Source organism: Callorhinchus milii, unplaced genomic scaffold (assembly GCF_018977255.1).
Source record: "Callorhinchus milii isolate IMCB2004 unplaced genomic scaffold, IMCB_Cmil_1.0 Scaffold17, whole genome shotgun sequence".
NCBI classification, from domain to species: domain Eukaryota; kingdom Metazoa; phylum Chordata; class Chondrichthyes; order Chimaeriformes; family Callorhinchidae; genus Callorhinchus; species Callorhinchus milii.
In genome coordinates, this window is record NW_024704758.1 from 11,101,462 (window position 1) to 11,223,901 (window position 122,440).

The 122,440-nt window shown below is 40.4% G+C and overlaps 3 protein-coding genes across 3 annotated transcripts; all 3 read right to left on the reverse strand.

Moving 5' to 3' along the window:
* Positions 1–5,470: 5,470 nt before the first annotated feature.
* Positions 5,471–14,677, reverse strand: LOC103175096 (coiled-coil domain-containing protein 34). The gene is made up of 8 exons (XM_042341650.1): positions 14,484–14,677; positions 12,435–12,777; positions 11,965–12,195; positions 10,815–10,947; positions 9,493–9,600; positions 7,775–7,933; positions 7,219–7,360; positions 5,471–6,144 (listed from the first exon to the last, which is right to left on the reverse strand). Exons 2-8 carry the CDS (start codon positions 12,749–12,751, stop codon positions 5,918–5,920), a joined length of 1,317 nt encoding a protein of 438 aa, XP_042197584.1. The 5' UTR covers positions 12,752–12,777; positions 14,484–14,677; the 3' UTR covers positions 5,471–5,917.
* Positions 14,678–19,139: 4,462 nt separating this feature from the next.
* On the reverse strand, positions 19,140–88,799 carry lgr4 (leucine-rich repeat containing G protein-coupled receptor 4). The gene is made up of 17 exons (XM_007887665.2): positions 88,540–88,799; positions 60,537–60,608; positions 49,456–49,527; positions 46,975–47,046; positions 40,226–40,441; positions 39,282–39,353; positions 37,476–37,544; positions 34,092–34,163; positions 33,910–33,981; positions 32,399–32,470; positions 31,550–31,615; positions 25,868–25,939; positions 24,943–25,014; positions 24,417–24,542; positions 23,648–23,772; positions 22,685–22,762; positions 19,140–21,438 (listed from the first exon to the last, which is right to left on the reverse strand). The coding sequence occupies exons 1-17, from the start codon at positions 88,797–88,799 to the stop codon at positions 20,162–20,164; spliced, it is 2,865 nt and encodes a 954-aa protein (XP_007885856.2). The 3' UTR covers positions 19,140–20,161.
* A 9,940-nt stretch (positions 88,800–98,739) lies between these two features.
* Positions 98,740–107,027, reverse strand: lin7c (lin-7 homolog C (C. elegans)). Its single transcript, XM_042341516.1, has 5 exons — positions 106,943–107,027; positions 103,411–103,529; positions 102,434–102,505; positions 101,941–102,150; positions 98,740–100,914 (listed from the first exon to the last, which is right to left on the reverse strand). Exons 1-5 carry the CDS (start codon positions 106,980–106,982, stop codon positions 100,753–100,755), a joined length of 603 nt encoding a protein of 200 aa, XP_042197450.1. The 5' UTR covers positions 106,983–107,027; the 3' UTR covers positions 98,740–100,752.
* Between the last annotated feature and the right edge of the window lie 15,413 nt (positions 107,028–122,440).

The following is a 122,440-nucleotide window of genomic DNA, read 5'->3' on the forward strand; positions in this document are numbered from 1 at the left end:
AAGTATCAAGACCAAAGAACTTTACCTAACCACATAATATGAAGGTTTAGAAGATTAAGCGTTGGAATGTCTGTTCAATTCCAACTCAGACAGATGAAACGAAAATTTCATCTCTCCAACAGTATTGAAAGAGAATAATCATGTAGATTCTTAACATTAAAAATGGACAGTCCAGTAATAAAATGCACTTAAATAAAAATCCCATTGTTGATAGAAATTACTTAACGTTCCTGCCTCATCTTAAATTTTACAGTGCAGTTTGGGGTCACCCAAAAGGCTAGCCGTAAGTGAGAAGGAACGCAAGAGATAAGTACAGTTTTGCAGACTTTAATAGGTAATCTTAGAAGCACTTTACATATAATAAAAACAGTAAATGTGAACTAGGGGAGTAACTGAAGTTAAAGAAAGCAGCCACCATGTAAATGGTTATTAGGATTTTCTTAATTGGAAAACAATACGTCTGGAGATCCACAAAGCCCCACAACCCGACAGTGATAACTGAAAACAGAGGCAAGTTATTTCAGCTGCTGCAAACATTCGTAAATCGGCGATAATCTGGATCAATAGAAAAGTGTGGAAACAGGCCTGGGGGGCAGAAACCTCATTGATTAGCGGGTTTATAGCGGATTCCGCAGAAAAAATTGCTGCCGCCGCTTTTCCATTGACCCAGACAATAATGTACCAAAATTGTTGGGAATCCTGTAAAACGATATTCAATATACTAAACAAATTAATGGGGATTTCACAACACTATTGTGTTTCTAGGTTAGAATGCACTATTTGGCAGTCGTGAGTACAATACATAAGGGTGGACTGCAGCAAAATAATTGTATTTAAACTGGAATGTTGTGGCTAAACTATGAATAAGCATGCTCCTGAAAGTTAAATAAAATAGTCTTGAGAGAAAATATACTGTCCAGTATAGCAGCAGCCCATACCATTAGTTATTAGATAGTGCTCTTCAAGAGAGAGATAAAGCAAAATGTGGAGCAGAGTGGTAAAAGAAAATGCACCATCCTATTAATTCAATTTAATATTGTGGAATAACAAAGATTATTCATGGTCAGGGTTTTGTCTAAGTGCTTCCAGATTAATAAATGTAAAACAATATCTAAATAAAATTGTCCTTTAAAAGACAGCAAAAGCAGGAAGAACTATGTGAGCAAACAACACAAAATGAAGGACAATTCAGCAACAAGTGGCTGTTGCTGAACATCCATTCAGAGAGGCAACTGCAGATAATAAAGCTGAGTTTCTAAGGTTTAAACCTACACCTCGCTACTCCTCCTCCCAGATAGGACCCAACTCAATGATATAGTGTTTGAACTTAAAATTATCCTACTCCATGAATCAGTATGCAAGTTGCAGTCTCTAAACTGTTTCAAAGAAATGAAAATGTTGAAACATATTAAAAACTTGATTCAAACCTTGGCTTATTCTGATTTTTAAAAAATCTTTCTAACGCATTTCCACCAATAATATTTCAGAGGAGCAATGAACAGCAGCTTGAAAAAAAACATGAACACAAATAAACCTAAGTGCACTAAACAGTAACTCATGCCAATGAGAACCTTAACAATTTTAACAAAATGGAGAGGAATGAAACGGTGTTGAAAGCAATAGGAATTAGCAACAGATATGTTTGTAAATATTATTTTGCTGAATTGTATTGGCGCCAGATTAAGTTACACGCAAGAAAAAAAAGTAATCCACCCTTCAGTTAAAATCTGCTTCAGGCAAAGAATGAATGAACAAATGACGCAAATTGCATTTATTTATAATGACAGTCTGTTTGTAAAGTAATGGAAAATTTCCAAAAGCTTAGTTGTTACAACAGGTAGATTGATGTCTGCCGCCTTGAAACTTATTTCTCTGTCACTCTTAAACAATGAGATTTCCAAAATATTGAAATACTTGTGAAATGCAACATCCAATATTGTTCACAAATTGATCAAATGCTGAAAGTGACAATGACCAATTGCTGAAAACCCCATAGTTATTGAATTTTTGGTTATTATTACAGCTATTTTGAAGCAAAAAAAATGCTGCTCTATGCTCTCATATTCATTCAGGCAAAATACAACATTAAAAAACAAATCTATTGATGCAGGTGATAAGGAATGGACACAATCCAAAGAAATCCCTTTGGCATCAAACCACTTATTTCCTCCGGTATGCAATTAACAGGCAATATATCAGAGCTCTATAACTTTCTTTTTGAGTATATATTTGTTTAAAACAACAGAAGGGTTAACCTTACCATTTAGTAGTTAATAGATTTTGCTGCTTCAGAAGCCATGTTCATGTTTTTTATTTGAACCCAGTGGAAATAGTCATAGGCTGAAGCACTGGATTGTGAGTGCTCACAAACGCAGCAATTTAGGGTCATGTTTTGGGACTCCCAGGTGTAACGGTGTGTTTAAGTTGTAACCTAATTATGTTATAGTCCACTCAATTATTGAAAAGACTCCCCCCACCACCCTAATTGTCACTTTCTTTACTGCTGCTTGAGATCATACCAACTGTGGTAAATTAAGTGATTAAGTACTCAATTTAAAATCAGAACCAAGCTGCTTAACCTGTGCAAATGAGCCCGGAGTGCAATATTGTGGAAATTAGTCAGAAAGTGGCAATTAAAAGAAAAAGAATGTCCAAGCACATATAGAGTAAATGTTTCTAATTATGATTGGCTTCAGCAGCCCAGAGCTGAGGAGTCACAGTTCGAGCTTCTGTCTCTATCCATTAAACAATCTAAAAGCCACACACACACACACACACAAATAGTTCATTTTTTTTCAGAGAGATTCTCATCTTGGGTTTAAAGATAAAAAAAACTCTACAACATAGTCATGCATATTTCATACTTCTACTAGTCTACTACAATTTCGGTTGATGACCTGCCATGTCTGTTTTGACAGATACAGGTCATTTCTGTAATTGCAGTGATTGGTGGCTGCTGTCCAGAATTAAATACTGTACTAAACTGCTGTTTACTTCAAGTGTTCATATCTAATTTTAAGATGGGTACTTATTCCAGTCTAGTGTCTGAAGACCCATGTGGTTGATGAGTTATGTCATCAATACAGATCTCACTGCAAAACTATCATCGACAAAGTTATTTACATTATAGCACATTAGTTTCACAAATACAACTATTTGGAGAGAAAACTGAGATAGGCCTAAGGTTATCCTGTTTGAATGTGGTTGAACCAAATACATTTAGCTGGGATGGGGTGGGGTGGGGAAACACAGGCTGTAATATCAGAGGTCTGACTAGATTAAGCCAAAACTCAAAGAAGTTGAGATGATGATGTCTCATTAATTATGTTTAAATGAGCTGACTTGAGCACGGAGAGAGGGTAAGATTTTTTTTAAAAAAGGGAAAGATTAGCAATTGCATTGTTGAACGTCAAGATGTAGAATCTCTTTTTATGTTATAACACAGCAACAAGTAATGGAAGCAAGGACAAGAAATATTGATTACTAACATTAGCAATGCTCTATTTTTAACAGTACGACTCTTGAAATGCATTTTGCACATGCTTTTTCCTAGCAATACTACAATTAGTAAAAAATAATCTTTATAATAGAGCGCATGACATTAACTGAACAATCAACACTGGCTCAGTTGATAAGATCTCAACACAATGATTTTCAAAGAAATCCGTTTTCTTTCGGGCTGCTGTTCTTTGAAATGTTATCAGTTATCAGAAGCTCTATTTCAAGATGTTTCTGCTTAGGAAAAATTTGTGTCTCTTACCAGACCCTGGTAAATGGAAACTAGTAGTTCTATTAACAAAGAAGGGAATGACCCCAGTGAAAAAAAAGCTCAGGTCCCTTTTGAGCAAGATGTAAAGTTACTGACAGCTGGAGCTCCTGCTTGTCAACACTTTAGGACAGTCCCACGCTCTCTCAGGGAAGCATCGGAGAGGATGAAGTTTCAAACTATTCTTTTGAAAACAAAGCCAAGCACTGACCAAAAAGCTGAAGACCCTTTTGCATTGGATGTGGCTTTGTTAAATGTGCACAATCGCAGGAGATTTTGATTACTACTTTAGGCTATTTGGGTTCTCTTCACGGATTTCTCCTGGACACCTACGCCGTTCTCTGGGACAAAGTTCTGAAGTTTCTGCTAAAGTTACATATCGAAAACTTTTCAAAATCTTTAGATTTACTTTTACAGTTTGAATATATGATTTCCCTATCCTTTATCAGTAGGCTCCATGTCTTGAATTTGAAATGTAATTGTTTTAGTCAGCCAGATGTCTGACTCGGGTGACATTTTGGTGATCAGCGTCACTTATTGTTGAAAGTAAAGTTCAACTTTTAAGTCACAATTTCCAAAAATTACCTTTCAACTAATTGTATCATCGCATTGTTCAAATAATGATGTATTTTAGATAAATCACAGGCAATAAAATCAAATTTAGCAATTAGGATTATAAGGCCAAACTGGCTGTTAATAACAAAATCAAATACAACTCCAACAATTCAACATATAAACCACAGCACCCCCCCACCCCACACTCATTTATATTTAATTTACTTTTGGTAGCAACCTTCAGTGCTAACTATGTAGAAACAAACTTACAGCTGTCTTCCCCATGATTTGTTTACACATCCTGTGTTGAAACAAAAATGTACCAATGTAAACTCATCACCATATTTACCTTCAGGGGCCTAATGGTCAAGAGCTCTAATGGACACTTTTAGTTGTGGGATTTGAGTCCATCTAATGTATATATAGCTCATGTTTACCATCCCAAGAAGTTATGTAAGAATGATCAAAATCTAGGTTCCTGATGGAGCTAGTTGTTACAGGACAAGCAAAATGCTATGCTTCAATTTCATTTACTACCTCCTTATTTCAATGAGGTTTTCCAATATAGTTAGCATTAGATAACGCACCTTCAACTGCAACAGTCATCATTCATCACCATTCGTCAACTTTCAATGGCATTCTTTTTGTTCGACACATTGAACGGAATCAAATAACAAGGGATGACGCAAAATGAAAATAAGCGAGAAGCAAGGAGGGAAGTCGGGGGCACTTTTTCCACCCATCGGATATAGGACCCACAGCAATGATACAAATCTTGTCGAAGTCACCAATTATGAACTTTCACTCTTAAACCTGTGTCAACTCAACCTTTATGCTGCCTTTGACACCGACAACCATTCTACCCATTCATGGTTGTTCAAGCATGTCAGCATGGCTCTGGTGGTAATATTCTCATTTCAAGGCAGAAGGTTGTGGGCTCAGGCCTCATGTTGGGACTATTGTCCAGGCTGACACTCCAACATGCTCTTTAGAGGTATAGGCTTATTTAAAGGTATAGACTACCATTTAACTGAGGGCTGTCATTTAACATCGGGAACTAGATTTCAAGACAGTTTGAAATATTCAAGCAAATCTTATCACCTGAATTAGTTTCAAGATTTCACAGAATTTTTTAATTAAAACCAGATCTTAGTGTATTTCAAATTTATTTCAGTACAATGAATAGTGCCACTGTAAATCTCAGAGTAAGTGATTAATTCATTATACATCCTTGTGCTACTTCATTCGTAATATACAAACATTGGTAAAAACCTTTTCCTTAATATGAATGACAAGAATTATAGTTAAGAGAAAAAAAATTACTATAAGCCACCATAAGGTGTATATTGAAGAAAATGGACTATAGTCATTTGACACGCTGTAAGAAATGCTCATAAAATTTTTTTTACATTTCGTATTAGGTTGCATTAATAGTTGTTAGTAGTAAAATGTCAAAGAATGAAAACAAATCTGCAAGAGTGACCGTAAAAAATTTTTAAAAAAACATTTCAACAAAATATAATCTAGGCTTAAAGATTACACAATCTTTACATTAAAAACAAATAAATACATAGAAATGTAATGAAAATGCTGACACTATGTATATTTTTTTAATCTTGCTCTAGTCCAAGTGTTTCCAACAATAAGATTGTCCCTTGGTTTGATGACCACAGGTGGTTGTGGGTTACACAGCCGAACTGATATTCTATTCTTCTTAGAAGTTACTTTTCTATTAACATCTTCTGAGCATGGCACAGGAATGGGCTTCCATGGAATTGGATTGCAATAGCTTGGAGCTGGATTGGAACTCCCATCATAATAGCCTAGAACACAAGATTCAGAGAATCACTAAAATAAGTATACAATACCTTAAAAGATAAATCAAATTTATTCATGACACTCAAAGGAATTTATGTACACCCAATTGTACAATCTCTTCTATTTTCAGAAATAAAAGGCTGGGTAACATGTTATTGCTTCAATGTACTCTGCCATGGAGCAATAGGATTAATATCTTCGCCCACATGTGGTTCTGATTTAAGCATACTGTCAGGAGGGGATGAATAGTGAAGACTATGCCCTTTCTTACAGCAAATGTAAAATAAATCCCAAACGAATATGGAACTGTGAGGAAATTGAGGAAGTGTTGCTTTCATACATCCCAAAATGTGAAGGAAAAACAAATTTCTATACTCCAAAAAACAAAATGGTCATTTCTTCCTCTGTGTGAGAGAAATGGAACTGAATTTTGTGATGCTGTAATGTAAAAGCATCAACCAACAAGGAAATCATGACCTTTTGAACATCTTCACAAAACATTGCTAAACACTGAGATATATTCATCAAACTCTGAAGCACGTTAAACAGCAGACTGGACTGGTTGTTATCAACTAAATAAGGGATGACAGCAGTCAGCAGGGCCAAAGGACTGCCACAGGGCAGGCACTTCGATGAAGCACAAGAGCAAAGTGCAGCAAGCAAGCAAGAACAGCTGTGAAAAACAGATTGAACTAAAGGTTGTTGATAAGAAACCCAAAATACCCAATACTGAGGCTCAGATAAAAGACAAAACTGAAGATTCTGTAATGTATGTACAAAAAGTATTTGCAAACACTGTGGTGCCTCTCAGGCAGACTGAAATTTGATATGCACTTCAAGAACCAATTTAACACAGGCCGAAGGAATTGAAGGTGGGATCTGATGTGCTGTTTGGATAGATGTGGTATTTGACAAATGCATTCCCAAAGTAAAATAATATTTTTTTCTATAACTATAAATACTCTTGCCATCCAAATCACAATTTCATATAACCAGATTATATTTTGCCTCTCAACCAATTTCCCCTTACCCCTGCTGAAGACTTTTGCTGCTTTTTTGTGTGTAAGAATAGCACAAACCTGTCAGTTTCCCATTTGCATAGCCAAAACTGCTTGGGGCTGTCCGAGGTCTGCTTTTGGCTTTTTTTAACCACTCTTTGAAAACTTGGTTGGCCTTTTCCTTTTTTTCTTGTATTTTAGCTATTCGTTTTTCTTCATCCTCCTAAACACACAAGATAAAGAGAATACTATTTCGATGTATGGTTATCGCAGTGGATCAGACTCAGGTGGATCAGAAAAGATTCCCCCTCCCTTGAATACAATACAAATTTATATAGCACCTTTCAAAGTTAGAATGATGTCCCAAGGCAAATGTAATGTTAAGTGCAAATAAGTGCTGCTTACCATTTATTTTGAGTAAAAAAAACAGTGTACGATGTTGACCAGAGAACATATGTGCAACCCACTAGCTTTTACTAACTATAGTTCAGAAAATGAATTGGCGGTTCTTTTGAAATGATACTGCACGATTTTCAAATGCTAAGTGAATGAACCACGAACACAATGCGAGTTTCAATGAGATGATTGCTCAGACTGTAAAAGATGACACACGATTCCACAGAAAACATAATTCTACCTTTTCTTTTCTTTTATGCTCTCTTTCTTGCAGCTTTTTTTTGTTAAGCCATTCTTGAAATTTTTCATTTGCTTTTTCTTGTGCTTGTGCCCTTTGCTCTTCCTTGGCCTCTTTTATCTTCTTCTCCTTGCGAAGCTTCAATTCGTTTTCCAACTTTTCCTGCAGACAATCCATAAACTGTTAAAATAGGGGCACCAAAACACAACTCAAATCTATTTCTTAATGTACGTAAGCTTTCTCCTCAGTGTGTCAAAAACTATAGCAATCACAAAAAGTCCTTAGCTTCAAAATCTTATTTTCACTGCAGTGAAACGTTGAATAACAGTAAGAGTGCCATTATACTAGCAGCAAAGATTGATTCTCCACAAGCACAGCACCTATATTATAATTTGATACAACATTCAGTTTTATATATTTCCAAGAGATGATCTAAAAACTTATTGTATAACTGATTTCCCTTTCTGACAGAAAAAACTCTCACAATTTCAAAGCATTTAATCTCATAAGAGATGAAACTCATTCTTAACTGTGGAAGACAGATTTGAGTGACAGGCAGATATTGGATCTAAACCAATACCAATTAGTTTGAAGATTGGCAGATGCTTTCTAAATATTTTCAAACGCTTTCAGTTAGTCACAGTATGAAGTATAATATTTACAGGAAAAGTTTAAATTATATTATGATGTTGACTAAATTTTCTGTTAAATAAAAACAATTTTTGAAGTTTGATCTATTTCCTGTCCAATCGGATGGACTTTTTGGAAAGCCCTGGGGAAAGGTTTACTGAAACTGCAAGTCAGATGATACTGAATCTGGCCTTCAATGATCTAAGTGCAGAATAAAACAACAAAATGAAAAGGCCTCAACACTAATGTGAATATATTGTATAAATACAGATGGTAGTTAATAGCAACTGTTTACCTTGCAGCCTACACACTGCAGGCAAGAATTTTAAGTTTATTTTAAAATGAATAAGTTTCACTTATTAATCACAAGCTTGAGTCTCCATTCCATTGATCATTGACAGCACTGATTCTGGAAGATGTCAGTTACCAACAAACAGCAAAGTTCCTTTTCTTACAATGCTGCTTCAGCAAATACGTGCAGCATTAATGACAGCAACTCTTGACGATCTTCATGCAGACATTTTTAATTTGAGGAATTATAGATTGTTAAAAACAGATTACTATTTCAATTAATATTTAGAAATGTAAACTTTTTTTCCAAATCGAGTTTGCGATCCAGTTACACTCCAAAGTTTTCAATAATTAAATGCAATTTTCAAACTAAGTTGCCAATCTAGTTTTAGGAGCTCCATACCTGATCCAATCAAACGACCTGGGACTACCTATATTCAAATATGCAATCCTTTTCAGTTAAAAGTTCCTGGCAAATTCTCTAAATGGTTTTAATAATGCTGTCAAAAAACAATACAGCAGAACACCATTGCATTCACTTAGATCAGAATACGATTTACTGCAGTAACATACTATCAGCCACTCCAGAGTGCAATATATATTTGTGAATGTAATGACATCATGAATTTCAGTTGATTTTATTAACAATTTGCACTTACATCAAAAGTCAAAACCCTTAAGCCTTTGAGGAATAAGCATTTGTGTTTTCAATATGAGCTTCTGTATGTGAAAGCAACATCGCAGGCATCACAAAACCTGTTACTAAGAAAGGCACAGGGACAAGATAAGACATTTTTCACCTTCTCATTCTTTCTCTGAACCCAATTTTTGTGCATTTCGTGTGCACGAATTGTCTTCTCTTCGCGTTTTTCTTGCTCTATTAAGTTTGCTTCCTTTAATATTACTTCCTGCAAAGCAAAAATAAGTTTTCTCAGTAATTAGCTTAGTAATACAGAAACTCGAAGTTTAACCTGAGTGAATCTCCCTTGTGGCAAAATTCAAAACTTTCCTGCCTGTTGGTTGAATATTTTGATTGGCTCAATCAATGTGACTGATAGAAGATGAAGAATTGCTTGGTTTTTGATCCATATTTAAGCAGTACCTCATGAAGAAATTCTCTCAATTTGTATTCATAGCCAATCTGCCTATAGTTCTTTTATTCCCACTGACAGAAGAGTGATTTGTGATCTGAATTCTATTTGGAAGTCGGTTTACGCATTTTGTGAGTTGTAATTAATTCTTTCCAAGTGAGCAATTCCCATTGCTTTTTAACCTTTTGACTAGGATTAAGCATAGTATAGAGGAGCAGTCCCACATTATTATTAGTAGGGTTATTGTCAGCCATTACTGAGCCTCAAGAAGTTTCAAGTAAGCATGTCAACTGCTATAGCTGTTTATAAAGCCTCTTTGAAAAAGTTATTAATGTTACCAGAATCTCTTTAGTTAATTAAAGACTTGTTCTTTGGAACAGAACTGATTTTGCTTTCAATAAACAGACAAAAAATAGACAAAAAGCAGGAAATAGCAAAATGTGATTACAATAGGTTGGAGTTCTCTCAGAAAACACATTCAAAATGAACTAGTTTGCAATACAATACCTACAAAGTAAGGAAATTACTTTTGATACACTGTAACTGCTGCTATAATTTTATAGAACTTGATATTGCGCACTTAGTTGAAACTATAAACAAATTTTTGACTGGCTAAACTGGATGAGATTTACCAAGATGTTGTATATGAACGGGTTACAAATAAAAACTAAATTTATCAAAAAATATAAACATTACTCTCCCATAAAGTTTGTTTGCAGTATATGTAAACTACAGTGCTTGATTTTTAAATAGTTCCTCACAAATTTTGAAAAATAAAGAAGATATACTTGGCTATATCTTCTACATGAATACCAAAGTTCGGAAAACAGATTAACATTTTGTGAAGTTGGCATAAGATGCCTATTTTAGGCTGACAATATTAATATAGAAAAGTCCCAAATGAAATCACTGACAATGGGATGACACAGAGGCATTGATTATTTTCTGAAAAACGGTTTACAGACTGGCTTTACATTCTATACCTGGATACTATGTCATCACAAAATCATGAAAACAATTAAAGCACTTGCCTGATGAGATTTGTTTTGCATTTCACTACGTTCTTCCTTTGTTTTCTTTATTAGCCACTGCTCCCAAGCAGTAAGAGATATGTCTTTAAAACACAGCTCACTTATGATTTCCTTTCTTGTGGAACCTCTAAGTCTTCAGAGCAAATGCATTACATATATTTTATTAGAGCAACACAATATAGACAGTACTGTTATTGCATACTGCACAAAAACCTTGTTGCAGACATTAAGTCAAGAAATGTAACAATCCTTATAAATGACCTATAATAATAATAAACCTTGCATTGGATATCACGTCTTCGAAACGTCTCAAAGCATTTCCCTTTCTATACTGTAAAGTGAACTGACTGTATATTTTATAACGGAAAATGCCAACGTTGTACAAAACAAACAATTATCTACGAAATTCATCTTGCCAAGCAATGATATACATGATCTAATATCAAAAAAACAAATGGCAAAAGTAATTTGGTAGTGTTCCAGATATACTAAAATTATAAATTTTGCCTAAATAGTTTTGATTCTCATGACAAATTAAATGCAACAATCACTAAGCAGTTCTATTTTCAGTGGCGTGTCAGATTCTATATTGTTTTGTGACAGTGGGTCCTGAATCACAAGTCCGTAAAACATTGATCAAAAACAAACAATTGGCTGCCACGTTTCGCTCACAATTCACTTTACAATATATTCTGTGAAGCGCTATATCAAATGCAAGGATTATTTATTTTGTACTTTGTATTTTTGCTTCTGTGTTTTTTGTATTTTCTTTGCATTTTCTTTCATTACTTCACCTTCAAAAGCTACGCCTCAATCACCCAAAGGCAGCAACAACAACAACTTGGATTTATATAGCGCCCTCCACGCCAGATGGCGTCTCAGAGCGCTTCACAGTAAAGAATCACGGGGCCGAGCCAGGGGGAGGGGAAGGAAGGTGACCAAAGGGGTGGTCGAAAAGAAAGGTCTTCAGAAGGGACCTGAAAGTAGGAAGAGTGCAGTGAGGAAGGGAATTCCAGAGCCTCCTGGCACAAGTTTTGCAATTAGTCAACAGTACTTTTCACATAGTTTTCTTACAACCAAACAAAAAAGTTAGTATGATATTGGATTAGCCTGCGCTAGTTTAGAATAGTTGTAAGGTGACATGGTGTACCTGGATGTAGATACTGTCCGCCTCTTTGAAGCAGTATCTGTCAGTCTGTTTCCTGTGCATTTTGCTCTTCTGCTTAAAGGTCTATTTGCAAATTTGTTTGGAGCCTCATCCTTTTCTTCAGATTCATAGCTGCCGTGGTAAATCAGAGAAAGCAGCGAAGAGGTGGAATCTTCCGAACAGTCAAAATTACATTTCCTGTGCTCGTCTTCTTTTCTTGACCAATTGTTTTGCCTACAAGGGGTTGAATGATAGTTTAAAATTTTCAATAAGTTTACAAGGAAAATTATATTACACAGGGCAGCATATTATAGGCACTTGTTCAGCTATGTTGCTATCCATAATGCTATCCAGTGGTCACAGTATACTACTGTCTCTTTAGGGAGCCACTTACAAACCACAAAGAGAGACGAAGAAATCAGATGCACAAGAGCACAATATGAAACGCAATGTGAAAACATGAAGTGATCTACCTAGATTCTCTTCGTATCTCTGGTGTAGAAATTGTTGGTTTATTTGAAGCAGGATCTGTCCCTATGCTTGAAGTAGATTCTTGAACTCGGTCTGAAATTCTACATGTTTGCTTATTTGGAGCCTCATTTTCTTCATCTTCACTTTCGTAGCTTTCATGATAAATGGGAGAGAGTAGGGAAGAGGTGGAACCTGCTGGAGAAGACAAGTCACAACTCTTGGGCTGGATCTCTGGTTCTAATCTACAACTATGGTGATGTGAATCTGAATGGCAAGTTGTGTTTTGGGAAGTTTCCTGGTAACTTGATTCAGAAGACATTCTTCAGTTACTCCACAGAATCTCCTCTGGTAAAAGAAACACAATGAATGTCAAGATAAGGCTTTCAAGAGATTATACCAACCATATCCATCAATTTTGCTTTCAAATTTTAATCAATAAAGTTTACCCTCCCGATCTCAACCCGCAGCTCAGGTCCAAATGTCTGACCGGCCAGCTTCTTGGGACGTCCTCCCAACATGAAAGGCGCTATACCATTGTAATTTGTTGTTAAAGCAGCAAATCGTGTTTAGAATGCAGAAATCTCAATATGTTATAGAAGTATTGTCAAGTGCAGTGTCTGTATCTATAGCGTAATGACAACAAGAAGATTACATTTGTATAGCGCCTTTCACGTCGGGAGGACGTCTCAAGGATGCTTGACAGAAAATGCTGGACAGAATATAGCATTTCAGGGGTTGATTCTTGATTTGCACACATGCAGAAACAGCATTTGAAGAGTTCGCCATGTGGGGATAATTTGAGTAAAATGAAGGTTGATTTAATTATTTTTTATAAATATTATATTTTCTAGGCAATCTGTCTGTGGCTCTCCTAGTCCCTGTTCAATAAGGAAAGATGTCTGGATTCCAAGAAAATAATGAATCCTTCAATAATGATAATCATAATCCTTGCATTTGATATATCATGTCTTCAAGACATCTCAAAGCCTTCACAGATTATATTGTAAAGTGGAGTGACTGTGCATTTTGTGGGCGAAATACGGCAGCCAATTGCGCAGAGCAGTGTCCCACAAACAGTCGTGAAGTGAGCAACTAAATTATTATTATTTTTTGGACGGATTATTACTCCCCGGAAAGCGATCTGCCAATCGACTAACAACCAGGTTCCTACTTACTGCTCAGTAAACAGAAGAAAAATACCTGAATCAACATTACTGATGTATAATGATAAATGTACAGTGATCTTTAACGGCTTATTGTCAGTCTGTTAAGTGCAATTTTATTACACACACACACACAGCCTCACCAGTTTTACCGTATATCCATCCCCTGAAGCGATTTGAGGTGTTGCGACTATGTGATAAAAGGCGGACGCTAAATAATAATCCAGTCCCGCACCAGACCTTCGCGACCACATCACTCCCACCCTCGCTCGCCTCCACTGGATCATCCCATCCCCCAGAGGATCGAATTCAAGATCCTCATCCTCACCCACAAGGCCATTCGCGGCCTCGCTCCCTCCTACCTCTCCGACCTACTATCCCCCAACCTACCTGCCCGTACCCTCCATTCCTCCGGCTCCGGTCTGCTCCACATCCCCCGCCCCAACCGCCCGACCATCGGTGGCCTTCGGCCTCTCAGCCCCGAGGCTCTGGAACTCCATCCCTCAGTGCCTTCGCCGCTTCCTCCCTTTCCTCCTTCAAGGCCGGTCTCAAGACCTTTCTCTTTGACCTTCAGCCTTCAGCTCCCCTCTCGACTCTCTACCCCCTCCTCACTCCCTCCCTTCCCTCCCCTCACCCTGACCATCTCCCCCTCCTCACCCCCTCCCTTCCCTCCCCTCACCCTGACCATTTCCCCCCAATGCTCGGGTCCCGACCCAACTGTCCAGGGCCTTGGGACGTCCTCCCGACGTGAAAGGCGCTCTATAAATGCAATCATGTTGTTGTTGTTGTTGAGTGAGGGGCGGGGCACAAGTCGGTACCGCCCCCTTTGTAAGTGACGTCAGCCCAGCGAGCTGCCAGCGCTCATTTCGAAATTCACTCAATCCTCACCTTCCTCCTCCTCCTCCTCCTCTCGGCTCTCGATCACCGACGGGACGAGCGGCGCTTTGATCTTTCTTATTTTTTTCCCTCTCTCTCTCTCTCTCTCTCTACTCTCGTCCTCCTCAAGGCTCCCCCGCTCTCGCTGCGCCGCCGCCGTTTGCCGCATCAAACATGGCGCCGCTGCCCCCCCATCCACCAACCACCGCGGCAGGGGCGACCGTTACCCGTGAGCCTCCACCTCCGCTCTCGGCCAATCGCAGCGCGAGCGAGCGAGTTCGAAAGCGCCGGCGTCGTCACCCGCGTGGCAACGCGTCGTCACCCGCTTGGCAACGCGTCGTCACCCGCTTGGCAACGCGTCGTCGGCGGCCAACAATCACATCACAAAGCGCTGGAGCCGCCCCCAGAATCCTCCCCCTCCATTACACCCGTTACAACACCCCCCCGTGCTCCGTGGTCGCGAGGCAGAAAGTCGGGGGGTGGGGGGGGAGGGGGAGATGGTGGGGTGGGGGGGGGGGAGGGAGATGGTGGGGGGGGGGGGGCTGTGGGTGGGGGGGAGGGGGAGATGGTGGGGGAGCTGTGGGTGGGGGGGCTGTGGGTGGGGGGGGCTGTGGGTGGGGGGGAGGGGGAGATGGTGGGGGGCTGTGGGTGGGGGGGGGGGGGGGGGGGGGGGGGGGGGGGGAGATGGTGGGGGGGCTGTGGGTGGGGGGCTGTGGGTGGGGGGGGGAGGGGGAGATGGTGGGGGGGCTGTGGGTGGGGGGGCTGTGGGTGGGGGGGAGGGGGAGATGGTGGGGGGGCTGTGGGTGGGGGGGCTGTGGGTGGGGGGGGCTGTGGGTGAAGCCCTACCTCAGGACTTGGAATCACGTCGTCTTATCTAAGCCGACGCTCCAATGCAGTGCGAGGTCCCTTACGCCGGTTCAGGTGGACGTCGCAGACCCCCCCCCCCGCCCGCCCCCGCCCCGCGGCACCGTTCGGAAAGAGTACGGGAGTTTCTCCCCCTCCCCCCCTCGGTCTTGGTCAACGCAGCCTCGGAATAACATTGGGATCGCTCCGCGGGCGCGACGTCGCCGCGTGCAAACTGGCGGCTGCATTTCGCTCACAAAATGCCCAGTCAACGCCCCGCGAAGCGCTTTGAGATGGGACGAGGTGCTGCGCGAATTGCAAGGATTATTACTAATGTAACCCCGTCCCACCCAGTGCCATCCATTCCGCTGTAACCATCTACTCGCCTGTACCCAGATCTTCCCCTCGAGCATCTACTGCACCCAGTTCCCATCTCCTCCACTGCGTGCATTGCCCCAGGGATCCACCTGCTCCACTGTAACCCAGTCCCCCAGGTATCCACCAGAATCCCCCCCCCACTCCCTCCACCCCCCTTTCCCCCAGTGGTAATTCTCAATTCACGCCCAGTTACCGATTCACTCATCTGTAGAAATCCCTCTTTCTATTTACCCTCTCAAAACCATGTAAAAGGAACCCCGGCAGCAGAAAAGAGGCCAAACTGGACACTTATTTCCCATCAATCAACAAAGTCGTCAAGGCTCACTCGGCACAGTTTAAAAATGTAGCCCATTTTTTCGTGTCTCACTGAAAAATAAACACAGCTGGGTTATCTGTAAACGGGTTTGCAATCCATCTGGTAAACATGTCCGGACAATGAAGGTGGGTGTCCAAGAACGAGAGGTGGAGACAGAAAAGGATTTGGGTGTGATTTTCGGATCATTTACTGAAACTTTCCAGGCAAAGTGAAGCCGCTGTCAGCAAATACTAATCTTGAGGATATTTCACAACAAGTCCAGGTAACTTGAAGAGTTTAGATAAGCGTTGAACAGTGGGGAATGTATGGCTGATGCGTTCATCAAAATAAGCTGTTTCAATGCAGAAGAATGGAACGGAACGCTTCCATTTAAAGCACCCAGCAAATAACAATAATGTCCAAATAGCAATATCCTGACATTGGCCAGACAAATTGTAAGATCTGCTCCTTGGAAGGAAGGAAAAAATATCTGGGTTAATCTTCCTAGATTGCTGTCATTCATGCCCTTGCAATTGACAAGACCAGGAATAAAAATGAGGGTTCCCGCCAGTCTGCTTGCCAGCAAAGGGGTCATGCCACAGGCGATTTTATAAAGCTATGGACTTAAAAATGGAAAGCTCAGAAAATAAACTTCCACAAGTTGACACAAGTTGCGATTTCTTTATGTTCAACAAATTGGAATATCTTTTCACAGGAAAATCTAATGACTCAACGTTAAACCACGGAAACTCTGTATATTTCTGCATGCACATTCTTGAGAATACCAGGTTACACTGGATCTTAACCATAGAATTATTGAAGGAATCTATTTAGGGAATATAAAACTCAATCAAAATGGGTTTATGTGAAGGAAATCTTCCCATTTATATGTGGGACCATATGCTTTGAATTTGTATCCATAGAAACACATTTCTCAGCTAATTTTCAAAATGTATGGGAGTGGCATTTGCCTTTCTGGTTAAAGGATTACATATGTACAGCTGCAGGGTGAAGTAAAAAGGTATGGTAAAGGTTTTGCATTTGGTAAAAAGAAAGGGTGAAGATATAAGCAATTAATTAAGTTTGCTCCTAATGTAAAAACATGTCTGCCATCACTGAATGGGATCTTGTCAAAACTGGGTATGAAAATTGTATATACTGTACATGGGCATGAGCAGAACTTGTGTTTCAATACACAAATTAAATCCTTAATAATAGACCAGTTAGGCTGAGTACAGTAACTCATGTCAAAGGCAAGGAGAAGCATTAAAAAATGGCAATGATATGGTCCGGCAGATAGTTTGTAAATCCTGTAGCTTTTAAGACAAGTACCTCAAATTCCTTTCTAGAAATACTACAATACCCCAAATGGGAAATGGACAATACACATATTAAACATAATCATTCTTCAAAGTGAAACAAAATAGTTTGCTTGGCTATCACTGGGAGTAATGCTTGACAATCAATACATCCATTGCATTAGAATTACTCATGCCAGACGACAGGATTTACATTTGAAAGTGCATTTTGAACATATTCTCTGAAGACTTGGATGTTTTGTCAGATGGTTTCACAGCACCTTCCCAAAATACGTCCTTTGAAAGAGGAAATTGAGCAAACAAAATCTCAAACCAATGAGATGCAATGCAATTTTACTTACCTTTAAATATCTTCAAAGGCAGTATTAAAAATTTTTTTTTAGCCTGCCTCTATATCACTTGTTCTACTCTATTTGCACATGTAGCAAACGTACATATTTTCGTGTATGTCCAAGTCATATGGTAAATCTACAATCCCTGCAGCACGGTACAATTTAATTAAGCAAATGTACAGGTCTTGAGAAACAACCCCTGATAGTTTCAAAAGTCAGACCCAATACATGATCCAACAGGTATAACCATAATAACCAGGTATGTTACCTAGAGATTTAGTATAATCATAAAAAATGTTGTATTGTGGTTAGATAAACCTATTAGAAACATAGAAAATTCACCATCTAAGCACATGAGATCACTTATCTGCATGCGCAGTCTATAAAATTTGCATCCCAGATTTGAAACACAATCCGAAACCTTTTGTATAACAGCACATGGGAAGTGAAGGAATGCATTACTGGGGTTGCATTTGCCACTAATAAATGAAACAAAATGGGCCTTTTCAGGAGCAATAATAGGAAACTCCAAGGCGTTTTTTCTCTGTGGAAACCTTGGCACCAAACATGACCAAAAACATTGTTGCTGCCATCTTGGCTCCTAAAAAATAACTGGTAATGTGATGGCTTTAAACTTTGTTTCCCAGAAGCCATTCTCTATTTCTGAAAAAAGCTTTAGGGCAGAATGCAAATGGCATTTTAAACTCCGTTCAGGGTTTATTTTTTCAAAGTAGTAAAACTTCTGAGTTCGTCACTTTCAGTAACCCAAACCACAACTCCACCAGTACAGTGGTGAGTATTAAGGCTGGGGTTGGCTATTTTTATTTGTACCACTACTTTCACCATTCTGCTGATAAAAAAACCCTGCAATATAAATGTTGCAGTTTTTAATAAGCAGGAGAGTAAAAACCCCAGAAGTCACTTTTTTTAAAGATTGACTGCATTGACATTTAGAAGCACTTTTGCAATTGGAAGCAGGATTGTGGAGTCCTGTAGCTCAGTGGTTAGAGCACTCGCTTTGCAAGCGAGAGACCTGAGTTCAATTCCAGGCAGAGGGCGAAACCTTGGGCAAGTTTCCTTACTCCACACACCTAATAATAATCCTCCAAAAAAAACAAAAAACAATAATAAAATTGGTCATTTTCAATATACGACTGTTTGTGGGACATTGCTGTGCGCAATTGGCTGCCGCGTTCGCCCACAAATATACATGCAATTCACTTTACAGTGTGTTCTGTGAAGCGCTTTGGGACGTCCTCCCGACGTGAAAAGCACTATATCAAATGCAAGGATTATTATTATTATTAAACTATGCTTGCAGACAATTCCCTTAAACTTCACATCGTTGATCCATTTGTGCTGTTCAGATAATGTGTTTTTTTGGGGCAAAACTGCGCTTTACCAGTTTCTGTATACTTACCATATTCAGACTCAGCAATCTGAAGTGAAATTTCTGTGTGGATTTTTCATACGCTGACAAATTACCACGCATCACATCAGGGAAATTGAAAACATTTTTTAATATTTACTGGTGAATATTTGGGCTTCAAAAAATTACATTAATCCCTTCCACATTGCAAAAAAACCTACAAAAATTTGTTACATTTTAATATTGATTTACAAAGATTCCATTTTATCTTTTATAACATGGTGATAATGTACATCCAAACCTATTTACAGAATAAGAACGGTTTAAAAACATGAAAGACCACAATTTAAAAATGGCCAACTTTATTTAAGAGGTAGTTACCATTATTTAAACTGAGTTTAAAAAGCATAACCCCCTTTATATATTTAATCCAATAATTTACAATATGAATTTGAAAATGTGTCTTATGCACAGTATCTACAATCCATTCCTGAAAGTTCAGTTTTGGAAGTAATTTTTTTTTTGGCATCTCCTAACCTCCTGAGAAACTACCAGTAATTAACTCACAAAACGGTATTCACATTTGTTTATGCTCACCGTATAGAGTTTCTGTTTATTCTGCAGCGCAGGCAAGTGTTACGTTACTCAGCAGGGAATGTGCTGTGAAGAAACAGTAATACAATCTGGCAGTGAATTTTCCATTAAATGGCAATTTAACTGTAACTGAGCAAACAGCTATGAAAAAGACCATTTTTGTAATGACTAAGACAGAAAGAATGCACCATAAAAATACTAACTATTTTTAAAAATAAATTTTTACTCATCCGCAAGTTTACAGACACTGTTGTAAACAGAGTCTGTAGTCATGTACCATATCACACACATATACAAACATACTCACGCACACACACGCACATACACACACACACACGCACAGCACAATCACACCTACACACGTGCACGCACAATCTGCTTGGGCAATTCTCCGTTTTGCAAGAATACGTGGCTCAATAAACTTACTGAACATTTTTCCCTTTTCTTTGACGACTGTCAGATTGAAGAAAAAGTGCTTCCCAGAAATAAAAGTCCACAAAAGGAAGAGTCAATTGTGTTAAGTGTTCAAACGCGTACCTTTCTGGTATTGTCTTCTGCAGTTAGTCTTTGCTCCGTGGAATATTATACGCATAGTGAACCAAAGGAAATCCCCGACTCTGATAGAAGCAGGCCCTCCCACAGGCCTGGACTTGGTCGGAACTGTCCGAAACAAAGGAGTCTCCCTCATCAGCATACTCTGAATGAGCAGATTGAGTTCCACAGTCTGACCAGTAGCCACTGGGTCTCTGGCAAGGAACCACAGCCAGGGCTGGGCAGCTGTGTGACTTCACCAAGTGTTTACATGTTGAGGGTTTTGTCAATAACAGTGATTCACAACAGTCACATACGGTGAGGTTGCCCTGCAAGTGGGTGTACATCCCACAGTCATAGTAGAAATCCTGGGGCACACAGTCACCTTGTGTATTCACTGAAACCGCTAGTGATTTGTCTTTTTGCTTTGGGCGCCATTTCAGCATACTCCAGTCTTCTTTGAACCGGGGGTTGAAGAAAACGTACAGGACGGGATTCAGACAAGCGGGTAGCGGGAAGAAGATTAGAGTGACAGACTTCATTATCTCAGGGCTGATGGAGATTGCACTGATAAGTGGTGCGAACGAGAAAAAAGCAACAGGACAGAAGAAAATGCAGTTGGTGAAAATTAACCAGGCAACGTGCTTAATCATACTGGACTGGGAGCTTTCTGCAAGATCCTCTTTCTCCAAGTTGCAGTAGAGCTTTGTGTACACAACTGCCATGAGCAGGAAGGCTATCGAGTTGAGCAACACCAGAGTTACTGTATAGCCCAAGGAAGGAGACTCTCCAGTGGGGAAAGGCAAACAAAGAGGAGATGCTGAAAATTCTCCAATGTGAAACCATGGCAGGCAAGCTATCACTGCAGCAACCACGACAGCAAAGGAAGCAACTATTCGAAAATGCACCTGGCGATGACTTTTCCCTTTTTTAATTAGGTCACGCGTGGTAATGCTCCGTTCAAATGCCGCTAAAATAAGGAGGAAAATGGACGCTTCGGAAGAGAACATAGCGAGGAATCCAGCCATTTTGCAGCCACTTCCCATCTCCCACCATGCACCAAACTGAGCAAATTTCCCCCAAGACATTGCATCTAGAATCGTCAAGCTACCGGTATAGACTCCCATTAAGAGGTTTGATGTCGAAATCAGGCCCACAAACAGCTTTGCAGAAGACAGTGGTGCACGTGATGCAAACGTTGTTATAACAACAAGTACGTTGAAAATTAAGGCCACCAGAAAAATGAACCATACAGTGAGACGTATCATCCAACTTCCCAGCAAATGTCGGCATGGCTTGAATGCACCTGATAGAGATAAGATATGAAATTATTAAGAACACTGTTACAAGAGCACCACTTCTTTACTTAAGTAGTATTTCATAGTCACATATATTTCATAAAATATGACTAAAATAACCTCTCTTTTGCCCTCAAAGGTCAAATTTAATGACACAATTCTTACGCATCTATCTCTCTCTCTCGAAAGAGAGAATACTGAATAACTGTCAATGGCTCAACTCTGTAATTCCTCAGAAAAGTAACTGCGTATCACCAAGATAGATTCCAATGCCCAAACTCACCATCTATCTCATCTATGTCGGACAGTATTCAAACAGCTTACAAGGACAGAAACAAATATCTGTCCATGCCCCCTTTACTGGTGATACGTTTAACAGGATTTGCAAAAAGCTAATATTTCTGGTAAATGGATGCGAAACTGACACACAATTTTCTTTTCTAGAAGTGCAATCACACTTCATATTTAGAGGTTATCAGTTTACACTGAGTGTTTGATGGTGAAATGGTACCAATAATCTAGAAATGAAGGATGCTTTTTAAACAAAAAGGAAATCAGGGTTGCCGTTTAACATTCTTTATCAAAATCTACTGTTACAAATATGGAAATTTCATTGGAGCTCAGTTGAAGATTAGAATCTGTTTTTTTTAAAAATAGCATTTGTTTTTCTAGCTCAACTACCCAGTGACCAATAATACACGTGTACTGTGGTTTGCCAACATTGCGGCAGCAAACCTAACTCATTCAAGACGAGGAACCATGGTCAAACATTGACGTGGTGAAGTTTTTTTTCTTCTAGACTGATATTTGGTTGCATTACAAAATGCATTTTCACGTAAGTACCTGATTCAGATTTTACACTGGACTCTCACAACTGAGTTATTATAAAACACGCCAGGTGATGGAAAATAAGTTAAAATGGTTATTTGCAAGTAATGATCACAGTGTTGTGTTGCACAGAGCACAAAGCTCTTTTTAGTTGCACTGATATAATTGCTCCAGCGGATCCCTAGAGACGTGCGGTAGTTACAAAATAGCATCAAATTACTTCTCAGGCATGTCCCTTTGTTTCACAGCCATTTCCTTCTGGGAGAGTTTGGGATTTTTACAAAATATATGGACTATTTCACTTTGCCCACAGTTTCTGTGGTGGAACTCTTAAAGACTGGTACGACCTCATTCAAAAATTAGCAAGAAGTAATTCTCAGGAATAGTCTGTGCAGATAATGCCATGAACGCTTTGTATGAAAGTACCTGGAGATGGAGTGCAGTGCACTGGGGACTGAATCCTTTCATCTTCTTCGCTTTTAATCTCACCAACGCCACTTTGGTCTGAGGGAAAAACAAAAAGGGAAGTTAGAGAACTAGTCATTTCAACATCTCAGTCTGTGTGCCGTAGTCAGAATTCAAAATGTTGGTATTGCTGCTGTGTTTATACTGCACGCTTGGCATTGAAGCAGTGCCATTTTGTCCAGCGTCAGGCGGGGTGTGGGGGAGTCTGAGTCATGCTGGAATCCTCCCTCTTGAATACATCTGGAATATGTTTCAGGAGTAGAGAGATTCAGATCCACCAATGTTAAAAAAATTAACTTTTCCTGTGTACTTTGCATATGCCAAGACAGAAATGTTTCAGCCTTCATTCAAAGAAATGCGTAGTGGGAAGTGTAAACTGGTAACATGCAGAGGATCACTGAAGACTGGAGATAGACCATCTATCATCAATGGTCATGCACATGGCAGTTTTGCTAACTTTTATCTGGGCCACAAGATGGAGCACTTCATACTGGTGGTCTCGGAGTGAGAGAGTGCGAGCACTGAAACCAGCAGAAAGACTCTTACACTGCAGAGCCTAAATCGATGGTAGCAGTTGACACACACTGTCCCAAGCCTTTGCTGGTTGTGGCCGCAATGTGCATTTAACAAGCCAATTCTCACACAGATATAAAAACCTTGATAGGGATTAAGTATCCAAAGGGTTAAAAGACCCACAAAAGGAATGCTCACTAAGCATTCACTATTTCATTATTTTCTCCTCTCTCAAAAAGGACTTATCAAATCTGTTCTTACTCGAGCTGAAAATCATATCTCTTGCAGTGGTACGTGTGCCTCCTTTTCTTAGTGCCCACTGATCTGGCTGAAACTGGCAACTTACCACCTGGAAGCTAGACGACAGTTTCTAAAAGTTTAGGAATACTTCATGAGTGGGCCGTGGCTTACCGGTGTTCTTCTCTGATGAAGGATTCTTGTTTTCCTGTTTTTTGATACCTTCGGAGTTTGAGGGCAGGCATGAATCACAGGCACTAAATGCACAGCACTGGTACGCGTAAGGAACCATCAAAGTTCTGAAAATACAGTAATTTTTTTTAAAAATGTACGTTTTAAATCATTCAGAGTATATTACAAGGCTTGGTGATAAAACTGGCTATTAATTAAACTGTACCGCAAAGAGAGAGAACCTTGTACTGTTTATCTCAGTTACTGTGAGCTCAGTACTCTGTGTTCACAATTAGGTAGCTTGGGTTGCCAGGGCACATTTTCTTCTAAGAATGATAAATTTCCCCAGACCTGAGACTGATCAGGCAAGGAGGAATGTTATGGGTCAGTGATATTCACCTACAGAGTTATGTTTGTCTTGAAACAGTGAAGGGATTGTCATTTGTATGATTTAAGCTTTGACAGGAGGACAATATGAAAGTAATGCAGCACTAACTCAAACAAAAACACTATTTCATCAAGAATGTCTAATAAGATACTGCACTGATGAAGTCTTATAAATAGGCATTTGATTTGGTATTGCAAGCTATGTTTCGACAAGCAGCTCAACACTCAAAACATTTTCTCAATTTCCCTTGTGCAAGCCTTTGCAATGAAATACCACACAAAGGACTTTAGGTCAGACATGTTTAATTCTTACACGTTTTGTCATGCGAGGCACAAGGCAATGAAATATGAAAGCTGAAGTGAATAGAGAAGAGTAATTCCGTACCTGAGCTTTCGCAGGTCCTCTGCTACCAGTAGCTCCTTCATCTCAGGGTTCCCAGTAAGTTTAAGTTGATTGAGTCCTTCCAGCCCGGATGTTGGGAAATAAGTCAGTTGATTGGAACTTATATCTCTGAACAAACAAAAAATGAACATGAGCCAATGCACAAGTGTATTTGTACAATGGTTACAATATTTTGCTTGCTTAATATTACAATTTTGACTATAAAATAGCATAACTGTAATTATTATTTTATGAGTGTCAATGAAGACTTTATACTCGGTCAACCACTGTCAAATTGCATATGTTAAGCAAAACATTTTGTCACTAATTAGTCAGCATTCAATTTTGTTTGTTTAGCTATAATTACACTCTCTATCTAACCTCGACTTCAGGCAAAGAGCTCAAAAAAATATATACAAAGTAAAATAATGTATCTGTTCCAATATTGGACGTTACTTTAAATTTAAAATAATCAATGAAATAAAAGTCACAACAGATCCAGCAGCTTGAAACAACTAAGATCACTTACAAGTTGGTCAGCTCAGACAAAGAGATGAATGCATTCTTGTGTATTGTTGAGATCTGGTTTTTACTTAAGTCACTGTAAAAGGGAGAAAAAAGTACTAATTCATGAGTTTAAACAGGAAGAAATGGATTTCATTACAATTTTATTAAACCCATCATTAAACAAAATATAAACAAATATATCTCCTTCTATCTCAAAAGTGCTTCAGAGTGAGTTTAATCAAGTATATTCACTGTTATGTGAGCAAATATGACTAATCCATGCAAACAACATCCTACAAACAGCAACTCCCAATTCATCTGGTTTTTCATGACTTTGGATGAGAGAGGGATAATGGCCATGGAAAACTCCATGCTCTTCTTTGAAATAATGCCAGAGTGGCTATAACGGATCCTGAACCATCAAAATGAGGAGTCAAGTTTACTGTTTCATCCAACAACACAACTCTCCTCAGTGCTATGCTGGAGAGTCGGTCTAGATTACTAAATTTACAGGTGAATGACAAGCATGACACTTTATTCCAACACCCCAGCAAGTGTAATTTAAGTCTACTTTCAATATTATTGTCATAAGGAATGCCAGAAATAGAACTTTAGAAGGAGATTCCAGTGCCAGATCAATTTCCTATACACAAACAAACATCACATCAGTTTCTTAATAGCTTTAAGACACAACATTCCCATCTAGTATTTCAAACGAGTCTCCCGGACCTGCACAAATTAAGAGTTCAAGCAAGCATGAGCGCATAATCAGGGTATAAAAATGTCAGGGGTAAGTCTACAGCAATGCTTCCTCTTTGACTGGTCACACCTCAGCTTATGAGATAAAGTATTTCATCTGTCATGCATGATTAATGGAAGTCTAGGTTATGGCTTTGTAAAAAAAAGTGAACAGAATGATCAGACGCAAAAAAAAAGCACACACTTACAGTAAGTGGAGAGAAGCCAGGCCCTGGAACGTATCGGACTTGATCTCTTTGATTTCATTGTGCTTCAAGGAACTGCAAAGACAGAATATTTTGGTACATTTTTAACCAAAGCACAACTATCAACAGGAAAGCACTAGTACTTTTTTTTTAAATTTAAAAAATATAGAGAAAAGTGAATGCTTGATCTCAGGCTTTATGGCAACTCAGGAATAAGCTTCCTAAGTAGAACTAAAGTTATTTCGGCCTGGAGAATCTTGGTGAAGCATTTGTCAATCTTTATATTGTATATATACACACCCTACTGTTAAATATTACTGCACTGGAGGTAATAAAAGCAATAACCCACCTCTGGTCAAATAAAAAAAACTTAAATTCCTTTGTTACCAGCATAGTCACTGCACTTAAAACAAACCTATTGTTGTGCTTTATTGCAGTTATGTGAGGAATGACCACAGTGACCTTGGACTCTGCTTCCAATGTCATAACTGGTACAGACAGAATGTAGTTCTGCCTTCCTGATCCATTAACTCATAAACCTCTCACTAAATCCAGTTTAACCTCAACGCAATAGCACACTGCAATGCAATAAATAATTAGTATTTATATAAAACTTTAAATACATTAACCCCCATACCATTTTGCTGCCATTTCCCCAACTGGTAGTTTGTTACGGTTCTTGCAATAATGCAACAATTCAGCAATAATCCGATAAATTTCTGCAATAATGTAACATGTCACAGTCAAGTTACACATATGATTAACACAGGCATTGTCAAAGTTGGACATCATCTCATTCGCCAAATCAGCACTGTGAACAATGTGAGCAACAAATCTGAATAGTTTTCCTTCGCAGCTCTGCAGGTTATCCAATGAGGTTTTGCCTGCGGATATTGTAATCAGAGTTTTGGTTCACACAAACTTTGTGCACACCAGTCCATCTCTGTGAACTGTACTGAAAGCAGAAACTCTTCCCTGTAGGCAATGCAACTCCAGACTAAATTCTCAGCAGCAGTGTGCGAGGACAGTTCAGTCACTGCAGGAACCCTATTTAACACAAGCCATGTTTTCAGACAATGTTGGTCTCCTTAACTGAAATTGTAACTGCAACTTGATGATACTAGCCATGTTTGCCCACTTAAAATAGAGTGGTCAAGACAAAAGGAAAGAGACTGAAAACGTATTTTACTTAGTGTGGATTTTACTTGGTGCGGAGGTGCAAGTCTGTTAAGTTTCTTGCCCGATTGTATTCCTGGCTAAAGATCTCGAAGACCACGACTACCCTACTCTTGGTTCAGAGAATCAAGAGGGAGAGGACAATCCAGTCTGCCTGCCATCCTAGTACAAGGCCTCGCAGTATAGGAGGTGATTATTTTCTCTCTCACCCTTATCCAAGAAAAAAAATATTGTATAAATACATAACCTACATACAAACAAAAAGGATCACTGACACCCAGCTGAAACTGGAGACAAACAGTATTCTTTACAGTTCTGTGGGAACCAACCACAACTTATAAGTAGTCTAAATAATGTGTAATGATTTAAGTCCTTTGATAAGACAATATCCATTACATATCCACATTAACCTCATTGTTATATTAATATAAACACAACAGCAGCAAGCCAGCCCAGCTTTGGGGCATGTGGTACACTTAAAAACAATCATTCAACAATTCCACTGGCATTTATCCACTGTGTGTACACTCAAACACCTGCTTACAATTGAAAATTGATTGAAAGCTGAAACCAACACATTTTCGTAGGTGAATAATATTTATTCATCTCTTCAAAACATCAACACAGTACTATGGGTACCAGAAATTCTACTAAAAGTATAAAGAAAGTAGCACAGTCCAAAGAGTCCATTTGTAGGGCTGATATTCTACTAGAAACATAAAGAATTGTCTTTATGCAGCTTCTAATCTCAGTTCTGAATTTGTTTATGGCAACTGGATAGTCACAAGAGGTTCACTGCACATCACTGTACAATCATATGATACGGTTTGCACTCTTTAGCTACTAACTCAGCCTTGCAATGTCCTTACATCTACTTGTATTGGGTAAATAAAGCTACTCATCAAAAATTATTCAGCAAAACTAAACCTCAGTTAAATTTGATCAGCAAAAAACAAAGGATATTCTTGAAGCCTCATCTTACAAAACAGCAGAGTTCAAAAGAGAAAGATTTAAGAAATATATGAAAGCTTAAGTTTTCATCGGTTAACTAGCGCAAATGCAAAAATCCTTTCTGTAGTTCAGAAATGCAGAAAGCTGATTACATATGTCTTGCCAATGTAATAGATTATACGTTGTACAACAAGGTCAGAAAGGATTCTATAATGAGCTTCCTCTGGTGTGTAATAATAATCAAAATAATTCTTGCATTTGATATAGCGCCTATCACATCTTCGAGACATCTCAAAGCAAAGTGTAGAATTATTGTTTGCATGGTTTGGAATAATCCTTTCCATTAAATCAAATAATTGGTTTAAAAATAAACTTCTGTGGGAAATACAAGACCAGAGTCTATTTTGGTGGCTTACAGGGGCTGTGGAAGCAGCTGGCCATGTAAAGTTCTGTCTAGTGACTGATTACAAGAACAAGTAATTTTTTGGCACTCTGCACTGCAATAAAAGGAGGACTTCACTGCAGTCATACAGACTGGCCCGGGTCCAGCTGTTTTTCATTTAGATACAACATACAACTCGGCAGCAAAGCAACACTTAGCTTAGTCTTTCTCTAGACTGAACTTGACTAATGTTCATAACTTATGCAGAAGATGTAAAATATTGCTACAGTTAAACACAAACGGTGGTGCTGCCAGACACTGTGGTTTCAGCACGTTGTTTGGTGAAGAACATCAGTTCTCAATCACAGCCAAGCTGGAGAGGGAAGATGATGGTCGACACGAGTCACTTGCTGAAATGCAGAGGAAATCAGAGGGCAAACAATCCCAGCCAGGACAGCACACACAACCCTCTTAAAAATGGAATCTGTGGGAATCTCTAGCCAATTGCTTCAGCTGAATTTAGAGTAGTTAGATTGCACCACCAGTCTGCTGGGACAAATATACTATGTTGAAAAGTTATCAACGGCCATTAGTTACTATCAAGCTGTATCATTCTCTCCAGGTATGATTAAACTCTTAGCTCAGTTAGCAACAAAACAAAAAAGGGGGCAACGAGACTGCTGGAATTAAAGAACAAAACCATAAATAAACAGGTGGTTGCTCAGAACGGGCAGGCAGGTGGGAAAGCAATCTTAAACCAGAGAAATAAGCAAAACAGCAAATCAAAATGCAAAAACGACACTCAAGTTGGAAACAATACCAGGAAACAAACAAAAAGTTTAAATGAAAAGTTGGCTTTACTTCACAGAGTTGGGGTTTGGCCACCCAGGCAGCTGAATCCACGATTGCACTTCACTGAAATCCGACTGACAACCCCTGCAGCCCGTATACAGATAACATCGTTTGAAAAGAAACTCCGCTCATACTGTGGCTGGGATTTTTTTTTCTTTGCCTGCTAGTGCAAACCATGTTTTGCAAAGGTTTTGACTGGAGGCTTTTTTTTGTCTTTCTCTTCCTCCCCCCTCACTGCTGCAAAGAAATTCTTACCCCATGGGCAGGCAAAGCAACAACAACAGCTTCCATTTATACAGTGCCCTTCACGTGGCATACTGTCTCGGAGCACTTCAAATCAATAAATCAAATGAGGAAAAGAAATTCAGGTAGAAACCATATGGATAAAAAACTAATCTTAAAAAAAGTTGAAAAACTAGAACTGTATATAAAACAAAACTAGAAAACTAACTCAAAAGAGAAAAGGTAGAAGACTTTGATTTTATTTTTGCCCCATGGCAATAACCAAATAATAATATAAATGCCTCTCAAGGACTTATAAAAAGACCCAATGCTAAGCACAGGGCAATGGGGACAGTGTTAAACGGTCTGCAATCACTCCTACCTGCAATCTTTCAGCTAGGACAGATATGAAGTGTGTAATGAATGCAACATGTTAAAGATAATGCAAGACAGAGACAGCGGGGAAAACAAAAAGATCTATGCATGTTGTAGACAACGGTATTTTATCCCATCTCTCTATATCTCTTTATATCTTCAAATCAAAAATACTTCATGTTCCACAGTGGTTCCATTCTGACGGGAATACTCCAGGCATAGGTTATAGAATAAGATGTTGACCTGCAGTTAGTTATTCCTTTGCTGATTTTTTTCCCCTCTTACTAATTTTGAGGTCCTTACTTGCTCATTGCTGTGCTATGCTCATTCAACATCAATTCAGTTTTCTACTCACGTCTTTCCTCACCATTATCTTTCACCACTTTTGGATGCCTTAGCCTGCTTGATGCCACACATAAAGCTTTCATCAGGAAATAAGGAACTCCACTCCACGTGCACGTATCGCATTCAAGCCTTCATTGTGGATACTGATAGGATTCAAGTTAGTTCATGCAATTCAAAGCTTGAACCTGCTCCATTCTATGAATTTAGTTTTTTGGGGGATGTGTAAGACACAACATCCTGCTTTAAGAAATTTGAATCTGAATGTTTTAAGGCAAAACATATTTAATTTCATTTCAACTATGCAGCTAATGCGAGCAGCTTTTATTTTACCAGACTGGTTGACGACATGCACAGGCCTGTGGCTCCTGAATGACAGCTTAATTCCAAAAATTAGTTCACGCTGGCTGGGAGTGGCAAGGGCAGCAACAGCAAACATGTCAAAAGACTTTCTCAGCTATCAGTTTTACCAGTTAAATATTCCAGAGATTGTACAAAATATTTAAGCTTTCCGCCTGATCAGACATGAATTTGACAAAATTAGTTTTGAAGCATATAACATTCCATAATAGTCAACAATAAAAATCAAGACAATTTTTAAACAAAAAAATTATTGGCAAAATAGATAACATTTTGTGATGCTCACAAATAATCCAGTTTTGCTGTTAAGATTATTTCAGCAATTATGTGTTAACCCAATGCATCGTTATAACACTTTGAGTGGAGCTGTGTTCTTCATCTGATATAAGGCAGTAGTATGCAAATACTGACTTGCTGGCTTGCGATACTAATCCGTTTGCCTATGAAATGCACAACCATTGTACTTTACAGTATATCCTGTGAAGCGCTTTGAGATCTCTCTCCGGATGTGAAACGCACCATAGAAAATTTAAGGCCTCATATTATTATTAATATTGCAAATCCACCACCGATCTGCCAACGCTAATATACGTAATGGGCTAAGGCTGCTTTTAAATGAGAAATGTAGTAACACTCCTGCCAGCATGCAGCGTTCCCAATGTGAACACCAGCTGTACTGTAGCCTGACCCTATTGTTGAGGTAATGTGGCTCAATGTCCCAGAAGAGAGAGCAGTTGCAACAAGGCAATAATTTGTTTTTTCTAAAAAAAGTACAAGTTCATTAAAAAAAAGTACCCCGAGGAGTGATAAGAATGCAATACTGTTTTTTAAAATTTAAACCAGCTGTAGTAACACCTCTATAAGTATGTTCATGTTAAGCAAACTTTCAAAATAAAATGCTTCATCCACATTCCTTGCAATATTTCAGGCGCTGTAGGTACAGGTTTGCAGATGAAAGGATCGAAGCATAAAGCTCGCTTTATGATTCCCGGCTGAGTTAGCAGGTCAAAAAAAAAACAACTCACATTTCTTCCAATGCTGCACAGCCTTCAAAACTCGGTAGCTCCTTTATCTGATTGTACGACAAGTCCCTGTAAATGGATAACAAGGTTTTTTTTAAAAAAAGAAACAATATAAAAAGTCCATGCATACACACATCTTTAAGATCTACAACTTGAATTATTGAATATTAAATGGGATTTCAAAGCAAAATATACAGAATATTCTCACTAGCACAATGCTGCAAAGTTTGGGCGTTTTGGGGCAGTTCAGATCAAGTTCATAGGATTTGTAAATGCTGGAATTACCCTCCTAATCCTCAGAAATACTTGCTAAATATTCAACCCGTCTTACGTTGTGAAATCAAGTCCCCTCTAGCACAGATTTAAAAGAAATGCAAATTTCCGCAAATGTTTCTGAACCAAACCTACCGAAGGTTTACTTGCTTGTTGGAAATGGTACGTACATCTTTAGTCTGGGGGATAAGGAAGGCACCCATAAAACAGGTGATTCTTCCTCTCTCCCCCAACCCCCCCCCCCAAAAAAAAAATATGCATTCTACGAATAGGGCATTACATTCTCTGCTATCTTAATGAACTGTATCAGCGGCTCAGCTCCTCTTAAGACAGGACTAGCCTGAATTCAACTGAAACCTCAACACGTCTCCTAACCCCAGGCAATTATCTAGCTCTCACAGTTGGAACCGTCACCTTAAAATACTTTAATTCAAGCCTTTCCATACTTTTATCCCATACTCTCATAATATTTACAAACATTTGCAGCTCCTCATGCACTTTATACTTTGCAATTCACTCTACAATGCAATTTTCTACTTTAGCTGGTTTCCTGGATAATGCAATGAGCATACAACTCACAGAAATCGTAGCATCTTCAGTTGCTGGCACAGGTCCGGTGGGATTCTGTTTATTCTGGTTCCGGTCAAGGTGCTGCATCAGAAAAAAAAACACATACCAAAACAAAGGCGTTAAATCAACATTTCCCAATTTCTATCTGGGTGATGTCATGTCCATTTTTGCTCTGTACAAAGAAGAACAAGCAGTGGGTCAATTATTGAATTTCAAAGATATTCAAGATGCAAGACGATGTGGAAAGAGTAGGGGAGTGGGACTAATTGGATAGCTCTTTCAAAGAGCCAGCACAGGCACGATGGGCCAAATGGCCTTCTTCTGTGCTGCAGGCTTCAACGATTCGAAGTCTTTCTGATTAATGCTTGATCATTGAATTAATTCGCTGTTCCCACTTCAACAGATTCCTCAACGACCAATTGTAGGGGGGTGAAAAAAAAACTCTTAAAATCGGTTTCCAAGAGCTAAGAGTTAAAAATGGATTGCTTTTTGTTTCACAGTTGAAGTCGATTTAAATTGTAGATGTGCTGCCAAAAAACAGAAATCCCTCATTTTAGTGTTCCGTGCACTTACAGGTCTTTCGAGATTTACTGTTCCTGCAAAGCCATTAAATCATGCCAGCTTCAGCATTCTTGGTTATTTATCACTAGACTTTGGCCGGTGACACTGGGCAAGAGTGGAATAAGTCTACACCATAGTCTACTGCAAGCTAATCTCTCTTCACATATATAAAGAAAACTGCATACAGAGAGAGCCAAATCACTTTGTTTGGTGAGAAATTTGTACACAAGTTGGTTATTTCTCAGTCATCTTATTGCTTATATATAAGATATAGCTCGATATGTACGATATGTTTTTTTCTCCCATATGAAAGCTATAATCCTAACGCAGTTTATCTATGTCATAACTTAGAAGAATAAGGTAGTATTCTGTGCCACAGCTCATTGGGTTGGTCAAGCCTCTCCATTCACCATTAAGTATAAAACAGCACAGACCTCAGTCCATCAAGTCTGAACTGATGTTATCTATGTGAGCCACTTGATCTAATCCCACTCTTCTGCTAGCTTCCCCATATTCTTAACGTTCCTCTGGTTTTAAAACATCTAAGACAGCATTCTTTCAATCTATTCCCTGCCTCCATATTCTTACTTCCCCATCCTTCTTTGGAGTGCCTCAGTCTTCTACAACCTTCCAATCCATTGTATTTCTACCTACTGTGAACTTTTGTTTCTGATATTCAAAGTATTCCCTGAGTTTTTGAAGTGACTAAACCGTAACAATAATTACAGGAATATGAACTAAGATTTGTACTAACCATTACACATGTGGTGCAATCATCTTACAAGTTAATGCACAGATAGTCCTGTAATTAGTGCGGGGCAACTGCAGATTGAACATCATGATACATCCCAGGCTGTTCAAGCCATTTCATAGCAGGTTGGATTTTGATAAATAATGCCAAAGCGCCAGTTATAATGTAACCAGAATGTATGGAAACCGAACAAGGAAGATATACTTACAGAGATTGTAGTTCAGACAGATTTTGGAAAGCAGAAATCCCCACAGAAGAGATTGGGTTATCATACAAGTGTCTGAAAGGCAAAGGGATGGGTCAGACAAGCCAACAATAATGAGCAAGCAAACAACAAGGTAAGAGCTTCAGTAGGAGAAAGGAGAGGAAAACAACATGTGTTTTACTTACACGGTCCGAAGTAATGGATTCCCACTGAAGGCTTTATCTGGAATTACAGCAATGCTGTTACTATGAAATCCTCTGCAACAAGAAACAAAACTCCATCAGTTTTAAACTCCCTGAACTTTAAGCAAGCAGCACACATGCAGATGCTTTTTATTGCAAACTTCAGACATATAGACTTCTCTAGCTTTTATGTTAGAGGAAACTTGAACAATGACATTTTATTTATGTCCGTGCTTGGATAGGTTTTAAATTCCACATCCTCTCAATGACTACAGCAAACCCTATATCAGTAGTAGATAATGTATTTTTCTGCATTTACTTATTTACATAAAGTGATACAGAACGGAAATAGGCCATTCGGCTCAACTAGTCCGTGCCAGTGTTTATGCTATCACATGAGCCCACACCCCTTCCCAATACATCGCTGTTCCCTTCCTTCCATTTAACTCAAGTTTGTTTTTCCGTCCAAAGTCCTGTGCAGCCAGCTGTTATCTATTTTAATCGAACTCCTATCCCCACCCTAAAGTTTCATGCATGGTTTGCTTTCTGCCGTGACTCGTCAGTTAAAGTTGCTCATGTTCTGGCTCAATTAGGTTTTACTTAATCTCTGGATCCTGAAATATTTCCTTAGCCCTGGCTTCTTGCGTACCTAAAGCACTTGTGGAGTTTATAAATTAAACATTTGAATTCTTTGGCTTTTTGAAGGGAGGAGGCACAAAATGTTCCTTTCAAGCATTAAGCAGTTGTGCCAAGCATACAGATTCTCCCACTTAACATGCCAACGGTTAGACATTTTATAAGTCATACAATGGTCTCAAGGGGATTACAATACATAGAATAACAATATGTGACTGGACAGCACAGAAGGAAAAGATTCAGGAGAAGAATTCTGAAAGAAAATGTCAAACAATGAATATAGAGAGATCACAATTCAGCAATGTATTGAATTTCCATACTCAAATCAGCAAGACAAAGTCATTTCAAGTTAGTGTCGAATGGGGTTATAAGGTAGTCTCTTATCAGGCGAGTGCCCTGTGTACTCGTGTTTCGTTACGTCATGCAGATCGACCGGCTGCAGGAAACAATATCACAGTGGTTTTGGCTTCAGGCCCAGTTATAATGCATGGTTTGAGGTTTAAGGACCTGAAATGGTGTGTTATATCTTCTGTAATACCTTACATTACACAGAACTATCTAAAAGCTATTTTGACATGGGTTTTGGTGCACATTTCTGCAATTGGCAATGAAAATAAAATTGCTGGAAGTGGAGTCTAACATTCAAAACATTCAGAAGCAACTCATAAATCAAGAAACCATATGGCATCATCCTTCCTGCCACAGGTAAATGAACCTTCGGAATCATGTTAAAGAAATAGTATTCTAGGTGCTGTTAACATGGCCGTCTAAACAAACCCAGAAACAGCAATGCTACTGGCATCAAATTAACCGTCTGTTGTTGAAGTGTGGGGGGAGCGGTTATCACCAGAAGCTTTCAATGTCGGAAATCGGTTTGCAAACCTGCTGTGCAAAATGTAATTAAACTCATAAAGTGGAGGACAGATCCAATTAAACTAACACATTTTACGATTTCCGATGCTTATATATGTTCCCCATGTCACCTATAAATCCAGCTCAGAAGTGGTACAAATAGAACAACGCCTCAATTTTCTAAAAAAAAGCAGGATAGAAATATGACCTTTTGCTCTTGAAGTAGCTGTCATCAACTATCATTTGAGGAGCGAGAGGAAAGAAAGAGTTGTGCCCAGGAAGGCGATATCTAAGGACAGGGTCTACAAGGTCAGAGTGTGCTTACACAGGACTGACAAAGAAGCAGTATGTCAGACGGTTGGAGCTCTCTAGGGAACAGTATCAAATGTATAGTATGAGAGCTTCATCCGCAATGAGAGTTGCTCTGTGTGTGCAAGACACAACTGCTCAAAATTGTTTTGTCACTAGCCCAATCCAATGACTCACTGGGGATTTATTGGACATCATCAACAGTGTTCACAAAATTCATCAGTCCACCTGCATTCAAAGCATCACAAATACAACAACAACAACAACAACAAGGTTCCATTTATAGAGCGCCTTTCACGTCAGGAGGACGTCCCAAGGCGCTGCACAGTTGGGTCATGACCCGAGCAGGGGGGAAATGGTCAGGGTGAGGGGAGGGAAGGGAGGGAGCGAGGAGGGGGAAATGGTCAGGGTGAGGGGAGGGAAGGGAAGGAGCAAGGAGGGGGGAAATGGTCAGGGTGAGGGGAGGGAGCGAGGAGGGGGGAAATGGTGAGGGGAGGGATGGGAGGGAGCGAGAAGGGGGAAGAGAGTCGAGAGGGGAGCTGAAGGCTCGGTCAAATCCAAATTCCAGAGAGGATATAATCTCCCTCATTCCTAGAGGTGAGGAGACATAGTTGAAGAGACCAGAAGAACTGCAGCAAAATTGCTGGACTCCCCAAAAGCCCATGGCTGTCATTGATTGAGCACAATGACTATTGAGATTGGAGCACCAACAGTCTATCACACGGTCAACATCCACAGCAAAGGACTTCCATTCCATCAGGTGTTCAGATTGTGTGCAATATACAATGAAGGATATTGTGGATTCCACACCCTTCATGTTTAGACAGCAGTTCACAGCACTCCCGATCAAGCAGGATTTCAGGGTGAATTGCCTTGGCTCAGCCTCTGAGTTATAATTCGTTGCCAGAATTAGTCAATCGTTACCACGTGTGCAGTATAAATGAAATCTGAAAGTTAAGTGGATTATAACCACGGGCTGGGAAATGTTCCGTCCATACGATGGGATATTAGAAGCTCTTTTGCTTACACTTACACACAAAAACAACCATAATTTGTACAGATCCCCTCATGTAATGTTTCAAAGCTTTATACAGGAGATAGTGCTTGGAGGGTGGAGGAGGTGACCGAAGGCAAGGTCAAAGAATTTGGTTCAGGCGGCTTTGGAAGACAGACCGAAATGGAAGACATTTCAGGTGGCGGTAAGCAAAAGAAATCAACTTAAAAGGGTGTTAAGACCAGGTAAGACACCATTACATCTCTGTTTTTCAGCATTCCATGTCAAGAAAAGATGGAGCACACTTCGCCCTTTTAAGACCTATGGTCTCTCTGTGTCAAAGGGATCTTCAGGCAATGGCACAATGATTGAATGATTTGACGAAACAAACTCGCTTGCCTCTGTGCCTTACACCAACTTCATCAGTTTCTGACTTACCAGGACTCCGGAAACCATTCTTATCTTATCCTCATCAATGTACTTCCCAGGCACCGGAACAAGTGCCAGCAATGAACATTGAATGTTACGAATATTTTCCACAGTCTGTTTTGATTAGCTCTAAGTACTAGAAATAAATAACGCATATTTGCACTCACAGCTCTTTCAGATTCGGAAGGAACTTGATGGCTTCAGGAAATTCCATCAAATTATTGTAGTTCAGATCCCTAGTGAGGAAATAACAGACACAGAAACATCAGGTAACAATCCTGACATTTCATGTACTGTGAAACAAACTAATGCAACAGAAAACTAAATAGCTAATATCGGTTTGTGTACTATGAAACAGAGAAAGATAGGTTGTTTATAGTAATGTGATGTAAAAAAAATCCTCTTACACAGCCACAGTCAATGCTTTTGCTGTAACATATGGGGCCACCCAGGCCCTCGAGCAATGCAGAGAAGAGGAATGGGATTGATTCTCTGTGTTAGAGAGCTGAGTTATGTGGAACGGCTGCATGAAACAAAGCCCCGTCGAAAGTTTTCAAGTCAGCTTTGTCTTTGATCCATAACATGAGCGACAAGAAGCCCCAGGAGTCTTATTTTTTTTTAAAAAGCATTACACTCGTAATTATTACATCATTACATAATTTGCTAATTGTAATTTACAAAAAGTCCAGATTTGACAGAACAAATTGCAAAAACAATTCAAAAAGAGGCAAATCCAGTTTCTGATGATAAGTCACTTCCACGCTTTGTTAAAAGCTGATCAAGTATATACTTGGTCAATATCTGTGCTTAAGAATATCTATGTGCGTAGAATAGTTTCCAGGGTACCCGATAAAGAGAATGTCCAGTCTCACCAGAGAAATGTTAGGTGAAAAATCAGATTTCAAGAAGCTCAGGTTACTGAGTGAGGTAGGTAACTAGTGTTTCAGAAGATTCACAGACACAACAGCCAATGCACTGACAGTTTCTGACATGCCCGTACTTTGAAAAGAACCCAAATACCAACAAATCACTTTATCAAATCTAGTGATAACCCAGATGTGAGCTGATGCTATTGAGGTGATAGCAAATTTTACAGAAGGGTTGGTGACATTTTCTGAATTTGGTGAAGTTATTTTAGTTTTTTTTAAAAATGTGAAATTGTAAATCGCTTATATATTATATGTATATAAAAATATAAAATACCTCCATCTTCCAGATCAGCCTCAGTAAGTGATGGAATATTTTTGATAACCTAATCACACTAATGATTGATCATCCAGTGCCAACGGGGGGGGTTTGGAGGAAGGAGATAAGAAAATTCCTTCTCGAGGCTGATGTAAGTATTGGCAAGGATGCGTCTCTCTGCTTGCAAATGGTGCAGATTATAGGAGCTCACAGAAGGGGAAAAAAAGGAAATGAAATATACGAGCAATAGCAAACCAGAGAATAAAGCTCACGAAAAACAAATAAGCTCACTGCTTTAAAAAAAACACACCACACAATACGGAAAAGACTGTGCTAAAACACTTAAACATGTGTGGGAAAAAACAAAAGAGGAAAGCCAAATAAAGGGAAAGGAAATATCTGCTGGAAATGTACTTCTTTGAAAACAATAAGAGATTTTTTTTTGCAAATGTTACAGCTTGACAGGAAGTCATTCCTGCCCACTTCCTACACGCTTACTGTGAGATTGAAGGTCATTAGGAACCAATCAAGCCTGACATTGACTAGCATCAGAAACCACTGAGCAGAAGGAAAGAGTTTCAGCACATGTTCAAAACCACTTGGAATTCAGTGATTGATAACCTGACAAGTATTGCTCCTCATGTTACTCAATGGACTGTCGTGGATTTAATGTATTGACAAGCGTTATTTTGCCATCATCACTACATTTAGTTACAAGAGGACNTTTTTTTTGCTCAAAGTTTTTTTGTTACTTCCCAAGGGAACCTTTAACCACCATTAGTACTCACAATGTCTCCAGGTTGGCAAGCCCATCAAAGCAATGGATGTCTATCGTATCAATTTTATTATTGTGAAGATGCCTAAACAAATTGGAGGGAAAGAAAGTACAAAATCAGAATCAATGTCGAAAAGAGCATCCAACAGCAAACAGTAATCTCTTTCCAGCATAAAGCAAATGCACCCATTCTGTTACTTCAGCACTGCGGCATTCATAACAAGAGTCTCAAATAGTGATTTGCACATGCAAGTTCTGGATGTGTATTACGCCAAGCTGCGGGCAAATGCACCTTAACACAACCTCCTTCTGAGGAAGTTTCAGAGCAGGATCAGCCTGATAGACATGTAGTTACTAGTGGGAATCATCCTCAAAGGCTACTGTTAATGAATACTGCACTTTCACCCCATAACGGATTGCTCAAATAACCGAGTAAATAAGTTATAGAAAAGAGACATCTGAAAATGTATTTAAACACCATTACTCCCCAGTTCTGTAGAATACTGTATTTAAAATTTGCTTGGCAGTTTTGGGAGTTATCTGAACAGCCTTTTAGTGTCCTACACTTGACTGCAGAAATAATTTACATCAACTATCCAAATTCTCTGGAGGTGTAATCCAGCATTGGGCACTGGAACTCGTTTTTTTAAAAAAAGAAAAAAAATTGAATTGTATAGAAATTTAGTGAATATTCTTTACTTTATTAAAAATGAAAGGGGAAAGAGAGGCTAAGAGTCAAAAAATATGGTTTTAGCACAATAGTTGGGAGAACATTTTTACTACGGAGTAAATTCGCTTTGATTATAAAAGGTTCGAGGACTTTTAAAATAAATAAAAATACCCTGACTAATTTCAGTCAAATTGGGTTTCCATCTTTGCAAGTCTTTGTTTTATTTAGAAAACAGCTGCACAAATGTAAATACTTCTACAATTACCAGGTTTCTGCAAAACACTTACAGAACAACTAGACTGGAGAGATTTGCAAAGGCAAAGTTGGGTATGTGCGTAATTTTGTTCAAAGCTAGGGTGAGGGCTTGCAGCGAAGGTAATTTGCTAAGTGGGTAAACAGGAACTTCGGTTAGGCTGTTATCATCAAGCCAAAGGTGCCGCAATTGGACCAGACCCTCAAAGCTGTCTTCAGGCACTGAGGTGATGTGATTTGCATCCAATCGCCTATGGATTAAGAACACAAAAAATATTAGCAATATCATAACAAACATGTTGAGCCTTGTTTTATAGACTGTATATAACGTTCATCACCCAGCTTTGGAAAAACACAAGAGTAGTAATTATGGTTGGTTGTGAAATAGTTGCAAGATTTGAGTAATCTTAAAGAGGCAGCATTTTCTAAAAGGATTGGCAAACCGTTTTCGAGGGTAGGGAACAGTAAAGGCCTTGAAAAGCCTTGTGCACGATGATTCGATAATGAAAATGGCAAAGTATGCACTGATGCAGTTTTACAAGATGTTACACAATTACTTACGTGTCCTTAACTACTTGCAAGACTTCGTAGTTGAAGATAGTGTCCCTTTTAATTGTCCTTTTGACATTGCAAAAGCTCAGCTGATTGGGGCCAATAAATTTCCAAATGGCAAATTTCAGCACAAATGGGAACCTGAGCACATGAGTTAATGAAGCGTGTCTTACATTTGTTGTCGTCATTCAAATACCATTTTAAGGTGCTTTCCCCAAACCTCATCAGACTAGAAACTTCCAAACAGGGATAGGCCATCAGGTACTGAACCAACATTAGTTAATAGGAGATAGTTTTGAATCACATACATGAACCAGTTGTTGAAATCGGCCAATTGCTGTAATGTTTGTGGTAATTCACAAAATAGATCTACAACAACAACAAGATTCCATTTATAGAGTGCCTTTCACGTCGGGAGGACGTCCCAAGGCGCTGATATCCCAAGGCCAATATCTATGGAATTAGATAACAAAACAGCAGGTAAAACAACTACCATCAACATAAACGGCAGTAGTTTTATCAAACTTTGCTTTCAATTATCTTAGTGGTATTCACACAAATGTACTGTGATCTTGGTTACTTTTGCTAAACATTCTTAAAACTTAAAAACCTACAATGAATTATTCTGCCAGAGTATGCATTTGCCTGATTGCATCCTGCATGGCGATACTACATATGAAATAACTAGTGCTGCACCAATAATGAGTCACAAAACTTTCAAAAGGCTAAAAATCAGAACCCCAAGCCTCAAAAGGCTAACAATTGAATCAAGCTACAATAATAGTAGAAAAATATGTGTAACTCAGTAAACAAGACATCTTGGAACAACTAACCAGCTGTATAGCTGTAATGTTATGAAGCTTCTGTTTAATAATCTTAACGTTTTACAACTTCATAGTGCGAATGTTTTTACCCAGTAATACCTTGGTAAGATCAGTCGGTTTTCCTGAACCCTTATGGTCGCAAAACCATTGCACGCCACATACATCAAGTCTGAACAATATATACAACAGAAATCAAAGGAACTACTTGATAATAGGACCCTGCAGCTCTCCTGAACGTTGGCTAGAAGTTACCTGTCTAGCTTGTTGGCTGAATTCCTTCCTCCCCCTCCCCGAACATCAAAGGCATTGTTTCCATTGCTTGGAATGAAGCTGGCAGAGAGATCCTAACAAAATACTCATCCCTCGCCTTTGCACTCATTCTGTACAAGCATCGCAACATTACTAAATTGAAAACTTGTCTTCTGGTAACTATATTAGGACCACTGAATCAGCTTCAGAATTCTACTTCAAGTCAAAGTGGGAGTGAACAGTAAAGCAGGCATACTGTGTTACATGTTGGCACCAAGTTAGCACGGTCAGAGGCCAAGGACTGCCATTGCAATGGGCATTCAATATTACAACAGCAACAACTTCCATTTATACAGCTCCCCTCATGCAGGGTAGCCTTTCAGGGGGTCCCAATGTGCTATATTATTACAATTATGCTTCTAAAGGTGGGATTTGTACAGGCATAGTGGGATACTGAGTGTGGTTGCTTCGATATTAAGTGGAAAATTGTTCCACAGAAATGATATCCGCGCAGGTTGAAGAGAAATACACCACCATAAAAAAAAGCAATGTGCGGAGTCCACAAAGGCCTGAGGAAGCAAAACTGATGTTGAACGCAATATTGAACTGAACTTCTGCAAGTAATATTTAAATTAAAATGGATGAATTATCATCTATATTATAAACAAATAAGACACGTCTGTTGTTCTGGATCACATGCGCTGACACACATTTCTCCTTTCCTCCTAAGCCAACAACAATATCAAAGCAACATCAACAGGACACACAAACCATTCTGCTGCCTTCCAGACTGATGCCAATCACGCAGATCAAACTTACCACTAATCCTTTCTAAAAACAGAATAGGTTGCTTAAGTTCCTTTCCCCCACACCACCACCCCCTCCCCCACCCACCCCCTTGCCTGAAGCAAAAACTGTACAGATGGGATCAATTAAAATCGCTGCTATTGACAATTTCCTGTAAAACATACAGCTGTTTGCTAGTGCAAGATTTTAGAGTGTAGAGCTTATTAGTCTGCAGTTTTGTCCTAATATCTTTGTGATGTGACACTTTAGTCAACAACAAACTGTGATAATAGCAATTTGATTCATTTGCTTCACACAGAATTTCGCCTCAAACTGTGGCAATCATTTGTACTCGATGTGTCCCATTGCATGTTGTTGGCAAGTGCTCTACGGGTTTATCCACCTAAATGATGCAGATTACCCAGAACAATAATGATCGCATGTTTCCTCTCAGGAAGCAGCTGTCTTTTTATACTTTTGGCTATACTTATATACTTATACTCCAGTTCAAAAGAAAAGGACAGATTTTTCAACTTATTACCTGCGAAATGTTACATTATAAGTTAGAACTTTTGAAGGGAAAGGGCTCTTTCTGCAAAAAAGAAACTGGCGTGGCAGATAATGTAATTAGAGTATGAGCTGCTCAGGGATTGAAAGTTGAACTCTCCGAGATAGTTCAAAACAGAATCATCAAAGCGCTATACTGTACTTAAAAAGTCTGCAATATGATCTCCTTACTGTGACGTGGTTTAATTTACAATTCTAAGACAGTTCCATGTGCTTGGGAGTGGACAGGATAAGGAGCATCATGAAGGGCAGCACTTTTTATTATCCGAGCTCTTCTCAAGTCTTGTGGTGATGATGTGGCCCAGATGGGAAACCAAAATCGCAGGATCACTCTGCCAGGACTCGCGAAAACCGCTCACGTTCTCCACGACTGTGCACAGAGACACACATATCCTCGTCCCAACATCCACAAGCGCAGGGATTGCAGTAGTTTGGCACAGAGCTTGCTAGCTTCCAGCAAAAGCCACACGATGTACATTTACCGCAACCATCCCCCCTGCCAGTTAGGGTCAGACATGCCATGGTGACCACATTTCCAAACACACCCAAAGCAAACCAGCCTCTTGTGAACTTAGGCACAGTTAAAAGCAATTGCTTGATACTCTCTTGGGGATCATGTGCAACATGTAGGATCAGAAAATGACTGATCTATTCCACAGGCTCTTGATTGTTCCAATTTTCATCAAAATTACTGTAAGCCCTAGAATGTTTGGCAAAACACAGATGTTATGTGGCGTTGCTGCAGCAAGTCTGTTACAACTTAAGACAACAAGCCATAGAGACCAACCAGGGTTCACATTTTAAGAAACGTGCCATGCTTTGCAAATAGTGATAAGATTTGATAACAGAGCAAGCAGCTGGCAATGCTAGCAGCAGACAGACTAGGCTGCGGGTTGCTCAATCCCTTTCTCTATCACCTCCCTTTCACCTGATTCACAGGAAAATGTCACGAGTGTGAATCTGGGAACAAAAAGTATTTATATTCAGGGATTTAAATAAATACACAGACGCACACCCTCTAGAGTGAGTCAACCAGCACGGACACAGTGCAGAGGTCACTTCCACACGTATATAAATCATACACAAATATATACAGCGAGATAGATTAGAGAGCAGCAGAAGCAAATCTAAGCATCCAAAGGAAAAGGGCAGGAGAATAATTAAATTGTAGACATGCAAACAAGGGAGTTGTCTCAAAAAGCAAAGGAGCATTGAGCAAAAAGCCGGGAGAAGAAATGGACAAATGGCAACTAAACTGTAAGATTTGAAGACAAACAAAACTATTTGACCACAGGGAAGAATGGAGCTGGGCACATTTACATTTGTGCGTGCCATTTGGAAGTCACAATTCACTCCGTTTGAGTAATGTAAAGCAACTTGGCTGGCGCTGCCTTGCCAAGTGATTTGCAATCCCCAAATAGCACCTTGGAATGAAGACAGTGCCTGACTTCATGAGAGCCAGCACTGAGCAGAACGCACTGATTCAAAATGCACTTCTGGCACAAGCAGCTTTTCAACTCCAGGCACCACAATAGTGGGTGGCTGAATGCCTGAACACCTATATGGTGTTCAGACATCTGGAGCATTCAAAGCACTTGTGCAATGGACGGGCTGTTTGAAGTGGTCATCAAAGTAGCCCTTTGCGCTGAGCAGGAATCCAAATTCCACCCTCCATTTGCCCCAATCACTCTTCCATTCTGCTTCTGAGCCATCTCCTCCCTCCCTGCCTTCTGAGCCATACTCTTCTCTTCTGCCCTGAAAGTGATCCATCTTCTATAGGGAGACATGCTTGCTTCAAAGCATAGGAGAGCTTTGTAGAGCTCACCTTTCAGCAACATTCTCCAATTTCATTACAAATTCAAGTGCAGTAGAGAATAGCAGATCCCAATTGTGGAGAGGCAGGTAAAGAATACTTAAAGCAACTTTAAGCAGGGTTGTAGGTCACAAACACAGAGAGCGACAACATGGAGTGGGCAGGAAGGAATGCTGTAAAGTGACCAAATATTTTTACTGACTCGCTTTTCCCTAATGAATGAAATTTCAAGCTCCTGCCCTTTGGTATTTGGCCACTAAGTAGTTACGTACAGTGTATTCATTGAAAGATTATTGTTCTAGGACAGAATGTCACTGGCTAGGTTAATCAACAAATTCCTACAGAATAACTACAGCCAAATTAGGCTTGTGCGCCGAAGATGAATTTGGAAGCACCTTATAGATCCCAATGAAACACTTTCTTACATGCTCTTCTCCCCCCATCCACATTGCTGCTCAAATGTAAATGTATACATTCATTCATTTTTCACTGGGAACTCAAGACTGTGGAACTCTGGCTTTCAAGCTGCCTACAATCTATTGCCTTTCACAATCCAATCATTGTGTCACCTTCACCACCACTATTTGATATATATATATATCATTTTCCCTCCTACTCTTTTCAACCTTGGTGATGTCCTGCACCAAGGGCTTTGGCTCTCAGCCTAGGTTTTCCAATATTAACGGCAGTTCACAAGCATACCCAGAGCAATCATTGATTACAATTGGACAATGTACAATGTCTGTTAAAAGCACAAAGAAGTAATGATTGTGGTTAAATTGAGAGTGTGGAGCTGTATTGAACCCTACAGACCAGGAAAGTCCCACTAGCTTGATCTTTGCTCTGTGTATACTCTGTCTGGCCTGAGCTTTGGGAAGAGGTAGATGGCAGGCAGAGCGCTTGTTCCTGATAACTGTCCAGCAACTACAACCCTCTTGAAAAGTGCAATTGGATTATAGGTAAGAGGGGATGTAGTTTACCTAAACCCATCAACATTGGAATAGTGAATAGCTAGCCAATACACACTGACAGGAATCAAATATGAAGACAATTGAGTAAAGTCCCAAAGGACTGAAAGCACCTGTGAAACTGTAGACCAGCACAAATCACTGTCAGAAGGGGAAGGAAAAAGATTTTGAATGTGCTCAGACTTGTAGAAAAATAAATGTATTTCAATACAGTTGCTGCCACTCCTTCATTGCATTTGTCAATGGTGGAGTGGAAGATGAAGACGAGTACAATTCACAAAAAGGCACTACAATAATCCAAACGTCTTTCTGATCAGCATATTTTGTTGGACTTGTAAATTCATCGCACAGCCCCGCTGCCAGAATAGAGACTCAACGATTAAACCAGTGTGGTCAGACAAGCTGGAGATGCTACCTTTATGTTGCTGGCCTTCAATCTACTTGCCTTATAGGAAAAGTCCAAACAGCAAACACACTTTAAGCACAATGCTATTTACGTCAATCAGCACATTTACATACAACCACAAGTTATGTGGATGACTCAGTGGAATCTTGCATCACTAATGTACTGGGTTATCGACACTGCAGTTCAAGAGAACTTCCTCGACTAGCAACATTCATTTCTTTGAATAGGACACTGTGTACTGAATGTAGAACCTATTCATCAACTTCCAACACAGAGAGCAAAAAAAAACAAATTCAGTTTCTTGTATCCAAAGCAAGAGCCGGATTTAAACAGTAATAAAACATCCTTCAAATTTTTGATATTTAAACAAGGTAACAAAAGAGGACCATTCCCTCCCAAACTGAAACAGGTAAGTGTCGAGAGGACGTCCCAAGGCACTGGATGTGGGGGTCTACTATAATGTGGGAGTCTAGTTTTATGGACCAAAACACCAAGTTATAAAAATGGAGTCCTAACTGTATCTGAAGGACAATTGCCACAGTAAACCATCAATTGACTTGCAACAATTGGCGAGTTCAGAGAAGGACACAACTTAATGGAATTGTAAAATGATACTTACAGCGACTGTAGGGTAGAGAGTCCCTTCAGAGCTTCACTTGGGACAGTTTTCAATTGGTTGTTCTGAAGCATTCTGAAAATGGTAAAAGGCAAAGAGTTCAGAATCTTCTAACATGGATTCCAAGATTTCCACACAACTATGCGTCGTAGTATTGCTGCCATTAACCAGTAAACTCTCCTTTTCAATATTGTACCATAAAATTGTTAAGTTCAAAGCACTGCCTAGTTATAAAAATTACAAGAGAAAAAACATTGGACCAACGTAAAACTGTCAACATGTGTGTTGGTGGCTTGATCCCCTCCACTTGGAAAGCTTAATCTAGCTCACAGAATTGGCTGCAGGATAGCCTGACCACTAATCCTTTTGAGTACTGAGGTAGGATATCCAAGACTCAAAATAAAATTACACGACAGCAATGAATTCATTCCTAAGAATTAACAATGTTTTTCCAGTTCAGCATCTGATTTTTACGGGGAAAAAAACAGGCTTATTCACCTTTGGAAACATGCAAAATTGTAGCAAACATCAGGGTTCAAAAACTAGAGCTTAAAATCCTGGGACAAAAGTCACGATGAAAAAGACCTTGAAACATTTGCTTGATTCGGGGTTGAAATATATATTATTTTTAAAAAAAGATTCTGTTCATTTTACCATCTGCAAGATCGTTCGTTCATCAAACTTTATGAACTACCAAAAAAGGTTCAACTGCACAGAATATCGTGCATTTTCCTAAGTCATTCAATCCATTGCTCAGTCTATATGTGTTTGCCACATATATTGCAATTTACTTGTCTGTTCTGTCAATGTGTTTCAGTTGATACACAAAACAGCTGCAGTATGAGGACTTACATGTGTAACACAGCTAGTGAGTACTAGACCATTCACTGTAAATTATACCATTTTATATTGCTAACTTTATCTTTGCTTACCCTGCCAAGGCTCCAATTCAAAACACAACACCCAAACACAGTCAGGACTGGTCTACCTGTCATCTATTAAACAATGTTGGAATCTGATTATTTTGTGCAATGTCTGCAATGAAATGGATCAATAACAAGGGGAAGTACTTCCAATAAGAAGTCCCGCTCTCGACTTTCCTTCCCTTTTAATGTGTTGCTTCACCAAAGAAATATCATCGAGTGGTTAAAATACCCACTTTCTATTCAATGCAGAAATGCTCAAAGTCAGAACAAGATGGAAGAAAAAATTGTAAAACCACACAGCATATCTACGTTTTAAGAGTGCTCGTAAAATTTGCTTTTTGCACAGGAAAAGTCACAATATCCCATTTCCCTTGACCTACATAGCCTGCAGTTGCCTTGGAGTGAAGCCTAGAAAACAAACATAAAATGTATTCATGCAACGGTACTTCTCAATGCGTCCTAGGAAAGGAACGTACAAACAGAAGCCTGGCTCTCCTGAAACAGCCATCCACAAAGTCCCCTTCCCTGCGGGGGAAAGAAACTTGCCCAAGAAGGGCAATTCACCAAAGCTGCTACATTCTCAGTCCCTCCATCCAAAGCTGCTTTACTTACACCGTATCAAATACAAGGATTATAATTTTGCTTCATCTTGAAAAAACTCTAGCAGCAAGGGATTTGATTGCATCTACATCTACTGCAGCCTTGGCTATAAATCCCAACGACACGGGGAATAATTATTATTATTATTGAACCCACAGCCTTCTGACTCGAAAGTAAGAGTGCTTGCTGACAAGTGGGCCAACACATTGTGCTTTGAATAAATGCACGCAGTGAAAAGGATACCTTTGTTTGTGAAAATATTTAATACCGAGAGATGTACTTTGTTTCAAATAGTCAGTAAATCAGTCATACTTAATGGATTGTTAATACTAAATAGTAACATGAATCATTTGTGTACAAAACAAAGACAGTGCTTGAAATTTCCTGATGTTTCAAGAAAATTCCTTTCCCTGGCAGGCTGGTACTGATATTTGTGCATCAACATGCGGCACTGTGCAGCAGCAGGATGCAGGCTATCCCCATGACAGAATTTCTGATCTCAGCCAGGCCGTCCTGGGAAAATGACGGTAACTGAATCTGAACTTGCCAAGTCAAGGCACAAAGCTTTTCACATATGTCACTGTGCAGTTGTGCAGTATAAAGAAGCAGAAGCATGAAAATAGGATCAGAATGTAGAGGGTGGAACAAATGCAAGCATTCAGTTGAAAAAGGATATTTCTATTAATGTGAAATATCAGCATTTGTCAGGGGCTTAAGAACAACTTGAACTTGTTTAGTGCTGATGGCACAAGATAACATTGTGTAAATGCTTTGGAGTCTCTATTCTATTAAAGGCTGTTACTATCGTTATGGATTCAACATTTCAAAAAAAACACATGGCACAAGTTATCATCCTTGGCACTAGATGAGCTTCTGGGTTGCTGCCCATCTTGGATAGCCATCATAAACAAAGAAGGAGTTGCTGAATATGCAGTTGGGAGAACATACTGATACTTACAAAACTTTCAGTTGGTAGAGCCCAGAGAAAGCCTCGGGATGAATGTAAGACAGATCATTACCAGCCAATCGCCTGTAGAACAGAGAAATGTCACACGTAAGTCCAGAAACAAATCAGTACAGCAAGCAACCAGCCACCAACCCTGAAATTAACAGACAAGCCTTTGCAACATACTGGTTTACATGATTTAATTTGCAAGTCATCTAGTATTATACAGTTCTGGTTTGATGTTAAGACAGACACATCACCTGCTCCAACATCACAATATCCTTAGACACAAAGAAAGCCACAAGCAGATTTGAGATTTCTCATCACACCCCTCTCTCTTTCTTCCCCCCATCCTCCCACTACTGAAACAGGTATGGACTACTTGTAATCCTCTGCAATCATACCTGCTTTGGCATAGGAAAACCTAGTTTACAGTACTGTTTTGGCAGTAGGTTGTAAACAAACAAATTCAACTATCAATCCTGTAAAGAAAAAAAAATCAGCCAATATTCTTGAACAAATCTCTACGGTACTCAAGATGCATGAATGTTCTACCCAGTCAGATTCAGCTAGAGTCTGATTGCATGCAGTTGGGCTGCCAATTCTGAACTGTTTAGAGAGCTTGCATGTTGCGTTAAGCCTGTGTGAAGGTTTTGTGCCAGTCATGGTCATTTTGATCATCTTGTATATTTTGTTCTTTTTTTCTCTTGGTCAACTGGACTGCACTGACTACATGTCTAGCAAGAAGAGAGGATGGTTTCTGCGTCGTCTGCCAAACTTAGCTAAACTGAGCAGCAACCAGAAAATCAAACCTGGCACCTGTGTGAAAAGCTCAGCACCATACTACTGTACTTACTGCACAGTGCTTTATCCACTGAAGCACCAGGAGTATAATTTGTTGCTATTTGCTTGAAACACACACACAAATGGTTGATAGCAAGTACTAAAGTATGTAACCTGGGGAGCAGCTAGTATTTCCACAACTTTAAAAATGCGAACTGCTTTTCTGGGATGATGCTTTCAAAGGAGATTTAATTGGGGGATTGACCGCAATCCAACTGATTGCAGTGCTGCCCTAGGCGACAGATTTGTGGTGTCTGATTTAGAGACTATAAGTTCAGACAACCTCCAAATAAATGTTGTATTTAATAACTCCACCTTATCCACAATGGTACGTATGCAGCATTGTTTTTTTGTAATAGGAACAATATTGAGGTTGGGACCAAGGATAATAGGTTTAACCATCTCTTACCGAAGCCAATCATGACATTGAAACTCATTCCTGGAAATGCAGCTCTGGACACGATCAAAGCTTCTCACAAAGGGACCATTTGTAAAGAGCAGCTTTCACCTGAACCTCCCCATATACCAAACCATTCCATCTTTTGGGTAAAGCTACAACAGATTTTCCGTCAAGCTGGGGCTGCAGGCTACTCTATAGCACGCAACCTAGTCTGAGTAACCTGGGCCAAACGAGGTCTGGATCTTTGGACGGGAGGATGGGAATATCATTCCAAAGCAGCCACTTCCTGCTTGAGAACAATCCAATTGGCCTGGTTATTCAGCCAAACCTTACGCCTGCTGTTCCTTTCAAAGTACCGCAAATGGTCACTAAGTAGTGGCCAGACTTGCCAACACTCGCTTTGTTGAATGCTTTCAGGCGATCCAAGATCGTTGGTCAATGCAAAGTCTAGGTAGACACTGTCCCGAATTGGGGAGAGAAATCAGCTGACTGATAATAATAACCCTTGCAATTGATATAGCGCTTTCACGTCTTCAAGACGTCTCCAGGTGCTTCACAGAATATACTGTAAAGTGAATTGACTGTATATTTTGTGGGCAAAACAGGGCAGCCAATTGCACACAGCAGTGTCCCACAAACAGTCATGGATTGAGTGACCAAATCCTTAACCTCTACAAAAGAGGGCACTACAAAGTCAAAGTGAATTTGGGGTTTTCTGCTTCCTTTTAAAATCACCAAAGAACAACAAAAAAATGTTGGGGGCTGTCAATTCGGTGATCTAATTCTATTGGTATATGACAGGTCGGCACAAATGGAGTGGTTTAGCAGTAAATCATAAAAAGGTTACTAGAGGTTGACAACTCACAGAAGCAATAGAAGGCAATTTCTAGGCCATAGTCCCGCCAATTGAGACGATAGTTTAGTTTGCCACCAGCTCCATTAAGAGCAATAGGAGACAGCGACTAGGCCTGGATTGTCAAAAGCTGCAACCACAAGCGAGAAATGGCAGGCTGGCTCAAAGGTCACAAATGTTTGTGAAATGTAAACGTATGATCCATGTGCATAAACAAAAGTCAGAACCACCCACGTCTAAAGCTGGCTGCACAGTGCAGAGGGTTCAGGGACATTCTTTTCACTACTTTGGAGGTGGAATCTGAAACCGAGGGCACAGCTCCCAATTGGCAAAAAGCAGCCAGTTCCTGAACGAAAGACATACTGCATTAACTCTATTTTTTCGTTGTTTTCCTTCAAATTCACAACTCATAAACATTAATCTTAGCATTTGATAAACAAACCTTATTATGATGTTGAGATTGTTCAAAGGGCTTCAAGGATTTTAACTGTAAAATGTAGTGACTGTATATTTGTAGGCGAACAGGAATGTCCCACAAATAACCATGAAATCTGGGAGATTGTTGCTCACGACACAGGGAGAAACTCCTTTCACTTCTCAAATGATGTCTTAGGATCTTTAACGTCCACTTGAACAGGCAGAAGGGACCTCGCTTTGATGTCTCACCCAAAGTACGGGACCTCCAACAATGCAACGCTACCTCAGCACTGTATTGGATTGTCAACCTGGACTCGACTCAGGGCAACCAGTCAATGAGCTTCTGGAATCCTCTTCCTAACAACGACATCCATTATGCTGCACCCACACAGATGCTGTTTCTGCTTCCCTACTTTGCTACGTTGCGTTTTCAGTAAGTGGAGACAGAAAAATTTAAGCAAAAACACAGACACTATCACTTCGGTCATTTCAGTAGCATTATAGTTTTCTGCATTTCTCCCTTTGGCAGATTATTTATCGGAAAAAAATTCTGCACTAGGATGTGTAATGTGACTTGACTCCACGTCGCCCCTATTTCTGCATTCCCCTAAACAGCATCTAGTGTACATACATACTGTTTATCAGAATCAGCTCTGCAATATCGAAAGCTGACGGGTCTGTGAAACTTGCCCCATTTACGCTGTTGGTGGAATTTGATGGGAGCCCAGATTGACATGACTTTGTGCGTACCAAACAGAGCTGGGTGGAGAAGCCTACCCTTCAAGGCAGTAATCTGCACCATTTTATTTCCCTCGGAGTGCCTTTGCTGACTGCAGAGCAGCTGCCGGGGCAGTGCTGCAAGATAAAGAAGGCACGAGCCCTGTTGAAAACACTCAAAAGATAAGAAAGGCAGTCGGTCGGTCACTGGCCACATCACTTGTATTCAAGTTGAAACTCTACACTTGCCAGGACCTCCAGAATTCAAAGCAGAAGCCACCTTAAAGCCTTGCCATCCTGCCTTTGCCCCAAACCTGCTGCTCACGATAGCAAGCACGCCTCAAATCAGTCAGTTCCTCTATTGATCCTGCTCCGATTTGTCACGGGAAGCACAACACGATGCCTGCACCACAAATAGAGGGAACGCTGTAAAGCTCAGCTGTTTTCTATCAGTGGCCAAGATGGTTAAGGCAGACGGAAGCCCGTACATCTGTTTGTGATGGGGAGGAGAGAGAGCAAGTTTACTGAGCAAGAGCTAACCAACAGTCTACCCAGCCATGTTTCAAGAATGGGATGTTTGTAGTCAGCATGCGTCTGTGGTTTTCTGCCTGACCATGGTTAGATGACTATTTAGATATGCATATGCTTCTAATCAGTTCATCGGTCTCTGCAGTTGCTTTCAAACCAAGAAGCTACAGACAGTTCCCGGGTGTGGCATAAAAATAATACTATATACAGTAATAGACATGACAGTCAACTTATCAGCACATTCCATCTTCATCTTAAAGGGCTATAAACAGTTCCAGAGAAACGGCCAATGACTTAATGCAGGTTAACGAACAAGCCCCACAGGATTACAAAGGAGGGGACTTCCTGTGGTGTTTTACCAATTGAAGCTTCAGATTCTTAATGGACTGCAACAATGCTACCCTTTTGACTCATGTATTCTTTGGATTACTAGTTAACATATTTCATCCATTCCTCTGATCCTGATAGGCACATGCTCTTCTTGCAGCGGGGGTCACTGGTTAGTAATTAGGAGCAGGAAATTTTCCTATTCTTGGTCCACAGATGTTTGGGTTCAAACCACTGTCTGGCTGAGATCAACCAACTAACTCAGCAAAAACCTGGGGCCTTTCTGATCTGTATGGAACAACAGCAATGTTTTTCTGAACAGAACCATCAGTAGAGCTACCAAATAACATCTTTCATCTTTCACTCTTTAATCATGCCTTTGGTCCCATACCCACCCCAACCCCTTGGCCTCCACCCCTCTCAAATCCAACCCCCAGCTTGAGATCAAACTCCTGACTGCCCAGCGTCTTAGCATGTCCTCCTGATGTGAAAGGCGCTATATAAATGCAATTTGCTGTTATTGTTTTATACTGAATCCAATATTTCATGGCCTGTTGCATCTCTTCCCTATCCCACTGACTTGGGACTTGTTGGCTAAAGGAAAGCAGTGTATGGTACGCCTTTCGCTCGGATTAAAAGTTCAAGCATGTTTTTTGGCAAGAATGCAAAGATTATTTCGGACAGTTCCCACAACCCATAATCACCAAGCAGTAACTTTTAAAGCATTTTTCCAGCATTGCCTAACCAACATTAGATAGGAAAAAACATTGTGTTATGGGCTTCCAATCTGCATACCAAGCACAGTAAAAAAGTATTTATCCACATGCCAATTGACTGCATGTTTGTTCAACTGCATAGGTGCAAAGTGATGAATTATAGGCAGAAATATAGGTTATGTTCAAGATTGTAGTTTGGTTTCCAAGTAAACCCAAACTTGTGCGCAAACTCTGCATATGCCACCAACAGTATTTTGTTTGCCTGTAACAAGGGTAAGTCTTTAGAGCTTTAACAGTGCACAATTTAGGGTTAGCGATGAGAGATATTGGAAGATTGATAGATGGGAGATAGATAAATTAGAGACACTCATGGAGACAGAGAGAGCAAGAGCGAGATAGTGACGGAAGGACAGACTGAAAGGGGAAAGAGAATCAGCGAGAAGAGTGAGAGAAGGGCTGGCACAGTGTGGAACTATATTAACAATACAACTTCTGATGGAATATTTTCTTAAATTAGCACTATAGACAATTTGTGTTTTGCGTGACATCCAATTATCCGCTCTCTTTACTTAACCACATTGTGGCCGGTCCCAATTTTTGCTGCTAATCAGCTCTTTACAGTGTTCTTAAAGTAAGGTATTGGGCTCAATGCCAAATTCAGGACAAGTTTGGACAATTTAGCAAACTTATACAACAAATGGAACTCTTGCAACTAGTTTGCAAAACATAAGTCCACTTTGAATATCTTTTTAGGGAGTGTGCTTGTTTTATCCAAGTTCCAGGAGGTTTGATACGGTTAATGTTCCAGTAAGTTCTGGAGAAACCACAGGGAAAGAAAACAATTGGAGTTGGAACTACAACTAAAACTTGAAATGATCGGCATTAAACTTTCAAATCTAATTAACAAGGTGCCTTTGATATTGTTGCTGGCAATTTCAGGTTAGTGGTTTCCAAAGTAGAAAGCTTTTTATAATGTACACACAATTTTACAAATGACATTTTTATTACCAGGAGAGCCACAAAGCAATGGGCCAAAAAGGCTAAAACATTTCATGCGTTCACTTAACTGTTGGGATTTTCTAATTACTCAGCAGCATTTTGTTGCAGGCTGTTTTTTCTTATGAAGCAGCTACCTACAAAAGCTGCAGTCAAATCCCCCACTATAATCATTAAAATATATGTCAAGCTTCAGGAATTTATCAGCAACCTTAATCTGGTTATTTAATGCAACCTTCATGTTGCTTCCTATAAAATAAAAGCACCGAGAGCATTAAGCATAGCTGACCCGCAGTTGAAGTTTCTAATTTTGGCCATCTTAAAACTGCCAAGAATTGTTACAAAGACCTTTCTCTTTTCTCCGCCTCCTCTTACCCCACACCCGCCTCTCCACACCCCCTGCTATCCAATTATAGAAACTAAAAAAACCTAAAACACTCAAAATCATACACTTGACAGATTTACAGCAAAGGCCTGAATCATTCTTCCAGTCAGTTAGAATTTAGCAACCAATCATTTGGTGTTGGCAAACCAAATATTGTTGCAACTTAAAAGGAGTGGCAAGAAACAGAGAACAATAGATGGGTAAGATTTAAAGATTGTACGTGCTGGTGGCATGAAGATGTGGGGGGTGGGAGGTGGTAGAGGACATCTGAATCACTGTCATCTTTCCTGTAATACACATCTCCAATGGATGGAAGTCTACACTTTACACCACAGTACTGCACGCTTTAAATCAATTTACCAAAACAAAATCTGATCGCCTTATGTGGAGACTGAAAGACTGAGGCTAGCGTGTACTGTACTGCTACTTTATTTACATGTTTAGTTGAAATCATACCGAGAGTTACAATTTGGGCCAGGACATCCCATAACAGTCTTAAGTATTTAGGAATAATAACTTTCATATTTAATCCTCTCATAGAAACAATACACCAGTACATATACAATGCATATTTATTAAAATGTGATTTAGCACACAATAATTTTGGGGGTACGAACAAACAATTGCCTAGTAAATGACGTCCTTGTGTGACTTGAGCGCAGGGCATTTTAGGTACCTCAAGGCAACTCTCAGCTTGTTGAAACCAACTCACACCAGGCTCCACATGATTATACTTCCGTTTTCCAAACTCTGGCAACTTTCCAACAGACAGGATACAACTAGCTGAGTGTGGGAGGCTCTTGCAGAGCAGTTGAGGCAGGATCTATTTTATCATCCATCAAGGCCCGAGGGGGCTCTGTGCGTTTCAGTGGGGATCCTGCAAGGTTTTCATCAAGCCAAGACAAACTGATTAATTCACCATTGGCAGCTTCAGCAAGTAAACCAACAAGGCTGGCAGAGTTTACAGCAACATGAAACAATCATTGCACAATTCGTCAACTGTCAAAGCAAGCCGTCACACAAGCACCACTTAACCTTCTGCATACAAGAGGACTACATCCATGTAACAAAAATATTGTTTCATTACACCTCACCGGATTCTATTTCTTACACACCAGCAAGAAAAACACAAGACCGATTGACTGATACGGTGGCCTTAAGCATATTATGCTGGTACCCAGAATCATTATTTCTTTCTGCCATTCCCCTCTCCCCCAAATCCTGCTTGATTTATAAATGTCCATTTTCTAGGTTAAAAAGAGATTTGGTCATTCTCGAACTTGCCCACTCACCTGTGTATGGAAGTTTTCCAATTCAAGCAAACTCTTAATAAAACAGACAGAGGAATTACAAACGTAGTAGGGCTTAACAACCATGTGGCAAATAAGACGAAGGACAGGAATATTAATTGGGCTTATTCTTATTTTTAAAAAGTGCTCCGCAAACATGGTGGTCATTTCTTTCGAAGCAGGTTTAGAACACGCCTGGCCTACCGATTAGGGCATTCTTACACATAGTAGCTGAGCAGTGAGCCTCCGAGAGGAGGGAGCACAGTGAAGCAAGGCCTAGCCAGGCACACAGTCATGATTCACTCTCTCATCTCAGTTTAATTTGCCTGCAATGCATTCACACTATTGGAATTTGGAGGAACTCAGTATATGTGAAAAGAAAACAGCGCAGAAAAAAAGCCAATTTTCTGCACTGTTGTTGTTTGGTTTTCCAAGTAGGGTGGACCGAGAGATTAAATCAACCCAGTTATCCTTAGAAAACGATCATTCCCTTCACTGCTCAAAAATAACCCTCTGTAAAAAGTGGGCAAAACACAAAGTAAAGTTCAAAAATGAAATGCCTGGGTTATAAGTCACCTCCACTTTTCTAGAACACCTGAAGTTACCAAACATTTTATAAAAGCAAATCTGAACAGTAATGTTCAGAACAGTGGCAACGTAGAAAAGTGATTCAACAATGAAAATATATACACACTGAGAACATTTCTCCCTGCCACAGAATTGTACTTGAAGAGCAATGTTAGTTATCATGAAAATTCAAAGGAGCAATCAGATTTCTGAAGCATTTCTTAACCTGGCTATTAGAATGATACTCATCTGAAACTATTCCGAACGTTGAACACAAAGGCTGGAACCAGTTAACACAGACCACCAAAGGTGCCTGTTACAAGAGCTGAAGAGTGTTAGTGCACTTTGAAATTACAGTCATGGAACTGCTATATAATAAGTTTGTTAACTTACAGCCTCAAGCGGCAGAATCAATGGGAAAAATAAAACACTTAGCTTGTCGGTAGATAAAATACCCTGAAACCGCAAAAATATACAGTATGTTCTGTGAAGCGCTTTTAGAGACGTCTCAGTGACGTGATAGGCTCTATGTTAAATGCAGGGATTATTATTATATCCTAATATCGTGGTACAGTTTAGAACATTAAAACCCCTGATCACAAAGTGAAATTTCTGGCAACATTAACTCTAGCTCAATCCTCAGCCATTGACATAAAAAGTATGAAACAGCAGCAATTCAAGGTCAGAGTTGCAGGTGTGTCAATTGGAAATAGCTTAGCGAGGCCTAAAGTTCATTACTCAACCTGTTGAATACAATAATTCTGGAGTCAGATGCTTCTGATAGGATCAGAAGCTAAATTAAACCTTATAGTTTAAACGTGAGAAGATAGGAGCCGAGTTAAGAATCAACAGCTGCATACAAAGAGCTTTGCCTAATATGGCGTGTGTTTAAAAAAAATCAAAACGTGGGGTACAGATACACTTAATTTCCCATTAACATGCTATCTAACAAATTGTTAAACAAGTCCAAACTTTGTGAAAATTTTATAAGACAAAAAAATGCACCGACACAGTATCTTTGGGACAGATTTGAATTATGAAAGTGGAACATCTTCACATTAACAAGAATTGTGCTAAAAACTTTCCATCCAGATTTGATTTCTCTTCTCCCCCCAATTCGAGGCCCCCTGCCTCTTTCAGTGACTTGGGTGGGGCAGAGAAACCTGATGTCTTTCCCTCATGGCGACCAAACACTGCTCAGAGATCAGCTCACAGAATTGCTCCGGAGTGAGCAAAAGAATGTCAAAAGGGCAACACCCTTGACCTGTGTTACTGTGTTCCCAGCTACCTGTGCCTCTTGACTGTTTTCTTAGTAATAGAAACAGATTTTTAACAGTGCACTCACTACCTGCTCACATCACCGTGCAGTTTGGGAAGGCCGAGCACCCTAAATGCATGTCGGAGGGTATGACCCAATGGAGGGACTGCCCACTGGATCACTCATCACCCAACAACTTTAATTGCTGAAAGCATCGTTATTCAGCTCTTGGTTAGGGAATAAATAAAGTTGGGGAAGAAGGCCTTTAGCCATCCTGAGCACATGCTTGGCATATCATAATCAGTCGGAAGAGCCAGCTAATATGACGTTTTAGTGCTTACATTGCACTTTATGCTCATGCTTAGCATTGCACTGCTGCAACATCAACAGTGCTGTTTTAAAAGTAGCACTGAATTCACTGCATTCTCTCTCCAACCACAACCAGACCCCCTGACCAACACCCCCCACCCTCCCCACTCCCACCTGAGGGACCCAGTGCGGTAATCACAGGCTGCAGTACTTGTGCTAACAATTTCCGAACAAAGAAAACTCGCGACTGATAAAGAACAGACTCTGTGGCACACACAGAGAAAAACATCTGACATTAGATCCAAATCGCTCACTGATATACGAGCTTTTAAATTAAAGAATGATTAATTCAAAAGCAACTCTCCACATTAATGCATTCCGCTTGTGCCGGTGATCATTAACTAGATTTCTGTACAGAACTTGGATGTATGGCACCATTCAAATCACCAAGCCAATGTCACAGAGAAAAACGCTGGCCAGGCAGACGCCATGGGAGCAAACTCCAAGTTTGAAGCAATTGGCCGTCTGTTATATAATTAATTCTTAGTCATTATGATTCATTGCCAATTTTTCACTGGAGACCCAAAAAAAATGGTAGGACAGGAAAGTGCTCGCAGGAGCATTAATTTTAGCTTATCTTTAGAGGAGGGGGGTGAGGGAGGGGGGGATAGGGGTTCACATCCTGCAGCAATTTCATAAATCACTGAATGTGGCCAACTTGCAAAGTCACCAATCTAACTCCGAAAGTTTGGCTTTGGCAAAAATTTATTTGTACAAGTTAAACAGTTCAATACCCAGGCCACTGTTCGTTGCGTAATGTTGATTTAATGAGGCTGGCCAAGGTTTTTAAGCTTAAAAAGTGCTAGCACATCCAATTCAACAACGCTCTTATAACCTGGAGGAAAGTAGCTGTGGTGGAGAAGCCCGTTCAAGCTGATGACCCGGGGCTGGCGATGAGGGTGGGGGAAGTGGGGGGGGAGGGGATTGAAAGGCTAAGGCAAGATTCAGAGGTGAATGAGGACCAGGAAATTTTAAACTCAAAAAATGAGCAAAGCCTCAAGGCTTCCAGACAGGCAGTCCTGGTTTGTGTTACGATTTATTACATTTACTTATTCTCTGTGGACTGCAGTTAGCACAGCACATATTTAGACTGTAAAATCCCAGCCATGTAACATTTAGCTTCAAACAAATATGGGGCAGGATATAGAAATGGCGTGACTAAGGCGAAAGATACATTATACTCATTCGACTCTTACAATCACTAAAATGAGGTAACATGACATGCGTGAATCCAGATGATTCTAGTTTTAAGTAATTTCAACACTATCCCAGGTTTTAACATAACTTAGTCACTCTAAGAGGAAAATGTATTTTAAATGGTTGTCCATCCTATGCAACAGTTGTGAACAGTGTTGGAATTCACTCGAAGATCATATGGTCCTTTAGACAAACATGTTAAATAATGCACATATATCCTGCTATACTTACAGTTCTTCAAGATACAGAAGTTTTTGGAAGGCATTGGGTTGTAGCTCTGTGATGTTATTCATGCTTGTATCCCTGAAAAATAGTTCATAAAGATTTTTCAATGAATGGACTGTTAACATAATCCCCCATAAACACAGACAGACCATTCATCATTGATATACACTCGGCAATTTCATAGGTTATTTAACTAAATAAATTCAGATGCTTTGCCAGATATATTCAGTATCCGAAAATAGTTTTGAATCCTATGCGCTGTCACTAGTTCAGACATATAATGTGAACTTAGCTCAGATTGCCATGTGACCTTCTGAGTTCAAGAGATGTAACATTGTCATTTCTGTCTGTCTGACTAATCTGACAACCATATCTAACAGACCACAATAAATTAATTCACCATCTATTCAGCTTGAGCTCATTACGTGAACCTCTGGAATGTGGGTCGTTCACCCATCTGCATTTCTAAATCGATTTGCGTGAGCTTTGTGCGCATCAAGGTGAGGGACAAAGAATTAGATACACAAATATAATTGGCGGATGGAGGGTTTCTGATGATACAGAGAGCAAGTGAGATCTCCGGTGCATAAAAGCAGCAGGTGGAGAATGCTGAAAGTAATAATAATAATATAATAAACCTTGCATTTGATATAGCGCCTTACCACGTCCTTGAGATGTCTCAAAGCGCTTCACAGGATATACTGCAAAGTAAATTGACCATATATTTTGTGGACGAAACGCAGCAGCCAATTGTGCACAGCAGCGTCCCACAACCAGTCGTGGATTGAGTGACCAGATTATTGTTAATGTGTCACGTAAGTGATCGATGGCAACCGATAAACATCATCGGTCACCGGGATCAGGGCTGTTATGATGCGGGAAGGCCTACTGGCTATCAGGCCTCGTTATAAGGCAGGCTGTGATTCTATAGATTTTTTTAATTGGGTTATAACAAGAAGCTTCACTGGTCAATAAAGCAGCAAGATGGAGAAATCATGTCCGATAACACTTCTTCTGGTGTGTGGCAGCAAATGCCACTCACTCTACAATGTGACCATGAGATAATAATAATAATAATCCTTGCATTTGATATAGCGCTTTTCACGTCGGGAGGACGTCCCAAAGCGCTTCACAGAACACACTGTAAAGTGAATTGACTGTATATTTGTGGGCGAACGCGGCAGCCAATTGCGCACAGCAATGTCCCGCAAACAGTCGTAGATTGAAAATGACCAATTTATTATTGGTTTTGGTTTTGGAGGGATTATTATTGGAGATATTAATTGATTGCATTGCTGGGAATGTTCATCTTGTGAAGGTCTGAGGAAGCCAATTGCAAAACAACTTAAATCTGAAACATGTTAATTATTGGGTCCCTTTAGTTCATCAAGAACAAAATCTCCTTTTTCAAAAAGTCAGAATTTTACAAAGTAATATGTTACAGATCAATGCACTTCAAAAATATAATTTACATGGGCAGGGGTGGGGGAATCGAACATTTTGAATCAAATTACACCATCAGGTAAGATTCTATTCAATGCAATTTGGGTGCAGTTACTGTGGCACCTCCTGTTCAGAGCTGATCCAGGCAAAATCTACACCCAAACTGGTTCGAGCCAGAAAATCTGACCGCACATGCTTAGCACAACTCCAAGTGCACTTCACATCAAACACAATACCTGCCCACTGAGCTATAAAGAAGCAGCTCGGACCCATTTATTAATCATGATTGCACAGGCTGAAACAATGAATAAAGCAAGGTAAGGATATTTAGCAATTTAAGGGTTAAAGGTGGCCTTTGAAAGTGAAAGAAAAAAAATCCCAAAGCACCATTGAAGTTTTTAATCTACAAAATAAAAGCTTGGGTATACATTTTCGGTCAAAAAAATGAGAAGAATCAGGGGAGGAGAAATCTGACACTAAAAAACCCACAAGTACATCGTTGAAAATCAGGATTATAATAAAACATCGGGTANGGGGGGGAGAAGATAATTTAAAAAATTCAAGCCAGACACTGTACTAATAAGATTTTTTTTAAAAAGATTCACAGATCAAAGCAACAATTTTTTTTGGACAGAACAGACAATGAAGCGATGTACAGCATAAATATACCCAAATCCAACAGTGCAGGGGGGTCAGTTTTGGGATGTGTGTGTACCATGACATTGCTTTCAGATGTCCTCCCGATGTGAGAAGCGCGATACCAAATACAAGATCATTTATTATTATTACTACATATGCTGAACAAAATCAGCAAATTTGTTATTTCAATATAAATGAAATTCTAGTTAAAAAAAAGTTTACCAACTAATGTTCACTCCCCCACCAAAAAGAAGGTGGAAATCAGTTAAAGAATGACCATTTTAATGGTCCTTAGAAATCTCATAGCTAGATTCTGCACAGTGACAGCATTCATTGAAACATTATGTATCTACAAGCAACAGCATCGGAGGCAACAGCCTCAAGTGGTTTATCTGGAACTCCTTGCAGACATTCAAGAGACAGACAAGTGTTTACATGACAAGTAAGTATATACAAAATATATTCTGGTAGTTCTGATGCCCTCTTCCTTACCATTCCCATCCATTTGAATTTGCTAAACTCAGGGTTAATTTTGTTAACTTATCACTTCCTGCTCATTCGGTTAGAAAAGCCTGAATAACGCGTTTAGTCTGGAAGCGAAACTTAACCTCTTCTGAATTCATAAATAGGTGGCATACTTTAGAGTCCAAAGCAAACACCGCTTGTTTAAATACCGACCAGGTTGGTAACATATTTTAACAGGTACGAAGCTTACTCAATTTGTTGCCGTTCCAGGCAAGATTCCAGCAGTGGCTACCGTACAGCATTCAAATTTGTCAACCGTACAGTGCCCAAAGCTTTACGCAGCTTTTGTTAGGTCAGTGGCGCGGATATTATTGGCTGGAGTTACAGCAATTTTGTGTCGCATGCAGAAAAGTCACTCATCCACCATCTTTGCCCAGCATTCTAGCATTTTTTTTTGCATCTGGAAGTTAGAATAGGTTATGCTGGCAGCCCGTGCCTTGTTCCCAGTTGCCTGGGCTTTTTTTTTTTGATAGTTAAGTTTCACAATTGGGAATTTCACAGTTCAACAAAATCCCGCACTTTTGAAGTTGCTTCTTTTTTGCTTTTTTTTAAAAAAAAATTAAAAATTCATAGCGGTGAATTGAATGACTCAGTTTGGCTAAATGCCGATGTATCGCATATCTTCACTACCTGTATTTATAGTGCAGTTATCAGCTGATTTAGAAAAAGCAGCATTTTATCCATATTTTGCTACAAACTGTCGAGAAGCTACCTTGTCTCTCTAATCAAAACACCCACTTTGTTTGTGGCCGGAGTAGAATGTCAATAAGCACATCAGAAACACCACCCAGGTAGGCAGGTATTGGTTTGAAGTTGTCCTTAGAGACCGCTTTTTGTAAAAGGAACTATTTTTTGGTTTACTAACTCTCCCAAGGGCCACAACCGTACACAAAATTAGCAAACAACTCCTTTGTCTTCCCTCCCAGAACGCCATTTATACTCCTGTAAAGCACATAATAACCATACACTGTCCCCAAATGACACTATCACAATCAAGCACAGTTTAACATATCATCCTGCTTAAAACAGACGCGGGGGGGGGGGGGGGGGGAATGCAAATATGCATAAAACTGCAATATTTAACATTACATGCAAAACATTTAAAATATTTTGGGGGCTGTGTTGAGACTTGCTGGAGGGAAACGGCAATTAGTAGCATACCTGCGAAGAATCTCAGCATCACGCACTGGTGGAAACCAAGCAGCAGAGAACCAACACTTTAGAACAGAAGTTAAATGTTCTGCTGTGTAAAACACGAGCAATTTCCAAACAGGAAAAATGTTCAAGAGATTAAAGACATTGGCTGCAGCCATAAGCAAGTCCAGCAAGTCTGTGCTTATACAGTAATATAAAACCCAAACTATTATCATGAAGTTACCAAACAAGATTGTGTTGGTGCTTCTAAAGAAGTGAGTGATTGGCATAAAGAGGAACGCATTTAACATACTCAAAAATTATTTTGCCCACCCGCCTCACTTGAATGCACTGCCTCAAGTAAGGGTAGTTGCACAGATGCCAACATGGTGTTTGGCCATCAAAGGCAATGTGAATTAGTCCAATCCTGTCTTCACCTCATATTTACATCTGTATACTTTGCTGAGGTCAAAGGATAGCAATGCAATGCTGGTTAATTTGACTCCCCCTAAGGCCAGGAACTCTAAGGGAAACTCCATTGTTTCACTGCTGACTGACCTGCACATGATCAGTGGACTAACTCGTTGTGAGCTAAGAACTGAACCTCCAATCATCCGAATATACCTGGCTCAGTCGCGCACTGGAATGTGCAACTCCCACCAAAGCACCAGAGTCAAAAAAGAATTTCAATTTCACTCACGCAATTTGTTTTTAGCATCGCACTCCAAGATGAAGTGACTTGATTTTAAACCCCTCCTGGGACGCCGACTGTTTGACATTTTAATTATTTTTCACGAGTTTAAGCTCAAAGTTTGNTTTTTAAAGAAGAAAGCCCAGCAAGTCCATGGGCACTTAAGAATCACAATGCTAGCGAGAAAAGTCATTATTCACCAGGTCATCTTGCAGCAGTGCTCCATAAACCACCTCTTTCAGGCGCGTGAAGTTTCTATGTTTTTTTTAAAAAAAATGTACGGTAGCAGCCAATACTCATTACAGCTCACTCATTTCTTTATTTAAAAAAAAGACTTCAGGGTTTAAAGTCGCATTTGATCACCAACATCCGTCAATGACAACTGACAGGTTTGGCAAGCTTTCAGAAGATCTGCACTGTACCAGCAAAGATAAATTATACTGTGAGAGCACCAATGAACAGTCAAGCCCAAGATCTGCTTTCAGAATTAGCAATAAAACAAACCCATAAAAATGTCAGAAGAGAGGATACCCATGCACTTGCCAGAGCACTGGATGTTGTTTTGAAGTTACTTTTGATGTAAGAGCTCTGAAATGCAACTTTTAACAGATTAGAAATGGTACATTTTGGTTGCTGCATGTTAATGTGAAGCTTCATATTTTCGAGGCATTGTACAAGATCAACAAAATTAACCCTCAGAAATATGTTTGGGTTGTAAGTGGCGAAAAGATTTGGCCATTGCATTTAATACCATCCCAAGTCTTTCTGTGTATTACAGTACAGCTGTCTCGAAGCTCTAAAACCTTAAAACCAGTGGATGGGGTTAGGTTTGTGCTGCCTAGTGCAGAAGAGGACGTGGGCTGTGATAGTTCTAGATAGTCTGCAGCCTACGCAGGGAAAACCTGGGGAATCCGGCGAGCATGGAAGATAAATCTAAATAAAATCATTAAAACAGAATCACCATAAAGGCTTCTGCGTTTTCTTCTGAATTTCCAAGAGGCAATTTCCTTTTGCCGGCCAGAATCAGCCGCTTTCACTCTCTTGGAGTTGCAAACTCAATGGGAGAGGAACTGCCTGCTCCCTAGAATCTACACTACAAGTGCTGTAGCGGTGAACCAACTGAATAGGTTACAGAAAAATGCAGCAATCAAAGTTAAAACCTATCATTGTCCTATTCAGAGCAACCAGCTTAGAAATATCCTTCGAGGGTGTAACACTAGACTTTGCAGAGTGATCGCTCTAGAAAACATCCCCCTCAGCCTGGAGATTTCAAGAATTTGTCAGCAAGGTCCAATTTTGTAATGAACCCACTGTATGGGGATACTTTCTGAATTAAAATGTTACATTTCTACTTTCCACCGGTCCCCACCCATCCCATTTTCGTCAGAATGCTGCAATACGAGGCAATATATCATGTCAGCAACTCATGGCGTGCAAGCCCCAGTAATTTACATTTCCAACAATCAACCACCAGAATATTTGTACAAGGGTTACACGCCAAAAACGGTCACGTGAGCAGCAAAAGTCGGAGATAATGACGCCATTGCCACTTGTCATTAGGCAATCATCAAGATAATCCTGTTCAACAACAAAAAAATTTGCTACCTGAAGTGTTGAGCAGCTACACCCATGATTGCAAAGGCACTTGAGAATCATACTTGAGAATCAAATCCATTAAACCGCCTTTGGGAAACAGTGCCCTCTACTTCCAATGCAGCCTCAAAATAAACCTTATAAGAGTGAAGCATGCATCGCCACATGCCATTGTAAGTTACTGCAATCTAAAAGCACGGCCCATACATTGGACAAACAGACGGGGAACTTACACAGAGTTGCCAGATTCTCGGCGGTTCATTTTCTGCAAACATTTGATCGGAACAGGTCTTGTCTGCATCTCTTGCAATTTGCAAAGCAAATCGTGTCCAATTTACTTGTGAAAAGGTCACAGCGCTAACACACACACACACCCCGTACAGTGACCTGGCAAATTAGACCATTTTTCAGCAACCGCTCAGTTGGCACACACCCGAAACTAGCACTGGAATAAAACATGGCTATAGGATGCAAAACCACATACCAACTCAACCAGAAAGTAGATGGTAAGGGAACCTGCTCAGACGGTGCTCGTAAAAACCACTCAGCCTTAACCCTGCCCTAAACTTTCAGCTTATCCAGTTTTTGTCCAGCGAGGGCAGCTTTACCTCTTATAGGAACATAGAAAAACAGGACGAGGCCATTCAGCCCATCAACCCATTTATTAGACTTGCCAAATCTTTTAATCTCAATTGCCTCACCCTTTTGCCAAACCCTTTATACTTCAACTAAAGCATGTGTCCATCCCTCTTAAACATCTCCATTGGTTCTGCCTCTAAAGGTTTAACCTGTTCAACATACAAACACTGTATTAACCAGAGGACATGGCCTGCAATTGAAGCCGAGTAAATTCAGAACGAATCTACACAAACAATATTATTTCAATGAGTGTATAGTGAACCTGTGGAACAGGCTCCCTCGGGGAGTTGAAGCAGTAAGTGTTGATTCTTTCAAACACAGATTAGATTTTTTTTAGGAAATAACATTATGGGATATAATACATAGGTAGTTTAGGACACATGTGCATGAGACCGCCAGGATGGTGGAAGGCAATCTAGATGGACCTGGGACTTTTCTCGTCCAGCATTTCTTATGTTCTGTGACAGAAGTGGAAGGGAGGAGAACATTAACAGAAATTACTGAATCAGACCAACAAAACACACCAAATCTATAGGAAACTTGAATGACCAGTTCAAAAGCATGCAAACTTGAAGGGAAACACTTTGATTTTACATTGCATTTGGATGCAAGTCAAACCACACTGGTAAAATGAGGTTAAACCTCCTCATATGTACATTTGTTTTACATTAAAGCCTATTGCAAACCAGTTCTACAGCACAAAATTATAGCAATCTGAATATGAACCATTGAAATCCAATTCAATTAAGTTTGCTACAAGATAAACCTGGCACTACCTGTTATTTATCATGCACTGACTAGTACTATTTTTGCAGTCTAAGGCATTTTTGTACTAATTTCATTGGCGTCAGCCTTTATGTCCTCAGGGATGGGGCATCATATCACACAGGCAGTGTCTCAGGAGCCGTGTACAGTGTTATGCAACACAGTGGAGAGCTCGTCACTGATAGATGGAAACAAATCCAGGACTGCAGCAGCAGAAAAACTCAGGATTGCAATCCGTAGCAATCAACGGCTTCTTTTTTTTTCCAACTCAAGTCGTAAATCTGCCACTTTTCACAATGATTTATACAGATCGACTTAAGAGTAGCTCGCTTTCCCAGCCTGAAGACATTCAGTGTTTTACCAGCTGGGGAACCTTCCTCCTCCCAGCTCCCAGGTCTCCTTACCCTGGAAAAGGGCAATAAATATTCCCACACGACTACTAATTCAGCACTCCACCAAGTTACCACTGTTTAACTTGGACTGTCTGAACACAGGCTTATCGAGATAAAAAGTTATGCTTGGCAAAGTGCCCTTCATGACTACATTTCTCATAGGTGCTGTCAGGGTGGAGCTGTAAAACCTCTAAGCGTATATTGATTCAGGAGGCAGATTACCCTGGCACGGAATTTGGTTCCTGCATATTTTAAAGGTACAGAACCCCCTCGTAGCATTCTTATGATAAGTATAGAATAAGCAGCATCATTTATATCGTAGAATATTTTTTCTAGAAGAAATATAATAATAATCCTTGCATTTGATATAGCGCTTTTCACGTCGGGAGGACGTCCCAAAGCGCTTCACAGAATAGACTGTAAAGTGAATTGACTGTATATTTGTGGGCGAACGCGGCAGCCAATTGCGCACAGCAATGTCCCACAAACAGTCGTAGATTGAAAATGACCAATTTATTATTGTTTTTGTTTTGGAGGGATTATTATTAGGCTCTGTGTGGAGTAAGGAAACTTGCCCAAGGTTTCGCCCTCTGCCTGGAATTGAACTCAGGTCTCTCACTTGCAAAGCGAGTGCTCTAACCACTGAGCTACAGGACTCCACAAATATGAATCGACGGTTAAGAAAAACATTGCTTCCCTCGACAGGCCACCCACATCCATACATCCGCCTCCTCCAGCTGGAGGCTGGGAATGTCTAGACTACAAATATTTACAGCCACTGCCAAACAAGTGATGCTCCAGAACTGACCAAAAGGAGGCACGGGTACTGACATTTGAAAGATGTGCATTTATAGACCTCAGCATACACCATCTCTTTCCCCCTCCCTCCAAATGTCTCTAGTAGTAAATAATAACATGATGTTAATAATAATCCTTGCATTTGATACAGCGCCTTATCTCCTCTTCAAGACATCTCAAAGCGCTTTGGAGAATATACGGTAAAGTGAATTGGCTGTGCATTTTGTGGGCGAATACACTGCACAGTGGGTCAAAGACTCTAACGACAAGAAAAAGTGCAAGATTCAACCCCTTGGTCTATGCCTGGACAGTACTGGTCTAAAACTGGCCTCAGATTTACCTTGGGACGTCCTCCTGATGTGAAAGGCGCTATACAAATGTAATTTGTTGCTGTTGTTTGCAGCAAAATAAAGGGGGAAAATCTTGTATGGAAAGTCAAGCGTAAACAGACCAGTCTTAGCTGACCAAATATTTTCTGTGTGAAAATCTACAATGGGAGAATGGCTTGAGGATAGAGGACAGACAGTTCATCCTCTTAGCTGAAGACAGCAGAAAAGTACAACTCATAAAAAAAACATGTAATCTAAATCCACTTGGCTAATGGAGACAACCCTACTGCCTGAGATAAACTCATGGGCTAATTGAGCTTGAACAACTAAAAATTGAGAGGAAATTGAGAACATTAAAATGTTGCTCTTAATTTTGTGCCAAACATGCTTTAAAGTTTTAAGTGTTTTATTTTATAATTCCAGCACGAGAAATTAACTGTTTAAAACATTTTAACTGTTAAAATACAAATTGGTGGGGTTAGCTTTAAAGAAAAGTAAAGAATGTCTAAATTCTCAATTATCTTCCTCTCTCGCATATCTCTGCCACAGAACGTTAACCCCGAGCTGAACACAGCAATTGTTTAGCCGTTAAGATCAGTTTTCCTGCCCAGTATTGCCCTTATCATCCCAAAGAGAGTTAAGAAACAAGGAAATGTAAAACTATGCAAAAATAACAATATAAACTAGCTGCAATTAGAGATCTTCAAATATATGAAGTACCAATCCAGCAGCACACTACAAATACAACAATATATACTGTACATCTCAAATAAAAACTGCATTTCACCCCAGTTTTTGCATTGCTTTTTTTTGCAGTGCAAAAAAAAATCAGCATCTGATCTGTTTCACAAGCTCGAGCTCAAAACAAATTGAATTTGAACCTGCTTGGTGAAAAACAAATGTATTTATCTTTCAGGAACTGTATGCACAGCAAATCTGGAGTAAAAATTGTTTTCTTTAACAAAACGCTCCATTCTCAAACCTCTCTGACATTTGGAACATTAAATAATGTAGTACTGTGCATTTTGGAGTCATAATTTTCAAGTTCTGCGTCAAAGCCACTTCACTTGATAAGGCAGTGAGTTAAAGAGTACCCAGCGAAGCCCACAGATCAATTTGAAGCAGCAGCTGTGATGAAGGCTCAGGAGAATCTGCTGGGTTCCCAATGCCTCAGCATGAATCAAGAGGCTTGTGAACTGGAGACACTATCTCCTGCATAATCTGAGCATCCAACTTCAATCAAACATGCAACAACTAATCAACTTTAGCATTCAGCAGCACGAAAACATAGTGCAGAACAACAAGGAATGCCGCCTTGGAGAGAGCACAACACAATGCTGACTGGATTGGTATTGCAAGTACTGTAATTACACAACAAGACAAAACTTGTCATCTCCGTACATCTTCTACAAAAGCACCAGAATCCTGGCAATGCCAAAGAACTGAGAAATTGGGCTAATCAGTTGCACAACAGATGAGTGTTTCAATACATCAAACACCAGGATTTCACTTGCAGCACATTTTAATGCAGCAAAACGTTTTCCAGCTTACAAAACAATGTCCCCCAATACAGTAATAATAATAATCCTTGCATTTGATATAGCGCTTTTCACATCTTCTAGGCGTCTCAAAGACTGTAAAGTGAATTGACTGTATATTTGTGGGCGAAAGTAGTACTGCCCTTAACACTGATTCAAGCAGAAATTGACACTAATTGAGCCCTATGACTCTACATTGAAATGCACCACCCTCAACGTTCCATTCTGCTTACATTATTCTATTGCTCAACAAATCAATGTAAAATCAAGTTAATCTGGTTTTACATTATAAGTGGTTCGTACTCTTCCAAGTCTCTACACTCCGCTCCAATCCAGAGAAAAGTGAGAAAATCTAGTGCTCAGTTTTGGCAAAGCGTAGTAATTTGTGCACCACTGGATTTGAAAAGGTTTTCTAATCACACCTGCCTGTCTTAGGAGTTGACCAAGAATCCAAAAGATGCATTTACCACAAAGGGGAAGTGAATCCTCTTCCCCCCAAAAAATAAAAACCGGTTGCAATAATTCTCTGAACCCAAATCTCGCCCGTATGCAATTTGTTGGGGTACCGTCGCTCAAGAGCAGAAATGAATCCCCAGCCTGTGAAGCTCTCAGGTGGAAGAGTTGTGACAGCTGGTAGAAGTGGCATTGCCACTGAGCTAGTTCGTAAGAAGATAAGCTTAGGCTTCCAGCTCCTGATTGCTATCCAGTGACCATCGCTTAGTAAGTGCATTGTGTTGAGATGTGTGAAGACACGATCAGCCCTGGCTTGTAAACTCCACCAGCCCTGTTTAACTAGACGACTGTCAGGACTCCAGCATGACAAACCACTTGAGTAAAATATTGGAATATGCCAATGAAACTGTCAGCCTGCGCAAGAATATACCTTCGGGGAGGCGGAGAGGGGAAAATGGAGCAAAATGGAGTCCTGTAGCTCAGTGGTTAGAGCACTCGCTTTGCAAGTGAGAGACCTGAGTTCAATTCCAGGCAGGGCGAAACCTTGGGCAAGTTTCCTTACTCCACACGCCTAATAATAATCCCTCCAAAAAAAAAAAAAAAAAACAATAATTAAATTGGTCATTTTCAATCTACGACTGTTTGTGGGACATTGCTGTGCGCAATTGGCTGCCGCGTTCGCCCACAAATATACAGTCAATTCACTTTACAGTGTGTTCTGTGAAGCGCTTTGGGACGTCCTCCCGACGTGAAAAGCGCTATATCAAATGCAAGGATTATTATTATTTATTATTATTATTATATAAAATTCAAAACATACAATGTATCTCAAAAAGGTTGCCTTCGCAATATGGATATAATCACACTACATATTTCCAAGTAGGACTTGAATTTTTTAATCAAAGACAATAACAAATTACACCTTCACAATACAGGTATTATAATCGCCATCTGCTTATACGTTGCATTACGACCCTTCCTATACGTTATGTTACACATTACTGTACAATCCAAACAATGTTTTCAGGCAAACCTGTTGTCCTATGAACTTGCCTGAGTTAAACTTCCCTTCTGAATTACTATGTTTCAAGAGAGGTTCATGTTAGTCCTACAAACTGAACAGCTCTTTGGAAGCAGAGACTGCATGGACTCAAAGCTCACACTGGATTTACATTGTGGCGTTGCTGCATAACTGCTTCAAATGGAAGAGCCCTCAGACGTCTGAGCTTTTGGGTGCAGTGAATTTGTCCTGTGTGTGCAGGGCCTAATCCACAGCACCAGCAGGACCTGAAATGAACCCAGCCTGCAACTGCAGAACAACTGAGAAAAGAGAGGCGCAACCGAATGTCGGGACAACTTTTCCCTTGGGCTGATCTGCTGTCTCTTAGGTGTTGTAGAAGCACAACAGATGTTATATAAAATGAAAACATCCAGTCTACTGTCAGCATTACTGCAAATGACATGCAGTTACAGCAGCTTTGGACATTAAAAAACGAAGGAGACACCTGTAGCAGAAAAGGTACACCCTTTCCATGTCCTTTACATGACATCAATCAATGTCCTTCACATGAGTCCTGTAGCTCAGTGGTTAGAGCACTCGCCTCGCAAGCTAGAAATCTGGGTTTGATTCCCGGTAGGGTGAAATTTGGGCAAGCTTCCTTACTCCACACACTTCTGTTTATCTGTTTACCATGCAATAAGTAGGAACTCGGTTGTTAGTCAATTGGCGGATCGCTTTTCCAGCTTTTCCTTCAAAAAAAGAATAAATTGGTCACTTCGATTCACGACTGTTTGTGGGACACTACTGCGCACAATTGGCTGCCATGTTTCGTCCACAAAATATCCAGTCTACTCACTTTAAGTATATTCTGTGAAGCGCTTTGAGAGGTCTTGAAGACGCGGTAAGGCACAGTATCAAATGTAAGGATTATTATTATTTTTACTATTACTTGCTGGCTGGCAAACCGCAGACTAAATCCTGCGCTTTCCTGCTGAAAGCAAAACTGGAATATAAAGGCACCATATGGCAAAACACACTCAGAATAGCAAAACAGTGCTAGGTCATAAATGTGTTTGGAGCACACAGATGTCCGTTCCACAGCACGCCACATCCCACAACAAAGAGTAGACTATCATACCTGTTCAAAGTGGCACCCAGGAGTCATTGAATTTAGCATTAAAATCTTAATTATGTATTCATTCACCAAGGCGTATATATATTCTTGCTGCTTTAAAATGGAGGCAGCCAGTTTGCCATGAACATCTGGTAAATACCATATGCTGATCCCAATTTTAATCAGTTTCTCCCCCCTCCCCCCCTTTTCCCTCTTTGCCTCTTATATTGTGAGGCAAATCACATAACAAGCAGAACAGTAACGCAACTGTTTTGAAGTCACAAATGGTAACCTCTGAACTTTCCCTCTGGCCTACATGAACCTTCCTGCAGCCACTTAATGAACACACACACATCACTGCTACAGGAGGACTGAGGTGTATCGAAGATCTAAAGCGTAAAAACTGTGCTGTACTGAGCTGCCAGATGTTAGTTATAATAATCCTTGAATTTAATATTGCGTCTTATCACACTGCAAAGCCTCAAAGTACTTTGGAGTTTTTTTAAAAAAAAGTGTGGTGACTGCGTATTTGTATTCCCGTTGCTTACAATAAAGTAACACTTGTTGCAGCAGCAGAAGGCAGAGTGAGGCTATCGTCAGGAAACTGAAGAAACAGGATGTCATCTGTCACCATTCAAAGGACCACATTATTCAAGTCAAAGCCATTAGCTGTTTGACGAACTTTCTCACAACACTGCTCTTTCTACACTGCCCTGTACTTCCCCTCTGCTACTGGACAAGGTGGCTGCCTTAGTAACCTTGTCCTTTTCCACATTTCTTGAGCATTTAACACACAACTTGCCAGGCTTCGAGCCAACGTAAAATTGAACATCCTTCCCTCTGCAAGGTACTGAAGCAAAAGTAGCTCATGCCCAAACTTAGGAGGATCATTGGTGACACGAATGACCTTAAGCTTTCCGCCCTCCTACCCGTGCCCCCAAAACAAAATCTTGTGGGTGGAAAAATATCCTTTCAGTGTCTTTTTTTTTTGATTACCGGGGTCTGACAAATGCAAAATCCCATCACCATGCTTGAGAGTATCCAAACCAAACTGAGATTTCCTTGCATCCCACCTATACATGGAAATCCCAGAGATGGATTGCTGGAATTGTTCGCGCACTCTCCCTATCCCCTGAGGAACACATCCTGCTTACCTAATTCCGGTAAATACTAGTTGTACGTTGGCAAGAGCCAAGGCTTGGGAGACCCCAGATTGTGCGTTGGGGGTAACTGCTGGAGTCTAACCAGCTCGAACAGTGTCTTCATCCCACGACAAAACTAAAAACGTTGATACCATTCACAGCGGCAAAAGGGAGTCACTGTCTGTAACACTGTACGTCATGCATTGGGCTCGTTTTACTGTTTGTGCAACATGCATTTCGCAAACTAAACCCGTTTGTGTGAAAGCTGCCACTGTGACTGCTGACCGCTGTGGTGGACTCGCAGCTGCTGTTATTGGGAGGACTGAGCATCTGCTGGCAGTCAGCTGAACGCAGGACACTAGGGAAGGGAGGGAGGGAGGGAGAGAGAGATAAAGTGCACACCCGAGCAATGATGATGCCACCCTGCAGTAGACGGAATGCGTTGTTAATCGTGCCACATCACTGCATGCGCAGTAAAAGGAAGAATAAGAATACACAAACACACACGAGAGTTCAGTGCTGCTCCACCCAGTTTGGGTGGGTCTGAGAGGTGACCATCTATCAGTGGGTTTTGTAAAATTAATCCGCAAGAACTGGCGGGTCGAGCCACTGGCCACACGTCGAGCAGAGCAGAGCGGTCGATGCCAGAATGCCAAGCACCTCTGCTTATGTGTCGCTCTCCATCCTCCAGAGCCGTGAAACTGCTGTAATACATGCTTGCTCGCTCTCTCGCTCATTTGCCCCTTAGAAAATTCCCTTTCTGATAAACAGAGTCAATGTTTTTGCAATAATTTCACATCCTGGATGCAGCATGAAATTAATAGCTCCAGGTCACAAAACGTCTCACTGACGATAAACAGGCAGAGTAATAGCAGCACAACAGCCCTTTGTTTACCCTCAAACTGGAATCATTTTCTCTTCAAGTTGTGCAATAATCAAGACATTAACAGTCACTTCAGTTTTCACTAGTTTTCTATACATCAAATAACCTTCCACTGGTCTCTTAATAACAAGCTGCACAAAGCTTTACAAGGAAAACATCTTAATGATTCGCTCACATTCCTGCCTAAACCTAAAATGGTTGAAAATTCCTATTTACCTTCAGTTTAATCTCTCATGCTTGCAGCTGCCCATAGAAAGAGGCGCAATAATTGGCTTCTTTCACCTCTGTTAGCCCAGAACAAAAGTGTCATTCAGTTTAAATTTACAAAATGCACCAATGGATGGTCAACTAGGAGAAGCAACAGGGTGGAATAACAATAACTCTGTAGCATTTTCCTCCTTCTTTTGTTTAGCCTTTCAAAGCCGTTAATTAAGACATACACAATGCACCCCCACAGGGTTTTTTATTTGAGGCATTACACGCTTGTAATTTTTTCATTTAGATATTAAAAAAAAAGGAGAAAGTTGAATCCTGAGGCAAGCATGCCCGAGTTTATAGGTTAGGATTTTTACTAGGTTTCCAAATACAAGCTGCCGAGCTCGCATCTAAGGTTTCAGCAAAGAGCTGAACCTTCCACTTCACACCACTCAGAGGTGACCTCGGTTTCATTATCCTGCAGAATCTTGGATTCATTCTTAACGCACGCAGGTGGAAATAGGTGACAGAAGGGGCCCGGGACAAGGGGGGGGGGAAATAGGCTACCAAAAGGAAGACAAATCTCACATTTAAACTCCCAATTTATGTCTCAAAAGACGCAGGGCCATTTGGCTAGAACCTGACTGTTCCATTTCCCCCCTTTCCTCCCCTCCCTTCCTCCTCCACCACACACTCCTCTCCCTCATGAGGAGAGCTACTGAGTGACAGATTAATGTGATTGCTTTCTTTTCATAGTTCACTGGGGGTGGGTGCTAAACAGGAACAAATGCCTAACAATGCGCTCATTCTGGGGAGTAATTTTCAATCCGTCAAAGAGTAATCTGGCCCCATTCTATTGTAAATGTGTTTATTCTGTGGCAAACCGTGCTGGACTGGTTTCTATGTACCAGCTTGACAGTAAGATAGAGAACGCAGGCCACAAAACTCCCAGGCTCCTTCAAAGGAGCCAACATAACAATCAACCTCAGCATAACCTTTTTTTGTGTAAGAATTACGCCAATTTCAGATCTAATCGTGCATGGCTTTCTGGGAGGCTCCTGTGCATTTTCCTTCATTGGATTCACTACCATTTTGGGGCCCTTTTAGCTAGCAAATGCAGCTATCCACACAACTGGACACCCCCTGCATACTTTATTCCATTAACTTGTAATGCTCTTTTCAGAAGAAACAAATCCTATTACAGTAACATGTTTAAGGCACTCTCAATACTCACACAAATAAGTTTAGCTAGAGGCTTAGTGAGGCTGCCACTTAATATGACAAGAGGGTCGGTGCTCATGATATCACTTTCTGTCTGCTTTTTATCTTAACCAACTGTTTTGGCTCCTGCTAAGGGATTCCTAAAAAAAAAGCCATCTCCTTGTCTCCTCAGTGCTAGTTACATGGCAGCTTTTATTACTTCTGCACACAATGGATTTAACCACTAGATACACTGGACAATAGAGATTCTACTGTTCTGAGCAAAAAGGAGCTCAACTTCCCCAACCCCCACCCGCCTCTAAAGTTACTTACAAGTCACTTGACGTCTGTGTTTTTCGAGAAAAAATATTGTGTAAAAATTGCATGATCGAAAATTAACCATTGCTAAACCATGGGGTTAAATTAAGTCACAGCCAAAGAGAAAATAGAAACAAACATTGGGAGATTTGTTTCTTGATCAGCCACATGTGTATCTGACGCACATTGAAATCCATCACCAGAAGAGCATCCAAACAAAACTACATCTATGTTACACATATGTATGAACATTTTCATTTGTCTGGTATTCGACTGGACACTCTCTTCCCTGGTCACCAATCTCCTTTTAATATTTTTTTAAAAAAGGGAGTCTTATCGCTTGATCGACTACATTACGCATCAAATATTCCCAGAGCTGCTTCTCGGATTATACTACAGAGCGACAAATAATGTTAAACCACTGATATTTTTTATTTCAAATGTCACTTCTGAGAGCAGATGCCAAAAAAAGTTATTTTTTCTCTCCACTAAAAAAAAGTACGGTCATTAAGCTATGAACGCCTTTAATGGTTTTGGCAATTTTCAGCATTAGCTTGTGAGAAAGCAAATGCTCAATGTAATAATATCTCCATCATCCAGTTTCTCATGATTCAGTGCAGTAAGCATGCAATGTACTGCAGCCTTGAACTGGGCGTTGAGGTGCTATAAATCAAGAAGATGCCATTCAGCTTGTTCTCATTACCTAATGGTAGGACAATGCAGAGCCCTGATGGAGCACACTTCCCCTTCCCCTTAGCTTCTATATGGTGGTTATAAATTAATTAACGTACCAAAGGGAGAAAATAAGCAGACCTGCCCACATTATAAGTGACCAAACAGAGAAATGGCATCTTAAAGTAGATCCTGGGCAAGCCTTAGTCAATTGGTTAAAACTCATTTAGCTTTCAATAAATGAGCTGGGATAGGCGTTAAGATTACTCTGCCCCTATTACGCCTTTAAGCAATTACCTTTACAGGTGAGAAGCAACGAGCATTGGGAGTTAGGCACCGCTTTATGTCCCTTCAGTTCATTTTCACTGCAACACTCCACAGTTCCAGAATAACATGCTGTGTTTCAACCTCTTTCCTCACCGTGTTAGAAATTTTAAAAGGGGGCAATTTCTAAAACTAAGTCTAAAGGCGGTGGGGAGTGGCGGACACGATTGGCTGAATAGCCCCCAATCTGCCCAGAAAATATCTGTTCCTGTATTGGTTGGCGCGCAACATTTATTTCACACCTTTATTTGCATGTTTTTTTTTTGCCCCTACTGGTGCTTGAACTTTTAAAACTTATTGCATTGAATTACATTCTCTGATGAGGTTACAAGTGTTATTTACTGTACACAAACTGAAAAAGTTACTATGCACAGGAAACGTTTGCATACAAACTGAAAGTTCCTTACAGAGAGTGTAGAAGGTATGACTTGGGTTTGAACAGCTATAGAAGTTAATATTGTACTTGGGTTTAAACAGCTAACACTTGATAAGTGTTTGAGTATGTAAGCGGTTATCATTTAACAAACAGGCAAAACCCTTCCTTAGTGATTCCATGCAATACATATACGCAAAATATGTTGTTGGAAACATGGCCACATATTGTGTTTGTTTAAAGATAGAACTTGTTTCCCCACCTTGCACCAACAGTAATAGAGTTTACTCTCTCTCAGGTCAAATATAATGCAAGTCTGTTTGCTTATACTCCTGGCATTTGATACAGCACCGTATCACGTCATCGAGAAGTCTCAAAGCGCTTCATAGAATATACTGTAAAATGGATTGACTATGTTTTTTGTGGGTAAAACGTGCCAACCAATTTGCACACAGCAATGTCCCACAAGCAGTCTCTTTTTGAGCAGTACCATGAGATCTTTAACATCAACCTGAACAGGCAAACGGGGCTTCAGCTTAATGTCTCATTTGAAGGACGGCATCTCTGATACTGCAGCACAATCCCAGCACGGCATTGGAGTGTCAGCTTAGACTGTGAACTCAAAGTCCCTTGCGACTCTTAAAAGTCAGTGAAAAGTAAATCATTGTCTTCGTTATAGCCAATTGGAGTCCAATAGTTAAAGCACTGGCGTCCCAACTCGTGTGTTAGACACTTCAATATCAAGATTACATATTGTCCAACTCCACCCTTCATAGCTATGATAAGTTAAGCTCTCAGCCTAGATGGAGTTTCACAATATAGTGGATCACTCTATTGCAGGGAAGAAAAGCCTTCCTATTTGGCTATAGGAACCCTACGTTTTTGGTTATTGTGAAATGCAACATGGGTAGAAAGAAAAAACAATTTGCATTTATGTAGCATCTTTCATGCAGGGTAGTGTCTCGGAGTGCTTAAAATATCAAGTTGAAATAATTTAAAGTATCAAGTTAAAGCAAAACATCAAGTTAAAGTAACTACACAATGTAAAATTGTGACGCAGTCTTAAATCAATTGTGCATTGCATAGTTTTAAAATCAAAACAATCTGGAGGAAAAGAAAAACTAAAGACACACTTGTGTGTCAAATATAATTCATATCAACTAGAAACAGTCAAAACTGAGGCTTCTGAAATTGAACAGGAGACAAAATGCTTAATTATTTTCTGAATTAGTACTTTGACGAATGAAGCTTATTCCTCAGAACACTTACATTAAATCCAAAAAGTGTTAATATTGAAGTAACCGAACCACGTTTCTAGGAAACCCAGTTGCTGGACTCGGTACCAAAAAATTATCAAGCCCCAGAGAATCGCATGCGTACAACACGTAGACAGATGTAAAATTATTTCAAAAGGAAACTCAAGTCACTGTGTGGGATTAATTGTTTACTGAGTAACACGTCTTGAAAAACAAATTAAACTCCAAGGCATTTTCTGGGTGAAAGGGCGCAGAACTCAATTACTGGGAGAAAATATCTCACTAACTGGAGAGAATAATCAACCCTGTTTGTCATTAGCCACTTCGAGATTTAAAGTCAACTTAATGAGGTGGAAAGAGGGGGCAAACAAGGCGTAGGCAGAGTAACCAGCCATTCAGTCTTGCAATCTGCTCCTGACAGGGCCCTTATCTGGATAAGGCAGTTGAAGGGATTTGCAGGGCCCAGAAATGCAACCATTTCACATTCTGCAAAGTGAATGATTTATAAAAAGATATCAAGCGGCTCTTGATATCCCGCGCTGCTTGCAGGGAGCTCCACAATGCAAGCTGAGCATTCGCCCTTGAAACTCAGCTCGTTCTGTGGTTACCCTGAGAGTGAATTCTGTCAAACATTAACAGTTCTGTTAATATATGGAATAAAATTTCAAACCCAACGTGTTAAAAATCAGATTTTATAAAGCCTTTGTCAATAATTTTCTCAATTTAATACATCTTGTAGCTAGGGACAGGCTCCACTTTCTACCCCCCCACCACCCCCCCCTCTCCAACCAGCTGTTTAAATACATAATATATATTCGAGTAAGATCTTATTCCAGAGTACAGCAAGTCTGCAGTTTACGTTGTTCTGGCATCTCATAACTATAATGGAAACAAAAAGTGCTACCCGGTTTTAAAAAGTGTCCCATGGCAAAGCCCTGAATTCTCAAGCCATACTTTAGTGCTTTCAAAAAAAAGTCATTGAAAAGGCAGCACAATGCTGACCTTGTCTGCTGATGCTGATGGTTACGTGCAGCACAAGTCACCAAGCTGTGCCACCCTTAAAAGAGGTAAGTGAAATATTCCATAAGTTTTTCTTTGTCGCCAGCAAGGTTCCTGCCATAAAGCCCACAGCAGCTTCCCCGCAGAGGGAGCAGGTCAAGAGCCCGTGCAAACCCATTCAGATGCTATCAAGTGGAAGCTAACGACTCATTTCAAAATGGATACTGTGAAGCCTGCCAGAAAATACATTGCACTGCAGGCTTTTTACTCTTTCCGAGAGCATTTCGCAGCACTGTTTAAAATACAGAATCCCCTGAAGCTGGGTTCAGAGAGACATGTCTGAAGACTAAAATACTTTCTTCTTTCTTTCTCTCCCTCCCCCCTTCTTTCTTTCTCTCTCTCTCTCTCCTTCGCTCCTTTCTTTCTGCCCCCGTTATCAAAAGTGGAATGAAGTTGCGGAATATTTTCAAATACAATGGGTATTTCCACACACACTGTTACCAACATTGTATTCGTTGGCTGGAAGGCCACTCACTGTGTGTGCTGGCCCCTGTAAAACATACTGGGAGGTGCACCATCGCCCCAGGCTAACTCATCTGTCAGTTTTACTTTGCTCGTGAGAAAGCTGACCTCGCTTGCACCCCCCGATCCGTCTCTCTGATGACATGACCACACGAAGAAACTCATCTTGCGTTTTGGACCTGCAGCTGAAAGCAATATCCTGCCATTCCATGAACCACAATAATGTCTGAGCTGCATTAAAACACAGATAAGCCTCTACCCATTAAATTTAACAACTGAAATACACAGTACAACAAATTTAACAACCTTGTGCTTTCCTCGGCGGGTGGAATGAGGCACAGCACAACTGATTCACACACTACTTTACATCCACAGCCAGTGGATTAAATCACGCCTTCACCGCATAATTCAATGCAGGTTAGTGTCAGTTTTGCCTCCTTCCCACTGAAACTCCCCAGCAATGAAAATGAAATTCCACATGTGAAAATATCACCATTTGCCCAATTAACTAGAATTGCCCACAGATGGCTTTAAAGTTCACATGGCAGAAGGTCTCTCGTGCATTCTGCAGTTCCACTTAACAGTGAGAAATGACAGCGAAAATCGCCTTGTGAAATACCTTTCAGGTGGATAGATAACCAAATAGAAATAGGTAATACTTTAATAAGAAAAATCTCAGATCCGCAGCCCCCCAAACGCCACCGCCCCCACACGCAAAAACTTGGCCTGGATCTTTCACAACTGCCAAATGAAACAGTACGTTACAGAACAGCACAGAACCTTTTTTTTCATTTATTGAGAAAATACAGTACAATACTTAATCTGTGATTTTCTACACTTTTCAAAAGCTGTTCCACAGCAGTCATATCCAGTTCTACAAACATGCAGGAGTTCATCAGTGGGGAACATTCCTGCAAAGTGCATTCACCAGTTGAAATATATTCCACTGACTGTACAGAGCACCCCACACACTACACAATGTCCGCAAGATTTGTGTTTTTCATCTTAAAATAAAGTTCACGTTTCCTATCGCAGACTTTGTTTAAAGTATCAGCAAGATTTACTTTTTTTTGTACAGAACTACCACAACAGAAATCATCGTTTTGTGGTTTCGCTTTGGAACTGTGGCTTTTTTTTTTGTTTATAGCCCACTAAATCACAAAGTAATAGATTAGACACCCAACTGCTTTCCTGTCAGTCAAACCACGTTGGCGGTTAACCATTTCAGTCCAGAACAGACCGACACACAGAAAGGTTGCAGTGTAAAAAATGCCCAAGCGAATCTTCAGCCAGCCCGCTGCAAGCACATTCAAATGCTAAAAAACTTTTCTAGCATAATCTTTGCATAATCAAACATGTTACTGTACGGGGAGGGTTGGGGTAGGAGGATAACCGAAGGCAGGGTCGAAGAGGAGGGTCTTGCGACGGGCCTTGAGGGAGGCAAAGGAGGGTTATGTTTGTTTTCATTCTAGAAGACACCGAGATGGATGGGTATTTATCAGCATCTTTCCCTTTAGTTTATAAACTCAAAGAGAGCTGCAGTAACAAGAGCAGTCCTCATTTGAATTAAATGGAAAAAACTACAAAACCTTATCACAATATTCAATCGCTTTGTCCATTGTTTTCCACACACACCCCCCTAAACAATGCTTGCAAGCGTACAAATATTTATTCTTCAGAAATCACCTTTTTAAAAAATAAACTATTGACCAAAGTATCTTGTTTATCAAAGTATCAGTTGAAACATTTGTGTAGTAATATGCAACAAGAAGGAACGAACAATGAAAATTATTGGTTTCACAAGTGGCAAAATCCAGGGTGACCAAGTGATACTATTACAATGTCTAATAAACCTTAAAGAAATTATGATATATTTTTAGATAATAGGGTAGATATCACAACTTTTTTCTCGCCCTTTACTTAAAACTGCATGGTTTCTAATGCTCTAATGGGCCCTCACAGGTTCTAAGATAGTCAGGAATAGATGGGGCTTTTGTGAAATGCAGCAATTAACATTCCAACACTCAGCACGTAATGCAGATTAGTGTCCAGCACATTTAGTACATGGTTAAGGCCATTTTTGTATCATGGTTCGCGTAAAAAAAAACATTGAACAAACAGACTTTCAAACTGTTAATCTGAAAGAGATAACATCGAAGAGCTCAAGATATTGCATGGCTTGAAAATAAACCTGTACATTTCACTGGCCCGAGGTAAAAGAACATAAGAGATCGGTGCATTATTAGTCATTTTCCATTTGTACATTGGTGACTTTTTGTACCTTAGATATTCAAGGTATTATATTTTAAGTTTATCACTGTATGACAGTTTCGCCAACAAAATATACAGTTAATTCGCTTTCCAATATATTCTGTGAAGCGGTTTGAGACGTCTCAACGACATGATAAGGCGCTATATTAAATGCAAGGGTTATTATTAAAGGGACCGGAGTTGCTTCTCCTGTGTTTGTAAAGGAGTTGCCATTCAGTTACTCGCGGGGCTTTTCACCAGTAAGAGGGAGTCAGGAAAGACAAGGTCAACAGTAACATTCTGTTTATTCCATACGCTTAAATCGCTTCAGGGAGCATGAAATGTTAACTTGATGTTTTGGAACACTGCACACAATTGCTATTCATTAACTGATCATTTGCTGGACCGGATCATTTTTCACTGCCGTGAACCTTCATACCCGAGACATGAACATATTGTTTATTCTCACAGAACAAAAACACGCTCGTTCCTACTTATCAACCACCTTCCTCCACATGACAAAATATAAACAGCAACTGAGACTCTGTATCTGTGAACGAAATGAACTTCTGAATAGCCACTGAGTCAATATCCATCAGCATGGAACCATTTCTAAGGAACCTACTTATGGATCCAATACGCATGATTTGTGAAATTCATTATCACTTGCAGAGTATAAACAAAAATAATCTTGAAAATACATGTTCCACATGCAATTACGACCTTGTCTCACACACCACCAGTAAAGAGTGGCTTGAACTCCCCAATATAAGCGGCATTTAACTGTAACTGAGGCCAGACCCTTGGCAACAGAATGCTCTAACTTGGGTCTCTTTCCTTACCGCCATTTAAAAGAAATTTACAACGAATCATGGGCATCACACACTCAAATAAAACCAACACACTTGAGGCAATTAAAAACGGTGTTGGGAGTTTTACAGGTCAAATTGCAGACAAAAAAAGTGCATTTTTCACTTTTAAACAATCACTTATCGATTGTGTATGAAACCGCTCTGGTAATCAGGTTTACTGAATTCAGGTCACTTTCATTTTCTGTGGCAAGCCTTTAAACTCCACCAATTATAGCCACAACTGTGCAATCTGCAATTAATAAAATTGATGTCCAAAAGTACAACACTAAAACAGACTGTAACCTTATATGAGTAGGTAACCCTAAACCTTAACAGGAAATAACAGTTATAAGCCATTTCAATCATGAGCGTTGCCTAAAGAAAAAAAATCCCATGGGCTGAGGTACATTTTCAACTTAAAATCTAAGCACAAATCGCCAACACAGAGCAAGTTAAACCACAAAGTGACTGGATAGTGTCCGTTTAGCTTAAGGGCTCCATTCCGACGTAAAACACAGCAGCGATTAAAAGTGTAAATGTGAAATTGAAGGTTAGTAGAAATTCAAGCAAAACCCCAAAAAGCTTGAAATGCAAAATGCTCGAAAGGTTAGCTTCCTCTCCCCCACTTTATTGCCTGTACTTTTCCCCACTGGCAAAGAAAAAACAGACAGGGTAACCTGTGAAGGGCTTTGAGCCAATTTTAACATGATAAGGTGCTCTGAAAATCTCTATTAGTTTTCTAGTTCATTACAATGCAACGGACTATGGCCATTGACCCAGTAGGTACCCTGCAGCTGGCACAAGATGACATTCGCTGCTTACATACAGACAGGAGCTAAAGTCACTGACCCTTTTTTTTAAAAAAAAGTGCAACATCTCACATCATTCATCAAGATATTCAGGTTTTCACAGCAGAGTCAATTTCAGGAACATGCAGTGTACTCCAGCTGCTGACCTCTGCTCTTCGCCTCTTTCGAGTTCCAGTTTGGCGATTGGCAGGAAACCAGGGCCAAAGAGTGGAAGCAAGAGGCACGGATACATACTGCCTGTTCCTGAAATCATCTCCAGCTCTGAAAACCAAACGTGCTCTCTCTCTCTCTCTCTCTCTTTCTCGACAACGAGCTGAGCAGGCTCCACTTGCTAGCTCTTTCCTTTCCCTGATCGTCAGCAAGACGGCAATTTTGTGGCAATCGTGACAGGCTGTGATGGGGATTTGGAGGAAGTTAGGTCCCCAATGTCTACTATTCCATTCGATTAGAAGAGCCATTTCCCGCACAGAGGGAAAGGAAGAGTCAGAAAGCAAGTTAACTCAGAACACTCTCCCTGGACATCACACACAAGAGTGTCTCCTCTGTTCTCCTTTCATAACATAATCCTTTCATTTTGATACAGCGCCTTATCACGTTTTCGAGACATCTCAAAACGCTGCACAGAATATACTGTAAAGTGAATTGGCTGTATATTTTGTGGGTGAACCAGAAACTATACATTCTCTGTTCTCTTTCCCCACATTCCCTAAATATAAAATACCACATCAAATAAGATGGAATCGTGGGAAAACCTAACAGCAAAATCTCTTTTTAATAATTTTTTTTAATAGAAAATGTAAATAGATCATACGCACTTGTCAACTGTAAAACTATGTACATCAAATTAGTCTCTTTTTTAAAAAAAAGTGGATTTTTTAATGCATTGTTACGTTACCAGCTAATTCTCCAGCTAAACTACACCAAAGAGGATAATAATAGTCTTACACTAACTCAGAGTGTATTGCTGCTATATGGAGAACTAGGCAGCCATGTTTACACTGCTCACTCTCTCACTGGTGAGTCAGGGAAGGCAGAGCACTGCAAGACTTGCCTCAATCACACAAAACAAGAGACTTGCTCGCACCAGCCTCTGCCCACTGGGTGAAATGGTGGAAAAGAGCTGACAGGATAAGCTCCTCTGTTCGCTCATTAGAAAGTTAATTGAGAGGAATCAGGGCCTCTGTGTGTGCCTCTTAAAAGGGAAAGAAAACTCAACTTAAAAAAAAGTTCAAACGAACACTGAAAAAAACAGCAGGTCCATTTTTTTTTCCAGGTGGTCTTTCTATCAATGCCAAAACCAGCAGGACTGACTAAACAGGGTTGTTCGTCATTGGTGCAGTGAAAATAACTACTGCACTGGAACAAACACTTGGCAGTAAAACTGAGCCATAAGAATATAGAATTTGTTCTTCAGCCCCAAGCTATTGACTGGGAATGAACTGCAGTTCAGACAGAATCTTACCAGGTACTTAATCATGTACTGTATTAAAACGTTAGCAGGCTCACTGGGAAGGGCAGCAGAGATTGGTTTGCACCATACTTAACACGTGTTGGTAATAATTTTCAAACAAGGTTGAAATCTGATGGAAACCAGTTAACAATCTGCATCAATTTGCAATACAAAGCAGAAACTAAACTGCAGTGGGGGTGTGTCTTGATACTTCAGTTTCACATCCAATTTCATTGATTATCTTGCAAATTATTCTCAGAGCTATGTTTTTATTCAATAATCGACGCCCCCCCCAAGGCTGTTTGTGGGAATTCACTGTGGAAAAAATTGGCTGTCGCATTCGCCGACAAAACACAGTCACTACACTTTACAGTAAATCCTACAAAGCATTTTGCAACGCCCTCCGGATGGGAAAGGCGCTTATGTTGAAGGATTTGTTTTTCAAAAATAGAACTATAATACAAACTCGACCTTCCCGTTTTCAGTCAGCAGCAAATTGCAAATGGGATTTTCAGCAGTATTCCGAGGATGAGGTTTATTTTCTTCCTTTGAATTAACAACAACAACAGCTTGCATTTATAGAGCGCCCTCCATGTGGGGCAGTGTTTCGGAGCGCTTAGACCTCATTGAACAGATGGGTCGCCCACATTCAATGGGATGTTCACCCCACAGCAAGACTGCGAAACCATCCAAGTCCAATTAATTTCCAGCAAATAAAAGCCACCCATCCACACCCACTCGCACCCTATCCTCCTGTTCCGCCGCAGTTTGAGAGACCTCATTTAAAAAAAAATGCTTAATAACCGCTTAAATGCTTAATTAACCTCGTTATTTATCGGCTGCCCGGTTTCGCCCGCAAAAGACACAGTCGGTTCGGTTTGCCTGACACTTTGCAGCGCATTCTGTGAAGCGCTTCGAGAAGTCTCGACGACGCTAGATCAAACGCGAGGACGATTGTTATTAATTATTACCATCATCATAAAATAAAAACGAAAAGGGGGGGTGGGGGGAACCACTTGGTGCTTAGTGACAGCCCCATCCCTTCCATGGGCTGAGCATGAAACCAAACGAGATGCATTGGATTTGACGATCCTATGATTAAATTTCTGGATAGATGCCAAAGATCAACAGAACTCAACCCAATTCAACTCAACTCAACCCAACTCAACCCAATTCAACTCAACTCAACCCAACTCAACCCAATTTAACTCAACTCAACCCAACTCAACCCAATTCAACTCAACCCAATTTAACTCAACCCAATCCAACTCAACCCAATTTAACTCAACCCAATCCAACTCAACCCAATTTAACTCAACCCAATCCAACTCAACCCAATTTAACTCAACCCAATCCCAACTCAACCCAACTGGGATCCTTTTTTTTGTAGCATAACTACAGTCGAAAACAACCAGTGCAACAAAAACACTGACAGTTTGGCAGCAGCAACAGCAAAAAAACAACAACAACAACAACAACAACTTAAAAGAGTTGAGAAGAACATGGAATTGGTTCTTCAGGTCAACCCTCAAACCCTGAACAAAAAAAAAAGGGGGTTGTGGAGGTGAAGGGGGGAATCAACTGAGGTTTCCAGACACAACCCTCCCAGTGAAACGCAGGTCGAGTGGGAAAGGAAGGGGTGGGGGGGCAGTGGGAGAGGTGGGGTTGGGAGGGGGTGAGGGGGGTTTAAGGGTTTTATATGCAATACTCACAGGAAGAACGTGAAGACTCCGAGGCCTTGCGGTACGATGGTTAATCCCCGTCCGGAGCAGTCCACCCTGAGCGCGGCTGCGGCATCGCCCTGACAGCGGCAGAGGCTCGGACAGGGCGCCGGGACATGATCCCCCCGACCAGCGCTCACAGGCAGCACCAGCGCCAGCCCGAGCCCGAGCACCAGCACCAGGACCAGGACCTGCCCCCACCCCAACCCCAACCCCCGCCCCCACCCCCGCACACCGCCACAGCGGCTCATCGGCTTCACTGCACAATCACCACCCGGTGCAGAGCAACACTGAAGCTCTGCTGTACCTCTGCTCTCTCTCTCTCTCTTTCTATTTCTTTCTCTCTCTCTCTATTTCTTTCTCTCTCTCTCTCTCTCTATTTCTTTCTCTCTCTCTCTCTCTCTATTTCTCTCTCTCTCTCCTATTTCTTTCTCTCTCCCTCTCTATTTCTTTCTCTCTCTCTCTATTTCTTTCTCTCTCTCTCTATTTCTTTCTCTCTCTCTCGATTTCTTTCTCCCTCTCTCTCTCTCTATTTCTTTCTCTCTTTATTTCTCTCTATTTCTTTCTCTCTTTCTTTCTTTCTCCCTCCCTCCCTTTCCTTCCTTTCTTCCTCTCTTTATTTCTTTCTCTCTCTCTTTATTTCTTTCTCTCTTTATTTCTTTCTCTCTCTCTTCTCTCCTCTACACATATAGGCAGAGAGAGGTGACAGTCATACTCACAATCAAATAATCATTCGAACCATTCAACTGATTATATGAACACTAACAATATTAATTCATTAATCAATTAATGACAACAATAATAATAAATCTCCCCTAACAACCCCCCCCACTTCTCCCTTTTTTTTCCTCTCTTATTTGCTCCTTCTATCCCTCCATCAGCCACACACCAAACCAACAGCCTCCTCCAGCTCTCTCTCTCTCTTCTTTCTTTCTTTCTCTCTCTCCTCTCTCTCTCTCTCTCACTGTCTGTCGATCTCTTCGTTCACCAGTCAGCCGATTGCAGTGGGTTTGACTTCCCTCCTCTCCTCCTCTCCTCTCCTCCTCCTCCTCCTCCTCTCCTCCTCCCCCCACAGCAAAGCCGAGGAGGCGCTTCACTCCGGACTCCCAGCAGTTTGGTTCCCCGCAGCGAACAGCTGACGTCGGGAAGACTGGAGCAAAGAGCTGAGCTCCCAACACAGAGGAGGAGCCACTCACTCACTCATTCACTCACTCACTACCTGACTGACTGTGAGTGGCTGCTCTGCAGTCCCTCCTAACCTTCTCTCTCCACTCCCCCCCCACCCCTTTTACCCCACACATTGGCTTCTGGCTGAGAAAATGCCAACAAACAGAGCAAGGGGCGAGCCCAGCTGTTTGAGACACTTTCCTTCTTAGTTGGACCAGCTTTATCGAAGGTGAACCTCCCCACCACCGCCCCCGACGCCACCCTCCAAGCAATTCCTGTCGTGGTGATAATATCCCTTGCAATCCGCGTCGCGCCTTATCTTCGAGACGTCTCGAAGCGCTTGGCGGGATGCGTTGCGAAGTGGATTGCGGGTTTTGCGGGCGAAACCCAGCAGCCAATTTGCGCACCGCGGTGCTCCCACATACGGTCGTGGAGTGAGTAACCAATGTTTACCAATGTGAGTTTTACTGTCACAGCTGAAAGACTAAAACTGAACCTTGTACGGTTTCCATTAAGTTGCAATTCCTTTGCTCGCAGACTTGGCTCTATATATTGCGAAAGTTAAATAGTGTACATAGTTTTTTTTAAAAAAATGTATAATCTAGAATAAATGCTTCTGCAAATTGTAAGATGTCAATTCTGGCATTTATGCTGTGGACTAAGGGTAGAACCTGACTTCAGATAAACACATAGCAGCCCAATGCAATGTCGAATAAATAAATAGTAATCCTTGCATTTGTAAAAAGCACCTTATCGCATTCTCGATATGTCTCAATCTTCTTCCCAGGTTTTTTTTTAAACTGTAAAGTGTGGTGACTGTGTATTTGTAGGCCATTTTCACAAAGAAATGTGCCACAAAAGGTCACAAAGTGTATGACCAATTTCTTATCTGGGGGATTGTTGGCTCGGACACCAGGAAGAAACTCCCTTCTCTTTTTGGATAGTGCCGTGGGATCTTTCAAGTCCACCTGACCAGGGTAGATGGGATCTCGGTTTATTGCTTCATCTGAAGGACACCTCCTCCGACAGTGCAGCACTCCCCTAAGCATTCCACTGTAGTATCAACCCCTAGATTATGAGTCCAAAGTCCCAGTGTGAGATATGCAGCTTGAACCAACAACCTTCTGATTCAGAGGAGGAGGTGCTGCTGACTGAGCCAGGTTGATAACAACAACAACTACTTGTATTTATATAGCGCCCTTCACGCTGGTAGCATCCCAGAGTGGTGGAGTCTGATCCCGAGCCAGGGGGAGAGAGAGGGTGAGGTGACTGTAAGCACGATCAAAAAGGATGACAGAATGCAATTCTAATCCAAGACATTTCATTCCACCAAAATCATCTTCCAAATTCTTGTTGTGCTAAACTCCTGTTCCAAAGGAAACATTTTCAGATAAGATTCTGATCCCAGCCCCAAAATACAGTATTCCTCCCAATCTTTTATGAAGACTGTGAAATTCACCTGGAGACATTTCAGCACTTGAGCTCACAGATCTCTAAAATACGTTTTAGGGTGTTTTTCTTTTGTCGAGATTGAATGTTTTCCTGCAGAATACACAGTCACTACACTTTACTGTGAAAGGAGCACTTCGAGACATTCTCCTGAGATGAAAGGTGCTATATCAAATCTAAGGATTGTTATTATCATCAACTGCTGAATAAAAAATTAAACCAACTACAAAGATTTGCAACAGACTTTTCCTTAAACGCAATGCTGTAGAGGGTTTCACTTCTCCTCAGCTACCACCGGATATGTTGACACAAGCTGAAGATACACAAGGCCAAATATGCCAGAAACAATGTTAGATCAGTTTATGGTTTACACCTTCGAAACTCCTGCAGGAAATCTCTCCAGGCAATCAAGTGGTTTAAGGGAAAACGAGCCACTTGTTACGATCAATGAAAGCCACTTGCAGATCAGAAACATATCATATGTGCAAGTGACATACATCCAGAGCAGATAAGGTATAAGCGCTCCGAGACGCTACCCCACTGAAGAGCGCTATATAAATGCAAGTTGTTACAGTTGTAGAGAATCTCACATTAATTATTCCAGTATGTGAGGGTCATCGTTCTGATTCTAAAAGATTAAATGCGTACTTGCCTCTTGTGATTTTATTGTAAGCTTTTTTTTAAAAGCTTCCCACCCCCTCACCCCCACCTGTTGACAGAATAAAAGTACAAAATGAAGGGATGCCGTGAGAATTTGCTCTGTGTTGCTTGGTCTAACGGCCTTTCCTGTCGCTAATGATTCTTAAGGTCTTAAGTAATTTAAATACGTCTGTAAAGTTTTCTTTTGGTGTTGTTACCATACTTCTTCATTCATCACATGTCTAATGTGATCATTCATCACCTAACTGTGGCTAAATACTAAAGCTGGATCAAGCATGGTTTCAATCATTACACGGCATAAGGTTATCCAGCTCTTTACATCGTAATACAAGTTAGAAATGTCTGCTTCTTTTCGTCACAAATGTGGCAAAAGCACATTATGGAAATCGACTGCAATTACATTTTAAAAAGCGCCTGTGAGTTTAATGATATATTTCTTAAATGTTTGTTGAAATAAAAGCATGCTACTTCAGAATGTTGGTCCAATTTGATTACAGTATTCTTTGCTTGCCCCCTAGCTGAAAATCCTAGCTATGCCATGTTCACTTTCCACATCACGAGTTTTATAACAATAGGATTATTTCAAAAAGGGAGGTACATTGCACAAGTGCCTCGTAATCTCACATGTAATGATACAGAACATCTGCATGCCATACTCTCCATGTATCTCTCAATTACCTCTTGGGGTCTGTTTTATGCTTTAGAGCTGACTGTTATTTTTTTTGTGGACTTCACTCACTATTTCCTGGGGGAAAAAAGTTTTGTATGAATATGTCCTGAGCCCCAAATGCAATCAATGAAAAGGTTGAGAATGTCCCCGTGTCTACGGCAATGAATCCTGTCTGCCTTCACTCCACAGATAACATCCCCCGACTCACTGCAACAGAGAAACAAATGGTTGTGTATCTTGTTGTTCATTCAAGGCTGCACCTATAAGAGCTATCTTAGTTGATTCTTATCTGGGTCTTTTTTTGAAGGAGTCAATTTATGTTACATCAAATATATATTTTTTAAATCAGTGTGTGTGTGTGTCAATCCACATGTTCACTCTTTTGGGGAAAAAATATCTATTTTAACTTGGTAATGCAAGAAGATCCCAGGGTTGATCCCAATACTGTTCTGAATTCGCAGAACTGTGGCAACTAAAGCAGTGGCACAACACTGATAGAAATCAAAGGTGACTTTACATGCTGTAAAGGTGCACACACACACGCACGGATTTCACCGGTGGACAGGATCGGACTCGACTATGATGCTTCTTATAAAATAACATGCTAACACTCGTCCTAAAGGCTTACCCACGAAGAATGGCAAATTAATTAATAGAACAGATGGTTGGTGCCTGTGGAAATGTATTCCTGCAAGAGTCACACACCATATTTGGGAGAGGAGAGGACTTAAAATTGTATTTAGGCTGTCATGATTTTTGGCATCACCATCTGACACCCACAGTATCAGCAGATGGGCCTAACACCACACATTGATCTGCACACAAGTCCATTCAACCACAATATAGTTGAGTGTCCAGTACGGGTGCTTCTATCAAGAATGCATAATAATATATAATAATAATCCTTGCAATTGATATAGTGCCTTATCACATCTTTGAAACATCTCAAAGCACTTCACAAAATATACTGTAAACAACAACAACAAAATTAAATTTGTAAAGTACCTTACACGTCGGGAGGACATCCCAAGGCGCTGAACAGTTGGGGATCAGGACCCAAGCGTGGGGGTGTGGGGGGCAGGGTTGGGGTGAGGGAGGGCAGAGAGGGTACGAGGGCAACTGAAAAGGAGGGTCTTGAGTCATGCCTTGTAAGAGGCAAGAGAGGGAGCAAGGCGAAGGAATTGTGGGATGGAGTTCCAAAGAATGGGGGCAGAGAAGCTAAAAGCCCGGCTGCCGATGGTAGGACAACAACAACAACAACAAGATTCCATTTATAGAGCGCCTTTCACGTCGGGAGGACGTCCCAAGGACAGGTCGGATGGGAGACATAGAGCAAGCCCAGAGCCTGCTGAGCAGGGGGAGTGGACAGGTTGATAGGGGTCAGCAGGTCAGAGATGTAGGAGGGAGCAAGGCCATGGAGGGCCTTGAAGGTGAGGACGAGGATTTTGAATTCTATCCTCTGAGGGATGGTAAGCCAGTGGAGTCAGGCGAGAGTGGGGGTGGTGGGGTCACGGAGCCTGGTGTGGAGTTCTGGGTGATCTTCAGCTTGTGGAGGGAAGAGTTGGGGCGGCCGCCAAGGAGAGAGTTTCCATAGTCGAGCCTTGAGGTGACGAATGCATGTAGGAGGGTTTCGGGGGCCTGAGGGGTGAGGCAGTGGTGGAGTTGGGCAATGTTGCAGAGGTGGAGGAAGGCAGAGCGGGTCATAGCACAGAAATGGGGGAGAAAGGACAGTTGAGGGTCGAACAAGATGCTTGCGTTCCTGACTGGTTTGGTGAGGTGGAGTGTGCAACCGTGGATGCTAATGCTGCCAGTGCCTGAGGTGCGGAGACGCTGGCGCGAGCCAATCATGATGGCCTCAGTCTTGCTGACATTCAGCTGTAGAAAGTTGACTCTCATCCAGGACTTGATGTCAGACCGACAGTCTGTCAGGACATCAGTTTTCCTGGAATCGAGGGTGGAGGCAGAGAGATAGTTGGGTGGGTGTCATCCGTGTACACCTGGAAGTTGACCCCATGTCTGCGGATGATGTCACCAAGTGGGAGCATGTAAAAATTTAAGAGGAGGGGACAGAAGACAGAGCCCCGAGGAACACCGCACGAGACTCCGCGGGGGCTGGAAGAGAAACCGTTGGGGGAGACAAATTGGACCATTCAAGGGCAGAACCTCGAAGGCTGAGGTGAGAGGAGAGGTGGTGGTGGAGGTTGGAGTGGTCCACAGTACTACTGAGTGAATTGACTGCATATTTTGTGGGTGAAACGTACATCCACTGCGTTCCTTCTATGGCATTCATAGTGAATATAGTTTAAGTTGTCACAGTATCCATTTGGTCAGAAGAATTTAAAACAAAACTGTGTTGCAGAATGCAATTGTTACCTTGTAATTATTCAACAAAGAATATCACTATTCTGCACTACTCAAAAGGAGAAGCGAGTTTCTCCAGTTTCCTGGCTAACGATTAAAATTGACCATTTTATGGTTGTTTGTAAGACATTATGAACAAATTGGCTGCCGCACTTGCCTGCAACACTTCCAGTCGCTCCGCTTTGCATTAATTCCTGTGGAGTACATTGAGGCTTTCGAGAATGCGATAAAGCGTTACATCAAATCCAAGGAGTTTTGTAGTAGAATTACAAGGTTTCCACGAGTGTCAGATACCTAGCTGACCAAAAAACAATGACTTTTCTCTAACCATTACGCAGCACGTAATGTTCAGGAGAAAGCAGAGCAATGTTAGCAATCCTGGATGGAAGATAAAACAGTCGGAGATGACCTCAGAAAAAAAAAACATTTAATCAAGCGTTAACACAATTAAATAAATTAAGCAGAACGTGATTTCCATCCACGTTGCCAACAAAGCCAGCTTGCACTCTTATTGTGGCGACTCATTCTGAAAATCACTTGGAGCGAAGATTTCAAGTAAGGGACCAAGTGAGTCAATCGTTTTCTGTCCTAACAAATGACTCATTTAGGCAAGGAAGCTGTTGCATTTCATCTTGGCCAGCTGACAGTATTTATGTTGCCCAATACTGGAGGGTCAGCTTTCAGGCATTTAGTGGGCAAAACAGTACCTCTTGGGTATTTGTAGACAGAATACTCCAAAAACATGAGGTCACCTAAATATTGCTCGGCAGAAACAAACTTGTATGTGAGATGGCTATTCTCATCTATTCCCGAGATCTTCTCCATCTCAGTCTGACCAGCATTATAATTTGTTTACATGATGTATACCTGTTTGTAACAATAAAGTGGCAGCTTGAAAACCTTAGTTGCCTATCAATTTAAACATGAGTAACGCTTTTGAAAGCTTGAACAGCTAGTTTTTATGTCAAGGTCACAAACAGTTTACCTTTCATGCCCCGTTATGATAACATAGGAAGAAAATAACAGCTTCGTCCAAATTATAAGTTGTGTTGTAAGATCACATGAGACGTTTGTTGGTTTAGCTGAGCTGCAGGTAGTCACTTGATTTTGTGTTGGCTCGCGTGAAAATGGAAATATTTACTCTTCACCAATGATGCAACTAACTCTTGATACAAACATTCGATTTGAAACAAAATTCACCGTAAACAGGTCTTAGAATTAGGAAATGTAATTCCTGCTAAACAGTTGCTTATTAATATCAAACTGTTATCCTTTAAACAAATTGCCAGCCAAGAACACTACCTGAAATACACTTAAAATGTTTCAATGGTTACTGCTTAAAATTACCTTAGGGATGACTGCTGATGAACAGTTAAATCATGACTTTCATCAACCACTTAAATTAGCTTAATTTTTTTTTCCCCCATTTAAAATAAAATTCACGTCAGAGTGTTACAATGGGCGATGGTTTCAGGACGCAGATGAGTTTAACAATTTGCAAAATAATTGAGAGAAATGGAGCAAACTATACACAGTATTAAAATAGCTGCAACGCAGTTTCTCTTCCAATTTGGTAGCCGTTTGCCACCTAGTGGGCTACAGATATACAACACTAAACTGCACTGGCACGTAGAACACTTACAATTTGAAACAAGGAGCTTGAAGCCTTCACACCATCAGGCCCACTAACAACAACAACAACAACAACAACAAAGTTACATTTGTATAGCACTGCTAAATGCGTTACAAGCTCCACCAAGTATAGCACTTGTGCAAAATCGAGACATAAGGTCAATAGGTAGGACTGAGAATTAAAAAGGCCCGTTTGACTAAATGGCTTTCTCCTGGTTAGGGATTGCAAACAAATTTACTTCACACTTATACTAGTGGCTGAAGAGTTAACAAATGCCAAAAATATTTGCAATTGAATTTTTTTCTGAGACCCAAATTTTATGTTTCGATAACAATGAATGATTCCCAACTTAATCTCATTGTTCGAATCTTCTTCCCTACTTCGTCATGGAAGGATGAGACAATAAGGTCAGTCCTAAATCGAATCGCCTTATGCTGCTTGATCGCTAAGTAGCTTGTTAGAGGAGGAACCTGACAGTGATTAGTAGAAGTCCAGAGATCTGTTCTGAATACCTCGCTGTTTGACATACTCATGAACCTTTCTGGAAACTACAGTACTTGTAATATAAAATGTGCTGCTTTCATGCTATGGGCAAGATGCTGAGACAACCAAGGTTTAGAAAATCCTAAAGCAATAACTGTAAGTGGATTAATGAACAGCAGAAAGCTCAGATGATAAATATTTTTAAGAGAGACCACTAGTTGGTGTGATTGGGCAAACCATGCAGTCGGACACCTGGCAACTTTGTCTTATCGATGTCTGATAACCAGGCTGAGAAGCAGCAGATAAATTCAAGAGCAGATCCTGTATGAAAGGAGTATGATGTCAGAATGTTTTTGGCTATGATCCAATACCATTCACTCATATCACATTGTAATATCAAGGATTGCTTGATGTTAATGAACTGAGATGTGCTTCAAGAGCATATTAATTTGTGGAATGAGTCTGAACCGAAATGATGAACTACCAATCTCCGAACAAGATCATTGACCATTTCAACACTCAACTCTGCCTTGTGCCAAAATGCTCTCCAATTTACGCATGCATTCTGTTCCCTACTCACTTAATTAAATTATTTTGGAAGCAGTGAAGGGGTAATCTGCAAAACATATTTAGGAAATAAAATGGATTTCAAGTACTTCAGATAGAATGTCCAGAATAACAATTTGATTAATTGTGACTGTACATAGATTAAAAGTTTATTTCAATTAAGGTTACAACCTGATCATTCACAAAACAATGCAGACATCATAAGTGTCACAATAATCAGATTAAAATAAGAGCAAAAATGCAAGTGTTACATGACTACATTTTATAGCAGGTCACAAAAGCAAAGCCCCAATGCCTGGTGAAGCAGAATTAAGACATTTAATTGCCTTTGGAAAAAAAAACTATACAATATACAATATTAAGGAAGAACTGTTCACATTATGTACATTTGAGCTTCAACCACCATACTCAACATACTCTACAGCGTCATTTTGTCAACCTTACTCTAAGATTTCAGTTTTTTAAATCCTTTCAATGTACTAATAATTTTTGAGTGTTTAGGGGGGAAAATAGTAGTATTTAAGCTAAGGATTTATGAACGATCTTTTGGACCTGAGGCAAACATTACACCTCTACGTTTTTTTCTGCACTGATGGGAGCACTAAAATTGGAACACGTCTTTCCCATAAGGGCAGAAAATGGGTGCTGCAATAAAAGGACTAGTTTTATAGCAGCCGATCAGGTTGAAACATCTTAAAACGCTTCACAAGCAATTACTGTATCCAAGGGTATTGTTAATTTTTTTTCGGAGGCAAACAAGGCAGCCATTTGCACCTGCAAAGTCTCACAATAACCCTGAGGCGAATGAGGATTAGTCAGTAGAACTTTTCGTTAGGCCAGCAGGAGGACTTCCTTCTACTTTATAGTGTTAAAGGATCTTTAACATCTCATCTGAAAGACTGCATCTCCAACAATGCATCGACATTCCCATTTCCTCCAGTCTGATCATAGACTAAGAAATCAGATTGTTTTTTTTTTAACCCTGAACCTGCCAAACAGTCACCAATCTCCGTCTTCAGATCCCACTGGAAAATTCAACTCTAATCACAAATTAAGAAGGCAAAGGTTTTACATCCCCAAAGCGTTAAGTGTTTAAAAATAACCCATTACGTCGGTGTATGATGCAAACCCAAATCCGCCCAAAAAAGCTGAAACGAAGCAGCGATCTGAAAAATAACTTCAAAACTGGAAAACCAAATTCTTGTCCAATAAAATTTTAATAAAATTAAAATCCTACAAATTAAAACAGAGGCATTTCCAAACTAATACATTTGGCATTTTACAATCCACAGCTTTCCTTTAAAAAAAGAAGTGAACATAAATTACTTTTACTGTCAAAAAAATCAGAATCAAATATATGAGCTTTATAGTGTAGTCAATTAAATTAGTGGATTTTTACTTTTCTGGAAGATGGCAGCTTGGTCTGATACAGGTTTCAGATAACTACCGATTATTAATTTCACTGTGAAGCTAAACATGCATCCAAGCAAAGAGAATGTATAATTTTAAAGGAGGAAAAGCAGGAAATGATTGTCAATACTTGCGATATCAAGTTGATTTTCTCGCTTACAAATACAGAAACAGCAGAATATAAAATTGCTTATGTTACAATCAATTGTATAGAGTTAGGAATACAGGAATCAAAATAGCTCAGGTATTCAGATGGTCATGAAAACTGCGCAGACACAGATATTTGTAAGCAATGAAGACGATTTCAGGCATTATTTAATGTAATACATAATGCGCAAGTCAAGCATTCCAATAGGTAGTAAAGCTATAAAAATGCTTCTTTTAAATATCCACTCGTTTAGAGAAACTCATAAGTAACACTCAAAAATATGCTTTCATTTCTATTACCGTGTGGCATTTATGAGCAAAACAGCACAATGTACACTCTTGGCCAGCATTCTAAAATGATGAGCGATTACTATCTTGGTCTTCAGTGCAGGATTAAAGTTGACAAATAGAACATTTTTTGTTTGAAAAGTGTTCAATAGCAGAGGCGTTAGTTTTTCCTTTTTTGAAAAAAAAGTAGAAAAATTTATATCAAGAATACAAAAACTCGTTTGATAAAAAAGTTATTCGAACAAGTGGTGGAAAAGCCTGTGTGGAATCCAGTTAACAGAAATCCTCGTGCAAAATTGTATTTGTCTCGATGACTGCACTGCAAATACATTGCGGATTCAAAAAGTCTGCTGGAGGTAGAGAATTAAACCTTGTTAGCTCGCAAGCATCGACCTGAGGTGACTTCTCCATAGGACAATTTCATATCCACAGAGTGAGGGACGCTGGTCTGTGAATATGAATTTATGAAGCATAGTCCTTGCAGTGACTTTTACTTTAAGACCAGACTAATCAGACTTGAAGTGAAGTCAAATGGAGTAATGCAACTTGGCTCCTTCACTTTATCATAAACGAGGTCGATGCGACTAAGATTAGATAATTAATAATGCGAAACACCAACAATGTTTTATCACATTGCAAGTCATATTTGGCAAAGATTGCAGGTTTCTATTGATCTACATTTCCATTCTGTCAATGTAACAACAGTCGAAGATGGCTTGAATGATTCAGTTAGCCAGGAATAACCGTAATGAAAGGGAGTGTTCTTGTTTGGATAAACAGACTGGGCGTGTAACGAGTCTTAGTGTCCTCATAAATGTTAACCTGCCAGAAAAATTTAGGAACCAACATCTTTCATGCTATTTTTCCCCTCCCTCATTCTTTTCGAGGTTTGAATATTAAACACGGAATAATCAGGGAAAATGGAGGTGACCGAGCCAAATTAGTACATGAATGGTTGAAGTAACGCGATTGCCAAGCATCACATGTTTACTGTCATGCTTTACTGATGTTAATTTATCAACTTTACATGGAACAACTTAGCAACTCCTCTGTTCTCAAAAATATTAGGAATCACTTTCAATGGGCAGAAACGGTAAAATCACACTGCTTATTGGAAAATAATCATTTTAAAACGGAGTACTGATAGAAATGCCTTTAACATACTTTGTTCTCAAAATTTTATCAAAAGCTTTTAAACAAGCAATATTCTCCATTATGATGTTCATGATCACAGTGACAAACTAGTGTTAAAACTATTGATAATGTTCCCCTCCTCACTGCAAGACAGAGCAGACAGTGAGAAAGCTCAACCGTACTGTAAAATTCAGAACAATGAAGCATTGTGTGGAACTGTTTGACAAATGTAGGTTTAATAGTTGATTTGCTGTCTGCGTTTTGCTGATCTCATTTTCTCGAACCGCGATTCCATTTCTTCCAGCACTTTTGGCGTGTATCTGACAACTAATTTAACAGTTCCATGGGCAGCTTTCAGTAGCTCAACTGCCTTTTCATGGTGTTCTCCTTCAACGCTCTATACATGTGAAAACAAGTGTCTCATTATTTCAGATGAACACTGGCTACCATTTGTCATCTGCATCAATTAACGTTTGTCCAAATACAGATTCATTTCAGATATAGTCTGGCTTTCTTTAAGGCGAGGAACAATGTGATAAAAGAACCATTCTGCTCGACAAACAGACATTCTATTTATTTTAAAGTTATTTCTAGATTAGAATTCTCGCATTTACATTTTCCCTCCACTATAATTACGCCGCACGGTTTTTGTTTGATAAAGAAACATCGGCGTTCTTTGTAATTGTGCTGAAGTGCAGGCCGATCCCTCAGATGTTCGCTCCCTGCGACAAGTGCTGGGCCAAAAGGAAAGAAACCCCACTAATAAGGGAAGCCTGTTATCTTTGCTCTGGCCAATCTAAATGCACACGGCGAGAAACATGATTAGCTGAACCAAGGAGATACCCATTAAAGGGAAGATAAAATTTACACTGAAACTTTTATTTTCCTTCACGTTTATTGCCGATATCACAAACCAGGTCTCATCACTGGCACCCGGAAAAACCCAACTGTTCGGTTTTATTAGCGAGGGTGCCGAATTAGGTGGCGTTTTCAGTGTAGTGAATCTTTTGATGTCACAATGTTGCCTTATAAGCAATCGAAATCTGTAATTAATCAACTGAACCCAACGTTCTGCGGTTAACCACAAATCACAACAACCTACACACATTCCCCCGTTGAATCTATTAGCTCGCTGAGCTCACTGTCTGGAACCTGGCCACATCAAAGTACACTGTCACAGCATGAAACGCACACTCAAAAATAATCAATGCACTTGTGGTACTCTGCAGTGTTTATGGCTATATTTTCTTATACCTATCAGGGATAAGACTGTTCCCTGCGGAATTTTTTAAGTTAACGTTTTCCATGCACCACTGTCTGGACAAGACAGTTACTAAAAAAAAAACTTAAAACACCATCCAATGAATGCACAACCTGCATATATATTCAATTATATTTACGATAAGGTGCCCGCAGTACCCACCACTCCATTTACTGACAGAAGCTGGTCTCCCCGCTTCAGTCCCCCATGGCGATCTGCAATTCCACCAGGGATAATGCGCGATATGTATATAGGAGAGTTTTGCTCCTTTCCACCCATGATGTTGAATCCCAGTCCTTCATCCGTTTTGGGAAGTTCGACAACCCTTGGATGCGAGTGTCCTTCACTGGCAGCAAACGCTGCAACTGTTGCCTGGATAGACAAATCGCTCTTTTACACAGTTGCATCAAAGTCTGCAGAATCCAAACCGTCAACATGAACATACAACCGTTTAAAACAGTTTTACGTTTATTCAAAAAAATAGTACTACTGCAGACATGCCATTCAATTAAAAGCAGTTTGAACACTAACGCTGTACTCTGATCTAAAAAGAACACCAAAAAATGTAATGCAAGACCCAATAGTTTTGAATCTTGAAAAAACAACCCACGCAAAATGAGGTCCTTAAAAATGTATTTGCAATATACAACCTTACCTTGGCAGTGGCACTGGCTCTTACTTCTGGACTGCTATTAATGTCTACAGTCTCGTACACATGCTCGTAAACCTGCAAGCACCATAATGAATATTACAACCAGAAAGTCCCCAAAACTAGAGCTCGCTAAACACATTTATGAAACAAACGTTTAGTTTGTCATATATGTTTCTTCAATTCTGCTTTTTCTGTGCTAAGCCATCAGAGGGGCATCGTTTAAACAAAGGCATCGTTTGTTCATCCATTAAAAATATTGCCTCTTAGAAAATGTAGAACACCATCTTCAAAAATTACCTTAAACAATTATGTATTTTGTACATAATTTTGTAACGATCGCAATCTTCTCAGTGTTACAGAAACAGAGTATTTTTATATTAATCTTTTCTCCTTCACTCATGAAGCTGATGGTTGGTGCAGGGTTCCACAGGGGATGGTCCCTCTCCATTCACCATACAAGTAATCTTTCTTCATACATTAAGCCTGGACAGCAAGTATTTAGAGGCTACCTGAATGGGGCATCATACCCAAGATCAATTTTCATATGTCCAGCGAAAGCAAACATGAGTGGGTACCCTCACAATGTGTTCCCTTCCCAGGCTAGAGACACCGAAGATCATCGTTGGAATCCCACCCCTGCTCCGACACATCAAGTTGATCAATCAGCAAACCAAGGGCCGAACCCGAGATCTTCCTGGTCTTGTATGACTCTTTTAGCACAACTGGTCTGGATGACTCAGTAGGCAGAGGACTGTGCCTTTGCTCACTAAATCATTGGAAAAGCAGTGCACTGAACTTAATTTAAAGCTTAATATAACTAATTAGCGTTCTTTAATACAGCACACAAAATATTTCTCATTGAGTTAGGCATTTCAGATATAGTCAATTAGATTTTCTAAGTTTATAACATCTGCAATTACCAGTAACACAGCTTAGACTTTACAAACAGCCGATTATAGCTTTGTACAGCAGCATCATACCTCTCGTACAGCAATACAGAATTCACTCTGAAGCACTCTTTGCAAAGCATGAAGCTTTTGGGGTGGTACTTCTCCGCTCCTTTGCAACTTCTCCAGCAACTCAATGGCCCTAGAAACATCTGGAATGTCAAGTATGGATTTAAATAATGCCAGACATTGAGCTGAAGATAATTTCTGCGCATTTCAGCAGCTGAAGTAATATTAGATGCACAAAGAGTCAAAAAATGACTGTGAAACAATGTTCAAAAGGAGTAAGCTAGACAATAATTAATGCAACAAATTTCCCAAATATTATCAAAATTAAGGAGTTATAAAGGATATAAAGGAGTTAACTTTTGCTTCAGTCAACATGACAATGGCTGATCAGTGCTGATGAAGACAAAATCCAGGGAGCCTGGATTTACTTCCACAGACAACTTGCTATTACTTGACAATCAAACAAGTTACAAGTACTAATTACTGTTTTAATGGTTAATCCTGAAAGCAGTTTACATTACTGACTTTGCTATTGTTTCCAGCAAATTCTAGCAAACCAATATGACAGATGACAAATAGATACTACCTTCATATTTGCAAACATATTTGCAAACCAAGGACTGTTATGGTACTGACAGTCGACAAGCACTGAAGCAATAAAGGCTGCTGAATCTAATCCAAATAAAAGGATTATTCAAGCTACAGTACGAGGCTAATTCTTCAATTATACAATTTGTGCAAGTTTTCAAAACTTCAAAAGAGGCCCAGTGTGTACACAGATTAGTGCGCATTATTCTGTGGTATTTCCATGCGTGTAAATTATCATTTTTTAAAAACACTCGGGTATCAATAAATTTACACCTCTATTATTCTGAATTTGAAGCAACCTACTGTATATGAAAATTACACATGAGAGTAACAGAAAAATCTTAGCCTACCAATATGTTTGGATGAAAGAAAAAGAACTATCATTTTTATAACACCTTTTCACAATGAAACATCTTGTTTCAAGTGTTTCACAAACAATTACTACCGCACAAACAACAAACCATTAAGACTTAAAAGCACCTTTTGCTTGAAAAGTATTGCACTCTCAGCACTGACATCCTCACCTTAATAAACACAGAACATCACTTTCCTCTGCCCAGTACTACAATGTTTTTTAGCAGACCACAATAGATAAGCTTGGGTGGTAACAACCAAAGGAATTTTTTCTACAGCATGACTCCAATCTACACTATCCAAAGCAAAAATAATACGGACATTTTTAAATGGGTCACCTAAATGTCTGACTATAAGTACTGAGTGTCTTCTTGTCCATAGAGTTACCCAGTTAATGCAATGATCTCCGTAGTGCTTCTTCAATTGCGGTCAAATAATTTTTGAAAATGTCCAATCACCCACAAGCCGAGGGCGAGGTATTTTCAACCTCGGGTGATTTTAAATACAAAACAGAGCAGCTTTCTGGCTTACATCATGAATCAACACGTTTATCTCATTTCGTAAGAACGTAAGAATTAGGAGCAGGAGTAGGCCATTCGGCCCCTCGAGCCTGTGCCCCGCCATTCGATAAGATCACGGCTGATCTTCAGACCTAACTCTAATTACCTGCCCTCTCCCCATATCCCCTAATCCCTCTATTTTTAAAAAAATCTATCAGTCTCAGCCTTGAAGATTTCAAAGCATTTATGTTTTTTCCTGCTCTGTTACAAGACGAAAGAATCCTTTGTGGTCTGTTATAATATTTCACCATCATGCTAAGGTCTCAACAAGTAGAAAGTTACACTGGAATTATTTACGAGATTAACAGCCTCAAATTTAAGTTGAACAGTTTTTTTTTTTTTTTGCTGACTCACCAAAAATAGTTTCCCTTACCAAACAGTGGGAAGCGCAAGACATTTTTTTTCCACACTGGGTCAAAGCAAGAGTATTAAACTTTTTTACTTTAAGAACTGTCGCAATTTCGGTTTCTATTGCAACACCTGGTCTCCATTTAGCGCCTCTTCACGGTTATACCTAAAACCTGAACCTCAATTCGGTATGGACTGCCGCGGAGAAATTCCTTGTGCAGTCATTTTTACATTAGTCGTTATGCAGTGATTGCTGCATGACTGATGCAACAGTATTATACTCACCCACCCCACCAAACCCACGTGATTTAGTTCAAAACATGCCAGCAAAGATTTACCTTATCAAAACAGCATAGAAATAGATTTTTTTTTCCCACCAGACAGGTTTAGCAGAGACCATCTGGTGCGGTTTGCGATACAAAACCGCTTACCGCTTCATTGCTCTGACCATCTGTCAATATGAGGTGCACACTACTACATTATATTTTCAGTAACCAAAGCGCTAACCAATAAATCGCACATTCAAGCGGCATAGACCTTTATCACATGTTTAATCGCAGGTTACTTCAAAATTGAAATATCTTTTAAAGATAGTGTTTATTTATATATATATATATCTGTCATACTGCAGCAGGTGTACGTACGGATTTCCTCTCTGTCTCTGTGGGAGACAGCACCACATGATGTGGTGTTTAGCTCTGCAAGTGTCAGGAATGAGGGTTGGTTGGCGGTGCGGAGAGAAATGTTGGGGAAAGGGAAGAGAAAGAGAGGGTGGATGTGAATATGAGGGTGGATGTGCAAGTCGGCTGAGGGTCGCACCCTCATAACCTATTTTGTAGGTTCACGCGTCGTTTCATCCTTTGACCTCCAACATATTCAGCTCTTTTGACCTTTTTCGTATCCCTTTAAGGGAATTAGGATTTCTGCTTTTTTTCCCCCCAATCGACTGAAGGATTAATATTTTTTTAGTGGCGAAACAGGAAACACTGGCAACATTTTGGCTGGAAGATGGAGAGTTTTGACATGACGTGACTTGGAGCCACAGTGATGGCTGAGGGAAGTGTTAGAAAGTGGCTCATGGGACGGGGGGACGGGACGGGACGGGGGGACGGGACGGGACGGGGGGACGGGACGGGGGGACGGGACGGGACGGGGGGACGGGACGGGGGGACGGGACGGGACGGGGGGACGGGACGGGGGGACGGGACGGGGGGCAATGTCAGGTTTAACAGAGGGGATAATAATAATAATAACAACAATAATCCTGACATTTGGAATAGCGCTTTATCGTGTCTTCAAGACATCTCTCACACACAACGCACACAGACACACACACACACACACACATAGACACACACACACACAGACACAGACACACACACACAGACACACACACACACACACAGACACACACACACAGACACACACACACACACACAGACACACACACACAGACACACACACACACACACACAGACACAGACACACACAGACACACACACACACACACACAGACACACACAGACACACACACACACACACAGACACACACACACACAGACACACACACACACACACAGACACACACACACAGACACACACACACACACACAGACACACACAGACACACACACACACACAGACACACACACACACACAGACACCGCCCCCCAGTCAGTGCCTCTCTCTCTCTCTCTCTCTCTCACCTCTGTGCAGCCGAATCGGCTCCATCGTCAGCGCCGCCATTCAACACCGGAAATGATCGGCCCCGTCTGTCTGTGTGTTACAGTCACAGCGCCGCCTGCGGGGCCGGAGGGCACTCACACACACACCACATACACCATATACACCCCAACACCCCCCCACACACCACACACTCACACACACACCACATACACACCCCCACACACACCATATACACACACCACATACACCCCAACACCCCCCACACACACCCCAACACACACCCCAACACCCCCCACACACTCAAACACACCCCAACACACACCCCAACACACACCCCCAACACTCCCCACACACACCCCAACACACACCCCAACACCCCCCACACACACCCCCCACACACACCGCCCAACACCCCCCACACACACCACACACCCCAACACCCCCCACACACACCACACACCCCAACACCCCACACACACACACCCCCCTACCCCCCCACCCCCCCCCACACACCCCAACACCCCCCCCCACACACACACCCCCCACACACACCCCCCACACACACCCCAACACCCCCCCACACACCCCCACACACACCCCAACACCCCCCACACACACCCCCCACACACACCCCCACCCAACACCCCAACACCCCCCCCACACACACACCCCTACCCCCCCACCCCCCCCCACACACCCCAACACCCCCCCCCACACACACACCCCCACACACACCCCCCACACACACTCCAACACCCCCCACACACACACACCCCCACCCCCCCCACACACCCCAATACCCCCCCCCACACACACACACACCCCCCACCCCCCCCACACACACCCCCCCCCCCACACCCCCCCACACCCCCCCCCACACACCCCCCCCACACACCCCCCCCACACACACACCCCCCCCACCCCCACCCCCACCCACACACCCCAACACCCCCACACACACCCCAACACCCCCCCCCCACACCCAAACACACCCCAACACACACACACACACCCTCACACACACACACACACACACACTGGTCTCTGGAGTGAAGGAGACCAAAGATGAATAGCGGAATGGAATGAATATTCTATTGAACACAATTCACCAACAATAATCTACGCAAAGGGTGGAATTTAGTCCTTTAAACACTTGCGGTCGAATGTCCCGCACTTCACAATGTTTAGAATGGCGCTGCGCTATCGAAACACATGGAACTAATGTGTGCGCGAACCCTATTACCTGACACATTGCATTGTTTGTAAGCAAGAGGATTATGGTATGGGATTACTCTCGTCTGTTGTCTTTCTTTCATGCGTCTCTTCTGTCACAACGTCTCGGTTGAATTCAGAATTCCATCAGCTAATTAGTTTGAAACCGACCCAAACGGCTACGTTCAATATTACCGCAATTTCTCCTTCCGGTAGTTAAGCGTTTGCAACTCAGTTACTTGGCTTTCATTCTGAGCGCGGAATTAGCTGTCTCGCTTTGGAAAAGACAACATCCTATCATTTGATACTGCGAAGGAAGGAGGAATGCATGGAGTGAGGCATGTGCACGTCCTGGTTCAACTGCTCTGGCTGCATTCTTCGCAGATAAACTAACTGTCCGTTGATGAAAAATGCTTTCACCATCTTCACCAAAAAAGGTGTTTGACATTCCACAGAAGTTTTAGGCATCTAATTGTGAAGAACTTGATCCACGCTGACTTTATTCTTCCACGTCAACGACTAGATTCGATGTAAAATGTAAGGGCAATTCAATTGAAAATAGCTGTGAGATCAATTGAGGATATCCTGGTTAAAACGCTATCCTTTCAGTAAATGTTCAAGACTTCGGATGTCAAAGGTTATGGGCTGAATTTTAGTTTCAAAGAGTTCAAACCCATTCAGAAATAAGCGCCTGCTCCAAATTAATTTTGGATCCAATAAGTTTGTCCGAATCCCACAGCTGTACCAAAAGCCAAGGCTGAATCAATTTTGAACTCTCTTCCTTATGTTACACAGTACTTTCTTCATTCTGTCCAAAATGTCATCAGAACTGAATTACATTAATGGGCTTTGCGTACAGTTTGTTGCCAAACTGAAAACAAGCTTAACTGTTGACAGACCAGGTCTTTGGTTGACTTCTTCGGTTTCTGAACTTCTGCTCAATTTGGCAAACAAAAAGACGTGCGCTTGTAACTGTTTTTACTTAATTGTCTTTTGACTGATCAGCTGTAAGCTATTCACTTGCTTATGGCTGAAATTGTGTTGTGATCATTTGCGAGGGCTTTTTCCTCCCTTTAGATTCTGCTGTACCTCATTTAAGCATTTAAACCATTGGATGCCTTCAGCCAAGAAAATGAGCACGCAATCTTATTACCTCGGCATCTGCCAATGCTTCTGTTTAACACTTGAACAACGCACACTCATTTCCTTATCTTAGAATGAAATCCGCAGTAATATTTTAATGGAAACTTAAAGAAAAGCTAGAAATTTAGCTATTCTGTATGGACCTGCAGTCGCATTAGTAAACCCACTCCTCATCAGTCATTGTATTTTTCTTTCAGAAGATGTATTTAGCTAAGGGAGTCCCATAGAACATTACAGCATGAATTTCATTTATTGCTCACAAAATATAGATCTCGAATGCAGTACAATGCTGCCATCCTGTGGCAATTTATATACTACGTAATGTGTATTATTCTGGTTATTGTACATAGATAATACAATATATTTGATGTGGAATTACATCATGCATTTTGCATCCTATGAACAAAAAAATTGTGATAAAAAAATATTGAGCGTTTGTCAGTGTAGCCAGATTTTTGTGTGTTTTGACTGTAATATGTGGATATTGCCTGTGTTTAGATTCCTGCTTTGGTGCTGATTTCAAGGCTGCAACTCTTACACATAACATATTCCCAGAATTTAGACCCAGCACATGATTGCCAAGAGTTCCAGTTTCATGCCACCTTCCCGAGATGTCAGGGCCAGGAACTTTAGTTACTTCCTCCCCCTTGAGGGACAATGAGGCCAAGTCAGAATCTCACCAACAACAATAACACGTTGGGTGCATTGATGTAAGACAGTTCTCTTTCATGTAGGAACAACATCTTGGAGCACTTCACAATCGCCATCTCTTCAACTGAGATCAGCCAGAGACAAACTGAGGAACGCTTCCTGGAATTTTCTTTGCTATATTGTTCAAGGTTACAACATGCAACACATCTTCCCTTTTGGCGAACTGATTCCTTTTACCAGGGAATCCTACCCAGGAAAGGAAGACAACCAATGGGCGCAATCTGCAAACTTTCCTGGTTCTAAAGCGGTGGACTGTAGAAGGGCCGAGTACATGTGTGTTACGCATTATCAAAATAGCTGCCCTGCTTGCTCGAGGAATTTTTAGGCATTTTAGGAGAATTAATATTTATTGTCCATGCAGCCAATATATACAGTATTTACAAGCAAGGTATAGGTCTGTCTTGATATTATGCCCAGATTCTCTTTTGATCACAGATGCTTCTTAAACAATTGTTCCCTTCGGCTTTGTTGAGATTCACACAAATGTAAACAGAGTTCTGCAATTGTTATTAATAATAATAATAATATAATAATCCTTGCATTTGATATAGCGCTTTTCACGTCGGGAGGACATCCCAAAGCGCTTCACAGAATAGACTGTAAAGTGAATTGACTCTATATTTGTGGGCGAACGCAGCAGCCAATTGCGCACAGCAATGTCCCACAAACAGTCGTAGATTGAAAATTACCAATTTATTATTGTTTTGTTTTGGAGGGATTATTATTAGGGCTCTGTGTGGAGTAAGGAAACTTGCCCAAGGTTTGGCCCTCTGCCTGGAATTGAACTCAGGTCTCTCACTTGCAAAGCGAGTGCTCTAACCACTGAGCTACAGGACTCCACACTGGGGGTAATGTGAATTGGCGGACATTTCTAGGTGAACATGTGTGGGTTCTGCCATGAGTTTGTGAGACCATATTAAGAAAGCAGAATCAGATAATAAATTTATCTTAAAATTAAAAAAAATCTTTTTAGAATGTTTTAGTTTAATAATAAAGTATCCAAATAAATGGAGGCAACCAAAGTGGTACCTTTATGGAGAGCTGGTGTTTGTTTGTCTTGGTAGTTGTCAAATTAGATCTTTGTTTCAATTTCATATTCATTTTAAAACACTCGTTACAAGTATTTACTTTAATCTTTCATTAATGCTCCATACAGTCCCCTCTCCTAATTATAGCTAAGAAAGGATTATCTGTAATGTTCTTAAATTACAGACTCCTCGTGTCAGCTGCCATTTCCTTAAACTGATCTGCTGTAGTATTGATGTCAGCTTTGGTAAAGTCTGTGACCTGGATCACCCTGTGAGAGAGAATAACATGAGGAGAGAAACCTGGGGAATATCATCGAAGTTCAATGGGAACAACATCTGCACATATTAGTTCACAGTCTGCAATAGTTCTACTCGAAGCTAAATATAATACAGTACTTCACAAGATTACAAATATACAAATGAAGTTGCTGCAATTATCTGGTAGAAATACATGATTATATTTCCTACTCAAAAATGTTTATTTTAATTTCAACCTATTCCTTTATTCCACTCAGAAACTGGGAACCATTCATTTTCCTGTGTTGAGACTTTAATCAAGAGGGTGGAATGTGATTATAAGTAGTCCAGGAGATTAGACCTGCTCTCTGTGGAAGGCAAGCTTAGAGGTTGAAATAACAAGTTCTGTAAGAAAGATGTAAGGGTCAGAAACACCATAAGGAATGGCAGGTGCAAGAAAACTAGGGGACACGCTGGTCATTTTGACGGGTTTGAGAGCTGCTTTGACAAGGGCCAGAGGATATAAAAGATAGTGATCAATAAGTAGACTCAGTGGGAAAAGAAATGGACAGAGCAACAAACCTTTTTCAGCGCAACCTAAGGTGCCTTCTTGTAATATTCTTGAGTTGCAATTAAGCTACTGTACTGAAACGGTTACCTCCATTCTTGCGGTCAGCAAGACTCTTCTTAATGAAGGCAATAGATGTTCACAATAGCCAGATATAAAATATCCATTTTAAACCTACAACCTTAAACCTTAACAACAACAACAACAAGATTATATTTGTATAGCACCTTTCACGTTGGGAGGATGTCTCAAGGAGCTGGACAGTGTACAGCATTTCAGACCCGAGCTGGGGTCGAGGTGGGGGGCGGTGGGGGGAGGGAGAAGGGAGAGGCGGGGAAGGGGGGTGGCCGATGACATGGTCGAAGAGGAGGGTCTTGTGGCGGGACTTGAAGGAGGCTGAGGAGGAGGCGAGGCGGAATGACTGGGGGATGAAATTCCAGAGGTTGGGGGCAGAGTGTCTGAAGGCTCTCCTGCCAATGGTGGGGCAGGTGGGGCGTGGAACATGGAGCAGCCAGAACCGGCTGAGCGGAGGGAACGGGTGGGTTGGTAGGGGGTTAGCAGGTTGCAGAGATAGGGTGGGGCGAGGCCATGGAGGGCTTTGTAGGTGAGGACCAGGATCTTGAACTGGATCCTCTGAAGGATAGGAAGCCAATGGAGTCGGCCGAGAATGGGGGAGATGGGGTCACGGAGTTTGGTGCCGGAGAGGACATGGGCTGTAGAGTTCTGGATTATCTGCAGCCTGTGGAGGAAGGAGTTAGGAAGGTCGACAAGCAGGACGTTTGCATAGTCGAGTCTGGAAAAACCTACTCCCTTCATGCCGGATGGCGTCTTGGAGCTACTAAACTATTGGAACAGTCGCAAATAAGCTCTGAATAGTGATGAGTTTAACCTAATGTCGAAAAGTACATAATAATAATCCTTGCATTTGATATGGTGTCTTATTACATCTTCGAGACATCTCAATATACAGAATGTACTGCATAGTGATTGACTGTATAATTTGTGTGTAAGAGCCGTTCGCCACTTAACACTCTCTGTACTTTTGTCAAAAAATTGCCAAATAGCAATGCATCATTTTTAAAATAGAATGCTGTGTATAATAATTCATGGTTAAATGACAACCAGCGTGTATAAACCGCAGGGAAGAGAATGAGATTTAGTGATCGTGTCTTGTAGCACTTAAACTATGCTACACCTACTGGAGAATTATATGAAGTAAGCTGCAATTTAAATCTTCAGTCCAAGTCATCATTTCAGACACGCTGTCATTGACTGATTCCATCCTCCCCTGCAAAACTAACAACATTTTTCACAATTTGCATTTAAGAATATCTTTGGTGTTTGGCTAAACATGGTTCACTCACATTATCAGATCCCAAAAAACCTCAGGGCCTTGATTCTGCTGGTAACAAATTACAGCAACTTCGAGCACCGCAATTAAGTAATTCACCGCAGACTATACAAGTCCAAGATACACAGCCAAACCGTACTGTTGGTTACACGGTCATGAAAAATGCTATTTTATGGGTGAGAAACAGTAGCAGACATATAAACACCAGGCAGTATTCTCGTGCGACTTTGAAAAGGCATGACCCAAAAAAAACATCAAACCTTGCCATTCTTAAAACGCTAACAAGAAACAAACCAAGAATGCAAGAACATTTGTAGCAGCTTTAAGTGACTGTATTACACAGCTGCTATCTTTCGCTGGACAGTCTACTTGAGTGTAGAACATTGTATGGATGCTACAATGGAATGATAACATTCAAGATACACCGTGCTGTATACACTGAAAAGTGCAATTGGGAGCAATGATAACATCTTGAATAAGTTGCCCGAGAAAGGTAGTTGTGTGATTTCATAGCACATATGTTTGTTCAATTAAAAAAGTTCACTTGACTTAGTTATTTACTTATCTTTTTTCGTTCCCAGTTGGATTACTTGCTTCATTTGCCTCCACCACATTAAACCCATTATTAGCATGTTAACAAGCTTTTAGTACCACAACAGTCCTTGCCTTTGTGAACTCCATTTCATGTTTGTTAGTGTTTATTATTGGATCGAACTGTCAAAATAATCCTTCAGTGGATAGAATGTGTTGCATGTGACTTTACATCAATGAAATTCCAAGGCAGCTGTGAAACATGGTTGATTGCACATTAAGGGATTTGCATTATAAAGTTTGTATGAGATAATTTTACCTCTGCGCTGTTTGTTCAGTCTCTGGTTAAAGTGATAAAACAGACAAACTACTGAAGTTTTTGAGTCTTTATTTTACTTTTAAATTAAGTACATTGTTTGTGCTTTTTTCAACTTAGGTGTTATTTTAATATATAATACAGTTTTATTTATTGGTATGGGGATTATTATAAGTGTGCAGAATTTCTTTTTGGTTTCTGCATTCAGTCATAAGACCTGACTATCAATTGTCTCCAGACCCATTTGCCTGTCAACTTAAAATTTTTCCAAATTCCTTACATCAATCAGAGTAAATTGCACCCACATCCCTGGGGCAAGCTCTATTTTAGGAATAAAGTTCTTTTTAACCTGTTTTTAAGTAGCTAGATTGGCACATTCTCTCTCCCGCTCTATCCACCACTGCACCACAAGGCCATTGAGAAATGGGGGTCAGATTTGCAGGTGGGCTGAGATGAACAGGTAAATCTACTCATCCACCTCACATTTTATGCAGAAGCTTTGCAAAGATAACAGGAAAGCTACTCCACTTTGAATATTTTCGGTTCTTAACCAAGCGGATCTGCATGGTTATTCTCTGTTTGTCAGTAATATTACTGCCCTTGGTATCATGTGCTAATCCCTTTAGAAGTTTATGTCACCAAAGCCAGTAAATATGCTGACAGGAAAAAGATGAAACCCACCCAGTCACTAGTTAAACATTGCTTCCTTGCACCCGAGGGGTTGGGGGGAAAGAACTACATTCACTTTGATCTTACTGTTACAGGGTAATGACATGGTTCAATAGCTGGTGCTGATTATGTGCACCTTATCCATCAACCATAAAATACACAGGCAATTCACATTAAGTATATCCTGTGAAGCGCTGTAAGACATCTCGACGACGTGATCAGGCACTATATCAAATGCAAGAGTCATTATTATTATTATTATAACCTTGGTGCATTGAATACGCTGTAGCTAGTTCCCAGCACATTGATTAGGATGATGCTGACTTGAGAGCAAAGTCATAGATGTTTGAAGGATCAGTGGCTTCCTCTCAGTGGAGAGGGCCTGCAGCACAAGACTAGCTCTCAGTATTTGAGCTAATTGATGCTCTTTCTGATGACAGGTTCTAAGGATGGAACATGTGGACATTCAAATTTTTTGAGGGTGAGATTTAAGTGCATCATTAGAGTTTTAAATTCCATCTGATCCATATCAAAAGAGAGTTTAATTTCCCAGTAGTCATATACCCTCTTAGTCCATTGGGTATGCAAGGCCCTTTGAAGCTTTCAAAGGATGCACAACCGTGTTGTATACGTGTCACATCTACCTTCTATTGCATCGCCTGAAGGAATCAGACTTACTCAGTGGTAGGTAAGCATCGGATGGCTCCTGTGTGCGTCATGACAACGTGAAGTCAAAACATACATTGGATTGTGGACATCATTTTGGCAGTTTAAGTGGTGTTGACATGATACTCTACCGTCAGATTGTGTCCTGGATGGGAGTCACGAAGGCTTCAAAATGAAAGATGATTCAAATGTGACGGCTTTGCACTCTGTTTCCAAGTAACTGCATAAATTAGTTGCAAATAGCAACAGCACAATAAGGACATTACAGGCTTTTACAATTGCTGTAAGAATTTGAAGTTTGCTTTTGTAATATTGCTTCCCCACCCCATCCACACATAAGCCTCTTGTATTTGGCCATTTTTCCCTTAGAACCTACTGTCTCTTATGTTCTTTTATGTCGATTGTTTCGATTTTTCAAAATTATTCATCAATGTCCTTTTTGCTGATCAGAGAATTGAGATCTGTAATTTTATTCAAACATTCCACTAATGAGGCTGTAAAATGAAGGACCTAGCAGGTTTTCTGCTGTTAAAAGGGGGACAGAAAGATAATTAAAGCCCAAGGCAAAAGACTTTTACTGCTGGCTGTTAAAAGTTCTGAATTTATTTGTTATGCTACTCTTTCTTTCATAATGCCGTCCAGAATTTAGACTTTATTTTTGAGTCAAATTATTTTATTAATAATAATAATAATCCTTGCATTTGGTATAGCATCTTATTCGAGGCGTCTCAAAGCGCTTCACAGAATATACTGTAAAGTGAATTGCCTGTGTATTTTGTGGGTGAAACACAGCAACCAATTGTGCACAGCAGTGTCCCACAAACATTGAATGACCAAATTATTAATATTTATTAAAATTTATTTTAAATAATAAATATTTTCCCAAAGAATGTTATTCATTGCCTTCAGTACTTAGATAATTACCAGTCACTCACCAGCACTGCTTCTAAATAGGCAAAACCTCTGCTCACAAGTTTATTCTTTCTGTGTATATAGAGAGGTGAGACACAGAGGATTTTGTGAACCTTTTGTGAGATAACATTTTAATCCTTTCTATGTTTCCTTCACTTTCTGGCATTTTTTACATCAAAAGATTTCTTGCAGTAAGTGTCCTTCAGATTTCCTACATTGACGTAGGAGTGAAATATTGTATAGCAGGATCTTTGCAGAAGTGAGTGGGTGCTGGCTTTCAATATCTTAATCACAGGGGGATGAAAGCTGAAAAATTACTTTCAAGTTAATACTAATGAATGAAGCATTGGAAGAATGATGACTGACTCCGACTTTATATAAATGTAGAAAAATACGTTGTATGAAGAATTTTATTTCCTCTTTATTCCTTGTGGCAATGCTTTTAATTGATCTGTAATGCTGTTACTCAGCATTGATTATACTTTGGTTTGAATTGTTCTTGCATTGCACGTCATTGGCAATACTAATTGTGGGAGCCATGGTGCAATGCCACTACTTGCCCTTATGTTAATATGCCTTAAGATACAATGATCATTGCAATTAGTATTTATTAAGCAATTAGATGGTGCGAGCAGTTCATCTCCCACCTCTGAAAAAAGACAATATTTTTCATGGTGTTGATTAGAGATGGAGCAGTTAAGACACAATATGCATTAATGCCACATTCATTTTGAAGTAGAGCCATCTCTCAAGGGATATAGGAACAGGAGACGATATAGCCCATCCACCCTTTGGGGCAGCAAAATAAATCACCATCGAGGCTAACACTGCAATGTAAGTGAGTCAACACCCAAAGGCCATTCCTGCCACCTTCTTATTTACTGACAAGATGCTTGTACGTTCGGAAGGCAAATTAAGGTCAAGGTTGTGGAGTTGGTGGTAGAATCAGTGTTGGAGGTGCAAAGAAGTCACAGCTGGAGATGGAAGTGTAGAGGAGGTGTGGGAGGGGTGAAGGCAGAACAACAATAACAACAAATTGCATTTGTGTAGCGCCTTTCACGCCGTGAGGATGACAGAGATATACAAGGGAAGTGGAGGATCAAATGCAGCTGAAGCTGGAGATGTAGGATGCAGTGCAGACGTACTGAGAGGAAGACAAAGAGAAAGAAAAGTTGAAAACTGCAGACTCTGGATGAGGTGACATGCCGGTAATATTGTGCAGAATATATATTACATAAAGGAGCTGAAGGTTTTGATGAGGGGATTGCAGCAATGATGAAACCCATCAAAGAATTCCAACACAGTCTGTTTCCAATTCACGTCCGCATATCTCAAAAGAATGTCAAACAATTAGTTAGCAATGCAGTGGTACACAATGTCCGCAACCTCTAAGTTATGTTTTGAAAAAAATGCTAAATATTCTAATTGATTCAGATTAAAGGCAAATAGTGAAGTCAAGTCTGAAAGCATTCTGCGGGTAGGGTAAGTTCCTGGAACAGTCTGTGCTGGGAACAGAGAACAGTTCTCTTTGCAGCAGACACTTACGTGTCGGTGTGAAATATGACTTACTGGTTTTAACCGAAATAAATTGGCTTTGTGTTATAATTTGAATCAACTTCACACAGATGCTCATGTGATGATGCCAATGCGTGTGTGATGACAGCGGTTGGCAGTGGTGGACTGGCTCCCCCCAAAAAGGACTCGGGATTTTCAGGTAAAATGGAGGTGTGGGGGTTGTGATTTGGTTTAATAAAACCTCCACATGTTTAAAAACTTTCTTGGGGCTCAAACTGGAGGACATGGTCCGGGCAGTGATTGGCTATTGTAGCTCATGTCACTCAACCAGTTGTGTCTCGGGAACCATTCACAGGGGCACTCAGGAAATTTTCTAATTTTCATTATAGTCAATCCACCCCAAGAGGTTGGCCAGCTGTGTTCTCTTGTACGATATTTCACGGCCAGGCACGTCTTTGAGGGGACAATTCTTATATTTTTCTCTGGGAGCACAAAAGGCAGGTTGACTCGTCTTAATTTCCAATAATCGTGTCTGCTCTGTCGCTTTTTCCTCCCTCCTTCCTTTCCATCCCATGATTGGCAGTTGAACCTTCAAACACATCTCCCTTGCTCTCGGGAACTCTCTCCCAAATTCCCTTTGGCTTGCTTTTTCTCTTCCTGCTTTTGGTCCTCTTCCTACTCAGTGGTTCTGGGTGTGTGAAGTGCTTAAAGATGCAGGGATTATTATTAATAATAAAAGTACAAATTGGTGAAGTTACTGTGCAGCTCCTATCCTATCCTGCTGGTGTCTCTCAAGGATTCAGTTCTCAGATAGTTAAGGCAGTTTCATTATATACGTCACACAAGCAAATGAAGTGAAAAGTTAAAAATACTTCCATCAAATTAAAGTTCGAAATGAATATTTAAAGTGGATGAATTAGTTTATCATTTTCACGATTGAAACATCTGTCTACTTTTAAATATAGTAAAACCCTGAGGAACCAACTTCCCCTCTAACATCTTAAACACGTTTGATCTTAAAAGTTTTGGGTTTTGCTTGCGCAGTCAACTAGATTGTATCCAAAGCTGTGCGATGATACCTAACGCAAAAAGTAATACAATTATTTGAGAAATCGGGAGGAAATGTTGAAGGAAAATAAAGCAATCCACAGACATTTGTTCTTGTTGATGATAATACCCATTTTCATCTCCCCATGCCATGCATTAATTAGGGCAGAATGAGGTTTGCAACAGAGTTTTAGAATGCAAAATTATATTCTTAAAACTAAGAGAATGAAAGGGAGTTAGAAATTTGCTTTAACCTTCAAAATGTTCATTGGAAGCGACATTGCTAAGGGAGTTGGGGCTTTCATATTTAGGATGGGCCACCCATAGGGGAGTTTATAAGAATGAATTGTCCTTCAAAAAGCAGGTCTTGTTGTGCTAAAGCCATAGTATTCATGCATGTTAAGGGACTTATCCTTATGGGCATTCATTAAATCATGTCCTTAGGTACTTAAAATGTCTGAATCTTCATAGCTAAATTGTTCCTTTATTAAAAAAATGCTGGAGAAAGTGTTAAATTTGTTGTTAATTCCATTCTGCTGCAGCCGTGTGCCCCCTGTGTTATTTGTTTTCTTTGCAAAATTGCACATCTGTTATATTTCGTGCCTAGAAGCTATACGCCTCCCTCACCTGATTCCCTGGACCCTGCATTACTCATACACAGAATAATCAGCCCACAAAATGCTGTCCAAACTTAAAGGCTGCTGCAACACATTTTGCACGTACGACTTCACTACATTTCTAAGTCTTGCGAAGATTGCATTTGAAGGTCTTCCAAAAAACAAAATGGAAGTCGCTGACGGCAAAGAAACATCACATTTAAATCGCTGCTGTTCAAGCTCTATTTAATAATCCATGCATTTGATACAGCGCCTTATCACGTCTTTGAGACGTCTCAAAGCACTTCACAGGATATACTGTGAAGTGAATTGACTATGTATTTTGTGGGCGAAACCATCAGCCAATTGCGCGCAGCAGTGTCCCACAAACAGTTGTGGATTGAGTGACCAAATTATAATTTTTTGTTAATTTATTTTTATTTTGAAGGATTTATTACCCCCAGAAAAGCGATCCACCACTCGACTAACAACCGGGTTTCTACTTACTGCTAAATAAATCCTGCTGCTGATGTGCCACACTGACTGTGTTGTTATCAGCAGTGTCCTGAAGTTGTATACAAATTAATGGTTTATTCGAACAGAGATAAGGCTAAGAAGCTTTCGAGCAGTTCTGGGCGAGAACGGTCAGCAATCATTATCTCTAACAAGGGTGTGTAGTGCCTGGTTTTCTGGTCAATGTTCTGCATCCACTTGTTATACCTTTCCCACCTCCTCACTGGTCTCTAGGTGCCACCATTAATAGGCACACTGTCTTTGCTAGCCTGGCCTGTTAGCTGTACCGCAAGCTTAGAAATATAGATACAGGAGTAGGCCATTCAGCCCCTTGAACCTGTTTCACCATTCTATAAGAAGATCATGGCTGATTTGTATCTCAAGTCCAATTACCCACCCTTGCCCCATATCCCTTAATATCCTGACCTGATAAATATCTATCCACCTCAGTCGTGAAGGTGTGAATGGATCCAGTTTCCTTTGTCGTCTCATGCCCTGTAGCCCTCAAGGCCTTTCTTGATGCAATCCAGTGGGGAGACAGAGTGCTCAAGTTTTATATTACCCAGGGTTGGCAATCCTATCAAGCACAGTGGATTGATGTCGTCGCTTAGTAGGTGTCCACATCGCCAGTCCCAAAGTCTATTACAATATGTTACATTTTATTCCATGTTAGTAGAAGGTAAATTCATTCAATCCACGTTTATATTTTCTAATATGACAATGCATGTGGTTTTATTCAAAACAGAATCGTATATCTGAAGGAAGGACAGCTTGGCTCCTGGGGTTGATTTTCACAGAGTTCTCCTATCCCTGTAATCTCCAATCCTGATATCAAAAAGATATCCGCTTTAGACTTACTTTGGATCCATGCACCCATATACTGGATATTTTACCACATTTATGCTTGTACAAGTATAAAAGCATGAACATTTTTGTAGAACTAGCTGTTAAATCACTGTGGGTCTCCTGCGGTCTACTGTGAAGATATTTTCTCATTATGTACTCTGCACCAATACATACAAACACAAACCATATACTGTACTTGGAGCAGAACTTTATATAAACAGGATGATTTTGTGTAGAGGAGTATTTGATCTGTCTCCTCCTTCCCTCCCACTCCTTCAATTCCTTCTCTCCTTAGGACATTATCTCGCAGTTGGAATATAGTTCTGTAGATGCCAGCAAACCTTGCCAGCGCTTTGCGGGTTCCTGACCCGAGAATGCTGACCCATGGAATTCTACAATTGGTGTTTACATCCTTCTTTGATCTAAGAGCAGGAGACATTGGTCAATCCTGATGTATAAAGAAATCTGGCAAGTGAGTACTGTTGAAAATTGCAAATGAGCAATTGTCACAATTTGAATAGCATTTGTACTAAGAGAGAGAAATAAAATGAACCTATTCTCAGGAGAATGTCAGGATATTAAATTATTTTTCAGGCGCAGTCACAAGGGTGTAATGGATAAAGCTGTAGCTTACACACCAGAGGCTTCTCTGGTTGAAATTCTGGTTTGTGTTGAGTTTGCTGGGCTCAGCTGGAGTTGCATGGGAAAATTAAATTGGCCCAGTCAACCCCCAGTTAGTGAAGAGAAAACCAGCCAAGGTTCCTGGTCTCTCTACAGCCTTCCCAATTGGACGTGTGTGTATGGTAGGTGGGGAGAGGCCAGGCAAGCTGAATGGCCTGCCAAATCTCACACATGAACCATCAACTGTTGAACTGCATCTTAACATGAGTAAGTGATAGAGTTACATGCTGGTGGGGAGAAAAATAATTGGACTGATTATATTTATATATAAACAAAATGGTGACTCAACCATATTTGTTTTTAAATTGTGTGTGCTGTGGATAACTGACCATCAAATCTTCCTCCAAGTGCTACCTATACACACGTATTGCAATGAACACAACAGATAATTTGTACTTTGAATTTTTTTCACCTCGTGACACACTTGATGTGCCTTTCACATTGGAATAGCTCAAAGGACTTCAAAATAATTCCTGCCAAGTGTAATGACTGTGCACGTGTATGTGTGGCAGCCATTGTGTGCAATGTCCCACAAACAATCATGAAATGGATCGTCAATTTATGTGGTTCCTGATCAGTGACCCCGGGAGAAATTCCCTTCACTTTTAGAATAGTGTCATTGGATTACTTAACTGTATCCACATTCGCTTTTATTGCTGTACTTTTCTGGTAAAACTTTGCCAAACATTTTGGCTCTGTTTTGTTTCTGATCCAAAATTCTCTGGAAAATCTTTTAACACCAAGAGCATAAACTGGGTGCAGATAAAGTATTTCATTTTGGAACACGTTGCATGAATGGAGGATTTCTAATGTTTCCCAGTGGCAATGCTGCGGGTTAGATTTTAACATAAAAGCACATGAGTCTGAAGAATGGCTACAGAATTGTGTTTATGAATAATCAATTCATAATATTCTTTTCAATCGGTGCAATTCCACTTTCATGATGTTTTAGTCCCATCTGTAGAGAAAGAGTTAA

Bases quoted from the DNA above. Each gene is read 5' to 3' on its own strand.
- LOC103175096 (XM_042341650.1), bottom strand. From the start codon at position 12,751: ATGTCTTCTGAATCAAGTTACCAGGAAACTTCCCAAAACACAACTTGC. The intron at 12,196-12,434 runs GTAGATCACTTC...AACCCCTTGTAG, and splicing joins GAGATACGAAGAGAATCTAG to GCAAAACAATTGGTCAAGAA. The intron at 9,601-10,814 runs GCAAGTGCTTTA...TTTGCTTTGCAG, and splicing joins TGCAAAACAAATCTCATCAG to GAAGTAATATTAAAGGAAGC.
- lgr4 (XM_007887665.2), bottom strand. From the start codon at position 88,799: ATGAGCCGCTGTGGCGGTGTGCGGGGGTGGGGGCGGGGGTTGGGGTTG. The intron at 40,442-46,974 runs GTAAGTATCATT...CTTAATCCATAG, and splicing joins CTCTCTACCCTACAGTCGCT to GCGATTGGATGCAAATCACA. The intron at 32,471-33,909 runs GTAAGTATATCT...TTTCTGATGCAG, and splicing joins CTGTCTGAACTACAATCTCT to CACCTTGACCGGAACCAGAA.
- lin7c (XM_042341516.1), bottom strand. From the start codon at position 106,982: ATGGCGGCGCTGACGATGGAGCCGATTCGGCTGCACAGAG. The intron at 102,506-103,410 runs GTATGATGCTGC...TGGTGCTTGCAG, and splicing joins TCTGTATTGCTGTACGAGAG to GTTTACGAGCATGTGTACGA. The intron at 102,151-102,433 runs GTAAGGTTGTAT...TTGTCTATCCAG, and splicing joins GAGCCAGTGCCACTGCCAAG to GCAACAGTTGCAGCGTTTGC.